The sequence below is a fragment of the Ceratotherium simum genome, chromosome 33, assembly GCF_057802395.1.
Source record: "Ceratotherium simum simum isolate JZ-2026a chromosome 33, ASM5780239v1, whole genome shotgun sequence".
Lineage (NCBI taxonomy): Eukaryota > Metazoa > Chordata > Mammalia > Perissodactyla > Rhinocerotidae > Ceratotherium > Ceratotherium simum.
In genome coordinates this window covers 11,262,821-11,399,309 of record NC_141932.1, presented here as the reverse complement: position 1 = coordinate 11,399,309, position 136,489 = coordinate 11,262,821, and the positions used below count along the sequence as shown (strand labels likewise).

The 136,489-nt window shown below is 49.2% G+C and overlaps 10 protein-coding genes across 19 annotated transcripts in view; all 10 read right to left on the bottom strand.

Annotated features, from left to right (window-relative positions):
* Positions 1-30,182: 30,182 nt before the first annotated feature.
* Positions 30,183-37,505, bottom strand: KLK5 (kallikrein related peptidase 5). The gene is made up of 5 exons (XM_004440332.3): positions 37,433-37,505; positions 35,217-35,481; positions 34,033-34,289; positions 33,768-33,901; positions 30,183-30,655 (listed from the first exon to the last, which is right to left on the bottom strand). Exons 1-5 carry the CDS (start codon positions 37,500-37,502, stop codon positions 30,500-30,502), a joined length of 882 nt encoding a protein of 293 aa, XP_004440389.3. The 5' UTR covers positions 37,503-37,505; the 3' UTR covers positions 30,183-30,499.
* Positions 37,506-42,768: 5,263 nt separating this feature from the next.
* On the bottom strand, positions 42,769-50,552 carry KLK6 (kallikrein related peptidase 6). The gene is made up of 6 exons (XM_087421285.1): positions 50,303-50,552; positions 49,836-49,883; positions 49,317-49,473; positions 45,739-45,986; positions 44,406-44,542; positions 42,769-43,452 (listed from the first exon to the last, which is right to left on the bottom strand). Exons 2-6 carry the CDS (start codon positions 49,879-49,881, stop codon positions 43,300-43,302), a joined length of 741 nt encoding a protein of 246 aa, XP_087277411.1. The 5' UTR covers positions 49,882-49,883; positions 50,303-50,552; the 3' UTR covers positions 42,769-43,299.
* Positions 50,553-55,543: 4,991 nt separating this feature from the next.
* KLK7 (kallikrein related peptidase 7) lies at positions 55,544-59,943 on the bottom strand. Of its 2 annotated transcripts, XM_087421286.1 has the most exons (6): positions 59,871-59,943; positions 59,621-59,628; positions 59,268-59,407; positions 58,763-59,010; positions 58,343-58,479; positions 55,544-56,336 (listed from the first exon to the last, which is right to left on the bottom strand). In XM_087421286.1, the coding sequence occupies exons 1-6, from the start codon at positions 59,941-59,943 to the stop codon at positions 56,181-56,183; spliced, it is 762 nt and encodes a 253-aa protein (XP_087277412.1). In that variant the 3' UTR covers positions 55,544-56,180. The 2 variants fall into 2 exon arrangements, with proteins under 2 accessions (XP_087277412.1, XP_004440391.1); XM_004440334.3 differs by lacking the exon at positions 59,621-59,628 and having other exon boundaries at positions 59,268-59,427.
* Positions 59,944-69,667: 9,724 nt separating this feature from the next.
* On the bottom strand, positions 69,668-74,324 carry KLK8 (kallikrein related peptidase 8). The gene is made up of 5 exons (XM_004440336.3): positions 73,896-74,324; positions 73,240-73,399; positions 72,901-73,160; positions 71,058-71,191; positions 69,668-69,900 (listed from the first exon to the last, which is right to left on the bottom strand). The coding sequence occupies exons 1-5, from the start codon at positions 73,963-73,965 to the stop codon at positions 69,745-69,747; spliced, it is 780 nt and encodes a 259-aa protein (XP_004440393.1). The 5' UTR covers positions 73,966-74,324; the 3' UTR covers positions 69,668-69,744.
* A 1,009-nt stretch (positions 74,325-75,333) lies between these two features.
* On the bottom strand, positions 75,334-84,386 carry KLK9 (kallikrein related peptidase 9). The gene is made up of 5 exons (XM_087421284.1): positions 80,557-84,386; positions 80,231-80,387; positions 77,744-78,009; positions 76,364-76,500; positions 75,334-75,957 (listed from the first exon to the last, which is right to left on the bottom strand). Exons 1-5 carry the CDS (start codon positions 80,666-80,668, stop codon positions 75,805-75,807), a joined length of 825 nt encoding a protein of 274 aa, XP_087277410.1. The 5' UTR covers positions 80,669-84,386; the 3' UTR covers positions 75,334-75,804.
* A 784-nt stretch (positions 84,387-85,170) lies between these two features.
* On the bottom strand, positions 85,171-89,552 carry KLK10 (kallikrein related peptidase 10). Of its 2 annotated transcripts, none has more exons than XM_087421283.1 (6): positions 89,449-89,552; positions 88,848-88,946; positions 87,674-87,857; positions 86,771-87,045; positions 86,380-86,513; positions 85,171-85,842 (listed from the first exon to the last, which is right to left on the bottom strand). In XM_087421283.1, exons 2-6 carry the CDS (start codon positions 88,936-88,938, stop codon positions 85,690-85,692), a joined length of 837 nt encoding a protein of 278 aa, XP_087277409.1. In that variant the 5' UTR covers positions 88,939-88,946; positions 89,449-89,552; the 3' UTR covers positions 85,171-85,689. The 2 variants fall into 2 exon arrangements, with proteins under 2 accessions (XP_087277409.1, XP_087277408.1); XM_087421282.1 differs by having other exon boundaries at positions 89,406-89,539.
* Positions 89,553-90,569: 1,017 nt separating this feature from the next.
* Positions 90,570-94,769, bottom strand: KLK11 (kallikrein related peptidase 11). The gene is made up of 6 exons (XM_014795234.2): positions 94,646-94,769; positions 93,777-93,851; positions 93,165-93,321; positions 92,529-92,794; positions 91,857-91,993; positions 90,570-91,436 (listed from the first exon to the last, which is right to left on the bottom strand). The coding sequence occupies exons 2-6, from the start codon at positions 93,814-93,816 to the stop codon at positions 91,284-91,286; spliced, it is 753 nt and encodes a 250-aa protein (XP_014650720.1). The 5' UTR covers positions 93,817-93,851; positions 94,646-94,769; the 3' UTR covers positions 90,570-91,283.
* Positions 94,770-95,454: 685 nt separating this feature from the next.
* KLK12 (kallikrein related peptidase 12) lies at positions 95,455-104,997 on the bottom strand. 7 transcript variants are annotated; one of them, XM_087421278.1, is made up of 7 exons: positions 104,043-104,921; positions 102,988-103,063; positions 100,903-100,958; positions 99,915-100,074; positions 98,800-99,059; positions 97,754-97,887; positions 95,466-96,872 (listed from the first exon to the last, which is right to left on the bottom strand). In XM_087421278.1, the coding sequence occupies exons 1-7, from the start codon at positions 104,089-104,091 to the stop codon at positions 96,717-96,719; spliced, it is 891 nt and encodes a 296-aa protein (XP_087277404.1). In that variant the 5' UTR covers positions 104,092-104,921; the 3' UTR covers positions 95,466-96,716. The 7 variants fall into 7 exon arrangements, with proteins under 7 accessions (XP_087277403.1, XP_087277402.1, XP_087277401.1 ...); XM_087421277.1 differs by having other exon boundaries at positions 95,455-96,872; positions 99,948-100,115; positions 102,988-104,921; XM_087421276.1 differs by having other exon boundaries at positions 95,456-96,872; positions 98,800-99,056; positions 99,915-100,115; positions 102,988-104,921.
* Positions 104,998-111,021: 6,024 nt separating this feature from the next.
* Positions 111,022-126,137, bottom strand: KLK13 (kallikrein related peptidase 13). Of its 2 annotated transcripts, none has more exons than XM_087421273.1 (6): positions 126,033-126,137; positions 125,404-125,477; positions 120,165-120,354; positions 119,578-119,846; positions 118,064-118,200; positions 111,022-111,607 (listed from the first exon to the last, which is right to left on the bottom strand). In XM_087421273.1, the coding sequence occupies exons 2-6, from the start codon at positions 125,453-125,455 to the stop codon at positions 111,566-111,568; spliced, it is 690 nt and encodes a 229-aa protein (XP_087277399.1). In that variant the 5' UTR covers positions 125,456-125,477; positions 126,033-126,137; the 3' UTR covers positions 111,022-111,565. The 2 variants fall into 2 exon arrangements, with proteins under 2 accessions (XP_087277399.1, XP_087277398.1); XM_087421272.1 differs by lacking the exon at positions 111,022-111,607 and adding an exon at positions 115,478-116,914.
* A 9,370-nt stretch (positions 126,138-135,507) lies between these two features.
* KLK14 (kallikrein related peptidase 14) overlaps positions 135,508-136,489 on the bottom strand; it is a 5,090-nt gene continuing 4,108 nt past the window's right edge. Inside the window, exon 5 of the mRNA XM_087421274.1 lies at positions 135,508-136,244. Coding sequence (XP_087277400.1) covers positions 136,092-136,244 — 153 coding nt within the window. The 3' untranslated portion in view covers positions 135,508-136,091. The remainder of the gene's footprint in view (positions 136,245-136,489) is intronic.

Genomic DNA, 136,489 nt, shown 5'->3' with positions numbered 1-136,489 from the left:
GTTTTTATATTCCACGTATGAGTGAGATCATATGGTATGTGTCTTTCTCCGTCTGACTTATTTCACTTAGCATACTACCCTTAGGGTCCATCCATGTTGTCACAAATGGCAAGATTTCATCCTTTTTTATGGCTGAGTAGTATTCCACCGTGTATATATACCACATTCCCTTATCCGTTCGTCCCTTGAGGGGCACCTAGGTTGCTTCCAAGTCTCGGCTGTTGTGAATAACGCTGCAATGAACACAGGGGTGCATGTATCTTTACTCACTGGTGTTTTCATGTTCTTTGGATAAATACCCAGCAGTGGAATAGCTGGATCATATGGTATTTCTTTCTTTTTTTTTTTTTTTGAGGAAGATTTGCTCTGAGCTAACATCTGTTGCCAATCTTTCTCTTTCTCTTTGTTCTCCCCAAAGCCCCAGGACATAGTTGTATATCCTAGTTGTAGGTCCTCTACTTCTCCTGTGTGGGCCGCCGCCTCAGCATGGCTCGATGAGCAGTCAGCAGGTCTGCACTCAGGATCTGAACCAGTGAACCCTGGGCTGCCAAAGTGGAATGCACGAAGTTAACTGCTATGCCACCGGGGCGGCCCCTGGTATTTCTACTTTTAATTTTTTAAGGAATCTCCATACTGTTTTCCATAGCAGCTGCATGAGTTTGCATTCCCACCAGCAGTGTATGAGGGTTTCCTTTTCTCCACATCCTCTCCAACACTTTTTATTTCTTGTCATTTTAATAATAGCCGTTCTGATGGGTGTGAGGTGATATCTTATCTCTTTTTCCTTTTTTAATGCTATTACTAGATAATTTAAAATTACATATGTGGCTCATGTTATATTTTGATTGGACAGTGCTGATTTGGAGGAACTGGGAATCAACAATTAAAACAAAAAAGCGTAAGTGGTATTAAGTCTCTTCAGTGGAAACTCCCAGAAGCACTTTGTCAACTGGTTGGGGGCTGGGGGAGACACCTACTTACCACATAAACCTGATCTGAAAGACTTCTGATCACACTCAGAGCAGAAACTAGAATCCTCACCACGCCCCAAAGGCCCACACGGTCTGTCCTCCTTTGTCCCTGCTTTGACCTCATCTCCCACCCTGTCCCCCTCGCTTGCTCCAGCCACACCTGCCTCCTTGCTGCTGCTTAGACATGTGGAGCACGTTCCCACCTCAGGACCTTTGCACTTGCTGCTGCTTCTACCAAGAACGGTCTTGGCCCAGATATCTACCTGTCAGCCATTATTCAGGTTTCTTCTTAAATGTCCCCTCTCAGAGGAGCTTTCCTGACCCCCAGCCCCCACCCCCCATCTAGAGAAGCTCCATTTCTTCTCTTTTATTATTAGCATGTATACCCTGATTATATTTACCCTTATATATTTATTACCTATATATGATATATAACCTGATATATACCCTTATTATCAGTATATATTCCTTGATCATCAGTATAAAACTTATCAGTATATAAATCTGTGTTAATTTCCTATTGCTGCTGTAAGAAATCACCACGAATTTACTTGCTTAAAACAACACAGATTTATTCTCTCACAGTTCTGGAGGTCAGAAGTGCAACATCAGCCTCACTGGGCTGGTTCCTTCTGGAGGCTCTAGGAGAGAACCCATTCCCTTGCCTTTTTCAGCTTCCAGAGGCCGCCCGCATCCCTTGGCCTGTGGTCCCTTCCTCCATCATCACAGCCAGCAACAGCGTCACTCCAGCCTCTGCCTCCATCATCACATCCCCTCGTCTGCCTCGGATGCTCTGGCCTCTCTCTTATAAGGACCCTTGTGGTTACTTGGGGTCCAACAGGATAATCCAGGATAATCACCCCATCTCCAGATCTTTAATTTCATCATATCTGCAAAATCCCCAAGTAAGATCACATATTCACAGGGCATCTTTGGTGGTGGGCATGATTTTATCTACCACAAAATCGCATGACACATTTAAGGATTCACTTGTTCCTTGTGTCTGTCTCCTCCCCTGGAACATAAGCTTCTCTGTGAGGACAAAACATCCCTGTCAAGGTCACCATTGTATCCCCACTGCCAAGAACAATGCCTGGCACATAGTAGGTGGTCAGTAAATATTCACGGAATGAACAAATGCCCGCAAGGAGAGAAGAATTAATGCCATTCCTAACAACTCATTTACAGTAACAGAAACAATTTTGAAACAGTTGCATTGTACACTGATTAAGAGACAGACTCTGAACCCAGACTGTCAGGGTTCAAATCCCCGCTCTGCTGCTCACAAGCTGGGTGATCTTGGGCAAATTACTGAGTCTTTCTGTGCCTCAGTTTCTCATCTGTGAAACGGGAATAGTTATAGTACTTGTTTCATAGACTGTCGGGAGGATTAAATGAGTTAATAATATAAAGCAGTTAGAACTGTGCCTGGCGCATAGGAAGCCCTTCGTAAGTGTTTGCTTTTGTTGTTATTCTTAATATTATTTTGCAAATAGCTGAAACAATGTTTCACAACATGTGATGCTAACCCAAACATGGGGGCTTGGTGTGTAGTTCTAAACAGATGCAAACAGATTCGGCAACACCTCGGAGGATTGTGCTGGTATCCACCTTGGGCCCCAGGAACTCCACAAGTGAGAAAAGACAGTGCCGAGGACTCAGTTCAGAACTGAGTCTTGACTTCATCATCCTCGCCTAACAGACTCAGCTGCCGGTTTCCCGATTCAAAGTGGACTCCTCTCTTGAAGGGGAAAGTCATGGATTATATTTGCTTTCTGAAAGGGGCGGGGAGGGCCTTTTTGCTTCTGGTTCCATAAAAGGAACACGTTGTTTCCTGCCCCTTGTGGTTATGCAGTAAAATTCATTGCAATTCCCTTGAGTCTCTTCTGGGAACTCATAAACAGCTCTTGAGCCAAATACAGGCTGCAGACACATCTCTCTGGCCTGCTTCGCAGAGTTTGCGCATTTTTTTTTATTGTAGTAAGAACACTTAATATAAGATCTACCCTCTTAACAAATTTCTAAGTGTGCAATACAGTATTGTTAGCCACAGGCACTGTGCTGAACAGCAGATCTCTAGAACTTACTCATCTTGCATAAACTTTACACCTGTTGAATAGCAATGCCCCATCTCCGCCTCCCCCAGCCCCCGGCAGTCACCGTTCTGCTCTCTTGTTCTATGTGTTTGACTATTTTAGATACCTCGTTGTAAGTGTAATCAGGCAGTATCTGTCCTCCTGTGACTGGCTTATTTCACTCAGCATAATGACCCCAGGTTCATCCCCGTTGTCAAATATGGTAAGATTTCCTTCTTTTTTAAGGCTGAATAATATTCCATTTGTGGGAATTAATAAAAGAAACCTTAACTAAACAGGAGTCGGGAAGGCCTGTAGGAGGAGCTCTTATGCCCTATCACACATCCTCAATTACACCAAACAAGAAGAGACATACTTGCATCTTGGACAGGAAGTAAAACTACTTTACTACTGAAGAAAGATTTCTCTCCAGGAAACGGTCCAGCCAATGAGAAACACCGCAGCCCCGCCAATGAGAAACGCTGCAGCTCAACCAATGAGAAACACTGCAGCTCAGCCAATGAGAAGCCATTGCCACCCAGAACTGTTACTTTCCACCAATGGACTTTTGTTTAGAACAGCCCCTCCACACTCCCCCTTTTTATCTATAATAGCAGCTCCTCGCCTTTGTTTTCCAGATTTGCCTATGGTTTGCCATAGCACGCACATCCTGAATTGCAATTCTTTTGGCTACTTGTTTTGATGATAAAAACTCTGTTAAGGATAAAATAACAGGTGAATTTGCTTTTTACATCGACACATTGCGTGGATATAGCATGTTTTCCTCACCCCTTCATCTGTCGATGGGCACTTGGGTTGTTTCCACATCTTGGCTATTGTGAACAATGCTGCAGTGAACATGGGTGTACAAATAGATGTCTCTTGGAGACCCTGATTTCAATTCTTTTGGATAAATACTCAAAAGTGGGTTTGCTAGATCATATGGTGTTTCTATTTTTAATTTTTTGAGGAACCTCCATACTGTTTTCCATAGTGGCTGCATCATTTTACATTCCCACCAGCAGTGTACAAGGGTTCCAATTTCTTTCCATCCTCCCCAAAGCTTGTTATCTTCTGTCTTTTTGATGATAGCTATCCTGACAGGTGTGAGGTGCCATCTCATTGTGGTTTGATTTCCATTCCCCTGATGATTAATGACGTTGATGATATTTTCATATATCTAGTTGCTATTTCTATGTCTTCTTTGGAGAAATTTCTATTCAAGTCCTTTGCCTATCTTTTAGTCAAGTTATTTGTTTTTTTGTTTTTTTTGCTATTGAGTTGGAGGAGTTCCTTATATATTTTGGATATTAACCTCTTATCAGTTATATGGTTTGCAAATATTTTCTCGGATTCCATAGGTTGCCTTTTCACTCTGTTGATTGTTTTCTTTGCTGTGCAGAAACTTTTTAGTTTGATGTTGTCTGATCTGTCTATTCATTCTTTTGTTGCCTGTGCTTTTGGTGTCATATCCAAGAAATCATTGCCGAGACCAAAGTCAGGAGGCTTTCTCCTCATGTTTTATTCTAGGAGTTTTATAGTTTCAGGTCTTCTGTTTAAGTCTCTAATCCATGTTGAGTTTATTTTTGTGTATGACATAAGATAAGGGTCCAGTTTCATTCTTGTCATGCGGATATCCAGTTTTCCCGACACCATTTGTTGAAGGGACTGTCCTTTCCCCATTGAGTATTCTTGGCATCCTTGTCGAAGATCAGTTGACCTTATATGCATCGGTTTATTTCTGGGCTCTCTATTCTGGGCATTTTATTTTTTTTAATTGGCCACCAGCACTGAAAGATCAGGAGATTTCAAGCTTCTCTTGAAAAGGCCACAACATCACTCAGCATCACATCTGCATTTCCACGTGTCCATTATCCATCATCAGCAGGCTCTGAGTGGCCACTGCTGGGGGCACCCTGTGGTTTTCCTTAGCCCACACCCAGTCTGCTTCCCTCATTTATGTTACCTGCCTGGCCCCAGGAGAAAAAAAGTGGAGACATGGGTACAGAAAGACGTGGATATAAAGAGATCAGAGAGAAAGCAAGTCACAAATAACAACAATAAAGGTCATACATCCTCATCATTACCATATAGACTACCTACATATAGACTTACATATAGACTACTTATAGAATATTTTGTTCCAGGCACTATTCTAGGTTCTTCACAAATGTTAACTCACATAATCTCCTCACCATCCTATGAAATAGGAGCTATTATCATCCCCATCTTACAGATGAAAAAAATGAGGCACAGAGAAACCAGGAGTCATTTGCGGTCGACCAGGCTGATAAGTGGTAGAGCTGGGGTTTGAACCGCCCCAACCTGAACTCCACGTCTGTTTGCCTAACCCCTGTGCTACACTGCCCCCTTATGGAGCCAGAGAAACACACAGGGAGAGAGTAAGAGGTTGTGGGGGGTGAGAGACAAAGACAGGACCCCAGGTTCTGTTTGGCTCACCCTGGACCACAGCACCCACCTCTGGCAGGTGCAACCCAAGAGGGCAGCAGGAGGAGGGGCTGCCGTCTGAGCCTTGCACCTGGTGAGCTCATGTCCTGATCAGGAACTAAAGGGAAGGGCTGACAGTATGGCCCCGGGAGTCAGACCCACTGCAGTGAGACCTTGGGCAGGGGGCTGAGCGTTTCTGGTCTCAGAGCTCAGCTGCTGTGATCTCCAGTTATTGCTACTAATATAATGACTTAATAAGTCGAAGAGGCCACCATCATCTCAGTTTATTCTTGGATCATGGTGACCCTGGGTGTCTTCCAGAACCATCTCTGTGCACCCAGATACCCAAATAATAATCATGCTAATAATAATAATTGCCCACATGCATTGAGCAGTTACAGTCATTGTTTTATTTGTGTTATTGAACTTAATCTCATGGGATAAAATAACAAGCCTGTCTTTTAAAAAAGCAGAGATAAATTCAGAAATGTGTCTTTTGGGGGCCGGCCCGGTGGCGTAGCGGTTAAGTGCATGTGCTCTGCTTCGGTGGCCCGAGGGTTCGCAGGTTCGGATCCCGGGTGCGCACTGACGCACCGCTTGTCAAGCCATGCTGTGGCGGCGTCCCACATAAAGTAGAGGAAGGTGGGCACGGATGTTAGCCCAGGGCCAGTCTTCTTCAGCAAAAAGAGGAGGATTGGCATTGGATGTTAGCTCAGGGCTGGTCTTCCTCACACACACAAAAAAGAAATGTGTCTTTCCCCATTATAAAAGGAAATCAGTTTTTCTCAGTAAAATCCTCACTGGCTAGATTTGTTAGGGTGGTGGGGGAGGTGAAAAAGGGGGGATGTGAACACTAGCCGCTAACATACACTGAGTGCATGCTCTGGATAATTTTTTTTAAGGGTCTTACACGGATTAACTTGTTTATATTCCTGTTAACCTTCAGAATGACCACTATTGCTATCTCCACTATAAACAGGGGGTAACTGAGGCAAAGGGAGATTAAAGTCACTTTCTAAGGCCACACAGTAAGAAATAGCCAGGGTTCAAACCCAGGGAGACTTGCATGAGAATCTCTGTGTGTGTGTGTGTGCACGCACACGTAGCATCATTTCTACTTACTTTTTTGAATAGCTACTATTTCCACATGGTACAAAAATAAAACATGTTTACAAAAAAGGTATAGAGTGATAAATCTCCATTGTGACCTTATCCCCTTCCCGTCCTGTCCTTGCCCTTCTTCAAAACATCATGACTAGAATACATTTCTTGGGTCTTCAAGGTTTTGTTGCCCATAAACAAGGGAATGCAAAGATGTGTTCTTATTTTTCTCCTGCCTTTCACCACCAGGCCGGGCTGCTCACAAAGTAAGGCGTCTCCTGGTGCTCAGAACACTTGGTTAATTCTTTTTTTTTCTATTATAAGCATTGAAAACCTGTGATGCCTGGTTAGTTTCAAGGTTTGTGAAACCCTGTTTAGATAATTACATAAGTTATAAAACAATGGCTGGTGTGAAAATTACAGATGATTCATAATTATATCTGTGGCTATACAGCTTTCTGCTGGGATGACTTCCAGTCTGGGAGAATTCAGTGGGAGGCATTTTTTCTCCCCTGGAGGGACCTTGTTACTCATTTTGCGGCGATTAGAGCCGCGCAGAAAAAGAACCTTGAAAATAGAGCAACTAAGATCGGATGAAAAATGCACATAGGGATATCTGGGACAGTGATAACTGAGGTGCAATCAGCACTTCCGATGTGCCAGACACGTTTTTTATTATAATGTTTTATTTTGAAATAGTTCAAGACTCACAAGAGTTTGCAAAGTAGTACAGAGAATTCTCATATAGCCCTCACCTAGTTTCCCTCCATAACATCCTTCATAACCATAACACACTGTCACAACTAGAAAACTGATGTTGCTACCATGTTATTAACTCAGGTACAGCCATTTTTTGAATTTCACCATTTCTCATGCATCTCTCTCTCATCACCACAATCAGGATACACAACTGTTTCATCATCACAAAGAAATTCTCCTGTGCGATGTCTTAATAATCACACCCTTCCCTCAACCTCAAGCCTTGACAACCACTGTTTTGTTCTACATAACTATAATTCGGTTACTTTGAGAATGTAATATAAATGGGATCATACAGTGTAACCCTTTGAGATTGTGGTTTTTTCCACTCATCATAATGCGCTTGAGATTCTTCCAAATTGTCACATGTATCCATTGTTTGTTCCTATTGTAAGCATTAAAAAAATACTTTGTATATATTTACTCACTTATCATTCACAGAAGCCTGAAGGTTGTGGGTTCTGTTATTATTCCTATTTACAGATGAGGAAACTGAGGGCAGAGAAGTGAATTACCTCGTCCAAGGGCACACAGCAGGCGAGTGGCGGAGCTGGGATTTGAACCCAGGCGGCCTGACTCCAAGGACACTAATAGAAAAAAAAAATGACCACACTTAGTGCTAATGGAACTTGATAGCTTCTTTTCCTTTTCACATAATTAAAGACCCCCTCATCCCACTTATGGATATATAGTCGAAAGAATTGAAAGCAGGATCTCAAAGAGATATTTGCACACCTGTGTTCATAGCAGCATTATTGACAATAGCCAAAAGGTGGAAACAACCCAAGTGTCCACTGATGGAGGGATAAATAAAATGTGGTCTATCCATAAAATGGAATATTATTCAGCCTTAAAAAGAGAGGATACCCTGTCACATACTACAACATGAATGATCCTTGAGGACGTTATGTGAAGTGAAATAAGCCAGTCACAGAAAGACAAATGCAGTATGATTCCCCTTACATGAGGTAGCTAAACTAGTCAAATTTGTAGGGACACAGTAGAATGGTGGTTTCCAGCGGCTGGAGGAAGGGGGAATGGAGAGTCACCGAGTAGTAAGGACAGAGTTTCAGTTTTGCAAGATGAAAAAGTTCTGGAGACCTTTGCACAACAATGTGAATGTACTTCCTACTGACCTGTAGGCTTAAAAATGGATAAAGATGGTAAATTTTACGCTATGTGTTTTTCACCACAATTAAAAACAAAATGTTGACAAATACCCCCTCTGACGCTTGAGTTGGTTACAAAGTTTGTGACACATCATTTAGTCAAATGCATAAGTTATAAATAATGAGTAAGTGTGCAAATGAGTCAGGACTCTCCTAATTGTTATTGGTGGAGGTAAATGATACAGCCCTGAAGCTTCTCTGGCTTATTTCTTAAGGTACATTGTTTTAAAAGCTATAAAAACTCAACACAAACTCCTAACTGTGAAGATGAACAATTTCACTCTTTGTCTACTGCCCTGGAGGAGTGTTTTGGTAGAGTGATTTCTCGACAACTTAAATTCTTAAGACCTGAGTCCAAATACCAAGCTTTGTTGGGTATGATATTCCATTGCCCTTGACACAACCCCTTGGGGTTGTACTATTATTGCTGCCATTTCAGACATCTAATACACGGTAAAGCTGGGACCAGGACCCCACGCTTTTCTTTGAAGGCTGTGCGCCCGGCTGTTCTGCTATCCTGCCTCTTCACAGCACACACACGGAAATGTCAACGTTGGTTTTCTCTGGATGGTGAGATCATGGGGCGGTTTTATTTCCTTCTTTCATGTACTTCACTGTTCATCAGAGTAACTGAATAGCTGATGAGGGAAGGTTTTTTATAGAAGAATTCCAGAATAAATGCAGGAGAGTGACACAGTGACAAAATCACCATTTTGCAACCCCTAATGAAATCATACATCTGGGCAATGGTCACGATTGGCTGTTAAGACCGGTAGGTGGAAAGCAGATGAGAACTTTATAGTAGATGGGTCAGGCTGACAATGCCAGACTCCTAACATCAGAAAGAGAGACAGCCCAACAGTATACGTCTCTTGACTTGATGTGACAGTAAAGGCACAGCACCAGCTTTGAAATATTTTGCTCCCAACTCGAACATGAACCAGAACATGCCTCCTGCTCTAACTACCAGAGGATGGAGGGATGTGTTAGGTAAACCCACAGTGAGGCAATCAACAGAATCCGTGATGTGGAAAGTTCCAGGATGAACAACCTCTTTTTTCAACCTTAAATATGTTGTGAGAAAAAAAACGAGAGGGAGAAAATGAACCAGTAGACCAAGCACTGTCCAACAGAAATATGATGCAAGTCACAAATGTAATTTTAAATGTTCTAGTAGCCACATTTTTAAAATTTATTTTTTAATTAATTACTTATTTTGATGGCTTAAACAAAATGGATGTTTATTTCTCCTTGATATCACACAGTCCAGAGGTGGGCAGTCCAGGGATGGTATCTCAGTCATCAGGAACTCAGGCATCTTCTACCCTTTTGCTCCATCATTTTTTGGATACCTTCCATCCTCAGGGTCACTTCTTGGCCCAAAATGGCTGCAAGAGCTCTGGACATCACATCCAGGTTCTAGGTAGTAAAGAGAGGAGAAAGAAAGGAAAGATCTAAAGGACTACTCCCCAGCTAAGTCAGCTGCCTTTAGGTAGCCTCCCTGGACGTCCCACATAATACTTCTGGTTTCATGTAGTTGGCTACACTCGTTTTCAAGGGAGGAACTCAGGAACAGACAAATGGAAGAGATGCACAGAGCTAGGTATGGGGGACGGGAGGGGCATAGAGCTTCCACGCGCTCTCTGGGTGCACCACCCTTCCAGCACCTCAAGGCATCCACCAACCTGGAAGCTCCTCTAGTACCCACATTTTAAGAAGTAAAAAGAAACAGGTGAAATTAATTTTTATAATATATTTTACTTAACCTAATACATATGGAATATAGTCATTTTGACATGTAATCGATATAAAAATATTAATGAGATCATTGATTTTTTTTCATGCTAAGTCTTTGAAATCTGGTGTATATTGTACGTACAGCCCATCTCAGTTCAGACTAGTCATATATTATGCCTCAGGAGCCACATAAGAGCAACGGGCACCATATAGGGCAGCATCGCTATAGAATAAAAGAGATGAGACAGACATATCAACCAAATGCAGTGTATGGATCTCCTTTGGATTCTGATTCAAATAATGTAAAAAAAAATTATCAGAATTAAAAAAAAATTACGGGCAATCAGGAAAATTTGACCACTGGCTGGATATTTGAGGATAGTAAGGAGTTCTTGTTAATTTTTCATACAGTAATGGTATGGTGGTTATGTTTTTTAAAGTGTTTATTTTCTTTAAAGATAGACACTTCTTTGAAGTGTGTTCTGAAGAAATTAAATGTGGTTGAGATTTGCTTCAAAATAATCCACATGGATGTGTTGGGGGGTGTGTATAAATGAAGCAACATTGACCACGTACTGATAATTTTTGAAGCTGGTGACAGGCATATAAAGGTGTATTAAACTATTCTCTCTACTGGTGTATGTTTAAATCCCTCCCCCTAAAGTTAATATTTAATGGGAAACCCAGACGGGTGTTGGAGTCAGGTCCTCATCCCCACCTCATTGGTGACGTCCAGTCCAGGTTCCAAACTCCCTCCATGAGATTTTGCTCCTCCCCCTCCTCACCGCCAGCTGGGGTCCCCGGAGTTGAGACTCAGTCTGAGCTACACTCTGAGGGTGGCCCTATCTGCAGGTGGATGTCCTGGTCCCTCTGGTTTCCGTGGTTGACCCCTGACTTCTCACCTCAACCCTTCCTAGAGGTTTCACTTCTGTCTTACGTCTGTATCTTATGTCTCATGTCTATATCTTATGTCCATGCCTTACCCTCACTGGCTGTCTGTGACCCTCAGTTGAACATGGCTCATATTTTTGGGACAATGCCACTAGCTCCAAATGCCATCCCTTGGCCATCCGATGATGGCCCTCCTTCCTGACTTAGGCTCCCAGCCCCTCCACAGTTCCCCTGACTACCCCCATGCTCCCCACCCCATCAGCATTACACACCTCCCCCACCCTCAGTCAGGATTCTGTGGGCTCGGTCAAAAGGAGGCAGAGAGAGTAAGATACAGACACGTGGATCCAGAGAGAGACCCAGGAGTAGGTTAAAGACGCAGACGTGTCAGGAAGAGCTGGAGGGACCTACAGACAGAGACAGATGGAGAAGGAAACCCAGAGCAGGAGAGAGGGGTGGACATAAGACCATGGGCTGTGGGGTAACAGCTCTGAGTTTGACTCCAGCTCCTCCCATTAACTGGATAAAACGAGATTGGTCACAAGTTGGTAACTGTTGAGGCTGGGGTGTAGGGACGTGTGTGCTCATTATGCTACTCTCTCTACTTTCATCTGTGTTAGAGAATTTCCATTATAATCTGTTTTGTCCTTGAGAAAAGGAGTTAACTTCTTGTGCCTCAGTTTCCTCATCTGCACAACGGGCTTCATAAAGGGATCTGCTTCTAAGGTTGTTGTGAAGATTAAATCCCATGAATTGACTCTGGTGTCACATCCAGAGCACTGCTTGGCAGAGAGCAAACTCTTAATAGGTATGAACAATTATTGTTTTTATATCATTTTGTAAAAAATAATACACATACACACTCATTCCCACAGTCCAACTGGGCTGCTCCAACAATAAAAACGTAGACGGGGGCTTATGAACAACAGAAATTTATTCCTCACAGTTCTGGAGGCTGGGAAGTCCTGCAGTTTCAGTGTCTGGTGAGGACCCCTGCCTGGGTGATTGACAGCCTTTGTCTCCGTGCGTTCTCACACGGCAGAAAGGGCGAGGGAGCTCTCTGGGGTCTCTTTCATAAGGACACAAATCACATTCATGGGGGCTCCACCCTTAAGACCTAATCACCTCCCAGAGGTCCCCCCCTCCTAATACCATCACACTGAGGATTAGGTTTCAACATATGAATTTGTATGACAAGCATTCAGTCTACAGCAAATAGCAAACACTTACATAGTGCCTACTATGCGCTGGGCTTGGTTTTAGGTGATTGGCATGAATTCCCCAGTGTCTGGCCCTGAGGGATCAATAACTCCTGGGAGGTGCATATTGAAGTGGAGAAGGGAAGGTAAAGGGGCTGGTGGGAGTCGTGAACGGGTTTAGGAAGGAGGGTCAAGGAGCACGGTCCTGAAACACCAGCCTCATGGACGCCTCGCCACCCTCATCTAGGTGCCCTCGTGGACTCTTGTTGGGAACTTTAAACCTGGCGCAGTGGGGATTCCAGTGAGGGGAGGACTGGGGGGCAGAGGGACAGGGTGGCTGGTGGAGGTGAGCTGGGACTGAGGCCCAGGCCACGTCCACCTTCTCTGCCCCAACCCCGAGCAGGGGAGGAGGGCGTTAGACGATGCCTCTGGGACCCGTCCCTTTCGCCCTGAGTCTTTCTGCAGCTCAGGCTGGGGCTTTTTATTCTCAGAAATGCTGTCATGAAACTCAAATCCCCTAGTAAATTTGGAGGGTGGGGAGAGGGGCGGTCAGCTACACGACAAAGGGGAGGCCACTGGCCAGGCTGGAATTTAGTTCTGACCACAATCCAAGAAAGGTGGATCTTTCAGCACATGCTCACACACAGATACACACTCACACACAGACACACACTCACACGCTCACACACACAAGACACACTCACAGACGCATGCTCACACGCTCACACACAGATACACACTCACACAAAGACACACACTCACACGCTCACACACACAAGACACACTCACAGACGCATGCTCACACGCTCGCACACAGATGCACGCTCACACACTCACACACAGACATGCACAGACACACTCACACACAGATGCGCACACACAGGCACACACCACACACAACATGCACTCACACACACACAGACGCACACACACACACACACAACGTGCACCCTCACAACACTCTCACACAGACACACACAGACTCACATACATTCTCACACTCACTCCTGCAAGTCTCACACATACACACTCACAAAGGCAGAGTCGCACAATACACTCACACTCATTTACCCCCATGTGCACACACATGCACACATCCATACTGTCACACTCACACAGGTTTACACTAATGCACACTCACACTCATGCACACAAGCCACTCCCACACATCTGATGCGTTCATGCTCACTCCTGCACTCTCTCACATTCACAGCCACACGCACTCCTGCAAGTCTCATACATGTACACAAACTCACACACAAAGTCACAGACCCACACAACACACACACTCACATGAACTCATACTCTCACAGCACACTCTTACACAGTCTCACACTCATACCACACTTTCACACTAACACACACTCACACTCCTGTATACAGTCACTCCCACAGTCCCACACATCTACATGTATTCATACTTACTCCCACACTCACCTGTATTCACACACACACTGACACACTCATTTACATACATATATTCTTTCTTTTTTTTTTAATTGATTTATTTTTTTCCCCCAAAGCCCCAGTAGATAGTTGTATGTCATAGCTGCACATCCTTCTAGTTGCTGTGTGTGGGACATGGTCTCAGCATGGCCGGAGAAGCAGTGCGTCGGTGCGTGCCCGGGATCCGAACCTGGGCTGCCAGCAGCGGAGCGCGCGCACTTAACCGCTAAGCCACGGGGCCGGCCCTACATACATACATTCTTATACTCACTCTCACACTCATACACATATTTACACGAACACCCACTCACACTCTTGCATACACACTCACTGCCACACTCACTCATATTCACACACTGGCACACACATTTACATGCATGCACACACACACGTGCTTGAGCACATATATGCTAACAGACTCACACTCATGCACAGAAAGTCACTCCCATACTCCCCCACATCCATACACTCATGCTTTCTTTCACACACACACACATGAAGACGTACAGCTTTCGGGGCCAAGATCAGAACAAACCCACCTCTTCCTTCTGCCCCATTTCCAGAGGTCTCTGGGACTACACCCAGGCTGAATGTTCTACTGCCTTTTGACCCCAAGGAAACAGAACACAATAAGCTCCAAATGCTTTAATCCAGCCTAAGTTGCAGTGAAAGAAAACCTCAGGCCACGTGCTACGATGGGACATAATGAGAACATTTAGGAGGAAAAAGGTGACACAGGTGCCTTTGAGGATACAGAGCACTGGTGTGGGCGTCCTCCTTTGTGGAAAAGATAAGGGAGGCAGTTAAAAAATACATTCTAATCAGTTATAAAGGTTTGAAAAAAAACAGCAGCAGCAACACAACAAAAATAATTTTTCCAGGTGACAAAGTTCCTGGTGATGCCGAGTGGATTCATAGTCAATGGCTCGTCCTCACAGATGTGACTCCTGGGGAGTTTATTTGCTTGGACCTCCCTGGAGAGGTTGTTAGTATTTTAGAATATTTCATGTTTTCTGAAAGTTAAAAGCTATGTTTTCAGCTAGCAAGCAAGTGAAGACAGGCTCAAAATCATTAACAATTTGAGAAATGCAAGTTTACTACGCAGGCTGTTATTCTGCGCCAGCAGGTGGCAATGCAAAGCTGAGTGACGTTAAGGAGTAGCAGCCACATGAACTACACGGATCCTCAGGTTTCGCTGGTGGAATGTGGAGGACAAAGCCCTTCAAGAGCAACCCGGCTCTACTTGGTCAAATTAACCATATGCCCACACTATAACCCAGCAGGTCCACTCCTGGGTTTGGATGCTGTTAGTTGTCTATCACTAGGTAACCAATTTCCCAAAATTTAGCAGCTTTGAACAGCAAACTTTTTAAAAATCTCACACAGCTTCTGAGGGTCAGGAATCTAGGGTGGCTTACCTGGGTGTTTCTAGCTCGGGGGCTTTCATTGGATTATAGTCAAGATGTCGACCAGAGCTGTGGTCACCAGAAGGTGCTGGATGGTCCACTTCCCAGATGGCTCCCTCCAGGGGTTGTTGGCTGGAGGCCTCAGTTCTTCACCTCGTGAACTTCACCATGCGGGCTGTTGAGTGTCCTGACAATATGGCGGTTAGCTTCCTCCAGCACGAGTGATCCGAGAGGGAGGGGAGAGAGAGAGATAGAGAATGAGGAGGAAGCCGCCACCATATTCTACTCCTGAGAATCACTACGTCCAACCCACACTCAAAGACAGGGAAATTCAGCACAGCTTTTGGAGCCAAGAGTGTTAAGAATTTGTGGATATATTTTGAACCCCCACAGATGCCAAAGAAATTCTCACACAGATTCTAAGGGGACAGAACAAAGCACTGTTTGCGGAGGTGAGGAGCTGGCGCCAACCTGTATGCCCATCCGAGGAGTATGGATGATAGGGTGTGGTGGGTGCCCCCCATGGAGAACTATGCAACAGTGAAAAACAATGGATTGGGGGTATATATTGTAACATGGATGGATCTTAAGAACACAGTCCTGAGCAAAAAAAAAAATTAAGGGATGATTTGGGGCATATAACCAATATCATTTACACGTGTTAAAAACACAGATGCACAAAACAAAAACTCTACACATTTTGTAAATGTGTAATAGAGAATTTGGCTGGTCTTTATCCCTGGTTCTTGGGAGGCAACCCCTAAACCCGTGGAATTTCCCGAGTGGTAGGAGTGTCTTTGTTAGTCATGGTGGGTCCTCAGGACCACACCTGATAGTTTATGCCAATGAGATGACTCATGTGGACCCCTAGATAGTTTGTGACAATGAGATAACTCCGTATGGGGCAGGACACTCTAGAAAGACCATATGATTAGAAGGTGGGGACTTTGGGTCACTTGATATCAGCCTGGGTCACTTGACATCAGCCTGGGGAGGAGAGAGGGTTGGAGACTGGGTTCAATCATATGGCCGATGATTCAATCAATCATGGCTCTATAATGAAACGACAAGAAAACTCTGGTGAGCTTCCTGGCTGGTGACACACAATGGTGTGCTGGGAAGGTGACAAATCCTGAGGACACAGAAGTGTTTGGAACCCTCCTAAACCTTGCTCTGTGCATCTTTCCATTTGGCAGGTCCTGACTTGAATTCTTTATAATAAACTGTAGTTGCAAGTATAGTACCTTCCTGAGTTCTGTGAGTTGGTCTAGTGAAGTATCAAACCTGAAGAGGAAGTGGGAACCCCCAAATTTACAGCCAGTTGGTCAGTCAATCACCACTACGTAATACTGGCTCAGTAAACACTCTGGACACCAAAGTTTGAGTGAGCGTCCCTGGTTGGCAATACTCTTTGGGAATTGTCACACTTTGATGCCGGGAGGATAATGCATCTCTAAGGATGACAAGAGCTTCACGTTTAGAAACATCCCTGACTTCACTCTATGTATTTCTTCTAATTTGTATCCTCTTGTTATAATAAAACTGTAACTGTGAGCATAGTGCTTTTCTGAGTTCTCTGATGGTGATTTATTAAACTTGAGAGAATCTGTAGAGACTCCAAACTTGTAGCTAGCGGGTCTCAAGTGGGGGTGGCCCTGTGGTCCCCCAAACTTGCAGCTGGCATGTGGAATGAGGGCAGTCTTGTGAAGAACTGTGTGCTCAGATTCTGCAGTTTGGCACACTCATTGCAGTAAGAAACAACACATACACACAAAGATACATATAAAACATAAGGTGGGAAAGCTCACTAGACAGGAGGAGCATGAAGAGGGTCTTAGGCACAAATTTAATGGTGCGCCAAAACCCTCAGTAATCAAGAATATATACAATTTGAATGCAATATTTAAAAAACTCAAAATTGATGCAACAATCCATGATAAACAAAGTACCAAAATTCAAATGAAAGACAGCACCCCACAGGACTGGATGAGGACGAGGCACATGAACCATGAAAGTCCAGGGTCAGATCCCTGTGTAGATTTGTTTTCATTAATTTTGAGTTTTTAAAATTTTTTTTAAATTTTATTTATTTATTTATTTATTTATTTATTTATTTATTTTCCCCCTAAAGCCCCGGTAGATAGTTGTATGTCATAGTTGCACATCCTTCTAGTTGCTGTATGTGGAACACGGCCTCAGCATGGCCGGAGAAGCGGTGCATCGGTGTGCGCCCGGGATCCGAACCCGGGCCGCCAGCAGCGGAGCGCGCGCACTCAACCGCTAAGCCACGGGGCCGGCCCATAATTTTGAGTTTTTAAAATATTGCATTAAAATATTATTTGTCTTGATTACTGAGGTTTTTGGCTTCCCCTTAAATTTTGCTCCCTAGGCAAATATCTCATTTGCCTCACCCTCGTCTCAGCCCAGGGTAGGAGGGAACTAGGAACTAGGAATGGGGAAAATGGATTTAAAACTTATGTAATAAAACAAGACAAAGGCCTTATAATAATGTGCCAGCATGCGTGGCATGTGATGAATGCAATCTCTTTCACCTCTGGTCTAAATTAAAATATAAACCATATTTGATACACAGTATCGAGTTTGCTCTACAAGCTAATAGAATTCGTCCCACTGACCTATGGACCCACTTGATTCACTCAACCAATATGTGTGACCAAGAAAATTCTTTTTTATTTTTTTTTAGAGGAAAGGAATTTTTTTTCTTGGCTGGGAAAGATTCGCCTGGAGCTAACATCTGTTGCCAATCTTCCTCTCTTTTTTTTTTCCTCCCCATAGCCCCAGTACCTAAGTGTATAGTCCAGTTGTAAGTCCTAGTTCTTCTATGTGAGCCTCCACCACAGCATGGCTACTGACAGATGAGTGCTGTGGTTCTGCACCTGGGAACTGAACCTGGGCTGCTCAAGTGGAGCACCGCCAGACTTTAACCACTAGGCCACCAGGGTTGGCCCAGGAAAATTCTTTACTAGTACTTTTTACCTTTGCAATTTTTTTTTTTTGCAAGTGAAACAAAAAGAGGACCTATAGATGATTCATTTCTTCTAAAAAATAAGGCAAAATCTTTATTTTTTGAGTTCCCCGAGGGCTCCTCCCACTCAGGCCTCATCTGAGGCCTGGGGCAGAGGAATGGTAGCCGATGAGGATGACAAAGTGGGGGCTAACAGGGGCCAGACCATGCCAGCCCCTGAACGCTCTGGTGACAAGTTCGGGCTTTATCCTCAGAGTCGTGGAAAGCCATCAACGGTTTTTAAGCAGAAAAGGGACTTCACCCAAGCCCTCCCCTGATCCACACGAGCAGAGGTCCAGCCCCTCCACAGAGCATCTCAGAATCCTACTGTCACCCAAAGGGACACCCTTCTCGATCTCCACACAAAATGCTGTCCCAGGCACACCCATGCATGGGGTTTATTGACGGTGGGGTTTGCCAAAAAGAGTCAACTTCAAAGTAAGGGTTCCAGCCTTGACCTTTCAGCATCCTGGTCTCTAAAGACCCTCCCCGTCTCCCACCCCTCTTCGCCGGGAGAGGCCCCGCCTGCAGGGCACACTGCCGATCCTCTCTCCTCCTCTCCATCACCTCCCTCCTCCTCCACCCCTGTCTCCTGGGGAGGCCCCCAGGGCCCCCCACCCTTCTCACTATTGAGGGCAGCGATCCACTGCCTCCACCCCCACCACCAAGCCCCACCGCACGCCCCGCTCGGCGGATCTGCAGACCCAGAGGCGCCTCCCCCCGCGGACAGCGCTCACCCTCCTCCGCCCGCCGCGTGAGGACCAGAGGAGGGCGGGGCAGCGCGGGGCCGGGCGGAGACCGGTGCCGGGAAGCAGAGCGGCGTTCACGACAGTCCAGTGCGCCTGCGCGCGCCGCGCCTCGCGGAGCGCTCGGTGTCGGCTCCGCGACTCCCTCCCGCGAGGCTCCTGCTCTGTGGCGAGTTACCGCCCCAGCGAGGCCTCTCTCGGCCAGCGGATGGCAAACAAACGCCTCCCAAGCACTCTGTCCTCTTATCCCGGTTTATTCACCTTCATGGCGTGTAATGCCCCCGTGCAAATACGAAACACATACGTGCTTATTGTCTTTCTCCCTTTCTACAGGAGACGGACACGCATTGACTTGTTCAATGCTGCAGTCTGGGAACCTAGGACAGTGCCTGGCACAGAGTGGTGCGCAACAAGCATTTGTTGAATGAATGAATGAATGAATGTCCAGGGGAGAGAGGATAGCAGCTTGGGGCTAAGGTGGTGGCAATTAAGATGGAGAAGAACTCAGCCACTGCAACTCACCCAGACACACATCTGATTTGCCTCCAACACTTTGAGTATGAACATTTTCAAACATACAACAAAGTTAAAAGAAATTTACAGCCACGTGTCTATTGACCTTCCAGCCATCCATCTGTCCATCCGTCCATCCACCCACCCACCTACCTGTCCATGTGTCCGTCTGTCCGTCTGTCCGTCGGTCCATCCATCCATCCATGCATCCATCCGTCTTTCCATCCGTCTCTCCATCCGTCCATCCACCCATTCCTCCATCTGTCCATCTATCCATCTGTCCGTCCATCCATCTTATTTTTGATGCATTTCATAGTAAGTCACAGACGTCAGTACACTTCATCCTAAACACTCAAACATATATGTCATTGACTATACTGCAAACCTTATGTTTCTTTTTAAAGGCAAAACGCACATACAATGAAATGCACAAAACCTAAGCTGTACTTTTCAGTGAGATATGACAAATGCAACACACCTGTGTGACCCAAACCCCTATCAGTACGTGGAACATCTACCATCACCCCAGAAAGCTCTCTCATGCCAATTCCCAGTCAATCCCAGCCCCTACCCCAAGAGGCAAGCAGCGTTCTGATTTCTTTCCACCATAGACTACTGTTGCTTGTTCTAGAACGTCATAGAAATAGAGACATAGGTATGGAGTCTTTGTGTAAGGCTTCTCTCATCTTGAGTTCACTCATGTAGCAGCGGTTTGTTCCTTTTAATGGCAGAGGCACATCCCGTTATTTGAATACACCACAGTTGGTTTATCCTTTCTCTGCTTGATGGACCCCTGGGCTGCTTCCATTCTGGGGCTGCTAACAACATCTGTGTAAAACCTTCATATAGACACGTGCTTTCATTTCTCTTGGAGAAATACCTATGAGTGGGATTGCTGGGCATAGAGTAGGCTGTGTTTAGTGTTATAAGAAACTGCCAGACCTTTTTCCAAAGAGGTTACACCATTTTACGCTCCCACTAACACTGTATGGGAATTCTGGTTGTTCTACCTTTCCACTACATTTGGGAGTTTGGGGAATATAAAACATTTTTTAAGCCAATCTGATGAGTGTGTAGTAGTGTCTGATTGTGGTTTTAAGTAGAATTTCTCTCATGACTGAAGATGTAGGGCATCTTTCCCTATAGGTATTGACCTTTTGTTGTAGCTCGTTGTAAAGTAGATCTATGTTTAACTTCCTCCTCTAGAGGAAAATGGCCTTGAGATATTCTAATGCCCATATCTAACTTACATAGAAGGATCAACCTTCCCATGTATATGAATTTCCTAGGGCTGCTGTAACAACATACCACAAACTGGGGGACTTAAAACAACATAAATTTGTTGTCTTACAGTTATGGAGGCCGGAAGTCTGAAATCGAGGTGTCAGGAGGGCCATGCTCCCTCTGAGACTGGGTAGAATCTTTCCTTGACTCTTGCAACTTCTGGTGGTGACCTTCAATCCTTGGCATTCCTTGCAGCTGCATCACTCCAGTCCGTGCTTCTGTCTTCACATGGCCTTCTCCCCTGTGTGTCTGTCTTCACATCGTCTTCCTTCTTGTTATAAAGACACTAGTCATATGGACACTAGTCCATTCTCCTCTAGTATGACCTCATCTTAACTAATTACATCTGCAATGACCCTATTTCCAAATAAGGAAATATTCTGAGGTCCTGGGGATCGGGACCTCAACATATCTTTTTGGGGACACAATTTAACCCATAACACCATGGATTCGGTAACCTTCCCCCTAAATTGCGTCCAGGCTCCATCTGGGAAACAGTGATGTGTCTTGAAAATGGTAGAACATTTTTTCAGCACCAACTCTGGGGCAGGCACTGTGCATGAGGTGCAGTTGTCATATCTGTGTTACAGGTAAGGAGTCTGACCCATCCACTGCTCAGGGAAGTCAAGTAACTTGCCCAAACTTAGCCCGAGAACTGGCGCAGGAATGTGGGACTCCAAATTGCGCACGGATTTCCCAGGTCAGTTCTTCAACAGGCCTCAAGGTGGCGCCGCAGAGCAAATGATGGATTCTAATACCTGGGGTTTAAGATGCTTCCTGGGTGCTTAGCGGCGCCTTTCAAACTTTGAACGCGCACGCAAATCGCCAGAGGTGGTGTTAAAATGCAACTCCCGATTCAGTTGGTCTGAGGAGAGGCCAAGAATTTACGCGTCTAACAAACTGCCAGGGGATGCTGATACAGCAAGGGCTTGCGAATCAGTGGCTCTCTTCACATCTGTGTGGACAGCTCAGGGAACTCCAGGACTGTAGTATCAACGTTCATCATCATCACAGAAACGACTGTCCTTACGTGCTCATTCTGTGCCAAGCTCTGTGCTCTTGCCTTTATGTGCATTCTCTCCTGTAATGCTCACGGCAGTCCTATGTGGTAGCCCCATGTTACAGAACAGGAAACGGGTGCAGATCTGAGCCCAGCCAGTCCGCTGCAAGTGTTACCTCATTACTGCAGGACAGACACTATCCCTGGGGGACTCAGCTCAGGGCCTGGGGAAAGAAAGGTGGGTGCTCTGGAGGTCTGGCTGCAGGGCCAACTAGTGGGGGTGGGGGGCACTTAGGCTGCTGGAAGTGGAGGGAGACGAAGAAAAAGAGTCAGCAAAAGAACCCTGGACCCAGGACTGCTTCCCTTAAAACTCTCACCGCAGGAGTCCTTCCTTCCTCCGTCTCTGTCTCTTTGTATCTGCCTCTCTCGTCTATCTATCTATCATCTATCTATCTATCTATCTATCTATCTATCTATCTATCTATCTATCTATCTATCTTCTATCTATCTATCTATCTATCTATATCTATCTATCATCTATCTTCTATCTATCTATCTATCATCTATCTATCTATCTATCTATCTATCTATCTATCTATCTATCTTCTATCTATCTATCTATCATATCTATCTATCTATCTATCTATCTATCTATCTATCTATCTATCACCTATCTTCTATCTATCTATCATCTATCTATCTATCTATCTATCTATCTATCTATCTTCTATCTATCTATCTATCTATCTATCAATCATCTATCTTCTATCTATCTATCATCTATCTTCTATCTATCTATCTATCTATCTATTTATCTATCTATCATCTATCTTCTATCTATCTATCTATCTATCATCTATCTTCTATCTATCTATCTATCTATCTCATCTATCTTCTATCTATCTATCTATCTATCTATCTATCTATCTATCTATCTATCATCTATCTTCCACCTATCTATCTATCTATCTATCTATATATCTATCTATCATCTATCACCTATGTGTCATCTATCACTTATCTATCTATCTATCTATCACCTGTGTATCTTCTATCTGTCTATATCTATCATCTCTCTCTCTCTCTCTCTCAGTGTTACTGAGTCCCGCTCTCCATCTCTCTCTTTCTTTAGAACCTATCTCTATGGTTCTGTTTCAGTCTCTCTCTCTTTCAAGCTCCCTAAAGCTGTCTCTCCTCTGAGTCTCTCAGCCTCTCTCTCTTTCTCTGAGTCTCTTCAAATCTGAATCTGTATGTCTTTAAATCTCTTCTAGTCTCTCTTTCTTTAAAGCTCTCTGTCTCTCTCTCTTCCTCCCTCCCTTCTCCTCCTCCCTCTCTCTTTCCCTCTCCCCTTCCTGCTTCCTCCCGCCCCCACCACCACTCCCTCCTTCCTGCTCCTCCCTCCCCTCCTCTCCCTCCCTCCTCCTCATCAATCTCCCTGGCCTGGCCCTAGTCGTTGTGCTGCTTTTATTGGCTCTGAGCGCAGTGTGGTTTCGGGCACAGGCTCTGGACTCCTATTCCCTTGATTCACATTCCCGCTCTGCCACATACTCGCTGCAGAAATTGAGCCAAATTCACCCAACCTCACTGCCCCTCAGCCTCCTGGCTTGTGGAGAGCCTTCCTCCTGAGGTTGCTGTCAGAACCAGGAGGGGCAGTCATGCAATGAATGCAGTGAGGTGTCTGGCTCTCAATAAATGGTAGCTGTCATCACCACCATCATTATTATTATTACTAATAAAAGGTAACCCACAGCCAGCCTCTCCGCAATCAGCAATTAGATGCTTATCTGGTGTGTGGAATGCACAGGGAAGGTCCTCCCACCGACAAATTGGGGCCACTCCCTGATCTGGTCCACCCCAAGAGCGAGGGTGCTGGGTGGAGGATGCACCAGCTTTCTGAGGCACGCCCGAAGACACTGTTCACACTTAGTCACGAGCTCTTGGAGATCCTGAGCCAATTCTGTGCATTTCAGTGGGTGGGGGTGGGGGTGGGGGACAGAATTAACTGAGAATCAGTTACAGTTGGGTTAGATTAAGCATCTGATTAAACAAGTCAAGAATACAAAATAGTATCAGAAGTTGGCCACAGTGAGCAGACACACACACACACACACACACACACACACACACAGCTTCCCTAGCCCTGCAGGGGCTCAGCCCCTGACACCATCCATGCAAAGTGCGGCTTGACAATTTGACACGGTTATTTTTTACTCCTTTTAGACTTTAGGTACAGAGGTCGAATATCATATATATCATTATCATCACTGGTTTGTACAGAATCCCCCTTTTATTCTCCCTCCCCTCCCTTTCCTTCCTTCCTTCTTCCCACCCTCCCTCAGTTTTACAAAATGTGTAGTGTGGTTCTCATGCATGTGTAATTTTAATTTATGTAATTGGCGTTGGATTATATATCTCATTCTATTCTTTTTTTTTTTTTTTGTGAGGAAGATCAGCCCTGAGCTAACATCCATGCCAATCCTCCTCTTTTTGCTGAGGAAGACCGGCTCTGAGCTAACATCTATTGCCAATCTTCCTCCTCTTTTTTCCCCAAAGCCCCAGCAGATAGTTGTATGTCATAGTTGCACATCCTTCTAGTTGCTGTATGTGGGACGCGGCCTCAGCATGGGGGGAGAAGCAGGGCGTCAGTGCGCGCCCGGGATCCGAACCCGGGCCACCAGTAGTGGAGCGCGCGCACTTAACCACTAAGCAGCAGGGCCAGCCCCCTGTCAGTCTATTCTAAATCGCCTTTCAAAGAGCGCTGTGTTTTTAAGACCCATCTGTGCTGTATGTGTTCATACATCTGCCCCATTGCATTGAAGTGCTTTGCAGGAGCTCCACACATTTACCCAACAATCCCCCCGGTGATGGACACACCATGGCTGCCAAGTCCCAGCCACCACAAAGAACACTGCAAGGCACGCCCTTGTACGTGTCCCCTTGTGGGTATGTAGGAATTTCTTTGGGATGTATAGCCAGGAGAGAGATTGCTGAGTCACAGCAGGGATGTATACTTAATTTGATGAAACACTGCCAGATCTTTCCTCAGAACTGGAGGCACCACACTTGCTGGAGTAGCCCCTGAACGTTCTAATGTCCGTACATCTCTGACATCACTCGACACTATCCATCCTTCTAATTTTCTCTAGCCTAATTGGTGTAAAGTGATATCTCATTATTGTTTCAATTTACATTTCTCTAATAACCAATGAGTTTGAACATCCCCTCATATGCATGATAGCTTTTCAAGTTCTGCTTCTGTAAACTGCCTGTTCATATCCTTTACTAATTTTCCCAAAAAGGTGTCTATCTGTTTTCTTATTAATTTACAGGCGCTTTTGCATATTATAGATATTAGTCCCTTGTCCCTTTCCATATTAAAATAACTTTTCCTATTCTGATAAATGCCTATTAATGGTCCATTTTACCCTCCTTTAAACCCAAACGCTTAATTTTGACATAGTCAAACTAATCAATGTTTTGTCCTGTGATCTGGGCTTTTGAAGTCTTAAGAAGTCGTTCCCCATCACAGAGACTGAAAGATAGTCTCCTTTATTTTCTTCTATTAACTTTATAAATGTATCTTTCACATGCTGCTCTTTAATACATCTGGAGTCCACCTTCCTGTGTGGTGTCAGATAGGAATCTAGTTTTATTTTTCTCTGCATGGTAAGTCAAATTCCTCAACACCATTTACTAAGCATACCATTTTCTCCCCATTAATTTGGGTTGCTAGGGCCCGCCCCGTGGCTTAGCGGTTAAGTGCACACGCTCCGCTACTGGCGGCCCGGGTTTGGATCCCGGGCGTGCACCGACGCACCACTTCTCCGGCCATGCTGAGGCCGCGTCCCACACACAGCAACTAGAAGGATGTGCAGCTATGACGTACAACTATCTACTGGGGCTTTGGGGTGGGGGGGAAGGAGGATTGGGAATAGATGTTAGCTCAGAGCCGGTCTTCCTCAGCAAAAAGAGGAGGATTAGCATGGATGTTAGCTCAGAGCTAATCTTCCCAACAACAACAAAAAAATTTGCTTTGCTATTTTATCATACTTTATATATATTATGTAATGTTATATTGAGTTCCCATGCATCTCTTTCTGAGCTCTCTCTTCTGTGTTGCTGGTTCATTTGTCTATTCTTGCACTAATACCACACGTTTAAAACTACTACGTAATTTTGTTTTGTAGTATGTCTTAATATCTAGTAGGGCAAGAAGCTTATTTCTTGCACCACCACAGCCCTATTCTCCTCACCACTTACATCACCATGCAGGAAATAAACTGATCCTCTCCACCCTTAATAGGAACTATTTACAAACATCTGTCCCCTCCTGTTCTGAGGCAAGCATCCATATTGTGAAAGACACATCTTCATCCAGGAAAAGAAAGTCCAACCTGCCCAGGAAAATCTGCACGATGTCTTAGCTCAGCGTTTAGTTCCTTGAAACCTCGTTTTCCCATCATCTCCTCTGTATCAGCATACCAAAAACCAACTACAGTAGCCCAGACCCCTCGGTTTTGTTCTCTCTCTTTCAAGCCCGGATACTGGGAGTCCATGCCTGGAGCAGGTGTTTCAGCAAGTCACCAGAGTGCGGCTTTCTTCTTGCTTCTTGTGGGCCCATTTTTGTCCTGGGCTTTTATCCTCATGGTGCAAAGTGGCTGGGCCACCTCCGGGTACCCACATTAATGCCTTCCCTTTTATCAAAAACACAAGGACTTGCAAGGAAAACCCAGCCATTAGGTCTCAGCTTAGATCTTATTGCTTAGATCTGCATCGCCTGGCCACCCAGAAGTAAGGTGAAGATCCTTATCTCGGTCACGTGACACCCTCAGCAATAACTGGGCTTGGGTGGTGATGCAGTGGGGAGAATGATGACTAGTGCATCTCAATTTTGCTCAGCTCTCCCTGAGCTAAGTCAGGCAGGTTCACAATACATCAACCTCTGCCTTCTGACCCACATAGCTCCCTTCTCATCTCCTGCTCACCCTCGTGCCTAAACCTGACTCTAGATGCATCCGGGCTCTGCCATCAGGAGGAAGAAACATGAGGATGGGGCGGGTGGAGAATCAAGCACATTGCTTCTCTTAAACTCTTTTCATCGTAATTTTAGCAAATGTTACATCAGCACACGACCTTTAAAACTGTTGAAGAAACTAGAAACTACCCGAATGCCCATTCATAGTAAAAATGGGTCAATAAATTGGAATACATTGACACATATGAATGAAATGTTCAAAACTATAAACAAAAATCTGGAAGAACCGTACAAATATAATACTGAGCAAAACAAACCAAATGCAAGATAATGCACTGTGTGAGTTTATTTATATAACTTTATTATATTTCTATAAATCTGTCTAGGTAAATACATTTATATTTCTTTATAGAAAGTCCATAAACGGGCAAAACTGATGGTGATAGATATTAGGAAGGTCGCTACACTTGGGGGTAGTGACTCTTAGGGGGGCCCTAGCTGGTCTTCCCGGGAGCTGGTCATGTTCTGTTGCTCCAACTGGGTGCTGGTTACAGGGTGTGTTCCGTTTTGTGAAAATTCATTGAGTTTAGGGCACTTAGGTGCACACTTAAGTATGTACCTTATCCTTCAATGGAAAGTTAATTTATATTGCTGAAAGGACGCCTACAGAAGACACCGTTGATTGTTTACCCAACATCCATCTTTCTCCCCTTCTTTGGTAAGAGAATTCTCATTTCATTCAAGGAGCAGCCTCTCCTCACATCTACAGGATTCAGGGGAAGTTCTGGTGTCAATCTCAGAAAATGAATCCTGATTGGTGCAAATCAACCATGTCAATCTCACTTTCCCTGACCTGTGATTGGTTTAGGAAAGGACAGGTGACCCAATTCTGGCCAATAAGAACGAAGGAGGGCCGGCCCCGTGGCTTGGTGGTTAAGTGCGCGCGCTCCGCTGCTGGCGACCCGGGTTCGGATCCCGGGCGCGCACCGACGCACCGCTTCTCCGGCCATGCTGAGGCCACGTCCCACATACAGCAACTAGAAGGATGTGCAGCTATGACATACAACTATCTACTGGGGCTTTGGGGGGAAAAAATAAATAAATAAAATCTTTAAAAAAAAAAAAAGAACGAAGGAAATTCTCCAGGGGCAGTTTCTAGAAAAGTGTCATCCTTCTTAAAAAGAGACTGGGTACAGTTATTGATCTTGAAGACGATGGGAGAGAGGAGGGAGAATCAAGAGTGGCGGAGAGAAATGGAACTGGAGCCCTGAGATCCTGTGCTTGGAACTGCTCTTACATTTCTTGGCATGTGAGGTTAAAACTTTAATTACTATTTAAGAGTGTGAATTTTCTCTTGTTGCCAAAAGTAGATTATCTAACAACGTTTTGGAAAATATGCTCAAGAACAGCTCACGTCACCATCTGGCTTAAAAACCTCCAGTGGCTCCCCAACCTCTTAAGGAAAACAAAGACTCACGCTTCCGGGCACAGTGATCTTTCCGTTCCTGCGAAACACCCAGCCTGCCCCATCTCAGAGCCTTCGCACTTCTCCTTCTCTCTGGAACACCAGGCCCCCAAGGTATTTACGAGGCTCGTCACTTTTCATCCTGTAGGTCTCAGCTCAAATGCCACCTCCTCTGAGAGGTCCTTCATGTTAGTTTTCCTATTGCTGCTCTGACAAATTATCGCAAACTTAGTGGCCTGAAACAACACAAATTTACCCTCCTATAGTTCTGGAGGCCAGAAGTCCAAAATGTTGTCTCCCTGGGTTACAATCAAGGCATTGGCAGGCAGGGCTGAGCTCCTTCTAGAGCCTCTAGGGGACAGTCCATTCCTGTGCCCTTTCCAGCTCCTTGAGGCGACCTGCATTCCTAGGCTCATGTGCCCGTCCTTCATCTTCAAAACCAGCAGTGTAGCATCTTCCAGTCTCTCTCTCTCATTCTGACTCCCTGCCTCCTTCTCATAAGGACCCTTGGGATTATAATGGTCCCACCTAGATAATCCAGGATAATCTCTCCATCTCAAGATCGTTAATTTAATCACAGCTGCAAAGTCCCTTTGCCACATAAGGTCGCATATTCACAGGTTCCAGGGATTAGGATGTGGACATCTTTGGGGTGGGGGGTGGCATACTGCTCCCTAACATCCTCCTTGACCATCCAATATAAATAGACCCCCTTTCCCCAACATTCCTTCTCTTTCCTCGTGCCCTGTTCTCATTTTATTCATATCACTTCCATAGCCATTATAGTACATAATGTATTTGTCTATCTCTTTATTGTCTGTTGTCCTCAACTAGAACAGGAGCTCCATGAGGCAGGAGTTTTTTCTCTGTTTTGCCCATTGCAGTATCCCTAGCACCTGGAACCAACTGTTCCTGGTTCACAAAGTAGCCACTCCATCAATATTTGTGGAGAAAATGAGAAGCAGTGTGGAAACTAATGAAAGAAACCTTAACTACGTGGGAGTCAGGAAGGCCTGTAGGGGGAGCTCTAATGCCCTATCACACATCGTCAATTACACCAAACAGGAAGAGACAGACTCCTGCATCTTCACGGGAAGTAAGACTACTTTATTGCTGAAGGAAGATTTCTCTCCCCACCCAGCAACAGCCCAGCCAATGAGAAACACTGCAGCTCAGCCAATGAGAAACACCACAGTTCAGCCAATGAGAAATGCCGCAGCTCAGCCAATGAGAAAAGCCACAGCTCAGCCAATGAGAAAAGCTGCAGCTCAGCCAATGAGAAATGCCACAGCTCAGCCAATGAGAAAAGCTGCAGCTCAGCCAATGAGAAATGCCACAGCTCAGCCAATGAGAAATGCCACAGCTCAGCCAATGAGAAAAGCAATGAGGAGCCGTTGCCGCCCTAAACTGTTACTTTCCCCCAATGGACTTTCCTTTAGAACAGCCCCTCCCCACTCCCCCTTTTTCTCTATAAAAGGAGCTCCCTGCCTTTGTTTACTGGATTTGCCTATGATTCACCATAGCATGCACATCTCAATTTGCAATTCTTTTGGCTATTCCCAAATAAACTCATTTTGAGATAAAATAATGGGCAAATTTGCTTTCTTTTTTTTAGCTAGAGGAAGATGGATCCTGAGCTAGCATCTGTGCCCATCTTTCTCTGTTTCGTATGTGGGGTGCCACCACAGCATGGCTTGTTGAGTGGTGTATAGGTCTGTGCCCAGGATCTGAAACCATGAACCCCGGGCCACTGAAGTGGGGCACACGAACTCAACCACTATGCCACCAGGCCAGCCTCAAAATTTGCTTTTTTTAAGCTGACAGCAGCTTGAGCGGATCTGTGTTTCTTGCAACCGAAATAACCCAATAGAGCAAACACAGTAGTGCAGAGGAGAGACGTAACTTGTTCCCGGCTGCCCCGCCATTCAGTGGGTAGTGAAGGGAGGTGACGACACACACAGCCCCTTCTCCTCAGATGCTTTATTTCTGGGACCAAATTTGGGTCACAGTTGCAGAGAAGGGATGGACTCTGGGACTGAGGAAGGAAGCAGTGAGGAAGGAAGGAAGGTGATCATTCTGGGGGCTGTCTCCAGGGTCTGACTAGAGAGACAGGGTCAGTCATGGTCGGGGAAAGGGGACTCTGACTCCAGGAGGCTCGGGGAGCTGGAGAGATCAACCATCTCGACAACTTCACGAAGGAATGGGGGTCTGGAAGGAGGGTCAGGGTCCGTGCAAGGGTGGGGACTTGCAAAGGGCCTGGGGCGCCAGAATGGCAGGTCCTGGGATGACTCAAGAGTTGGAGCGGATGGTGTCCTGGATCCACTTGGTGAACCGGCAGAGGTTGGTGTAGACGCCGGGCCTGTTGGGCTTGCCACAAGGCAAGTCTCCCCAGGACACGAGGCCCTGTAGGTAGCCGTTGCAGACCACGGGGCCCCCGGAATCACCCTGCGGGGGAGAAAGGGAGGCACAGAGAGGCAGAGATGTGGGTAGGTGGAGGGAGGGAGACACACAGATGAAGAAGAACCAGGGCAACAAGAGATAGAGACAGAGGGGTAAAAAGCAGAGGGATGAAGAGAACCAGGAAAAGACAGAGAAGGAGGCACAGGTAAAAAGAGAAAGACAGAGGGGGAGAATGTTAATATTGCACTTCAAGTCCAACCTTTAGAAACCCCCTGTGTCCTTCTCTATTCCCCTCCAACCTCTTCTCTGTCTGTCTCCCTTATTGCGTGTGTCTCTATTTCTCTCTCTCTCTCTCCCCTCCAGCCTTTGAATACCTTATTTCTCTTACTGGACACTCCCCTTCCCTTCCTCCCTCTTCACTCATCCTTCACATCAACCCTTGTACTTATACCTCACTTTTGCAGAAAGGCAGATCTCAGCCCCGGATGAGGGTTTCTTAACCTGGACCACACCGACATTGGGGCCAGATAATTCTTTGCTGTGGGGGGCTGTCCTGTGCATTGTAAGATGTTTAACAGCATCCTTGACCTCTACCCACTCGATGCTAGTAACCTCCCCTCCCCCTGGACACAGCTGTGACAACCAAAAATATTGCCAGGCATCGCCATATGTCCCCTGGGTGGTGGGGAGCAGAATCACTCCCTGGTTGAGACCCACTTCCTTTGGACTAATGTGGGTTGCCTGTGCTTAATTGCCCATAACTCCCTGTAATTACCCTCCTATAATAATATTCACCAATCTTTACTGTCATTTCTTTTTCACGTTTATGCAAAATACATAAACGTATAAAGTATAAAGAAGCAAAAAGAAACCTAGGACCTGGCTTCTTTCCCATGAGCAGACATTGTTCCAGGCAAAAGAGCCCGGCAGCCTGGAGCTCTGAATTTCAACTTTCTTGTGGTTTAATTTCTCTCATGATTTTTTAATACCCTATGCAGAGTTTCTTTTGAGAGGCAGTTAGTTAACTGCTCCAAGCCTTGGCTCCTTGTCTGTAAAATAGAGCTAATAATAATGACGAAATGAGTTAAGGAGCTGATGCATGTGAACCACTTAAAAGTGTCCAACAATTAGTTCGCTGCTATTATTAGACTATGAGTATTAGTATTGTTGTGGCTATTATTTCTTGCTTTTAGTGGACACACCCAGACCACACGCTGGCATAAAAAAACTACTTGAGGTCTGCAAAAAAAACCAAGGTACTAACCTCGGCTACAGAAAGGCTAAATGGTTTAAAATGCTGACATTCGAATTAGATGTGCTTTCTTCTTCTGCTAAAAATCCCCCCACTCACCCCTCTCTCCAGATGTGTGCTTCCAGTGTTAAGTGGGGACGGAGATGAAAGTGGGAGACCTGGGAAGTGGTTGCAATTGTCAGGTGTCTAAACTTTTGAGGGTCGCTTCTCACAGCCTTCAGAATGAGGCTGGGGTGCTGTCTGAGCTCACAGTTTCCTAAAGGCCATTGTGACTGAAGCATCCATCTCGCAAGCAGAGAGCTCATTAATTTACATCCCTCTTGAACCCTTGGGGACCTGAATACAGGAAAGGGTCCTGATCGCTGTGAGAGTTTAATTTTAATTTCTGTCATCCTCAACAGAGATAGCTTCCATGAGAATGTAGAGAAGCTCTGTGTTGGGGATCAAGAAATATTTCCTGAACATTGGCCCCCACCTGTCTCTCCAGGCTCAACTCGTATTGCCCCCGCCCCCCACGTGCTGTCTCCTAAACATACTGGCTTTTTTTCCTATTCTTTGCGTCAGCCAAATTCCTCCCTGCCTCAGGGCCTTTGCACAAGCTTTTCTTTCCCTTAACCTTCGCAAGGCTGGCTCCTTTGTGTCATTCAGTCTCTGTTCAGATGCCACATCTTCGAGGAGGCCTTCCAACCACCCTTTTGAATATTGCCCCCCATCACTTGCTATTATAAAGATAAGTTTTATTTTCTCTATAGCCTTTACCACTCTCTGAAATTACCCTATTTATGCAGGTTCTTGATCATAGGATTTTTTTACCTTTTTGCTCCTCTAATCCTTCCAACAACTTTGTAGTCAGTCCTCTATTAAATATTTTCTTTCTTTCTTTCTTTCTTTCTTTCTTTCTTTCTTTCTTTCTTTCTTTCTTTCTTTCTTTCTTTCTTTCGTGAGGAAGATTGGCCCTGAGCTAACATCTGATGCCAATTCTCCTCTTTTTGCTGAGGAAGATTGGACCTGAGCTAACTTCTGCACCCATCTTCCTCTATTTTGTAGATGGGACGCCTGCCACAGCACAGCTTGATGAGCAGTGCGTAGGTCCGCGCCCCAGATCCAGACCTGTGAACCCCGGGCCACTGAAGTGCAGCATGTGAACGTAACCACTAGGCCACGGGGCCAGCCCCAATATTTTCTCTTTTTAAATACCTACCACGGGTTTCTGTTTTCCTTCCTCGAGACATTTTATTAGCATTTGTCGGAAAACTTTCAAACTACAGATTTTGTGGGAACAAGACCCTTGACTGCCATCTGCCTGAAATTTGCGAAAACAAACCAGACAAAACTGTGATGTCTATCATGTGAAGGGTGCCCCTTAGATGTGATATCTTTCTGCAGTGCACAACCTGCTCCACCATACAGAACAGCCTTGATCTCTCCCTCTAGACCTGTGCTCTCTAATACAGGAGCCACTACATACACGGGGCCATTGAGCACTTGAAACACACCTAGCCCAAATTGAGATAGGCTGTCCGTGTGAGAATACACACTGGCTTTCAAAGACTTACTATGAAAAAAATGTAAACTATCTCATTCATAATTGTTTTATATTAATTACATTTTGAAATGATGATACTTGGGATACATGGGGTTAAATAGAATAGATTATTAAAATAGCTAATTTCATCTCTCTCTTTTTACTTTTTTAGTTGTAGCTACTAGAAAATTTAAAATCACATGTATAGCTCATATTCTATTTTTATTGGACGGCACTGGACCAGAATGAGAACTCCATGAGAACACGGGTCCTAACTGGTTTGGTCATCGCTGGATTCCCAGCACTTAGCAAGGTTCCGGGTTAAGCAGATGGTACTCCATGTGCAACTGCTGAGTGAATGGAGGAGTCTCGAGCCTTACCTGGCAGGAGTCTTTGCCCACCTCGTCACCAGCACAGAACATAGTCTTGTCTATCTGTCCCGGGTAAGCCTTCCTGCACCTTTCGTCACTTAGCACAGTGATGTCCAAACACTGAAGGACCTTGGGGTAGTGAACTGTCAAACAGAGACACACAGTGCAGAGCCACAGTGAGCAGCAGAGAAAGATGGGGAAGGGCAGAGTGCTCAGAGGCAGAGCGGGGAGAAGGCAGACACGGGTGGACATCAAGAGGGACGTGGACGCTCACCCTGGGGGCTGCTGGTCGTTCCCCATCCAGATACCAAGCAGCTGGTCCCAGCAGTCGGACAGTGGGAGGAGATGTTGATGGGCTTGACACTCGGAGTCTCGCGGATTCTTCTGTTCAGTTTGATGAGCATGAGGTCATTGGAGTGGCTGGGGTGCGAGTAACCCGGGTGGGGGATGGATTTGATCCCCTGGAATATCTGCTGCCCGGATTCGTAGATGGGATCCAGGTAATGGTGGCCGAGACGGATTCTGAAAAGTCTGAGGAAGACGGTGCCAATCACCCCCACCCCTGATCCCTATGCACACATCCAGTGCCAACTGCAGCCCCAAACCTAGCCCCAAGCCCAACTCCACTGCATCCTCAACCCAGCCCCAATACCATCTTTATCTCCAACCCCATGCCTATCCCCGCCCCAATCACAACTCCAAACCCATCCCCAACCCTAATCCTTTCCCCACAGAGAAACTACCAACATAGGCATTCCCAACCCCAAATCTAACCATCCCCAACCTCAACTCCAACCACCTCCAACCTCGCCTGAACTCTAATCCCAACCGCATCCTCAATCCCAGATCTATTCCCAATTGCAACTCCATCCTAACTCCATGTTTATCTCCACCCCATCCCAGTCTCCATTCACCTCCAATTCTGGAGCCAATCGTGATTCCATCCCTGGCCCAAACCATCAGCCTATGCATGTCCATCCCCAAATCCAACCCATTCCCAACCCCCAACCCAACCCTCACCCCAACCCTCATCCCTTTCCTACCCCCACATCATCAACATGTGCATTCCCAACTCCAAATCCAGCCATCTCCAATCCCATTCCTAACCCTACCGCACCCCATCGTCAGCCACACATCTATTTCCAATCCCCATCCCATCTTCATCCCCACCCCACCCCCAATTCTAAAGCCAGTCTGAATCGCATCACCATTCCAAACCATTCAACATGTGCATTCCTGACCTCCAATCCAGCGGATCCCTAACTCCCACCCCCTACCACAACCTTCTCCCCAACCTAACCCTACCTCCCCATTCTCCTCTCCAACTCCATCCTTAATCTACCCCCTCCTGCTCCCTCATCCCCCACCCATCCCCGCCAGACCCTCACCTCCCTGCCCCCTCCCGCATCCACCCTTCTCCGGACCCTCCCCAGCCCTCCTCCTGGAGCCCACACTCACTGCTTCCGACAGTGGGCAGCCGTGAGCAGCCACTGCGGATTCACCAGCACGGCCCCACAGTAGAGCCGGTTGGTATGCCTCAAGAGTGCACCCTGCCACGGCTGGCTGTTCTTCCTGCAGCTGGTCCCATTCATGATGCGGGGGACCCTGCCGTCGTCCGCCCGGGTGCCCTCCCCGGCCCCGGGTCCAAAGTCCCCGGTGTTCCCAGCAGGGCCCGGGGCAGAGGGTTTGTCGCCGGAAGCAACATCATTTGCAAGAACAGGCTCTGGGGACAAAAAAAATGGGCAGGAAGGGGCTCAGGGGCGGAGCTTGGACTCAAGGGATGGACATTAGACTCAAGAGAGGGGACCAGCCCGAGGATGTCTGATTTCTGACGGGGGCTGATGCTGAGAGGGCGGGACCAGGGCTCTGGAGGCGGAGCCCGGAGAGTAAACGTGCCACCGCTGATGAGGGAGCGAGCGGGAGAAATCAAGGACAGAGTCCAGGGTCGGGTGGTGAGGCTGAACTCCAACTGGACCTCAAGATTCCTGGGAGTGCTTAGAGCTCAGGGGGTGGGACCGGAGAGGGTGAAACTGCACAACCTCAGGGGCGGAGCCAGGGCTCAGGGGGTGGAGCCTGGGGTGGGCAGCGAGCAGGGCGTTAGGGGCGGGACCTGGGCTCAAGAAGTTGGGTCAGGCCTCAGTGAATGGGGTCAAGGCTGGAGGCGGCAGAGTCTGAGATGTGGGAGGGGCTTGGAATGACAGGTAGGGCCAAGGGCAGGGTCATGTGGGGGAGTCGATGCTATACAGAGCCCTGACTTTGGGGGAGGAGCTAGGGGCGAGGGTCCAGGAGTTGAGGACAGGATAGGGGGTGAAGCTTGGCCAAAAGGGGGAGAGTCGTAGAGGCGGGGCCTGACTGGGGGAGGGGCACAGTCCGAGGGGACCCTGACCTTAGATAAAGTCCAGACTGGGGTGTGGTTGAGGGAAAGGGGCGGAGTCAGAGCTGGTGGGCAGGGCGAGAGTTGGGTGAGCAGAACGAGGTAGGGGGCTCAGTTTGGGGGCCCCATGGAGGAGGAGAGCAGGGCTGGTTTTCTGAATTCTCAAGCACACATACGCCTCCTGAATCTTCCTGCCAAGACTCTCCTCCCACTCACAGACCTACAGACAGACAGATACCCCACTCCATCACCAGTCCCCACCGTGGTCGGATCACTCGTTCATGTTCTTGCGGGTGACTGGGAGAAGCGAAGCCTTCATTTACACACACACTCCAAGAGACATGCACACAACTGCTGTCATAGACGAGCACACATGCCAGTATACAGGCAGACACGCATCGTCTCCACAGGGACAGCTGCACACACTCCCCAGGGACACACATTAAGGGGCACCCACGCACAGTGTCTCAGTGACAGGCACATATGCAGCATATGCATATATGTAGAGACTACACTCACACTTCTGCACACAGGCACGTTGGCATGGTGACACGATCACACCCAGTGGACCCAGCATGGCACAGTACCAGCCACGTAGCAGCATCCACCTTCACACAGCCACTGCCTCATAGTGAAAGCCACTTCTGCACACTCCATCCCTCCAGGCAGCAACAGGAACTCCATACACACAGCTGCACCGTCACACAACAGCCCCCTACAAACACGCAGTCACATACACTCACCTGTACGTAGACCCTCAAGCAACTCCACAGCCACACACAATTTTGCAATCCCACCATCACAAACAGCTCCACACAAGCACCTAGCCACACATTTTCATGGTGATGAACACTTTTGTCACACGAAATCCAGTGACACAGCGACAGGAACCCCAGACACCAATAGTCATACCCAAAGCCCAGTAGCCACACACAGTAGCATTCACAGCAGGCAGACAGTCACCCACATAGTGACTGAGCCACACACGGTCTTACACACACACATCCAGTCACATAACCACATATACAGCCTCAGAGGGTAGTCCCACCTGTCACTTGATGTGGGAGAAGGCACCACACACACACACACACACACACACACACACACACACAGATGGTTGCAATCACACAACCACACACAATTGCATGATCACAAATACAGACATGGGCTCACATTGACCCGGTCCGAGAGCCATACCCAGTCCCACGCAGCCCCTGGGATAGACACTCCAGGATCACACAGAGTTACCCACAGCCACACACAGATAACCAGTTCACACACAGGTGGGGGTTCTGGTTACCTGTGACCCTCAGAATCAGGGCTATCAGGGCACAGACCATCCACGTCCAGGGGGGTCCTGCTGTAGCCATGGCCACTGCACCTGGTGGGAGGAGGACGGGGGCGGGGGGGGGGTGAGAATGCCCAAGGGATTCTTGGAGTCACTATCTCTTCTTTTCCTCTCCTGTCCCGTCTCCCAGGGCAGAGAGGACATTGCCCACCATGGGCGCTGAGTCCAGACCCAGGGACTATGGAGTTCAGGGGAGTCGACATCCAGCACCCCCCAGTCGGGGCGAGGAGGGAAGATAGAAAGATGGGGGTGCATTCCAGACCAGAGCCAGATAGGCAGACACATCTCTCTCCCTGTCCCCCTTCCCAGGCCTCACCTGCCGCGTCCCCCAGGTAGGGGGTGGGGAACCCGCTCCCAGCTCAGCTGCAGACTCCTGAGGCGTGCGCCGTCCCGCCGCCTCCTCCTCGGCTCCGGGCACGCGGCCTGGGTTATAACCACCCACCGATCCCCGGGGCGCATTCTCAGGGAGTGAGGTGCCGTGCCGGGGCTTAGCAACCACTCTTCCTGCTTCCCTCCACCTCCGCCCCCAGAGCACCCGCCACCCAGTCCCGAGGGCCACTCCCTACCTCCCTGGTCCGCGGATGGGGAGGGGTCTCCGCATGTCCGGACCATCCTCCCCGGCCCCCCCAGCCTTGCGCTCGGGCATCTCTGCAGCTCCGGGGCGCCCTTCTTGGCGCCAGGATTTTGCTTTCTTTTCTGCGCCTTCTGCTCAGCCCGCCTCCTCCCTCCCGCTCATTATCGACTTTGCCTCTGTTTTTTTCTCAGACTCTTCTACCCTTCCTTCTCCCTGTGTTTTTGCTTCCCTCTGAATCTTTCTGAGTCTCTCTCAATATAAGGCCTCCACTGAAGATCTCCTTTTGGACCTCTCTCTACCTCCCCTCTGTCTTAGGGTCCCTGTTTCTCTCTCTTCGTGTCTCCACATGTCTCTGTCTCCCTGTCTCTCCCTCTCTGTCTTTCTGTGTCTCCATGATGCGCTCTTGAATGGTTCTGAATGCTCTCTGTCACATACGCCTTAGAATTAAGTCTTTTATTTTCCTTTATTTCCCTCCTGCTGTATTTTTTTTACAGCTTTATTGAGGTACAACTGAGGTACAATAAGCCATGAGTATCTAACATGTACAATTGATGGGTTTTGACACACGTCCCACCATCGCCACAGTCAAGATAACGAGCAAATCCATCGCCGCGCCCAAAAGTTTCCTCCTTCCACTTTAAGTGTCTCTGTGAGCCTCGATTAATCTCTTTCTCTATTTACACCTCTGGGTCTTGGCATCGTTCCTTCTCTGTTATCTCTCTTTTCCCTGTGACTCTGCCCTTCTCTGTCTCTCTCTCTCTGTGTTTCTGTCTCTGTATCATTCTCTCTCTCTTTCTGCCCTCTGTCCCCGCATTTTGGGCTGAGAAGACTCAGGCCACTTTGCCCAGGGACTCCTCCACCCCTTCTCCTGCCCCTCCCCGTGGGACGGGGGCCGTGGGGCAGAAAGAGGCAGGGATCCAGCTCTGGGGGCGCCCGCATGTGCCTTGGCTCAGCTGGTGCAGCTGGGCATGGGCGAGAGAGTTGGGCAGGGCTGCCCGTCGATGGGGAAGGAGACCAACAGGCCAGGCTCGGGACAGGTGGCTCCTGGCTCTTTGGGAAATGAGGCGCTGGGTGGGGAGCCCAGAAGATGCCTTCTCCCTCCCCACTACTGGGTCATCTGGAGCTGCCCCTCCGACCCTCTTCTCTATTCCAGCCCTTCTTTCTGTCTGCCACCAGCTCTCTGCATCCATCTCTGACTATATCTCCAAGTCTCCATCCCCAGTAGGATAGAAGAGCCAAACACTCACTCAACACCTGTTTACTGAGCACCTATTCTATGCCAGACTCAGACCTACCTGTGAACAAGGTGGACGAAGACGCCTAGAGATGCTGTCTTTGTGGAGCGCACATTCCTTGAGGGCAAAACCCGAGCTGTCCTGCTCCCTTCTATAATCCCGCACCCGTGGAACGGGAGGTTTTAGAGCCCTGAGGCTGTTTTCAGTGTACAGGGAAAAAAAAATAAAGAAATAAAATTCCAAGGTATATTTTGACTATTGCAGTCAATAGTTCATGCGTTAAAGTGACCAATCCAGCAATTTACTTTTTTCTTTGTCTTTTAAGTTTAGCCTACAAATCTTTTTATTTTTTTCCTTTTTTTTTTTTTTTTGCTGAGGAAGATTCACCTTGAGCTAACTTCCTCTTTTTGCTTGAGGAAGATTTGCCCTGAGCTAACATCTGTGCCAGTCTTCTTCAATTTTGTATGTGGGTCGCCGCCACAACATGGCCACTGACAGGTAGTGTAGGTCCACATCCAGGATGCGAACCCCAGCCACCAAAGCAGATCACGCTGAACTTAACCACTAGGCCGTGGGGCTGTCCCCTAGTCTACAAATCTTTTTATTCTAGATAGGTCTTTGTAATGTTTGGTCCCATTTACAAACTAAGTTAACTCAATGTCTTCAAACATTTTAAACTACGTTTCTAAAACCAACACATTCAATCTCTTCTGGAAGTCCTTCCGTTTTTAGACAAAGCTTCCAGAGCATTTAAGTAAATTATACCTCTATGGATATTACACTTATAAATATGATCAATGTTGTATTCTTTCAAGTATCCCAACACTGGATATGAACTTCGTATGACTCCAACTCAAAAATCACACATCAGGGGCTGGCCCGGTGGCCTAGAGGTTAAGTTCGTCACCCTCTGCTTTGGCAGCCCAGATTCGTGGGTTCAGATCCTGGGCTCGGACCTACACCACTTGTCAGCCATGCTGTGACAGCGACCCACATACAAAATCAAGGAAGATTGGCACAGATGTTAGCTCAGGGTGAATCTTCCTCAAGCAAAAAGAGGAAGATTGGCAACAAATGTTAGCCTAGGACAAATCTTCCTCAGCAAAAAAAAAAAAAAAATCACACATCAATGACACATCTCAAGCCGAAGTCACAAGGCTGCCCCTATAATTGGTAAAATTCTCTTAGATGTACAAGCACCTTAAATACCAAATGTGAAGCGGTTCTGCTGCAACAAAATATTCATGTTAAGGGTTGAGGCTTTAAACATTTCTATGCTCGATTCGAAAATGTATGAGAATTGAAAGAAAACTTTAGGATAGCAGAGCAGTTAGGAACCCAAACTCTGGGATTAGTCACCTGGCCTTCAAATTCTGACTTGGCCAGCTAGTATCTGTGAGAATTGGGGCAAACTATGGATCCTTTCTGCACCTCAGTTTCCCTATCTGTGGAATGGGAACAATAATGGTACCTAGCTTAGAGGATTGCTGTCAGGGTTAAATGAGTTAATACATATAAAGCTCTTAGAAAAATGCTGCTGTGTGCTGGGTAAGTGTTTATTATTATTATTATCCATTAAGGAAGATGATTCCCTCTCAATTAACTGAAATTGATATTTTTCATGTGTGTGTGAGGACGATCAGCCCTGAGCTACCATCCTATGCTGATCCTCCTCTTTTTTGCTGAGGAAGACTGGCCCTGGGCTAACATCCATGCCCATCTTCCTCTACTTTACATGGGACGCCGCCACAGCATGGCTTGACAAGCGGTGCGCTGGTGCACGCCCGGGATCCGAACCTGCGAACCCCGGGCTGCCACAGCGGATCATGCGCACTTAACCACTGAGCTACCGGGCTGGCCCCTAACTGAAATTGAGTTCGGTCTGGATATTCATTGATTGGGTTCCTCCTCGTGACCCCAGTGAATTTCATGGCCCTGTTTATCATTCATAAGTTCTGGAAGGGGTTGGTCAAGGCAAGCCTGGGCCATCCACATGACTTCATATTTCCATAGTCTGATACAAGTCAACCACTCCCTCCCATTGCGTCCCCTTGATAAAATTTCACCTTTCTTTGGTTCTTGAGACATCTGAGTGTTCTTTTTCTCCAACTCTAAAGACGTTTGAAACCGAAGGATTCCGTTCTTTTCATAAACTCTCTCTGTCTTTGGACCACATAACTCTTCCGTCATAAAATGACCCCTGATTGACTTTGACTATCTTCTATGCTGTGGTCGCTCTGCGTAATAACTTCCAATTCCATTCTACTCTGTGCTGGGCAAAAATAAGGTTGCAATAGATATTTGTGAAACAGATGGATTATCGCCTCTGATTCTCTCTCTGTTCCTAAATATTTCTCTGCTCCTAACTCCAGCTCCCGGGCCCTCTTTTCCCTCTCTCTGGGAAGCCACTACCTGTCCCACTAGCCTCTCTGGGAGGACACCTGGCTTAGATGCTATTTTGTCTTTCTTGCAGATGGTGCAGTGGGGGTTAAGAGGAGAAGGCCTCTCTGGGGACAGGGACAGGTCTGGGGCTTGGGGGTGGAGGTGTGTGCGTTGGTTTGGGATCATGCACGTGCATGCTGGTGGGAGAATCCCAGAAAGCATGCAGAAGCCTGGGTCCTTGCCCAGTTCTACCTGTCTGCTCCCCTCATTGCTTTGGGGGCCCCCAGTCTCTCCTCCTCCCTGCCCATCCCCATCCCTCAAATGGACCACAGCAGGATCTTTCTAATACCCAGACCTGACTCTGTCCTTCCTTTCCTCAGGGCCCTCAGGATCCAGGCCGAGTTCTTCTACCTGATGCTGAAGGCCCAGCGCTGTCTTCCATTGACCTACATTCCCAGCCATGTCGCCCACTTCTCCCACCTCAAACCCAAGCCCCCACCATCCTGGATGATTTGCCATCTCCGGGGTACCCCGGGCCTTTCTACAGCTCGTTCCCTCTATGAGAACGCCTTCCACCCAAACTTCTCCATTCCATGACCTCATATTCAGCCTCCCTTCCCCAGTCCTCCCAGCCTCAGCCCCAGCTCAGCCCTCATCTTCTCTCCCTACACCATCACCTCAACCTCTTCCCTGGCCTCTAGTCTTTCCCCTTTTGTCCATCCTGCACATGGTCCCAGTGCTGCTGCTGCTCACAATCCTCCCATGGCTCCCTATTGCCCTCAGGAGACAGTCCCAGCCTCTCAATCTGGGGTCTGAGGTCTTTTGGGATCTGGTCCATGCACTCCTCTCCCATCTTATCTCCCGTCACTCTTACCCACACGCAGTGGTCTCCCAGCCCTCTCATTTCCCCACTTTTGCTGCCCCAAGGGGAGTTTAGGAGAGAAGGCCACCCCTGAGGGCGAGCATAAGGTGGGGTGGTCTAGGATGTCTTCCTGGAGGGGAGGAAAAAGCAAATTGGGCTGTAAAAGGGAGCTAAGAATATCTGGGTTTCAGAGAGGCAGAAGCAGGATAAAAGCAAAAAGCATCACTAGTAATAAAAGTCACTCTTTATTGCTCACACAAGTGTGCCAGGCACTGTCATATATGTTTCACATGTTCAAACCTTGAACCCTCCCAACAATGGCCACTGCCTTATGGGAAATATACTATCATTATCTTGATTTTACAGATAAGAACATCTACACAGTGAAAGAAGGCACTTCCCAAGGGTACACGGTGAGCCAGTGGCAGAGCTGGGATTCCAACTCAGGTTTTTCCAGACTTGTGATCATTCCTCTGCAGGAAGAAATCGAGCTCATGAGATAATCAGGGAGGGAGGGATGCTTGGAAGGGATTTCCTGTGTTCTCTTAGTGGAGAGGGTAAGACCTTAGCCCCTGTCCCCACTCACCTCCGGTGATGCAAGGCTGGGGCTAAAATCAGGGAGGATTCGTGCTGTCGCGTCACTGCCTTTATTAAGCGTTAAGGGTCGGGTCTGGGCAGGTGGCGGGAAGGCAAGGTCTTGGTCAGAGATATTCTGGAGCCAGCAAGTGAGGGTCGTAGGTCAAGAGTTGGGTGTCACACGTCAGGGTCAGTTGGCCTGAATGGTTTTTCGGATCCAGTGGCCATATCTGCAGACATTGGTGTAGACTCCTGGCTTCTCCTTGGATCCACAGGGGACGTTGCCCCATGATACGAGGCCCCGGAGACGGTCTCCACAGACCAAGGGACCCCCAGAATCACCCTATGGGAAAGAGAGAGAGAGTCAGATGCAGAAATGCAGAGAGAAAAAGACCGAGAGACACAGAGACAGGTAGAGAGGGAGAGAGAGACACTCAGAGATGGAGCGAGATACTCGAGGACGGAGATGGACAGACAGACTGACACACAGGGAGTCACAGACAGGGAAATAGAGAGAGACTGAGGGAGACTCAGAAACATGGAGAAACAGAGAGAACACCAAGATCCAGAGAGGCATAGAGAGAAAAAGAGAAAGAATAAAGATCAAGAACAGAGACTGAGGGGTGTGGAGAGAGGCAGAGGTGCTGAGTGAGATGAGGAGGGAGGGAGGGAGGGATGGAGGGAGGGAAGGAGAGAGAGAGACATCTCTCAAGAGAGGACAGTTTCAGAAATGGGGCTTGTCTGCCTGCCCTTTCTTTGTATCCATCTCCCTGTGTACCATCCCTGTGTACCACCTTATCTCTGTCTCTTTCTCCCTCTTGGCTGGTCTCTGCAGATCCTTCAATGCACTGGGATCATTTTTGGCATAAAGAGTGGAGACCCAATGGACGACGGTGGGCGAAGCCCAAGTTAAAGGTATTTGGGAGTGGGGATGGAGCCCCCTCTCTCCCCAGGTAGGGTCCCCCTCCTCCACAGCTTGGCCATTACCAAGCAGGACTTGTGGGGACTCTGTTCGAGGAAGGACAGTCCCCTCACACCATCTGCCTCCTTACTAGTTACCCTGGTTTTCGATCTCTCCATCTCCATCCTCGTCTCTGCACCTCCTGTCTCTAGTGGCTGTCTGTATATCTCCGCCTGCCCTGACTGTGTCTCTCTGTGTCTAATTGAGTCTCTCTCCCTTCTCATGCCTCCGATTCCCTCCCAGCCTGTCTCTGGAATGTTCTGGTTTTGTCTGTGTGTCTGTCTCTTCCTGTCTCTGTCATTGGCTGTTCAACTGGCAGGTCCCGGTGTCCTCACCTGGCAAGAATCCTTCCCGAGCTTCTCATCCCCGGCGCACACCATGTTTTGGGTGATCTGGCCAGGATAGGCACGTTCACACTCCTCGTGGGACACCAAGTGGATGTAGGCACACTGGATGGTGTCAGGGAAATTGCCTGCCGAGACAGACAGGCCAGGCTCACCTCACAACCCGCCCTACCCTCATCCTCCCCTAGAAGTCCTCGCTCTTGTATTGGTCCTCATTTCCCACTGGTTCGCTTCTTCCTATTTGCCTCTCATTCTTAACACCCATTTTCATTGGCCCTAACTCCTGATTGGTCCCTCTTTACATCATCCTTCCCTCCCATTGGCCTGTTTCCCTCTTTAATCGTACCTTCTCCACGAGTTCTCATTTCCTATTGGTTTTCCTTTCTCTTAGGTCTTTCTTCCATTTGTCTGTCTTCCATTGGTCCCACCTTCTTCAGTAGTTCCAACTGACCTCTAGATGCTCTTCTTCTATTAGTCCCTCCTCTTATTATATCCCTTCATCCTTCATTGGACTCTTCTTGCCCATCCGATCATCCTGATTGGTCACCACTTGATCACTGGTCCTTTCCTAACTGGTCCCTTCTTTCCTCTGGTTCTCCCTTCCTATTGGCCCTTCATTCAGTGGTCCCCTTCCCTCATTGGTCCTTTCCTAAGTGGCCCTGCCCTCCCCCGTTGGTTTTCCCTTCCTATTGGCTCTTCAATCAATGGTCCACCTCCCTCATTGGTCCTTCCTAAGTGGCCCTGACCTCTCTGTTGGTTCTCTCTGCCTATTGGCCCTTCATCTAATGGTCCACCTTCCTTTGTGGCCCTTCACACACAGGCCCACCTCCAATGGTTCCTGCCGATCTATTGGACTTGCTTCTTCCTCTAGTCCTTCCTCTAGTGACTCTCTTGACCACTGACCCTTCCCCTATTGGTCCCTCCCCTATTGTCTCTCTCTACTCCATTCACCCTCACAGTTCACATCCTTCAGCTGGCTCCCCTGCTTTATTGATCTCTCTTCTTTGATTAGTCCCTCCCCCATTTATCCCTGCTTGATTATCAGTGCATCCTGAGTGGTGTCTTTTGATAATTGGCCTCCTTCCTGACTAGTATCTTCCCCCTGACCCTCCCTCTTCATTAACCCTTTACCTTATAGCCCATCTCTCCATACCATTCACTCGTTGGTCTACTTTCTCCATTGGCTGTTCACTCATTGGCCCAACTCCCATATTTGCCCTCCCTCCCCATTGATACACTGCCCCATTGGTCCTCACCATCAGCCCACCTCCCCCAGGACCCATCACCCATTGGCTTGCTGCCCCATCATCCTCCCCCTGCTGACCATCTGCTGTCTTCCCCCAGCCTAGGATGTGGCAGCTGGTGTGGTTGGCCGAGCAGTCTCTCTCCAGGGGCAGGGGCTGGATGTGTTCAGAGAATTTGGCCGGGCGTGCCAGGCGCAACAGCATGATGTCCTGGTCATGGGTGGCGGCATTGTAGCCAGGGTGGGCCACAGCCCGGACGACAGAGCTCTGCTCCTGGAAACTCTCCCTTTGCTGAAGGTTGTGCTTCCCAAGGTAGACCTGAAGATTCCTGTGGAAGAGGATGTCTGGGTCTCACCTGGAGCCCTTGGGCTGCAGCTGGGTGTCCACAGGGGGCTGTGGTGGGAGGCGGGCGTAACCTGGTACTCCATGAACCATCTGGCCTACTCCCCTCACAGTCTTCCCAGCTCAGTAAATGACAACTCCATCCTTCCAGAATAACCTTGACGATTATTCTTTTTGTGGGTTGGTGGGGGGAAGACAGGCTCTGAGCTAACAGCCGTTGCCAATCCTCCTCTTTTTGCTGAGGAAGACTAGCCCTGAGCTAACATCTGTGCCCATCTTCCTCTATTTTGTATATGGGACTCCTGCCACAGCATGGCTTCATGAGTGGTGCGTCAATCCGTGCCCAGGATCCAAACCTGGGAACCCCGGGCTGCTGAAGCAGAGTGTGCAAACTTAACCACTGTGCCACTGGGCCAGCCCCCCTTGATGACTATTCTTGACTCTTTATTTCATGCCTCACATCCAAGCTGACCAGAAATCCTGTTGGCTCTCCAAAGTATATCCAGAATCTGACCCTTCGCACCTCCTCCACTGCTACCATCTTGGTCTGACCGCCATCATCTCCTACCTGGACTATAGCAGTAGCTGCCTCACTGGATTCCTTGCTTCTGCCTTTGCCCCACTACAGTATATCTTCCAGGAAGGAGCCAGAGAGATTTTAATAACATAAGCTGGTCCTGTCCCTCCTCTGCTCAGAACCCTCCCATGACTCCCATCTCAAAATAAAGGCCAAAGTTCTCACCATGGCTGATAAGGTCCTGCACAATCTGCCCCTATCACCTCTCAGTTATCTCCTCCTACTCCCCCTCCCACCTCGCCCTTCTGTTCCAGCCACACTGGCTTCCCTGCCTTTCCTTGAACACAACAGTCATCCTCTCACCCCAGGGCCTTTGCACTGGCTGTTCCTGCTGCCTGCAACTCCTTACCCCAGATATGTGCATGGCTCTCTCCCTCACCTCCTTCAGATGTTGCCTTCTCAGTGAGGCCTTCCCTAGTGACCCAATTAAAATGCAAATATCCACCCCCAACAGGCTATTCCTATCTCCCTCTCCTGTTTTCTTTTCCCCCAGAGAACGTAGCATCACCATCTGAGATACTATACATGCATTGTTAAATATTTACTTGTTTTATTGTCTCTCCTCCTACCACAGCAGCACTATCCAACAGAACTTTCTGCAATGATGGAAATGTTCTCTATCTGCGCTGTTTGATACAGTGGCCACTAGTCACAGGTGGCTGCTGAGCACGAAATGTGGCTAGCGGGTTGGAATCTCACTTCATTTTTATTCATGTAAATTTAACTGGCTTATTGTGGCTATTGGCTACCGCATTCGATGGCACAGCTCTAGAATATCAAGATGGGATTTTTGTTTCATTCCTCAGGCAATTTTCCTCAGGGCCTAGACTGGTGTCTGGCACATGACAGGTAGTCAATAAATACTTGTGAAATGGATCAAAGAGTTACTCCCTTGCTCAAAAGCCTCCCATGGCTCCCTATTGCCCTCAGAATAAAACCCAAGTGCCTCGTTCTCTCATCCTCTGTCCTCCATGAGCTGGTGACTTTCCTTCTTAGAACATTCCGGATTGTTCCCACGACAGGGTCTTTGTCCTTGCATTTCCTCTGCCTGAAGGTTCTTCCCCTTCTTCACTTGGCTACCCCTTCTCATTTTCCATGCCTCAGCTTGAATTTCATCTCATCACAAAGTCCTTCCTGACACTTTCTTCCTTCTATAGTAGGTGCCTTTAGATGTCTTTTCCTTCATTGGACTTAGGGTAATTTGTAATTATATCATTTTTCAAGGGTTTGTTAAATAGCTGTCTTTCTGCACTTTTCTGCTCCTGTGTTCCCAAGGGTGGGGACTCTGCATACCTCACCCATGGCTGAATCCCCAGTGCCTAGCTCAAATCTGGCACTTAGTGGGTCCTCTTTTTTTTTTTTTTTTGCTGAGGAAGATTCGCCCTGAGCTAACATCTGTGCCCATCTTCCTCTATTTTGTATGTTGGTCACCACCAACGCATGGCTGCTGATGAGAGGTGTAGATCCATGCCTGGGAACTGAACCCGGGCCACCGAAGTGGATCACGCCGAACTTAACCACTAGGCCATGAAGCCAGCCCCATTAGTGGGTGCTCTTGATCAATGTGCACCGAATGAATGAATGAGGATGGTGGGAGCTATGCCAGGTCTCCTTGAGCTTGGGGGAGACCACCCTGAGGGTCCTTGAGTCCTTGACCCTGCTTGAGACCCCCCCCCCCAGTGGACGTGGCACCTGTTGGTTTCCAAACACTTGAGTTGTCCCTTGCTGCTTCTCTGACCCTCTATTTCCTCATCTGCGAGATGGGACCAAGAGTCCCTTATTGTGGGGATTCCGGGAAGGACATGTCAACTGCTTAACTTGGTGCCTGACCCATAGTTAGCATTGATCAGCTGTGGTTAACCTAACTGCTGATTATTAGTGCCCTGAGGATTTAGTCCTGGGCCCTCTACACTCCTCTGTCTATGCCCGCTTTTCGGATGACCTCATTCTGTCTCGTGGCTTTAACTACTACCTGTTTACCTCCAGCTCTGGCCTCTCCCAGGAGTGCTGTGGCCAACCTGCCCTCATTCTTGGACATCTCCCAGGAATCTCAAACTCACCTTGGCTAAAAATGTCTGACGCTCCCCTCCCACATCCAAACAGCTTCTCTTTCCCTCTGCCCAACTCAGAGGAGGACACACCCACACACCCCATTGTTCAAGTCAAATACCAGGAGGTCAGCCCTGCGTCTTCCCTCCCACCTCACCAAGTCCCGCTGGCTCAGTCTCAAAATACCTCCCGGGGTTTTCAACTTCCCTCCGTCCCCACTGCCACCATCCTGGTCCAACCTCCTCTTTGCTCGCCTCCACGGGCATCCCTTGCTTGACTTTCTCTTGCCCAGCCCACTTTCCACATGGCAGTCAGAGTGCTCCTAAGAATGTAAACCAGCTCACACTGTTTCCCCGATTAAAACTCTCCAGTGGCTTCCCACTGTGCTTAGAATTAAGTCCAAACGCTCCATCGCTCCTTCCAGGGCCCTGCATGATCTGATTCCCCAATCAGAGGGTCAGCTCATAGAACCAGCAATTTTGCTTGTTTTCTTCACCGCTAGATCACCAGGGCCTCAAAATGTGCCTGGCACATATTTGGCGCTCAACTAAATATGGGCCAGATGAACCTGGCTATCAGATGGCCTCCGGCTGGGACAGGGGAACGTGTGTGTCACTTCGTGCCTCACGTCTGCCAGGCAGCCCTGGGATCGAATTGCAGCCGCTGCCCATTCACGGCCTGGAGACTTACGGTTTTTTGCAGTGGGCGGCCGTGAGGACCCACAGAGGGTGAATGAGGACCCCCCCACACAGCAGGTGGCCGGAGGTGAAGAGCACAGCTTGGTAGGGGTGGGAGGTCTGCTCGCAGGGTCCGCCGTGAAGCACCTTATTCTGCTCCTCAGCCCAAGCTGAGGGAGGGAGGGTCTGGGTCAGAGAGGAGGTCTGGAGACACCAGGTGCATCCCACCAAGGTGAAACTCAATCCTCTCTCAGCCATCAAGAGCATCTCCATCCCCACCCCCAAACTTATTCTGTCCCCATTCTCCACACCAACCCCATCCTCAAACTCTTCCCCATCCTCAAAACCACCTCCCATCCCCTCTTCCTCATCTGCATCCCCCACCCCTAACCTGGCCCCTGACTTCTTCCCCATTCCAAACCCACCCAACCTCCATCCCCAAGTGTATCCCCCTCCCCAATGCCAATCTCTTCCCCATCAACAACCCCCACCTCGTCCCCAAACCTCCCATCCCCATTCCCATTCTTCCCACCTGCAGCAATCAGAACCAGCACTACAGCCAGCGTCTTCATGACCATTCCTGAGAGGAGAAGCCAAACGCTCCATCAGTTCCCGTCTCAGCCTCCACCGGAGTCCCCTCCTCCTCCCTCCTCATCCTCTCCTCCTCCATGGCCTGCCGTGCTCTCCTGACCCTTGACTTCTGTCCTTCATCTAGACTCCTGATTTCTCGTTTCCTCGGCCCACGTCTTCCATCTAAGCGTCCTGTGCAGGCAGGTGCCGGTGAGAACCCAGAACCACATCTGATGGTCCAGAGGCTCACAGCACGATTCTCATTAAGCTTTTCTGTTTGTCTTGGCTCTGGTTTGTCTTCCTACTAACAGGAAGGCCCAGGAGGGCCCCTGACGTCCTTCCCTCCCCATGGGATTTTTCCTCTGCACCTTGGCTCTGTGCTCATCTTGTCGCTCACCGCCACACCTGTAGGTTCTGGTGTGATCTTACCTGCTGGGGGCCGGCTGCCTACCAGCCCAGGGGTTCTTGGGTTGGGGGCAGGGACGGCACGTGTCACAGGCAGACAGACAGAGAGGCAGGGAGAGTCAGAAATGCAGGTAGTTACGGGGAGAGAAGGGACTCTGAAAGCAGAGAGGACGCCTCAGAGTCAGAGACAGAGAGAGAGAAAGCAGAGGATGTAGGGGCCAGTGGGAGGGGGGCGCAGTCCAGGGCTTCCAGGCTGCCAGATGGACGCCTGGACACCCCGAGCTTCCTAGTCTCCCTGGAAGAGGCTGGTCCTGTCCTCAGACGCTCCTGGCGCTTCCTTTTAACCCCTGTGTCCCTGGGTTCCTGAGACAGAAGGCTGCCCCGCCCCTTACCTTCTCACTCAGGCCTCCCACACACATTCCTCCCGCCCCCACAGCTCTGACCCTGATGACCCCCGACCCAGGCTACCAGGGAGGGGAGCACAGGTCCCTGAGTGCACCGGGGGCCTGGACTCCCGGGTCTGAGTGAAGAGGAAGCTGGGGGCCTGGACTCCAGGGTCTGAGGGAGGAGGGGCCACTGTCCTAGAATTCTGGACCTTCAAAGAGGAAGGGGCTGGATGTCTGCATTCCTGAGGGATGCATTCCTTTTCCCTAAAGGAGGGAAAGATAGGAGCTTGTTCTCCCCCAAGCCTCCGAGACTTCCAGGTCCTTGAGCAAGAAAGTGTCTGAGGACCCAAACACCAGCATCACAATCCCCTAGCCCCCGGGAATCCCACCCGCTCTGTCTGCGAGCACCCCGAGACCTGCAGGCCCTCACTCCTGGGTCCGGCATCCTTGGCACTGGGAATCTGGTTGCGTGGGTTCAGTGCGGTTGGTATGATTCACGCACCTGCCCGTAAGTCCCTCTGTGGGTCCTGACGACCTCCGTGTCCCCAGGAGAGTGAGCGAACCAGCCAGCGAGAAAGCATGTGTCACCAAGCCGGCACCCGCCTCTGCCGCGGGCTGGGGTGCAGGCCCAGGCGCTGTGGGGAAAGGGGCCTTGAACAATCGGGCTTTGTCCGCCCCTGGCACCCAGTGCCATGCTCCCAGCAGCTCCGTTTCTCAACCTCTCTTCCGGACAGGCAGGCAGGTGGGCGGCCGGCTGGCTGTCTCAATAGCTTCTCTTTGTCCCTGTCCGACAGTCCTGCTGCTGTCTTTTGATTGTCCACCCGCCTCTGCCCGAATGTCAGGACTCTTGACTCTCCGGGTCCCCCTCCTCCAAGTCTGCCCACCTCTGAGGTCTCTCTGTCCATCTGTCTCCCTGGCCGTGGTGGGGATGTCTCCACATCTGTCTCTTCCTTTCTCTGTGAGTTTCTCTCTGTTCATCTCTGTCTCCTCTTGTGTCTCTCTATCCCTCTGTCTCTTTCTCTGTCTTTTCTCTGTATCTCTCTTTCTCCTTGATTTTCTGGGTCCCTGTGGACACTCTCTAAATCTCTCTCTGCTTGTCTTACCTTAGAACCCCCTGCATTTCCAGAGAAGCATGTGCGTATGGGCAGAGGGGAGTTAGGTTCTTGGGGAGCTAAGAAGGATGACACAGAGGACCGTGGGGAAGCTGGTGGGAGACCAGGATTCCAGGCTTTGTTGATGAGATTCAACATGTAGGGAGAAACGTGGAAATAAGCAGATTGCAAGCAAATTTGAGAGCGACATGGGAGTGTGATGAGAAATGGGGGTGGCCGGGAAGCCACAGGAGGGATCCAGAAGGATTTGAGGAGGTGCCTTTGAACGTGGGCTTTTGGTCAGGAGGAGAGGGGGTGAAAAGGCTTGACGTGTGTAGAAACAGCAGGTGGCAGCAGGTGTGGCCGTGGAGGGAAATGAGGATGGGTGTGGCTACCACAAGGATGGGAAATGCAGGGCATGAGAAGGAAAAGGGGGGCTCTCGGGGAAGCCATTGGGTAGGAAGGACAACTGATCTGAATAATTTTCCACCTCAGCACATGTTTGGGCCTGGCGTGACGGGTAACCTCTTATTCCTGCCTTGAATTTAATTGTCACTACTTTGCTTGGCCGCCATCACTTTTGGGATGAAAACCAATTTTGTATTCAGTATACTTTCTGAGTCTGCTCCCCCCAGGCCCTTCACACTCAGGTCTCCACTGAACTCAGCATCTTCTTCTCAGGACCCACCATCCTCCCAGACACCAGGCTGGACCTCTCACTGTCCACTGACCCCCCGCCCCCGGCCCTTTCTGCGGCCTCCTATCTCTGTGTGGTCCCCTCTCTGTGCCCATGTCACTGGCCCCAGCCCACAACTGCTCCTCTCCCTCCCGGATCATTGCGTGGGCTCTTCCTCTCCTCTGTACCCTTCACTTGACCCTAGAAGGGTCTTCCTGCATCCAGAGCTGCCCCTGACCCTCTCCTGCTCACAGCCCTGCCCTCGGTCCCCCATCACCCTCGGGACGAAGACCTTCAGCCTCCAGAGCAGCTCTGGCCAGTGGAAATATAATGTCATGTACACATGCCCTTCTAAATTTTCTAGTAGCCACAGTTTAAAAAAAAAAAGGTAAAAAGAAACAGGAGGACATTTAATATTTCATTTGACCCCATATATCCAAAATATTATCATCTCAACGTGAAATCAAAATAAGAAAATTTTAAAGAGATAGCTCACTTAATTTTTGCAGAATAAGTGTTTGCAATCTGACATATCTTTTATACTTAACAGCACATCTCAATGGGAACTTGTCACATGTCACATGTCAGGAGACACCGTGGCGAGTGGCTGCCATATTGCACGGTGCAGCTCTGCCCACTTCTCTCATTGTGCTCCAGCCATGGAGATTATCCAAAGTTTCCCTGAACCACACCATGCCCTCTGACCTCTAGACCTTCATCCATTCCATTCCCTCTTCTCAGAGTGTTCTTCTCACCTCTTCCTGGCAATAACAACTTGTCCTTCAAGTCTTTGCTCAGACATCACCTCCTTCAGGAAGCCTTCCTTGAACGCCACCCAACTTCCACCCTCTGCAGTTGGGTTAGTCACTCTCTCTCTATGTTCCCAGAGCAGGTGCCTCCCTCAAGTCACCCTGGACTGTGACCATCTGGATCCAAATCCACCTGCCCCACTGGACCTTGAGCTCCTTGAGGACAGGCACGGGGCTGACTCACCCTTATGTCCTAACCGCCGGCACAAGACCTGGCCCAGAAGAAGCCTTAGGAAATGTTGATCAAATGACTAAAGGACTTCATTACGCCCATTCTTGTTCTACAGATAAGAAAACCGAGGCTCAGAGAGAGGAAGTTAATTGCTCAACGTCAAACACCCAGGAAATGGTAGAACCCGAATTGGAACTCAACTTCCAACATGGTGGTGGACATGGCCCATGTCTTGGCGCCCCCACTGGGTTTACCTCACTACAATATGGGATGGGTGGATTTGGGAGGAATTTTTGAGAGCCCTGTGGGAAAGGAGGAAGGTGGCAGGTGGTGGGGAGTGAAGGAACCTCTAAGAGAGAGAATGAAGTCTCCAACTGCAGGCCTTTGCCAGTGGCCTTCATGGTTTTGCCATTGCCACACGCCATGCATGCTTATTTATGGGGTGTTTTTCTCCAAATTCACATGCTCTGCAAAAGTCTTCAATAAAGAAAACGTTTTATAAGAAAATTATGAGAGTATAAGCCAGAAGAGGTACCCAAAGTCACAAATAATAAGACCCAACACTCATGGAAGGCTTATTCTGTGTCAATGTTCTAGCACTTTCCACATATTAAGCTTATTTCATCTTCATAACAGCCCTGGGAAATAGGTGCTATTTCTCTCATTTCAAGGATGAAGGAACAGGAATGCAGAAGCAATGTGCTCAAAAGCATAGCTTGTAGGTGCCAGAACTGGGATTGGGACCCAAGAATTCCAGTTTCTAGAGTTGGTGCTTTGACTACTATGCTATACTGTCTGCCCAAAGAAAGTGAGTTTTTTTTTTTTTTTTATTTCAACAAGAGTATTATCTCAAGTCATTGCGAACCAATCCACCTCCAGGCTTGTATACAAGAGCAGCTGGGAGGCAGGCCAGGCCTCTCCAGGCTGACTTAGTGTAACTGCAATGTTTTACTACTTTTTAAATTTTTAGATGAAATATTGGTTTGGGTGGTTTGCTGGAGAGAGAGGAAGTTGATGGAGCTTCATGGAGGCGGGTGGCCAAAAACCCTTGACATTGTTTAAACTTGGCACTGACCCAGAGGCAGGAGGAGACTGGGAGCCTGGATGAAGGAGGAGGGTCCCGGGGCCTGGACTCCCAGGTCTGAGGGAGGAGGGTCCAGGGTTCTTGACTCCTGGGTCTGAGGGAAGAGGGGCTGGGGGCCCGGACTTCCCTGTCTGAGGGAGGAGGAGGCTGGAGGCCTAGACTCCTGTATTTTGCGGGAGGAAGGGATTAGCCTCCTGTGTACATGGAATCTGTGGCTGCAGAACTTCTGCAATATAGGGAAGGGTGGGGGAATGGGGGCTTAGGAGACACTCAAGAGGGAGACGAGATGAGGAGAGGAAGGATCTGGAGGACGTTGTCTGGGAAGGAATCCTGGGGGAGAAACTGGAAAGACAGGTAGGAGAGCTGAGTCGTGGGCTGGAGAAGATCCCTCTGTCAGCAGCGTCTGAGGTGTGACGGTGCAGGGAGCCTGTGAGGACAGGAGGCCGGGGGTGTGGCCAGGCTCTGAGTCACGGAGGACGACTCCTTCCTCCCTCTTTCCTCCTGCCTTCCAGAGGCCCCTTCTCTGTCTTCTTTGAGACTAGGAGCCCACCTACCCAGGTTCCCACTCCACCTTCCTCTGGCACCGGGATACTGGCTGCTCACTTGGCAGGCCCTTGTGAGACTCAGGTATCCTGTCTTCCTGCCAACCATCTCCATCCTGAAAACCTCCTCCCTCTCCCTTTGTTACCTGTGAGATGCTCAAAAACACCTTCACATCCCCTTCCTGATGAAATAAGCATATTCTCTCTCTCCCTTCTCTTCCTCTCTCTCTCTCTCTCTCCCATTTTACAGATGAGGAAAACTGAGACCTGGGAAATGGAGAGAAGCACACCCCTGGACAGGGAGGCAAGGCAAGCGCTCAAAAACAGATACAGTTTTCTTTCCAGTCTCCCTCACTTCAGGGTCTCCTCTCCCCAACCTTAGATCTTCATAGCTTTTCCACCTTTATTTTTCAGGTTATAAACATGCACCCTACATCCACAGGAAAATAAATGGAAGGAAGGAAGCACCCCATGACTACCACTGAATGCAGCTTGGCACACAACTTTTCAGATTTTATTCTGTGAATATTTCATTTTACATGGTGAGGATCACATACATACATATTTTTTCATCTTCCTTTTTTCATTTGGCATCACAGAGCATAAACATTCTTGCACTAACACTAACAACTCTGCATAATTATTATCCTTAGCAGCCTCCTAATATCCCTGTCCCAATCTGGCCTATTGTTTCCTTAAGTAATCCACTAATTTGGGACATGTTCAGTGTTTCCACTATTTTGCTGTGATAGATAATGTTGCAATGAATTCAAACCTTTCTCCACACTTTGGATTTTTTTTCAGCAGTAGTGTCTTCCCAGAACGAGAACTACTGGGTCAAAGGTGGTGAATAAAGGTCTCAATTCACCTTACCAACCCGCCTACCACAAAAATGGTATGATTTTCAGTTTCAGTGGTTGAGACTACTGGTTTCACTGCATCTTTACCAGCACTGAGGTTTTTGTGTTTCTTGTTCTGGTTTTAGGTCCTTGCTAATTTGATTGGTTTACACACATGGCATATTGTTGAAGTTTTAATATGTCTTTGAGGAGAGGTAAAGCCAAATATGACTGTAGGTCATCAACGTTTCTGTGAATTTCCTGTTCAGGGCGTAGGGATGGAGAGATGCGAGTATGGAGGCATTAGCGATGCTTTCTTATGGTCTCCTTTATCCAACCGATGTACTTGCAGACTTGGGTGTAGACACCTGGGTCATTGGGTTGGCCGCAAGGGAAAGTTCCCCAGGACACCAGGCCTTGCAGGGTCCCTTTGCACATCAGTGGTCCCCCTGAGTCACCCTGGAGGAGAGACAGGAGATGAGCTTGGGCTTCAGAGCAACCAACACAGAGGTCTCACAAACCCAGCAGTTAGGAAGTCTTTCTCCGGCCAGCCCATAGACTTCCACACTGGCCAATGGGAAGACACTCATTGCCTCTGGGGACCAATGAGAGAGCAGGATCATATTCCCACGGAGAGGGCAAACCGGGTTCCCTGAAGACATTGGCTTGAGCCCCGTCCAATGGGACCAATCACAGGGAAGGGGCGGGGCTTCTGGGGGTCAGAACCCCATTTATTTTCCATCCTTAAGGACTCTAGGGCGACGCCACTGGCAGAAAGAGCATTATCTCCAGGGAATGGATACATGCCGCTTGCTCATGCAAGAAGGACAGGGTGGTTCTGGAAAACGGGGGCAGGACCAAAGACATAATTCACAAGGCCCAGTGCAAAATGAAAACGCGAGTCCCCTTGCTCAAAAATTAAGAATTTCAAGACAGCAACAGGAGTGCGTTAACACAATCGTGGGACTTTTCTGAGCGTGGGGCCCTATGCCACTGCACAGCTTGCACATTCATGGAGCAGACCCTCACTAGCAGAAAAGGGGACCCCCCCATTCTCTAGGACACACATCCCTGTCCCCTCACCCCTATCCATAGCACACACCATTCCACCTCCCCTGAAAGCTGAGGGTGCAGATGTGAGCAAAGGGGGTGGGGGCACACGGAGGAGAGGGATGCAGAGAGGGAAAGAGTCAAACAGAAGGGGAAGAGAGAGGTAGAGAGAAGGATGGAGAGAAGAAAGGGGAAGGAGGAGGGGGACGAGGAAGCAGAAATATAAGGGCTGGGTAAAGAGGCAGAGAGAGAGGCAGACAGCCCAGAGAGGGGGAGGGAGTAGGGGAGAGAGAGGTGGGCGGGGAGAGAGGAGGGAGGGGGAGGGGAGGGGGAGGGTAGAGAGGGGAGGGGGAGAGAGGGAGGGGGAGGGGGAGGGGGAGGGAGGGGGAGGTGTATCTATCTCAACACACAGAAAGAACACAGAGGAAAACAATGAAATGAAATCAAATGTAAAGAGGGAAGTGGGAAGACCACATTCAGAGCCAGAGAGGCTACAAAAATTAGGAAGGAGAGCAAAGAGGGCAAGAGATAGTTCTTTGCCCAGGACCTGGACCCGGACCCGGGTGAGGTGAGTGAGAAATTAGCTTCCGGCATGAAATCTCAGTAACTGCGATAAATTCTATTGTAATGCAGTACCTTAAAAAATCAAATTTAATATGAAAAAAAAAATCCATGCCAAACACGATACCCCAATTTTAGATAAAGACAGGGTCAACACAGTGCTGCACTGAGCCATACTGGAGCCTGAGGCAAATGGAAAATTCAGGAAGACTGATCGTTCTTTATTCAAAATTCTGATATTTTGTTCATCTTGGACTTTTTGGATGGATTTTTGTTTTTTTCAGTCTTGCATTAGAATATGATTTATCTTGGACCGGCCCCGTGGCTTAGCGGTTAAGTGCGCACGCTCCGCTGCTGGCGGCCCGGGTTCAGATCCCGGGCGGGCACCAACACAGCCTCTCCGGCCATGCTGAGGCCGTGTCCCGCATACAGCAACTAGAAGGATGTGCAACAATGACATACAACTATCTACTGCGGCTTTGGGGGAAAAAATAAATAAATAAAACTATAAAAAAAAAAAAAGAATATGATTTATCTTGATTACTGAGTGTCCCTCTCCCCCACCTTGAAGCTAGTGCCTCACTTGCCTTCCCCTAGTCCTGGGCCCTCTTTCCCACCCCCAGTCCCTCCCAGTCAACTTTCTGCCCCAACCCCAGGGCCCCGCCAGCCCCCTGGGCTCCCACTCTGACCTAGGCAGAGAACTGTGTAGAGAGCGCTAGGAAAACTGGGCCTCGAGGTGAGAGGGAATGCTCAAGACCACGGCCAGGCCTACAGATTTTGGATGGAGGGGAAGACTGGGCTCTGTGCTGAGGAAGCAGCCAGGGCCCCAGGGCCGCGAGGGAGGGGGGTCTCACATTGCAGGCGTTGGTCTTGGAGTTGGGAATGCCAGCACACAGCATGGAACTTCCCAGCAGGTCCTTGTAAAACTTCTTGCATTCCTGGGAGGAGATGAGTCTGACATCTGTGCACCGGAGCCCCGATGGGTAGGTCTCTGTTGGGGGCGGGGGAGGAGGGAGGTTAGTCAGATGCCCGGGCCTGTGGACCTCTGGGTGCTGATGGGGAAAGGGTGGGGGCCCTGGACCCTGAAGGAAGAGGGGCTGGGGGGCTCAACACTAAGGTCATGAAAAGGGGCCTGACTCCTGGGTCTGAGGGAGGAGGGGCTGGGGTCTTGATTCCCAGGGCTGAGGGAGGAGGGGGCTGGGGACCTGGACTCCTGGGTCTGAAGGAGGATGGGGTAGGGCACTAGGGCTCCTGGACCACAGAGGCAGCCTCACCAACAGGGCTGGTGGTGGTGCCCCAGCCAGAAACGGTACATGTGGTCCCAGGGGGATCACAGCTGGAGGGCAGGTTGACTTTCTTCACACTTGATGACAGTCTGGCCCGGCTATTTAGCTTCACAAGCATAATGTCATTAACATGGGTCTGCGTGGAGTAGCTGGGGTGGCGGAATGACCTTGTGGCCCTGATCTTCTGGGCTCTCGGATCATCCAGCTGATCGCTGCCCATGTGCACGTTGTACTCACTGAGAGAAAGGAGTGACATTCAGAGAGAGATGGTGTGACTGAGACAGGGGGACAGAGACCAGAGAGAGGGATAGAGACCCAGAGAGGGGGGACAGAGACCCAGAGAGAGGGGACAGGGACCCAGAGAGAGGGGGACAGAGACCAGAGAGAGGGAGACAGAGCCCAGAGAGAGGGGGACAGAGACCAGAGAGAGGGAGACAGGGACCCAGAGAGAGGGGGACAGAGCCCAGAGGGAGGGCTGGAGGCGCTGACCCACCTCATCATGCAGTGGGCGGCCGTGAGCACCCACTGCTCGTTGAGCAGCACGCCTCCGCAGTGGAGCTGATCACCCCTGAGCAGGGCCACCTGCCAGGGCTGGGAGCCTTTTGGACATGGGACTCCATCAATAATCTTATCCTCGCCCCTGTCACGCTCAGCTGGATAGAGAAATGGAGAAAAATGTGGGTAGCAAGGGTCAGGGGAGGACAGAGATGGAGACAGACAGACAGAGAGGCATGGAGAGAGGCAGAGGCAGAAATGGAGAAGAGTGCAGAATAAGGGGGAGATGGAGATGAGAGACAGCGAGAGTCCGCTCAGACGCCCAGGAGGAGCGTCTTGTCTGGAGGCAACCCCAGAAGCTGATGGGAGAGACACTGAATGCAGGAGACAGGGCCTGGAGGGCAGAGACCCCAGGAGTCAGAAGGAAGCAGGAAGAAAGGGGGCAGAGGCAGAAGAGTCTTGTCCTCTGTGGGATGACGCTGCTGGAGCAGCGAGGTGTCCTGACTTAGGGACTCCTTGGAGACAGCGGGGTCCTGGAAAGGGTCAGGGGGGATGCTGGAAGGCCCAGGGGCAAGGTCAGGCCTGCCCGTTCAGCCCTCACCTTCTTGTCCAGCGGATCCCAGGACTAAGGACAGCAGTAGGATCACCACGGTGGAGAGAAAGGATCCTGCCATGGTGGCTTCTCTGAGCCTCTCCAGGCCGCCGGGCAGAGGAAGGGTCTCTTCTGCTGGACTAGGAAGGACAAAGAGCTCAGGCAGCAGGAGTCTGGGCCCCCAGCCCCTCCTCCCCCAGACCCGGGAGTCCATCCGTCAGCCCCTCCTCCCTCAGACCCGGGAGTCCATCCCCCAGCCCCCCTTCCTCAGACCCCTGAGTCCGGGACCCCAGCCCCTCCTCCTTCAGACCCGGCAGTCCAGGGCCCCCCTACCCGCTTCCCCTCAGGAGCAAGAGTCAGCTACCCAGCCAGCCTCATCTCCTTCACCCTAAATGAGGCCCATTCTCACCTCAGGAGAGTCTGATCTGACTTGGGCTCCAGACTTGATTGGGAGCCAAGTGTCTCCAGCCCTGTGCAGGGCGGCCCTCTTATACCACCCCCGCCCCCGCCCCCAGCGTCCTGGGGTGCAGGTGGAGCTGGTTCTGGGACACCCCATTCCTGGATTTGCAGTTATCTTGAAGCCCTGAGGCAGCTAAAGCGATTGGCCAAAGTCTATTCTTTCTCCACCCTCCCGCTTGAGGTCCGGGTGGGGGCAGGAGCCAACTATTTTGCCCCCCTCCGCCCCCCCCGCACATTCTGACCCCACCATCCCTGGTGGCAGCTAAGGACAGAGGGACCAGATACTGGCTCTGAGGGGCGGGAGCAGGCTTCAAGGAAAAGCAGAGCTCAGGGAATGGGCTTTGGCCTGAGTCTTCCGCTGTGGCCATTTTTCTCACCCTCACCCCCTCTCAGGGGTGGCCTAGACCCTACACCCTAATTCTGGAGAGCCTGTGGGAACTTGTCCAGTCTGGATCCCAGTCATGTCTTTGAGCCTGAACCCATCCCAGCCCTAATATAGGGGTACGGATTAAAAAGAGAAGGCTTTCCCTAACTCCACCCTACTAAATGCTTACTGTTACCAATTATGTCTGTGTTCTCATATGATACATAGATTTCTGTACATATGTATTTATAACAAAAATGTCTGTACTAAACATTCTCTAATGTAATCTTGTATTTACTCTATAAAATATCCTGAACAATTTTTCCTCTTAGTACTTTTAGATCATTTCTCCTTTTTTAAAAGGGTTGCATAAAATTCCATACAATGGTTGTATCCTGATTTATGTAATCTGTTTCAAATCGAAGTACATGTGGAGAGTTTTAATTATAACCATGCCGGGATGAACTTCTTTGTGGGTTCATCTTTGCTCATTGTATTCATTTAAGAAGTATCCATTGAGCGTTTACTCTGTGCCAGAAACTATTCTGGCTCCTGAGGGAGCAGCAGTCAATGAAACAGACAAAAATTCATTCATAGAGGCTCTTGTTCTAGTGGGAGGAGACCGTGAATACAAAGAGAAGTACATAAAATATAAAGCTTGTTAGGTGGTGGTAAGTGTTATGGAGAAAAATAAAAGCATGGAAGAGAGATGGGGAGATTTTGGTTCCCTCCACTCTCAGGGACGCCTGTGGTTACAATCTTAGGAAAGATAATTGAAAAGACTGCACATGATGGCCTTTAAACAAAATCTTGAAGGAGATGGTGGATAGATCCATGTAGCTAATTGGGGGTAGTGAGTTCCAGGTGAGTTAGGTAAGAGATGTGCCTAGAATGTTCTAGCAGGGAAGCCATTTTGACTGGAGCTGAATGAGCAAGGGGAAGAAGGGCAGGTAATGAGGTCAGAGGCATAACAGGACCCGGAACACATGGGAACTTGGAGACCAATGTAGGATGTTGGCTTTTACTTTGAGTAAAAGATGGGAACCATCTTCTGATTATTACTAGAAGGCAAATTCCTAAAAGTGTTGGGGCTGGCCCAGTGGCGTAGTGGTTAAGTTCGTGCTCTCCGCTTTGGCGGCCCGGGGTTTGCAGGTTCGAATCCCGGGCACATCCCGACGCACCACTCATCAAGCCATGCTATGGCAGCATCCCACATACAAAATAGAGGAAGATGGGCACAGACGTTAGCTCAGGACCAATCTTCCTCATGCACATAAAAAATATATATTCCTAAAAGTGACTCCAACTTCTAAATCAGACCCAAAAATGTGATTCATTTTTCAGCTCTGAGCCCAAATCTTGTCTCCTTATATCTTGACTTCAACTCAGTTCTACCTTTGTCCTACAATTTGAACCCCCCGTAGACATTATTGTTGCCTCCCCAAGCTTGCACTCCTTCTGCCTTTCTATCAGAACCCCGATTTTCTTTGGATAATTCTTTATCCTCATTATGACTATAAGTTTTACTGTACCAAGCATGGAAACCATATTCTGCTTGCTAGTGATTGGTTTAGAAATGGACATTGGGTGAAGGTCTGGCCAATGAGGAGTGAGGGGAAGACTCCCAGGCACTTCTGGGAAAGGCTTTCTTACTTCCAAACAGAAACACTGAATGAAGTCTTTTTTCTTCTTATGGCTGTAAATTCTGGAACTGTGGCTGCCCTCCTGGGACCAGGGGGAGAAGTTGCTGGCAGACCAAGCCAAAACACTGCAGATGGCCTAACACAGAGACGCAGATAATTGGGGCCTTTGAGAAGGTCACTGAGCTGGTGAATTAACCAACTATGGAGACTCTTCATCTCATGACTTCTTCAGACTTGCTTTCCGATTTTCAGTTTCTTGGTCCCCACAGCCAAAATCTTCCTTAGTAAGACCTCCACACTGAATCCAAATCTCAACTCAGACCCCAAATCCGATCCCAAACCATGAATCCCAATCCAATTCTAACTTGAATCTATATCTTCTAACCACATTCATCAACAAACCCAACTCTACCTCCAGTCCTAGCTCTCTCCAGCCCTCCTCTCACATCCTCTCTCAGACCCAATCCTTTATATGCTCAATAAATACATATTGAACACCAGCTGTGTACGAGGCTGGGCTATGTGCTGAGGATACCATGGTGCACAAACCTGGACAGAGTCCCTTCGTTCAAGGAGCTGATAGTCTGGTGTAAAAGAAAAATAATCAAATCATTGGTAAACAAATGTAAAATTACAACAATAATGTGTGCTCTGAAGGAAAGATACAGAGTATTATGAAAGCACTTTCAGGGGGGGTCTTGAGCCAGGTAGTGACAACGAGCTGAGTGTGAAAAGGATGGTAAGCATTACCTAGAAGAAAGTGGAAGGAGCCTGGAGAGTGTATCTGGTAGAGGAAACAGCATGTGCAAAGGTTCTGAGAAGGAAGGGGAGTATGGATGGAGTTCAGAAACCAGAAGTTGGCTGGAACCAGACAGTGAAGAACCTTGTATGTCATGGTGAGTTTGACTTTATCCTGTGGACAATGGTGAACCACTTGGACTTCAGTCAGGGAATAATATAGCAAGATTTGTATTTTCAAAATATCAATCTGGCTGCTATACGAAAAATGGATTTTAAAGGGATTGTGGAGGGCCAGCCCCGTGGCTTAGCGGTTAAGTGCGCACGCTCCGCTGCTGGCGGCCCGGGTTCGGATCCCAGGCGCGCACCGACGCACCGCTTCTCCGGCCATGCCGAGGCCACGTCCCACATACAGCAACCAGAAGGATGTGCAGCTATGACATACAACTATCTACTGGGGCTTTGGGGGAAAAATAAATAAATAAATAAAATTATTAAAAAAAAAAAAAAGGGATTGTGGAGACATGAGGAGGCCATTACTGTTGTCCAAATGAGAAATGATGATGACTTGGATGAGGCCATTTGGGAGGTGGAGATGGCAATGAGTGGATGGATTCAAGATGCATTTAGCAGAGAACATCAACAGGCCTTGGTGATGGATTGAATGAAGTTTGTGGTGACGGAGGTAGATGGTAAGGCTTCACGATCTCTTGCTTGACGGATGGTGATGCCATTCATTGAGAAGGCATGGTCATACATGATCAAGAGCTTACGGGAGGGTGAGAAAGACCTCAGTCTCTGACTTCAAGCGTAATTCTAACTCCAGTTCTTACTTTGACGCAACTCGCAACACCAATCTTGACACAAGCCCAAGTCTTAACCCGAAACTTCAAATCATATGCAGTCCTAACCCTCAGTTCTGTTTTATCCTCGACCAACTGCAATTTATACCTCAACTTGGAACCTAAGTCCTGACTCCAAATATCAACTCACACCTCAACCAACCTTTTTTTTTTTTTTTTTTTTGGTGAGGAAGATCAGCCCCAAGCTAACATCCATGCTAATCCTCCTCTTTTTGCTGAGGAAGACCGGCCCTGAGCTAACATCTATTGCCAGTCCTCCTCCTTTTTTTTCTCCCCCCAAAGCTCAAGTAGATAGTTGTATGTCATAGTTGCACATCCTTCTAGTTGCTGTATGTGGGACTCGGCCTCAGCATGGCCGGAGAAGCGGTGCATCGGTGCACGCCCGGGATCCGAATCCGGGCTGCCAGCAGCAGAGCGTGCGCACTTAACTGCTAAGCCATGGGGCCGGCCCTCAACCAACCTTAAGTCTCACTCTTGACCTGAACCTCGAACCCCTAACCACGAGCCAAACTCACCCTTTACCCAAACACTGAATGTCACCATAGCCTCAGTACCATACCTGACCCCATGCACAACTCAAACTTGTCTCCATCCCTGTTATATTCCAGGAAGCCCACATTGAAAGCCTCCTCATGAACCCATCCCCACTCACATCCCACGCCAATCCTAACACTCTGACCCCAATCGCACCCCCATTCTCACTTCCAGCCCATTTTCTACCTGAAATCCCATCCTGATTTCCAACTCTTTCCCCCACCCCTTCATCAACTCTACACACCACGTTGACCCTTTGTTTCACAAAAACTCTAAAATAAAGTCTACTAACGAACACCATCAACAATATGGTTGATCCCATATTGACTAAATTCAAGCTAAGTCCCCAAACCTTCGGAGACCCCCACTCTCATCAAATTCAAAATCAGACCCCAGAACACAGACTCCTGATGCCACCAATTCCACAGCAAGACTCTAGCCCTGAAAGGTCTCAAACTTCCTGACTTGGGTCCCAAATCAGACCCAGGCCATTTGATCTCACAGCCTCATGACCCAGCAATCTCTATCTTTCCCTCCTGGCTTCCCAAAGAGAGGAATTTTGGCAAGACTTCCAACTGGCTATCTACTGCCTGAATCTTCATCCCTGGATTCTCCCCTCAGCCCTCTGCCTCCTCAGCATTCTGTTAGAAAGAGGAAAGGAGTTACACTTCTCTGGAGCCCTGCTAGTCACTCCTCTTCTGCTGTGCTTTGCTTATCTGTCTTTCTGTGTTCTTCATTATTTAATTGATTTTATTGCTAAACGCTGGTCTTCACAAGCAGATGTTTACAGATGTTTTCTTCAGCACCCAGCCCAGACCAGGGAACATAGGAGGTACTTAAATAAATACTAGTATGCAAACCACTGGCGCCCACAGATTTGCCAACCTGAGACTCAGTTCTTCCTTGATCCCTGAGCCATTCAGCCACGGGATGCGATAGAAAGAAGTTGGCCTCACAAGTCAGACCAACCCAGGTGTGAATCCTGGTTTCCCTCCCTGTGATTTCAGGTAAGTGACTCAATTTTTCTGAGCCTCACTTTGCCCCTGTCTAAAGCAGGGGAGAATAATCTCAAGAAAAATGGGAAGATTAAATAAAATTATGAGAGGAAAGTGGACGGGCACATAGCAGGCATTGAAGTAATAGTTGCCTTGCCCCACCAGCCAGGGAACGAAGTAGCTTCCATTTCTTGTGTATCTACTGTGTGATGTGTCAAGTGCTTTTCAAACCTCATCTCCATTCGTCACATGGGGCCAAGCGAGGATTGTCTTCCCCATTTTATAGATGAGAAATTGGAGGTTTAAAAGAGGTTAGATCATTTGAGCAAAGATATACAACTAAGAAGTCAGAAGAGTCAGAATTTGAATGCTGGGCGTTGCCATGGTGTCACCATTGCACAAACCCACACTCTGGGACACCCTCACATACCCTCAAGATTAACTCAGAACCCCATGGGCTTATTATTAATGATGCATACCCCCATGTTGGTGACAGCCCCAAGTCCCAGTCCTTCTGTGCCCTTTGGGTTTAGCACCTGTTCCTAAGTCCCACCCAGACACCCAGCTTCCTACTTCCCTGGCCCTCAGATCTATGCTGAACCTTTGCCTGATGACTCATCCTCCAGCTCATGATCACACCTGAGAACTGGCATCTGGCTATCTTGCCAACTGTGCCTTGCGCTGAGGGGTCCTGGATACTGTGACCCTGGAACCATCTGATTCCACCCTTTGTGTTCTGAAGGCCCATTGTTTCAGACTTCCTGGATTCCTTGCCTCCTTCTTTCAAGAGCAGCTCCCCACTTCTTTTGGGAAGCTGTCCCCTCATTCCATATAGTTCTGGTGAAACCATCAATCACACTTCTCCAAACCCTTCCACTCACCACCCACCCATTGGGATGGACACACCATCCAAGCCAAGCCAATGAGATCACTGCTTCTTCCCTGGCAACAATGATTGATCCAAGGGGTGGGCTCAGTTCAAGCTGGACCAATCAGAATTCTTCCCTGGGATTAATATCAAGATGCAGTGAGAAAAGGAGATCTTTGTTTCTGCTGGGTTTGCTTAACTGGGTCTGTCTGTAGCTGCTATGCTCCCTCCATGTGAAGAAGTCTGTCTACAGAGGCTAGAATGAGATCCACAGAAGAGGGAAAGAGGGCCGGCCCCGTGGCTTGGTGGTTAAGTGAGCGCGCTCCACTGCTGGCGACCCGGGTTCGGATCCCGGGCTCGCACCGACGCGCTGCTTCTCTGGCCATGCTGAGGCCGCGTCCCACATACAGCAACTAGAAGGATGTGCAGCTATGACACACAACTATCTACTGGGGCTTTGCAGGGAAAAAATAAATAAATAAAATCTTTAAAAAAAAAAAAAAAAGAAGAGGGAAAGAGACAAACAGAGATGAGAAACAGCTCATACATATGGGAGAGAGAAACAGAGACAGAGAGAGGGAGGCAGAGTGACAGATAAAGTGTCCCAGAGAGACAGAGAGAGAGTTGATTGGCTTGTCACCATTTCAAGTACTGAAGGCTCTGGTACCCATGTCACTTCCTCTGACATCATGAGCCAACCCCACGGCCTTCCTAGCCACCTGAGCCAACCAATGCCCTCTTATGTATAAGCCAGTTTGAACTGGGGCTCTGATGCTTGTATCCAAAACTCCCTGTTTGAGGCAGAAATAAGCTCCCTGGATAACTGGATCCTGCCAGCTTTCGTCCAGGCCTGGTGCTCTGATCTCCTGCCAGACTCCACAGTCCATGATTCCATTCCTGAATTTATGATTGATCTTGGACAGGTCCCTTCCCCTCCTTGACCTCAACCACCCTCCTCTTTTATACCATAAATCAATTTTCAAGTCCTCTCTGGTTTATCTTCCATTGGGGACATTTAAATATCACCTGAGAGCCGGCCCCGTGGCTTAGTGGTTAAGTGCGCACGCTCCGCTACTGGCGGCCCGGGTTCGGATCCCGGGCGCGCACCGACGCACCGCTTCTCCGTCCATGCTGAGGCCGCGTCCCACATACAGCAACTAGAAGGATATCCAGCTATGACATACAACTATCTACTGGGGCTTTGGGGGAAAAAATTTAAATATCACCTGAATATTGGGTGATATTAAGGAATTATTAACTCTGCAAGGCATGATAATGTAAGGTGGTTATGTTTAAAAAGAATCTATCTGTTGGAGTAGGGGTTGGCAAACTTTTTCCATAAAGAGCCAGAGAGTAAATATTTTAGGTTTTGTGGACCAAGAGACAAAATCGAGGATATTATGTAGATACATAATAAGAGAGAAAATAAATTTCCACACATTTTTTAACTGATGAAATTCAAAATACAATAATAATCATTTAGTACCAATTTTTGTCATACAAGCCTATTAATGAAAAAAATGGAATTCTTTTCAGAGGATAACATCTTGCATCATTAGTGTTCAGAATTAGTGTTCCCTGTCATCAAACTAAATAATAAAAATTATATTTAGTTCTTGGGATTTGGCTTACCAGCTGTAGTTTGCTATCCTCTGTTTTAAAAATACGTAATGAAATATTTAGGAATGAAATGATGGCTGAGATCTACTTCAAAAATATTCCAGCAGGCCGGCCCCGTGGCTTAGCGGTTAAGTGTGCGCGCTCCAATGCTGGCGGCCTGGGTTCAGATCCCGGGCGCGCACTGACGCACCGCTTCTCCGGCCATGCTGAGGCCGCGTCCCACATACAGCAACTAGAAGGATGTGCAACTATGACATACAACTATCTACTGGGGTTTTGGGGGAAAAAATAAATAAATAAATAAAATTATTAAAAAAAAATATTTCAGCGTTAGGGAGATGAATGGGAATATAGGTAAAACAAGAATTGGTCTTACATTAAGTTGGATTGTGGTACAAGAGGGTTTGTTATACTAGTCTCTCTATATTTTATATGTTTGAAATTTTCCATAACAAAAATTATAAAATAATTCTTTAGGTTGAGATGACCCGCTGGAAATGCAACCCTGGCACCAGGGGTTTAGTACCAGGCATGACAGACTTCCTCAGGATTTATGGTGTTAGAGGACTTTCATGAAGGATCTGGGAAGCTGATGTATGCCAGGCATCTGGCACAGCCACACCTTTTGTGGAGAACATGCCCCATCCAAGCCCTGGATAGCCACCTCTCATGTCACATGACTCCAAATAGCCACTGATTGGATAGGATTGGTCACCTGACCAGAATGCAGTCAAACCATTGGCCATTCAGTGACCTATGATGTGGCTGATGGAGAAAAGGGGAGCTGGACCAATTGGATTCTCTTTCATGAGAACATAATCTGAGAAATCCTGTGTGACACAGCTGGTGGCAGTTAAAGGCGAAGTTCAAAGGCTGTGAAGTAGGGAATTTGGAGCATCCCATGAGGGAGCAGACACTATGAAAATGCAGAAGCATAAGGCAGAGAAAGGAGTTACAGAGTCAAACAAATGAATTAGACGGTTGGTAGCAAGAAAGGTACGGAACATACCTGAAGAGAGATGAGCTAGACATAGGGGGCAGCCGTCTCTAGCTCATTGCAATTTATTTATATCCTTACCCCCTCCACACATCTTTCCCAAGATAACTTACTCTAGAGCCTTGTCTAGAGCCTTTGCTCTGATGAAAACTCCCCAAAATGTCCTTTTCTCCATACTTCAATTTGGACAACAGCAATGAAGCGACTCATTTCCCTCTACCACAGCAGTCACCTCCAGACAGCTCTAAACTGTGAGAAAGGCTTCTATTTCTGTTGAGAAAAAAAAAAATCTGTCTCTCAGACTTTTGAGGGCTGTCAATGTTCTATTTCTTGACCTGGATGGTGGTTTCCTGGGTGTTTGTGTGTGAATATTTAAGATGTTCATGCATTTCCTGCACCCTACTAGGCATGTCTCACAATTTTAAAAGTAGGGGAGGGGAAATTTCCCCCCAAAGCTTAGAAACACGTTAGCTGCTCAGAAAAACTAAACAAAAACACTTTCAAGCCTGTCTTTCACAGGCCAGACCATTGGATATCCGGAAATAGTTACAGAACTTCTTTCCCCTGAAATTAACCTCCCATTCCTCCAAGTCCTTCCAGAAAAAAAGGAGTGGCTTCAGGCAGAGGTGATGGCCAGCGTGGCCATGGGGGTCCTGGTCTCTCTAGACCACCCATCAAGACCCCCAGCAGGATGCAGACCCCCACCCCTCCACACCTCCAGGCAGGACTGAAGCACAGACAGGCAAGGGGCAACGCCCGAGGTTGTGAGTTTATTGAGGGGGCTCCAGAGCTCTCCCTAGGATCAGCCACTGTTGCCCATGGTCTTCTTGATCCAGTCCAGGTAGCGGCAGAGGTTGGTGTACACGCCAGGTCTCTCGGGCTGCCCACAGGGGTCCGAGCCCCAGGATGTGATGCCCTGAAGAACGCCACCACACACCAGGGGGCCCCCGGAATCACCCTGGATGGGGAGAGCAAGAGAAGAGGTGAACCTGAGATGCTCACGAAGTTCCTTTCTCTGCTGTATCCAGCATTTGGTACCAGTAGCATGATTGGTCCCTTCTAGCCAATGGGGTTAAGAGCATTGTCCCCTGGGACCAATGGTGAGAGCGAGGGATGGGGCTTCCATACGGGGACCAATGAGGGAAGAGAATGATGTCTCCGGGGTCCAATCAGAGAGAAGACAGTGGGGATTACACGGAGGGGTCTGAACTGATGTCTCCTCCTTTCCTGGCCGCTGGTGAAGAGATCACTGAATCCGGTTACCAAACATAGGAGAAAGGAGTAGGGTTCTTGTGGACACGGACACACACACACCAAGGGACAATGGCGGGAGTCTTTGTGGGAAGAGATCATTGTCTCTATGAAGCCATCCAGACGGATTGGATTTCATGACAGGATCACTGATGGAAATGACTCCATTCCTGGCCAATGGGGTAGAAAGCATTGACGCATTGTCTTCAGGGGTCAATCATTAGCCAAGGAGGTGGGGCTTCCATGAAGGGGACAACGGGGCGGGGGGAGGGGGGAGCTCTGAAGACGAGAGTTGCAGCCAATAGGAAAGAGAATGTTATATCTATGGCAAATCCCAAGAGTTGTCATCTTGGGAATGAGGAGCTCGTTGAGGGAGCTTTGAAGTCAATGGCTCCATTCCCTGGCCTGTTGGGAAAAGAGCACTGCTCCCCAAAGAACCAGTCACAGGAGAAGGTGGCCAAGCTGGGGAACCCACTCAGGTCCCAAAGAAGAGTGGCTGACTACTAGTCAGTGGTAGAGTCAGCTCACATTCCAGAAACTAACACAGAGAAAGGCGGCAGGGAGCCTGCATGCCCTTTAGCTCAGACTCTCTCCTTTTATGGACATCTCCTCTCACCTCCTCCCTGCCTTCCATCCCGCAGGCAAGAGTTCCCAAGACAATGACAGTGACAATTCAACATTCCTGATCCCTGTGCTGTGTGACCTGCAGGGAGAGTGTGGCCTTCTCTGAACCTGCTTCCCACTCTGTAGAGATAGGGGCAACCTCTCTGGGTGCTAACTCCTTGGGGTCACCCCGCTGCCGAGCCTTGAGCCTCTACAAGGTGGTGAGGGAGGAGGGAAGAAGGGGTTTTCAGAGTCACTCACCTGGCATGTGTCAGCCCCACTGCTGCTCCCTGCACAGATCATACCATCTGTGACTTGCCCGGGGTAGACGTCCTCACACTGCTTCTGGGGAAAGATTTCTACTTCTGCACAGGTGAGGGTGTCAGGAAAATCCTCTGAGGGGGCAGAGGTTGTAAGTTCCCAGAGAGAGCAACCCTTTCCCCCGATCCTGGCCTGGGTCTAACCTCCCTTCTGTCCATCCACAGCTACACGGGGGAGTTTTCTGACACATTTCACAGGGGACATCACTTATCACATGACACACGTCACGGCCCCTGCTATTTCCTTCTCTCCATCTAGAAAAGAACCCTCAGATCCTACCTTTTGTTTCTTGCCCTGAGACATCTTCAAATTAAGGATCAGGCAACCAGGGGACTTGGAGGGGCCCCCTTGTGACACCTCTGACCTTTTCTCTTCAATCTTCCTACTCCCAGGTCTTCCATCTCAGCTAAATCCTACTTCTTCCAAATGTCACCTCCTCCTGGAAGCCTTCCCTGACCACTCTAATTAAAACACCACCTCTCCATCACTCCTTTTCCTCTCAGCCTCCATGATATTCCATTACAGGGTGTAACTCTACCTAATATTTTATTTTATATGTATTTGTGTATATCTATTTCCCCCACCTAGTGTGCAACTCCGTTTGGATAGGGACTTTGCACCGTCCAGCCCCAGGAGCATACCAGATGCTCACAAAGAAGTGTTGAATTAATGATTTAAAGTGAAATGGATCTTTTTTATGAAACTTTGAGCAATAGACTTGAGGAGAAAAACCTTCTATCTGGTGCCTCTATGTGTCAGAAGCTGTATGCTTCCAATCTCATTTAATCCTCACAACCACTCTTTGAAGGAGGGATGCATTCATTCGTTCCATCATTCCTTCATCCATGCATTCGTTCAAGAAATATTTAGTGAGCACCTACTGTATACCATTACCATCCTGTGCACTAGGAACATCCAATGAAGAAAATAGATGTAACCTGACCCCTTATGGAGCTTAAAAATCTGTTGGATAATTATCCCCATTTTACAGATGAGGAAAATGAGGCCAAGAGATGGGAAGGGACTTGCCCAGAGAAAAGGGGCAGAGCCATGGTTTGAGCTGACCTGCCTCATTCACGAGCAGGTGGGTTTCCACAGCATCCCATTGTCTCCTTCGAAGTAGGAGTCAGACAGGCAGGGACCTGAATCCTGGCTTTGCCACTTCCTGGTGAATCACATCGCCTTTTTGAGCTGAGCCCCAATTTTTTCACTGCGTCTCAGGATGAGGGGCTCCCAGGACTCTGAAGTCCCAAAGGGAGGAGCTCGTGGAGGTGCAGACTTTTGGATGCAGAGTGAGGAGGGGACTCTGGACCTAGCCTGTGGGTCCTGGGAGGGGAAGGGCCTGGACTCCTGGATGTGAGAGAAGTGGGGGTCTGGGGCTAGGAGTCTTGGGGTCAAGAGGGAGAAGGTGCTTTGGGATCTGTTTTCCTGGGCCACCAAGGAGCCTGTATATCCTAAGTTTGTTAAAAAGATTATATAAAATCCTGTACAACAAAAGGTCTCATAACATGGTACTCTCCACTATAAAGGGGGCATGCATTCATTCATCCACTCATTCATTCATTCACCCATTTTTCTGAGCCCTGCTTAACAATCTGCTAGTTTGCTGTCTTTCTCCCACCACTCCTGTTAATATTCTGGCCTTCAAGGTTTCCAACATGGGCTACCTGTGACTCTCAACATCACAGTCACTTTCCTTTCTTTATCTCCTTCTGGAGGCAAAGCTTTGCCAATGGCTTGTGGGTCCACCGGGCCAACCGGCTCCTCCTCTCCCTCCCACTACCTCGCGGGCTGGTGACAGTGCCCCAGCCAGAGATGGTGCACTTCTGGCCAACTTCAGGGCAGCGATCCGCCAGGTTGATGGGCTTCACTTTGGGCCCCAGGGATACTCGCCCACGTAGTCGAATGAGCATGAGGTCATGCTTGTGGTCCTCGCTGCTGCTGTTGTAACAGGGGTGTGGGAGGGACTGAGCCACAGCCATTCTTTGCTCTGTCCCCTCCTTTTCCTGCAGGCTGTGCTCTCCCAGGCGCACTGTGTACTTCCTGTAATGGTGCGTGATCCTTGAGGACCCAGGCAGGAGTCTGAGACCCCAGCGCCCTCTTTCCCCAGGCACCCACTCACTTTTTTTTACAGTGGGCGGCTGTGAGGACCCACTTGTCACTTATGAGGACAGCCCCACATTGCAGCCGAACACCCTGGAACAAGCCCGCCTGCCAAGGCTGCGAATGGGCCTGGCACTCGTGGCCGTCCAGCACCTTGGACTCCTGCGCCCTCAAGCGTCCTGCAGTGGGAGGGAGAGGGTTGGATCAGCATCTTCTGGGGCAGTGTGGGGCCAGGCAAACCACTGTGGGTTCAAAGGGACACACAGCAAGTTCTCGGCCCTCCTCCTCCCACATCCACACGCCCCCACGTGTGAGGCCCCAGCTGCCACCCAGACACACGTGTACACTCACTGAAGCCCATGGGTCATCACACACGCGGTCACACACCCGAGCACGCTTCCAGACGCATCCACATGCCCCGTATACTCCAGCGTGCATCTGCACCTCTCGGCAAGCAGCCCTGCCGGCTTGGTGTGCTCAGGACATAAGCAGCACAACCCGACATGCTCCTACCTCCTGCCAGGTGCCCCACCCACTGTCAGGAAAACCCACAGAAGCTCCCACATGCCGTCGCTTGCTTCACCAGCCCCACACCACCACATGCACCCATGTAACCACCACGGCATTCCCACAGGCTCCCGCCCCGCGCCACCGATGCCTTCTGGCTCCCCTCACCTGCCCAGGCTTCCAACAGCAAAAGGAGGAAAGTCCAGGTCCAGACTGCAGCAGGTGGGGGGCATCCCATGGTGGGGTCTGGGAGAGGGGGAGGGTGGGGCTGAGAAAGGAGAAAGGAGCCCGAAATCCTAGTAGGATTTTGGGATTGGGGAGGGAACAGAGCATCGGGAGCTGTTCTTCTGGGTCCTGCAAGAGGAGGGGCCTGGGGCCTCAGATTCTTGGGTCTGAGGGAAGGGAGCACTGGAGGCTAGATTCCTGTGTTCCAAGGGAGGAGGGAGTGAGGATCCCGGACTCCTGGGTCTGAAGGAAGAGGGAACTGGGAGCTGGGACTCCTAAGTCTTGGGGAGGAGGGGGTGGGGGCCCAGATTCCTGGGTCTTGAAGGAGGAAGGGATCTGAGGTTGGGGTCCTGGGACCTAGAGGAGGAGGGGCCCCGGGCCCTGATGCCTGTGTCTGAGAACTTCTGCATCTCACCTTAGGGAATCCAGGGGGCGGGGTCTCCTACTGATTCAGACTCAGAGGAAGAGGCCCCAGCACTGCGGCTGTCTGCCTGGTACAGGATTCTGGAGCCTTTTATCTGGGAGTCTCCGCCTCCTGCTCCGCCTCCACCGGCTCCTGAGCCTGCGGAGCTTCTGGGCACTGAGACCCTGGGGATAAGCGAGGAGGGGCTGAGGGGCTGAACGGGACATCTTGAGGGAAGAGGAGCTATAATCTCGGACTTCGGAAGCAAGGGAGAGAAGGAGCTCAGCGCTGTGACTCCTGGATCTGAAACAGAAGGGGCTGAGGGCCTAGACATCTGGGTCCGAGGGAGGAGGGGCTGGGGGCCCGGACTCCCGGGTCTGAGGGAGGAGGGGAATGGAGGCCAGGACATCTGGGTCTGATGAAGGAGGAGGCTGGGGACCTGGACTCCTGAGTTTGAGGGAGCACGGGGATGGAGGCCTGGACTTGGGTCCTGAGGGAGGAGCGGGCTGGCGGCTGAATTCTTAAGTCTTTTTGGAAGGAGGGATTTGGAGCCTGGGATTTTGTGGGAGGAAGGGGCTGCTGCCAGTAACCAGGAAAGGAAGAAAGGCGAGTCTTCTTGACCCCAACATTTGAGGACAGATCGGGCCCCACCCGCTGCCCCCTGAGAGGTCTGGGATCCGGGAAGGCAGGTTTGGGAGGCACCGTGACCTGGTTTCCCCTTCCCCTAGGGGAGACGGGACCGGCCGGATCAGATCCCAAGAGCCTTGCTGCAATAGGGCTGATGGAGACAGACTTCAGGCAGGACCTATTAAGGGCGCAAGGGGAATTGCAGCGCGGTGGCTGTCCCCAATCTGCCCTCCACTGCCCACTGGTGGCCCTTCCCTCATTCCACAGCGAGAAGGAAGGAAGGCGCGGCTCTGCACGTTTATTGGCTTTGAAGGGATCGAGACCCTCCCCCGACCCCCCCAGCCCCCTACTTCTCCCAGTCTGGTCCCCCGCCACAATTCAAACCCAGGACACGCCTGGGGCGGGGCCACATGGGGCGGAGCCCGGTACTGCCGGAGCTCCACGTGGGGGAAGGTACCGCCCCCTGACGTCAAGGGGGCGGGGTCTCTGGCGGAGGAGGCGGGGCAACAGGAGGCGGAGTGCAGGGGCGAAGTCTCATTGGACAAAGTTCCGAGGGGCGGAGCTATTTGGTGCATTTCACACCCGGGCAGAGCCACGAGGTGATGCTCTTTCGCCGGGTGGTGCCAGTTCTTGGTGACGTCATAGACACCCGGCCACGAGAGGCGCAGGTGTCTCCCTGCTCCATTCCGAGGGTCCGAGCCTGAATGTCCAGAAGGTGTCTCCAGGGCAGCTGAGGCCAAGGGCGGAGACCATTGAGGCTGGAACGCCGCTGTTCCTCCCTGCTCTGCGCCCACCCTCTCTTATCGTCCAAAGATCGAGGGCTCAGTTGTCCTCCATGGTCTTTCGGATCCAGTCCACGTAGTGGCAAACGCTGGTATAGACGGCGGGGCGCTGGGGTCTGGAGCAGGGCTCGGCGCCCCCAGATACCACACCTGCCAGGGTTCCGTCGCAAACCAGGGGCCCCCCAGAGTCACCCTGTACGTGAGAGAAGAGCAGAGAGACTGTCAGGAGGGTCTATCTGTGACATTACACGGGTCCCTTCCTCCTTCCAGGAACACCCGACTCCTTCTCCCCCAACATCCCCGTATCCAGGTCTCCAGGCCCTCCTCCCTCAGACCGTCACAGCTCCCACCTCACCCCTGGACCTAGCACTGTCGTCTCCTAGTCCCCGCTTCCCCCAGGACTTACAGTCTAGACCCCCAGTCCCCTCCTCCTCTAGATCCAGGAATCCTGGCCCTGGCCCCATCCTCTCCCAGGACCCGGGTGTCCCGACTCCCTCCTTGCTTTGATCCAGGAAGTCTGGGGCCCCAACTCCCTTCTCCACAGGACCCAGGAATCCCCGCAGGATACCCATCTCCCTCCTCCCTAGTGTAGGTCTCACCTGGCAGGAGCCCCGGCCCCCCTCCCACAGGCCGGCACAGATCATGCTGTCCGAGATGTGGCCAGGATATGCCCGATGGCAGAGTTTGGACTCCAGGATGCTGATGTTGGCACACTGCAACGTGAGCGGGTACTGCACTGTTGGGGAAAGAGATCCAACCATAGGGGATCAGCAACTGTCCCCACCACACTCAGCAGCCCCCCCCACCCTTTCTGAAGGAGGACCCACGGAACCACAGCATAAGACTCTCAAAAACAGAAACAAGAGAAGATGACAAAGAGACAGAATCATAGTGTGAAAGAGAAACTGATGTATATGAAGTGGGGAAGAGGGCTGAAGAGAGAGAGAGATGAGAGGCAGATGCAGAGACCCAAGAGACAAGAAGAGATACGTACATAACACACAGAGAGAAATAGAGACTGCCGCAGGAGATAGAGACCTCTTAAAGGGAAAGAGATTCTCAGAGGAAGCAATGAAGAAATGGGGAGATATAGGACCAGAGATACCAAGGGAGAAGGCAGTGAGGTAAAGGAGAGGAGACATTTATGGTCATTGATAGAGATAGAGATAAAGATTTAGAGATACTAGATAGAGAGAGGGAGATACAGTGCATATAATAGAGATAGAGGTGGATATAGACCTACATATATTCATGTATATAATATACGGGTGCAAATTCAGATGCATCTAGGGGCTCGATGGGTAAACAGAAGTGAGTGGAGGGGACTGTACAGGGAGACGGCAGCCAGTGGGGTGAACCGTAGTGGACCAGAGGACTTGTCTGAAGGGGACAGCTTCCACCTACTCTGTTCAACAGTTGTCGATATTTGGGGAATGGGGGCCCAGTGTACACAGTTCTTTGAATTTTTCAAGTGAATCCAGACACTTGTCTTTTATGTGAAATCTCCTAGGCTTTGCTGGCAGCAACAAATTCAGACTTTTTTTTTTTCAAGACACTTTGAAAACTGATTCTGATGTGGGAAGCCAAATTTGGCTAATAGATTGCTGCTTTGTGATTCTGAGAGACGTAGCCTTATTTTGATTCTAAGATGCATATATGTTCACATTTAAACATTTCTGAAATCAGGAGGTATCTTCCAGGAAATGCTGCCATACAAGGATCAATGGGATCTTTTGTTGTTGTTGTTGTTGTTAGCGGGTCTTAAAATAATGATGCATCTTATAATTCATGGCATCTTAGATTTGATGAAATATGTGGATGGATGGATGGATGGATGGATATGTAGGTAGATAGGTAGATAGACAGACAGATAGGTAGATAGATAGATGGCAGAGATGAAAAGGCAGAGACAGAGAAAGAGGAGGGATTCAGACTCTCGGCATGAGATGTAAGGGAGTGTGTTGTGGGCAAGGCTGTACCCTTGGGGCTGGACACGGCCCCCCAGCCTGAGATGAGGCACTGGGTGCCTGGAGAGACACAGGTCTGGCTGAGGTTGAGGGGTTGCACAGCAGGTCCCAGCCGTGCCTGTCTGGGCAGACGGATCAGCATGATGTCATCATTGTGGTCATTGGCGCTGAGGTCATCATTGAACCCAGGATGCGGGAAGAAGTCTGTGGCTCGGAACAGCTGCTCTAGACCCTCCCATTTCCAGAGATGGTGCTCCCCGAGGCGGACCCACAGATGTCTGCTGAGACAGGGCTCAGAGGTCAAGCTGGGAGAAGGTGTGGGGTCTTCTCAGTCCTAGTGCTCTTTTCCTGTCCACTAGGATGCTGTGTGACCCTCCACAAGCCACACACCCTCTCTGGGCCCCCATCATCTACATGTGACCCAGGGTGCTGTGTGATTTTAAACAAGGCACACACCCTCTCCGGGCCTCTGCCCTCCCTTCCATCCGTTTGTCTGCCGCTACCTTTGTTATTCTCTCTTGAAACCTCCTACACCTTCCTAAGCCCATGCGCAGTGAGCCACCTTCCTCCCTGCCTCACCTGGGGCTTTGGTGGTGACCTAGGTCCCCGGGAACCATGTGGGCACGTGGGGGCTCCACCTACCATACAACAACAGCCCCACCTCCTGCCCCCACAGGTCTGGTGGCGTCTGTGGGGAGTGGCTCTGTATGTATTTTGGTGTATGTGTGCGTATGGAGGGAGAAGGGGTATGGAAAATCCCCAAGTCGGGGGTCATCTGTGGCGTCAGGCTTTTCCTGTTTGCTATCGCTCACCCCTCAATGCATTTCTTCCTGAGGTCTAACCTCAAGCCCTCTCACTGCAGCTCCAGTCCACTTGTTCTGCTCTGGGTCCATGCCCTGGACAGCTGGAGACCGGGGACCCACTAGGGGTCTACATGTCCATCCCCCAGCCTCTGACCTCTGACATTAGGGGCCAGGCTAAACTGAGAATTCCGGGTTTGAAGAGTGTGAGGTGTTGTTTCTATCTCTGTCCTTCTCTGTTACCTCACCGTCTTGTCTCTGTGTCTGGGAAACCAGCCCTGCGCCCCAACTCATCCCCATCCCTGAATCTCTTACCTCCACATCTCAGCTTCTGTCTTTCTTTGTCTTTGGGGCTGAAATCTGAACATTGTTCTCCCAGCCTGATGTACAGACCTGAGCTAAAAGAGGCCCCATCGTGGAGGAATGCATGATGGGAAATTCCCACACAGCATCCTGGGCAGCCAGAGATAATGTAGAAAAGATTTCTGCATCATGTAGATTCTAGGATTCTATTAGAATGCTCAGAATCTAAGATTCTAACACCCTAGGAATCCACGATTCTAGAATTCTATGAGGCCCAAGTGCTAGAATGTTATGCTTCCAAGATTCTAATGTTCTAGATTTCTCTGGATCAAAAATTCTGGGATTTTAAAATGATCTGAATTAAATCTAAGATTTAAAGAGCCTAGAATTCTAATATTCTGGAACAATAAGACTAGAATTTCATCTTTCTAGAATTCTATAAATCTATGATTTTAGAAACTTAAGAATCTAGTATTCAAATAGTTTGAGACTCTAGAATTCTGTGAATTAAAACTTTGGGGATTTTAAGAATCTGGAATGAGAGCATTCTGGGATAGTAAATCCAACAGATTCTAGACATTAATGAGTATAAGCTTCTAGAATTCTCTTGTTTCAAGATTCTAGAATTCTATAAATCACAGTATTCTAGGATACCGTAAATAAAAAATTCTAGGACTATGAGTTTCTATAGTCAATAAACCTAGCTAGAATACTCTAGAATACTCTAGAATTCTAGCTGGAATCTAAGATTCTAGGATTGTGCTATCCAATACAACTATTGAGCACTTGAAATGTGGCTAGTCCAAAATGAGATGTGGCATAAATGTGAAATACATGTCTGATTTCAAAGCCTTAGAACAAAAAAAGAGGAAACTATGTCATCCATAAACATTTAAAAATTGATTACATGTTGAAATAATATGTTGAGTATGTCAAATTAAATCTGTTATTAAAATTCATTTTACTTGTTTCTTTTTGGCTTTTCCATGCGTCTACTAGAAAACTTAAACTTAGCTTTGTGGCTGTCATTATATTTCCATTGGGTAGTGCTGCTCTGGACTTCTAAGATTCTAATAATCTCTGAATCCACTATTGTAGAATTCTCCAAAGCTAACGTATAATCTCGTGGATCCAAGATTTTAGGAGTCTACAATTCTGGATTTCTCTGGGTCAGAGTCTAGGATTCTAAGAGTATAAGTTTTGAATCTTTAGACTCTTAGAACCTGGTATTTAAAGACTCCAGAATTAGGAGAGTGGAATGTTTGTAATTCTAAGAGTTGAATTTTGGGGGAACAGAAATGGAGGCTCAGCCCTTCCCGCCTACAGCTCCCTCCCTCCTCTACCAGAGGCCCCTCGCCCCTCACCCTCCCCAGAATGGTGCACCCCGGTCACTCACGGCTTGCGGCAGTGGGCAGCTGTGAGCAGCCAGCGGTCACTGATGAGGGACGCCCCACAGAAGAGGTGGGTGAGGTAGAAGAGGCCGGCCTGCCAGGGCTGCGAGTTGGGGCGGCATTCCACGGCCCCAATGGCTCGGATGTCTGCCCAGCTGTGCCCTGGGGTTAGGGTGGGGGGCAGAGGGATCAATGAAGAGCAAGAGGGAAGGGCTGGGGAGAGATGCTGAGATGCGTAGAGGGCAGGAGGGGAAGCCTGGGGGGTGAAGGGCAAGATGGATGGGCACCCAGAGCCATGGAGGGGCAGCGGGTTGGAAGGCTGGGGCCTCACCTGCCAGGAGAGAAAGCAGAGCACAGGCGAACCCCAGCTTCATGACCGCCGGGTGTCTGGGTCCTCCAGCCTGCACTCGGCCGGCCGGCCTAGCTTCTTTAAGGTAAGCCATGCCTTCTCCTTCCTCCTCCCTGGGGCCGCCCCATGATTAATCTCAGTTGGGAAATGTCACAGGGGGAGGGGGAAGCCCGGGACCTTGACAGGGGCCTTGGGAAGGGAGGTGGTGAGGGGGACCCCCTCGGGATGAGCCTGCTGGTCAGGACTTGGCTAAATGGGGGAGGGGCCTGGGAAGTGGAGTCCTCCTGAGGGTCTCCAGAAAGGGGAGCCCTCATTCCTCATGACATCAGGACGCAGAATCTGGAGACAGGGTATTCTGTGGCCTGGAGGAGGAAGAAGGAGACGGGGAAGATCCTTAAGGTGGGGTCCCAGAGTGAAAGCAAATTCATCTTGAATGAGGCTGCGGAGAGCTGGCATGTATGGGGCAGGCTGGAGGGATGTGCAACAGGACCTCGCAGAAAGCAGGCTGGGGGTGGGAGAAAGAACCAGGACTCAGAGGGAAGAAGGCAGACAGGATGGGGGTGAGGTGGGGAAAGAGAGAGAAAGAAAAAAAAAAAAAGGATGATAGAGACACAGAAGGATCTGAGGTAAGAGAAGGAGAGAGAGACAGAGAGACAGAGACCACAAGACCGCTGCACAGGTGTACACACCCCACAGAACCCTCTCTGCCCTGGGGATTTGCGCCCCTTCCCACAAGGGCAAAGGCCTCTCCTATAAGGTTGAGAAATGCGGTCCCCACTGGATGAACCACTCTTGTCATAAGTTACCCCCTTCTTCACATCCCTACCCATCCATTTCTTTGAATACCACCGGATCCTGGCTAAGTCCTCAGAATATTGTCCTCTTTTTTTCTCACCTATTTCCCCTCCATTGTCCTTCCCATCACCCTATCCTTGCTGCCTCTCTCCCCATCGTTCCTTCTCATCAGGTGGGCATTCCTTGGAGGGCCAAGCCCACGTCTGACTCATCTCTGTGTCCCCAGCATCACGCAGTTCAGGGCTGGGCTCATGGGAGGCCTCAGGAGATGTTAATTGAATGAGCGAATGTCTTTCTCTAGATCCTTCTTTTCCTGGTGAGCACGTACTCATCCTTCAAGACCCAACCTAAACGCCCCCTCCTCCAGGAAGTCTTCCCTGATTTCTCTAGGCTGAGTCCATCTTTTCCTCCCCTAGGCCTCACAGCCTCTTCCACTTTCCATTGCCACAATTCTGATTATCAAGCTGGATCTGGGCCCCCCTCGAATGCATCCTCACTATGGTGTAGTGGTTTGGAGCACGGACTCTAGAACTGGACCACCCGGCTTCAAATTTCAACATGAGCAATTATTGGGTGTGACCTTGGGCAAGTCATCAGATATCTCTCAGTGGCTCCATCTGTTAAGTAGCAATAGTAACCGGGGCTGTAGGGGGATTAAGTGAATTAACACATAGGAAGGACTTAACGACAGTCCCTGGCATATGATAAGCATTCAATAAATATGATATGTCCATCCATCTCCTACAGGGCTCTATACTGCCTCCAGCATAACACACACCACCCATGGCTACAGTTGTCTTACACCCTGTCTAGAAGGGTCTTCTGAAACCAGGGACTTCTTTGAGACCAGGGACTGAATATGCACTACATGCTAAGTGCCTTACTAACAGCTTTAAGAACATTTTGATAGGGCGCCAGCCCGGTGGTGTAGTTAAGTTCCATACGCTCCACTTTAGGCAGCCCAGGTTTGCAGATTCAGGTCCTGGGCGTGGACCTACACCACTCATCAAGCCATGCTGTGGCAGTGACCCACATACAAAGTAGAGGAAGATGGGCACAGATGTTAGCTCAGGGCCACTCTTCCTCAAGCAAAAAGAGGAGGATTGGCAACAGGTGTTAGCTCAGGGCCAATCTTCCTCACCAAAAAAAACAAAAAAAAGAACATCTTGATAGCTATCTTTATTGACTACTCTGTGCCCGGAAGTTAGGTAAGTGTTTCGTGTATACTATCTCACTTAATTCTCAGGAGCCTCTAATCAATCTCTGTTTCACAGAGGGGAAAATTGAGGTAGAGAGCATTCAAGTAATATGCTCAAGGTCACACAGTAAGTGACAGAAATACATTTCCTTCTCTACATAGTTAACTCCTACACATCCTTTAAAACCCCAGGCAATTGTCCCCTCATCTGAGAAGCGTTCCCTCACTCCTTCAGGAAGAGTCCTTGGCCTCTCCTTGGGGCTGTGCCTCCTTCTGTTACAGCAGTGATAAATTTGGGTTATTTGTTAATTTAACAATGTATGGAGTAGCTTCTGTGTGCCAGGCACCACAGCAAGTGCTTAGAAACCACAGCGAGTAAATCAGAGTTCCTGACCTCACAGACTGGGTCAGGGGAGGGAGAAGACAGATCAGTGTGGAGTAACCGAATAAAGGAGATCATTTCAGCTATAACAAGTGCTGTAAAAAATTAAAAAGCAATTCACTGCTCCTCATTCACTGCTGGTGGGAATGCAAACTGGTGCAGCCTCTACGGAAAACAGTATAGAGATTCCTCCAAAAATTAAAAATAGAAATACCTTATGATCCAGCTATCCCACTTCTGGGTATTTATCCAAAGAACTTAAAATCAACAATCCAAAGAGGCTTATGCACCCCTGTGTTCATTGCAGCATTACTCACTATAGCCAAGAAGTGGAAGCAACCCAAGTGTCCATTGACAGATGATTGGATAAAGAAGATGTGGTATATATATACAATAGAATACTACTCAGCCATAAAAAAGACAAAATCATCCCATTTGCAACATCGATGGACCTGGAGGGTATTATGTTAAGTGAAATAAGGCAGACAGAGACAGACAAACACTGTATGACCTCTCTCATATGTGGAATATAAACCAACACATGGACAGAGAGAAGTTTGGTGGTTACCAGGGGGAGGGGAGTTGGGGGGTGGGCACAAGGGGTGAAGGGGCGCATTTATATGCTGACTGACGAATAATAATGTACAACTGGAATGTCATAATATTATAAACTATTATGACATCAATAAAAAAATTAAACAAACAAACAAAAAGCAATGGGTTGGTGACCCTGGATGGGGGAGACCCCTTTAGCCAGGGCAATCCTGAAGGCCTTCTTGAGGTGATGACCTTTGAGTGGAGACCTGAATGACAAGAATGTAAGGCTTGCCTGTCTCTCTGACCTGACTAGTAGCATCTTGAGGGTAGGGCCCGGTCTGATTCAGCTCCAGGATCTGGCGTAGGACATGGCTCAATAAACACTTGCAGCATGACTAAAGGAATGGTGTGAATTGCCTTTAAAAAGGAATAGGGTTTTCGAGTTCCCACCTACTTTGCTTCTGATCTCTGCGTGACCAACTCAGCTGATATGCCTGATTGACATTTCCTGGGTGTGCTAATGGGGGCGGGGGAAGAGGCAATGGAAGGCTCTGTGCTCGGACCTGTGCCCTGGGATTCTACGGGCTCTGTGAGGGCAGGGACCTTGCGGTCACTGCTGTGTTCTGGGCCCGCCACACAATAGGTGCTTAATAAACTGGTATTTGAAAGAGAAAACAAAAACAGCCAGTGCTGGACCCAGCCCTGACGGCCTAGTGGTTAGAGTTTGGCACACTCTGCTTTGGCAGCCCGGGGTTCAGTTCCCGGGTGTGGAACCACACTACTCATCTGTCAGTAGCCTTGTTGTGGTGACGGCTCACGTAGAAGAACTAGCAGGACTTACAACTAGAATATACAACAATGTACTGGGGCTTTGGGGAGAAAAAAAAATAGAGGAAGGTCGGTAACAGATGTTAGCTCACGGCGCATCTTTCCCAGCCAAAAAAAAAAAAAAAAAAAAAAAAAAACCCACCAGTGCTGGGTGGGAAACTTCTGTTGTGCATATGTTCAAAGTCAGGGGTAAGCAGAGACACCCAAACGACTGTGAGCTTTGCCTGGATTCTGTGTATAACACCCCCCAGCACAGGAATATTTACACAGAGACAATTTCAAGAAGAGGAAAAGAATCCCTCCTCCTAAATTTTCAGGGCAAAATCTCAAAGCCAGTTTGGGGTGGGGATGGAGATGGAATTGGACCTAGGGTTACGGGTGTTGGATTGGGGAATGAGAATGGGGATGTGGCGGAGCTGGGACTGCAGCTTGCGGTAGTTGAGGCGATGGAGATGCATCTGACAAACAAACCAAAAAATTTCCCCTAAATTTCAGAGGGCTTTTCTGCATGAACTTAGCAACGGAGGTGGGGAGCATTCCTCTGGTCTTAGAGGCTGGGATGGAGGCAGGGTGAGGTCCCTTGGGTTCCAGGGGCCCCAGGAAGGCAGAGAAGGTACCAGATGATTCAGAGCCAGCCCAGCTCTGGGACAGGAAGAACTGGTGTTGGGCGGACTCAGACATGGGAAATGGTGGGAGGTAAGAAGGAAGTGCTTAAGGGGTACTTCATGGAACTTTGGAGGAGGGTGGAGACTGTGATTCTCCCATCAGCCCTGAGGGATGGAGACACAGATGGTGTTGGGGGGTTGGGATTGGGGGCTACCCCTATGCTTTTCTTCCCAGGACAGAGTCACACACGTTCTCACCAGGACTTGTTCACAGATCGTGGCAACAGGTAACGTTTAGTGAGAGCTCATCACCCACTGTGTTAACACTTTACGATAATTACCGCCGTGATCTGCACACACACATGATATCATAGTCTCCTCACAACACGTCTGTGAGGTAGGCGCTTCGTTATCTCCATTTTCCAGGTGAGGAAACCCAGGCCCAGAGAGGGTATTTGGTTTGCCCAAAGTCACACAGCAGGGAGTGGTAGAGGAAGCCAGGTTGGATGACTGACAAATTCTCTCAGAGACTAAGTGACTACAGGCTTCCTCGTTTCTCTGGAACAAAACATTGCCAACACTTTCTGCCCTGCAGCTTCAATGCTGGCAGCGAACAGCAGCGGGCAGGGTGGGGGATGGGGAAGCAGAGAGATGTCAGCAGGTGCGGATGGACGGCAGAGATCTGAGCGGGGCAGGGGCAGAGTCCAGCCAACTGCGTAGGAAGGAGGAAGGAAAGGAGCAGATGGCGAAGGAGTTGCAAGGCGTCTGGGTCAGTTGGAGCGTATGGTTTTCTCTATCCACGAGGCATATTTGCAGATCTGAGTGTAGACAGCTGGCTGCTGAGCAGAGCCGCAGGGGTAAACGCCCCAGGAAAGGATGCCCTGCAGGGTCTCGTCGCAGACCAGAGGACCACCCGAGTCACTCTGGGGTGGGAAGAAGGAGACATCAAGTAAATACATCAATACGAGGGCTGCCACTTGGAGATCTGGGGTAGTGATGAGGAAGGTAGGGGTTGGGCACGGTTGGGATAAAGATGAGGTTGGGGTTGGGTTGGAATCAGGTATGGGGGATTGGGGTGGGTGGGGATGGAGTGGGACTTGGGGTTGTGGGCGTTGGCTCAGGGGATAAGAGTGAAGATGTGGTGGAGATGGGATCATAGGTAAGGAAATGGAGATGGATCTAAAGATAGGGATGGAATAGGGGTTTAGGAATGGGGTAGGAAGGGGATTAGGGCTGGGGATGGGCTTGGGAATAGAGTTGGGGAGAGGGTTGGGCATGAGAAGATGGACCCAAGGAGGTAGCATTGCACATGCGGTTGGAGTTGGGATAGGGATGGGGTCATGTTGGACACGGGGATGACGTTGGGTTGTGGGTGGCTACGGGGTTGGGGACTTCTGTTTTCCCATAACCTCCCTACACTCGCCTCCACGAGTCAGAGACCCTCCCTGGCCAGTCCCTACCTGGCAGGGGTCCTGGCCCCGCTCCAGTCCTGCACATATCATGTTGCTGGTGACCACACCAGGGTAGAAGACCTCACACTCTTTAGGGCTCAGGATAGTGACCCTGGAGCAGCTCAGGCCCTTGTTGTACTTCACTGATGGGAGAGAACACCAGGTAATTCTGGGGTCCAGCCCCCAATCCTCCAGGACCCAGGAGTCTGGATACCCAGACTGTTCCTGTCCCAGGCTCCAGGCCCCCAGCCCCTCCTCCCTCAGACCCAGGAGTCCAGGCCCCAAATCTCCTCCCTCAGACCCAGGAGTCCAGGCCCCCAACCTCCTCCCTCAGACCCCAGGAGTCCTGGTCCCCAGCCTCCTTCCCCGAGATGCAGGCCTCAGGGCCCCCAGTTCTTGCCTCTTCGGGCGGCCGTGGTGCCCCAGCCAGCGGCCTGGCACTGGTCTCCAGGCTGGGCACAGCGGTAGGGCAGGCGTAGGGTCTGGATGCGAGACCCCAGCACAGCGGGCCTGGCCAGCTTCAGCAGCATGAGGTCGTGCTCGTCCGTCCGCCTTGGCAGGAGGGGGCCCGAGCCCTGGTGGTACTTGGGGTGGATGATGGAGCGAGTGGTCCGGCGGAGCTGCTCGCCCTGGAGAAGCAGCAAGTGGTCATCTCCCACTCGAGCCCACAGCGGCCTGAGGAAGGAAGAGCCACATGAAGGCAAAGCCTTTGTAGGGACTAGGTCTGGATTCTGAGTCTCAGGGATGGAGGGTACAGGTAGCAGGATGGGGCCTGGACTCCCGGGTCCGAGAGAGGAGGGGCTGGGGACCCTGACCCCCGGGTCTGGGGGAGGAATGGGTGGGGTAGAAGAGAGCTGGGCACCTGAATTCTTGAGACACGGGAACAAGCAATCAGGTGTTTGGGTCCAGGAGTTCTGCCAGAATTAAGGGCTGGAGGTCTACCTGCTAAGCCTACCCCTTCATTCCTCCCCCAGTGGGAACTCATGAGGGAAACAATGTTTTTGGTTCTAAATTCCTAACCACACCAGACCGTGAGTTCTGTATCTTGCACACAACTACCTACACCCAAATGTAACCCAAGGAGAATCAGCTGAACAGGAGTGATGGATTGGCCCAGACACGCTGAGAAGGACCACATCGCCCCCTGGCGGCCACAGCACAACACTACCTTTCCTCCTACAGGAAGCCCTCCAGGACTGACCCCCATATCGAGCTAGGAGAGCTCCATACCCTCAAGTGCCCCAGCCCTTCCCGCACCCTGCCTCCCCCACCCCTCCGTGCGTCCCCAAGGAGCTCCCCCTACTTGTCGTTCCCGCAGTGCGCGGCCGTGAGCACCCAACTCTTGTCCACCAGGACGCCCGCGCAGTGGAACGAGAGGCCATTGAAGAGGGAGACCTGCCAGGGCTGCGAGCCGCGCGCGCAAGGGGCGCCGGAGGCCACGGGGTCCGAGCCCGTGTCGTTTACGGGGAGCAGCAATGCCTCCGCGGCTGGAGAAAGAAAGGGGGTGGCGATCAGAGCAGGCAAGGCAGGGTAAGCCCTGGGTTTGGGGTCCGGGCGGGGCTTTGGGGGCGCAGCCGGAACCGCGGCGAGGGGGTGGAAACGGGGGGGTCCTGCAAGAATCGAATGGGAGTGTGCGGCGAAGAACCGGCGTGAAAGGGGAAGGAGGCGAGTATGGGGCGGAGCGGAGTGAGGAGACCGGACAGGGTGGGTCTGGAGGGGCAGGGACAGAAGGCGGCGCGAAGAGAGACGATATAGCACGCGGCAGGGCGACAAGGAGGCGGGGCTAGAACGCGGCGGGGCTGCGAGGGGCGTGGCTAGAAGGGGCGGGGCACCAAGGGGCGGGGCTAGAACTCAGCGGGGCGGCGGGGCTTCAAGGGGCAGGGCTAGAAGGCAGAGGGCAGCAGGGGGCGGGGCTGCAAGGGCGGGGCTAGAACGCAGCGAGGCATCAAGGGGCGGGGCTAGAACGCAGGGGGGCGGCAGGGGCGGGGCTGCAAGGGGCGGGGCTAGGAAGCAGCGAGGCATCAAGGGGCGGGGCTAGAACGCAGGGGGTGGCAGGGGCGGGGCTGCAAGGGGCGGGGCTAGGAAGCAGCGAGGCATCAAGGGGCGGGGCTAGAACGCGGTGCAGAGTGAGAGTCAAGATGCAAGGGTCTAGAAAAGTGAGCGAGTGCAAGAAGCGATAAGGCAAGACTTGGGACAAAACAGGGCGGAGTAAGAAGGTGCCAGGACAGAATGGGTGGAGTAACGCGCGGGGAAAGGACGCGGAGGGGAGAAAGGGGGAGTAAGACTCCAGGTGGAGTGAAGGGGGCGGGGCCTGGAGGGGGCGGGGCAGACTTGGGGTTGGGGGGCTGCTCCGGATCGTTGGGTGGGTGCTGGGGTCCCAGCGGGTGCAGAGGTGCGCGAGCGTTGGTGATAAGAGCGCACTCTCCCATGGCCCCGGGTCCCCGGCGCCTCCTGCCCAGCCCTGCTCCCCGCCTCACCCCAGAGTTGCGCCGTCAGCAGCGGCAGCAGCAGCTTCGCCAGGGCCCGGGCGCCCGAGGTGGCGGAGAGGTGGAGGTGCGGGGATCTCATGGCCTAGGCTGGGGGACCGGAGAAGCTTCAAAACACATGCCCTGTCAGAGACCCCCACCCCGCCGCGCCCGTCCGCCCAGCCTGGACCACCCCAGCCTGCGGGGACACGTTTAACCTGGGGCCAACAATCGCAGGGGCGGACGGGCGGGCGATTCGGGCCGGATCAGCCAAAATGGGTGCAATTATTCTAATGACGCCCGTGGTGACGTCCTCCTGCCCTCCCTACGCCCAAGGGGCGCGCTCTCCTGGAGGTGCTGTCCTGGCTCCTAGCCTGCCAGCGCGTGGGGTTTCGCCCTCCTTCACAGGTGGGCGTGGGGGTCCGAGGTGGGGTGGGGGTCCGAGGCTCAGAGGCGTGTCCCGTAGATAGGGAAACCGCGGCTCAAACAGGGCTCCCGCCTGCGACCTGAGGGGCTCCACCCTTGCTCTCGAGACCCGCCCCAACCAGGGTGAGGTGCATCCCCCCTCACCTGGGAGTCGCCGAGGGGAAGAAAGCGGGAGACCCAGAAGTACCTCTGCCCTGCCGCGTGGGCCGCCGGAATCCTCTGCCAGGGACCCCTGGCCAGGCCTTCCCTTTTAACCCCGAGAGAGTTCCGGAAACTTCTCCACCTTCCCCCGAGGGCCTCACCCCCTCCCTTTCTCTCTCCCTAATTATGCCGTGGGTGGGGCTGGCACCCAACCTGGGCCCCAGATTCCTGCTCTGGGAGGGGCCCCCGGAATACAGGCTTCTCCCAGTGTCGGAAACACCCTTTTTGGAGGTGGATTCCATGGGGATTCCCCAGGTCCCCTGTTTCAAGAAGTCTTCCCAGACGGGGAGAGAGGATGCCTCATCCTCAGGTGGCCTAGGGGTCTCAAGGGAATAGTGTTGGAATAGGCGATGTGACCGAGAGAGTGGAAAATAAATAAACAGGGAAGTGCATACCTAGAGTGACATAGTGAGAAAAGCCAGAAGGCCGACAGGAAGAGGGAGTCAGATAAGACAGATTGAAGGAAGAGTGGGAGCGACAGGGACTGAGACACACAGAAACAGGGAGACAGAATGGGAGGTAGCAAACCCAGAGAGCAAACCCAGCTCAGTGTGTCCCGGTGACTAGCCCCCCGTGTGTGTTGGGGGAGGCTCCGATCATGCCTATGCGTGGTCACTTCACATCCTCCCTGCCATCTGCGTGTCTCCAGGTGACACAGGCCCGTGAATCACAGGAGGCTGCAAGGGGCGTCAGCATCACCTGGGCCAACTCCCTCATTTCAAGTGAGGAATGGGAGGCTCAGAGAGGGCAGTGACTCACAGGAGATCACACAGCAAGCCCGACTAAAAACCGGAGGCCCCAGTTCCGGCTCTGGGTTCTCTTACTCCTCAGGCCAGCTACCTCCCCTGCAAAGCGAGCTGAACGTCAAAAGAGACCCCGAGTTCTGGACAATTTGTGGGGCATCTTCTCCAGTGGCTGTCCAGCTCAGCACTGTCCAGTTGAACTGTCTGCAATGGTGGAAATGCTGTCTATGTGCTATCCAACATGGCAGCCATCAGTCCTGTGTGGCTGTAGCACATATGGTATGTGGCAAGTGGAACTGAAGAATTACATTTCTGATTGTATGTAATTTTAATTTAAATAACGACATATGGTTAGTGGCTACCATATTGCCTAGCATAGGTCCCGATGAACCACCTATCACGGAGCCTGGAAAAAAACAATGACAGCTCTCTTTCTGTTAGATCTTAACTATCTGCAGACTGCCCGACTTACTGTGCTATCATACTTTTGCATGCACGATTTTACAGAGAAGGAAACTGAGTCTTAATCAAGGCAGTATTGCTCGGTACTTAAGAAATCACCTTGCTTCAGATTCCTTGCTCTTCTGCTTACTGGCTGTGTGACATGAGCAAGTGGCTTCGTTTTTCTGTGCCTCAGTTTCCTAGTCTGTAAAATGGGTATAATAACAGCACCGACCTCATAAGGTTTTGTGAATATTGTTGGTTGCTACACTTAAAAGCCTTTGGACCAGGTTCTGGCATATGGGAAGCCCCCAAAAGATTCGTTCATTCAGTAAATATTTATTGAAACCTTGGTGAGTGCCAGGAACCATCGTGGGGCTAGAGATACAACAGTGAACCAAAGAGCTGTTATCATTCCCAGAGGCACGAGTCAGTACGAGGCAGGATGTGAAGCTAGGCTTTGCTAATTCCAAACCCCAAGTTGATTATTAAGCTACAGCATCTCTTGTAGTCAAGGAGATCCAGACAAAGTATATAAAGGGGTCCTGGCTTAGGCTGCTTTATTATAAACAGAATGAACAGGAACCACATCACCGAGTAGGGGTTGGCGGTGTTGGGCTGTGGTGAGCTGGTCCTGCTAATTTTTCTCCATAGTCTCCTGGACCCAGTTCAGATATTTGCAGACCTTTGTGTATACACCAGGCTTTCTGGCAACAGCACATGGATCCTGGCCCCAGGAGATAATGCCTTGAAGAGATCCATTACAGACCAGAGGGCCCCCAGAGTCACCCTGGGGATGGGGAGAGAGAGAACCAGTGAGAGAGGAGGGGAGGCCACCATGGGAGAGGAAGGGGTTGGGCATGGTGTTAGGGAGGGAGTGAGAATGGTGTTGGGATTGGGATGGAGATTGAGGATGGGGTTGGCAATGGGATTAGGGATGAGGTTGGAGTTATGGGTGGGAACAAAGATGGGGTTAAGGATGAAAGTGGATTTGGGAATGGTTGAGGTTGGAAATAGGGGTGAGAAGGGGGATGGAACCAAGGATCATGTCGAGGTCAGAAATGGGAACTGGGGATGGAGATGGATTTGGGGTTGCAGGAGGAGATGGGGGTTAGGGCTGAGGATGAGACTGTGGGTGTAGATAAAGACACAATGAGGATTGGAGATGGGAATGGGGATGTGGTTGGAGACCCAGGCCCTGCCCTCTGACCTGGCAGGAGTCCTTGCCCTCTTCTCGAACACTGGCACACACCATGGTGTCTGTGATGTTGCCGGGGTAGGCATTCTCACATTCCTTGTGCTCGATGATGGTGATGTTGGCGCATCGCAAGGTATGAGGCAGGTGCACTGTGGAAATGGCATGAAGGGGTGTGGAAAATGAGAGCCCTGGTTCTCTTCCCTACACTGCAAAGCTTGCTTTGAACCCACAGACCTTGCTGTCCTTCTTGCTTGTAGCCAACTCGTCTTTCTACTTGTAACAACAGCAACAGTAATGCTATTGAGTAAATTCTTTATGCTAGTTGCTCTATATCCTTTATCTCTAATTCAGCTCTGGTAGGGGGATGTGATTGTTCTCATTTTATGGAGAAGAAAACCCAGGTTTAGAGAGAGGAAGCCATGTGCATAAGGTCCTACAGCTACCGGGTTGTGGATCTGGGATGGCACACCATGTCTGTCTGACTGCAAGGCCCAAACTTTTGTCTCCACCTCCCCCAGCGCTTACTTTTCCACTCTTCCTTTCGACTTATCCCACCACTGCCACCCCGAGGTAGCCCCCTGTTTGTCACTACGACTCTCATCTTTGGCAGGTCCTCTGGTTCCCTATGATCTTCCACAATCGTGACCACCCTCCTTCCACCATGTTCCCCTCTAGAGACCCTACACTGAGGGCTGGACGTGGTGCCCCAGCCAGAAATGAGGCAGCGGGTGCCAGGAGTGACACAGCGTGACGACAGGGCGAGGGGTCGCACGGCCCGGGTGATGATGGCTGGTGACGCCATCTTCACCAGCATGATGTCATTGCGGTGGTCTTTGTTGGGGAGGCTGTTGTTGAAGTCTGGGTGGGGGAAGGACTCAGTGGCTATTCGGGTCTGCTCACAGCCATCCCGCTGCTGGAGGTTGTGCTCCCCCAGGTGAGCTATGTATCGGCTGAGGTGGGAGAGATGGTGGTCAGAGATGGAAGGGTAGGGAGAGGCAGGTGGTGGGAAGAGACACAGGGGGAGAGGTGAGTGCACCTGAGAGAAGGAAGGACCATATCTCCACTTCCAACCTCTTCCCCATCTCCCACCAAAGCCCCTTTCCAAACCATATCCCAACCCCATACCCAACACCATTCCAGTTCCAACATCTCCCATCCCTCCATCTTCAATTACAACGCAATCTCCATCATCAATGCTAATGCCCCTCCCATCCATGCCCATCTCCAACCCCATACACATTCTCCCCACCGCCAAGCCCCCCTCCATCCATCTCTCCATTTCCAGCCCCCTCCCAGCCCCACCCCAGCCCCCGCACCCACGGCTTGCGGCAGTGGGCTGCTGTCAGGAGCCATTTGGGAGCGATGAGCGTTGCCCCGCAGAGCAGCCGTGTCTTCTGGAACAGAGCCACCTGCCAGGGCTGGGAATGAGGAGAGCACTCGTACCCTTTGATGATCCTGGTCTCTCCCCCTACACGCCCTGGAGGGGGTGAGGGCAAAAGAGGGGGCTCAGGCATGAGAGGACTCCCAGAAGTGGAGGTGGGGAGGAGAGAGAGGGTGGGTGGTCTGGGTCCCGGTCTGGTGTCCGGCTGGGACGCACTGTATGGACGTGCCAGGCGTTAAGTGATTGAAATCCTTCCATACTGGTTGGTCAGTAGCCACTGCTCTCAGCTCTTCGAATGTCCCCCACACCACCCTAGCTTCCCTGGCCCCTCCCCTGGGACCTCCTTGGCCTCTCCCCGTTCTAGCATCTAAAGGGATTACATCTGGTCCAGCAAGGGACATCCAGGACTCATTATGGCTCATATATTCATTCAGATGCCCTATGCGTTATTCTGTATTTTGAATATCAGCCCTTTCAATGTCCAGACAGAGGGTTGGGGATCCTAGAGATTCCAGAGGGAGACCCCTGCCCTTCCCCATCTTCCACCGTACCTGTCACCAGAGCCAGCATGATTAATCGCAGAATCGTCATGGCCTGGAGGGGGGAAGGGCAGGCCCCAGGTTCTTCTGGGAACAGGGAGGGACAAGGAGCCAAATCACTTTATGGGGAGACTGGGGGCTGGTTCATGCCCTCTCCTCTCTCCCTTGCCTGCTTTGGCTCCCCCCAGGGAGAAACAACAGAGTTTGAGGAATCCCCTTGTTCTCACAGCACCCCAACCTCCAAACCTTTAAAATAAATCTTTGGTATGGAGGGGGCCTTGGATCTCAGCTAGAAGCTTCCAGTAGCCCACAAGGATGTGGCAGCTGCTGAGAGGGACTTGGCCTGGGGCAAGTGGTAGACTGGCCTGTTTTAAGTCAGCCGCGGGACCTCTGAGGTGCCTTCTAGAGAATGTTTTCCTTCTTGCCCACCTGAGACTTGGCCAGGCCCCAGCAGCTTGGGGAGGGACATGAAGGGGACTGGCACCATTCAGCAACCACCCAGGGTGACATGGGCCCTTTGAGGGCTGCCTGGGGTGCAGTGAGGGCTCAGCCTGAGAGATTTCTTGCCCCAACCCTGCTGAACCCCTACCTCTTTGAGGGATGGATGGACATAGCTGGGCGGGGCTGGTGAGGGGAAGGGCCAGTGCCCTCAGCTGACCTGGCCAGCAGGGGTGGGAGTGGAGGGCTGGATTTGGTGACCAAAGCTAGGGTCAGAGGTCACTGAGGTTGGAGGCAGCCCATTGGAGACCCAGAGAGAGGCAGAGAGCCCCCACCCAAGCTGAGAAGGACAGAGCAGAGGGAGAAATGCCGCGGCAGAGGAGGCTTGGTGCCTTCGGAGTGCAGGCGTCCAGAGGGGACCTTCCCTTCCCTCCCGGACTCACGGGCTCTGGGGCTGGGGCTCTGGGGGCCGGCGCCGGTGGCAGTGCAGTAGGCTGGGTCGGAGAGCGAGGCACCAGACAGGCAGGAGTGGGGTGGCCCCGGGGCGGACCCAGGATGACTGCGCCTCCTAGCCCAGCCTTATCGCCCGGGGGCGGGGAGTGTGTGGGGACCGTCCCCAGGCCTGCTCTGGGCCTGGAGGAGGGGCTGCCTGCCTGGCCTGCCTCTGTCACCTCTCCAAGCCCCTCTTCTCTCTGCTTTTCTCCGTTTCTCCACACCTCTGTGTCCGTCCTTCTGTCTGTTTTCTTCCCTGCTGCTTGGAATCTGTCTCTCTTTATCTGTCGTTCGCTGCCTTTCTGTAATTCTCTGTGTGTCATTTTTCTTTTTCTGTCTCTCTCTGTGTCTCTGTACCCTTTTGTCTGTTTCTTTCTCTCTCTCTCTGTTTTTCTCTCCCAGTCTTTCTCTGCATGTCTCTTCTAATTCTTTATATCTTTGTGTGTCTCTGTCTCTGCCTCCCTCGTCTCTCTCTCCCTCTGTCTCTAAATCCCTCTCTATCCACCTCATCTCCCAGGCTCTGTCTCCCCTCCTGTCTCTGCTCTCCCTCCCCACTGCCAGAGCCCAGGTGGGCCCCTGGCCTCCACTGGGCCCTTCCCTTCTCCATTCCAAGAAGAGGGGGAAACTGGGGTGTTGAAGAGGTGGGGCTGCTGCTGGGCGGGCAGGCGGGCGGGCGAAGGGGCAGGACAGGAGGGTGGGGGAGGCAGGTTGGGGCCTGTGGGAAGGGAAATGAGCCCTCTGTGGGCACCCCAACCTCCAGGTCTTGCTTCTCTGCCGACCCTTCTCTCTGCTCCCCTCTCCCCACCTCCCAGAACCTGAGGTCCTCTGAATCCAGCCATGGCACTTACTCGCTGTGTGACCTAGGTCCGATGACTTCTCAAATCTGAGCCTCCTCAATCAGTGATGATCCCTACTTCTCCCAGCTTGTTATCAGTTAGATCTCCTGTCTTGATCTTGCCCTCCTCTCTCCCCCAACCAGATGTGGAGCAAGACTGCTGGGTAGGCCTGGGTTCTGACAGCAGCCAGCCCTGGCCCCAAACTCGGGCTCTGCCTCTTCCTACCCAGGTGACGTGGGACGAGGGACTCCACCCTGGTGAGGCTCAGTTTCTTCATCTGTGAGATGGGGGGGGCAGCCCTGCCTCTGGGGGTTGGGATGAGGACTTCAGGAGAGCCAAGTAGAGCAGGTGCTCGGCAAATGTTCCCATGGCTGTCGCGATCACCCCTCACTCTCTCCCACCTCCAATTCCCCTTCTGTTCATCGGGGTGAAGAAGTTCTCTTCTCACCTCCTGGAGAGGCGGTGAAGACAGAACCCAAGAAGTGGGCAGGACTATTTTAAGACCTGGGCTGGGTCCTCCTGCTTTCCAAGGCTGCACCCCCACCATCCGTCACTGCAGACATATGAAGACAAAGCCACATCCCACCTGAAATATAATATACGCTCAACTCCAGCGGAGGCAAGTTGCGGTTGACCAGTTGGAAGGATGTTATGTTTACTAGACATTTAATTAAATGGTTGTGAATTTTGATTTCACTGTTTTCATTTGGTATTTTGGAGCCAATCATTTTTCTCCCCTTCATATCCTTCATGGGCCCTCGAAAAGCTTATAAGCTCTGGGCACTGTTCCTATTGTGCCGCGTGGAGAAAAATGGCCCTTATCTTTATTGTTATAAGTAACTTTTTCTACTCCACTCCTGTGTGACCCCTGAGGGAAAATTCTCACTCTCTCTGATCTGTATTTCTACGCCTGTTAGGTAGGGGAAATGAAACTCCAGTCTCAACCAGCCTGGGGACATCAAATAGACAGACATATCCCCTCCTCCAGTTATATTATATTTATTCCAGATAGTCACACACTCCCTCCTCCCCCAATCATGGGTCTTAGAAGGGCTGGCTGGAGTTAAGTTCCAGGAAGATCCCCAGACCAAGAAGATTGGGAGCTGGGGGTGATTATGGAGGAGGTGTCGGTGCTCTGAGGGTCAGAGTGGCCCCCAAGCTGAGGGATGGAGGTGGAGGGAGAAGGTCAGTTGTTTCTTATGATCTTCTGGATCCAGTCCACGTATTTGCAAATATTGGTGTAGACTCCCGGGATGCCTTTTTGCCCACAAGGTTCCGTGGCCCCCCAGGACACCAGACCCTGAAGGACTCCTCCACACACCAGAGGGCCCCCAGAGTCACCCTGGAAGGCAGAAGGAAAAGGAGCACAGCCTGAATAAGGGAGAAATCCTGTTCCCATGTTCCCTCCTCCCATCCCCCAACCCATTCTTGGGCCTTGAAGACTGGCTCCAAGCCTGGTCATCCTTGACAAGATCACAGCCAGGTTCCCGAAGACAACAACAATGACTGACCAATAGAGAACACACTGTCCCGAGGGGCCAATCCCAGGGAAGGAGGGCGGGGCTCCATGAAGGTAGAGCGTTCCCTCAAAGACAATGGCTGGGGCCCTGGCCAATGAGGGAAGAGGGCACCATCACCAATGACCAATCCCAGAGAAGGAGGGCGGGACTCCATGAGAGTTCTATCAAGGACAATGGCTGGGACCTTTGCCAGTAGGGTGGGGCAGCCTCCTCTCTGGAGTACTCAAGAAGGCAAGGTAGCCGAATTAGTGGGTGAGAGAGTCCTCCAGCCCCCTTTCCTGCCCCCATCCTGGAATCTCTCAGTCTCACCTGGGCCGGCATCAACTGGAGGATGTATGGGGAAGACTCAGAACCGGAAAGAGAGCCACTTACCTACCTGAGCTCCAAATGCCGGTTCACTCTTTGCCCTCCCCCATCTTCTCTCTCTGTCTCTTCCTCTCCCTCTCTTTGTGCCCCTCCCATCTTTCCCTCTCTGCTCCTGCCCTCCCTCTGTTCTCTTTTCCCATCCTCCCTCTCTCTGTCCTCCATCTTCTGGCTTTCCCTCCTATTCTCTGTCTCCTTCCCCTATTTTGTGCCTTCCCTTCTTTCTGACCCCATCTCCATCCCCATCCCCTTTCTCTGACTGGCCCTCCCTCATCCCCTCCCACTTGTCTGTCCCCTACTTCCTGTCCTGGGTGACCATGCATTGCCTGTCTTCGCTCACCTGGCAGGCATCCTCCCCTGCTACGCCGCCCGCACACACCATGTTCTCCGTGATTCTCCCGGGGAACACGGCCCTGCACTTGGCATTGGAGACGATGGAGACATTGAGGCATTGGAGCTGATCCGGGAATGGGCCTGGGAGAGGAAGGTGGATGCTGCAAGGTTCCCCAAAGCTCCCCTCTTTGGGGCCACTTCCCTCCTCTCAAGGAAGCCCAATCCAAGTCTATACCCTACTCCCTCCCTGTGACCTCCACTACAATCCTCAAACTTCTAAATTTCAGATTTATACTTGATTTCATAGTGACCCTTGACCCCAGTCCGTTAGCCCAGGCCCCCTGACCTTTAACCTATGACTTCGAGTGCCATAACTCAAGACCCCCTTTGTCGCTCCAACCTCAGATATGATGAATCCAGACCTGATTTTCTCCTTCAATCCCAGATGCTGTGACTTTCAACTCACAGTCTTATTACCCTTTGATCCCAACTTAACCTCATGTCTTCTCTCTGTCTCCTCCTGGCCCCATGTCTTCACCTTATCCTCCAACCTCAGCTCTGCATCCTCTAAAAACCACTGGTTGCAACTCCAAAGTGACCTGTGATCCTAGTTTATGTGACTCCAGACTCCATGACATCTAACCTTTGGCTCCACACTCCAAACTCTATGGCTTCCAATCCCAGACCACTGATTCCTGATGAAATCCCAATTTCCGTCCCCAGATTGTAGCTAGTTTGTGCAACATCTGTATCCCATGACTTTAACTCTACAATGACCTCTAACACCAGAGACCGTGACCCACGACCCCAAGATCCTATTTATATATGCCTTTTGCTCCAGTCTGATGACCCCTGACATCACTCTGACCTCTAACCACCTCCCTGACTCATGACTTCTGACTCCACATCCAACCCCTTAACCACTTTGACTTCCAAGACCCCGATCCACCACTATCTCAGTCCCCTGATGCTTGACCCATGCTTCCTCTGAGATGGCATGACTCCTAACCTATCACCCTGCACTCGACTTTTGCCCATCCAGGGCCCCCTTACTCCATGATTGATTGGTGAGGCCCCAGCCTGAGACAAGGCACTCAGTGCCGGGTGCTGCACAGGTGGTGGGCAGGCGCAGGGGCTGGACACTCTGGGTCAAGAAAACGGGGCTGCCCAGTCGCAGAAGCCGGAGGTCATTGTCATGGCTCTGCCGGGCTCCCTGGTAGCCGGGGTGGGTCACAGAGAAGCCGCTGCGCCGAATCTGTTCCGTCCAGTCCAGTCGGCTGAGCCTGTGTTCCCCCAGGCGCACCCAGTACCTGCTGGGGAGGCGTCACGGTGGCTCAGCGGGGGGCCAGTGGGCAGCCCCAGCCCCCCGGGCCCTGCTGTCTCTCTTTGCTGCTCTGCATTTCGGTGTCTGTCCCCTCCTCCCTCATTGACTTGCTCTTTCTCTCTCTGTATGTCTGTCTCTTCCAGTCTCTCGGTCTCTGTCTCTATCACCATCTTTCCATTTCGAGGGTTTGCCCCATTTCTCCTCCCCATGCCATTGCATCTGTGTCACTTTCTGATTCTCTTAGCCCGTGAGGCCCAGGGGGGCAGGGACACCTGTCAGTCCTGTTCACGCTCTGTTCCCACCACCTAGGAGACTGCCTGGGCTGTCAACACTGTCTGATAAATGAACTAGTGAATAATGAGTGGACTCTCTCTGTCCTCCTTGTGTTTCTCCCTGTCCCTGAATCTCTCCATCTCTTCGTGTCTGAAACTTTCACAAAAACTCCAGAGCTTTGGAGCTAGAGAACCCAATCCTCTCATTTTGCAAATGGAACCACTGAGGCCCAGAGAGGTGCCAAATGTGGTCCAGGGCCCAGACTGGGTCATGAAATGGCTGGGGATGGTGACAGATGCCATGTAGGAGGGAAGTGGGAAAAGAGGGAATGGGAGGAGGTGGGTGGGCAGGTTCCAGGACTCTCCCCTGCCCTCCACCTAACTGCACTCACCCAGCCCCACCACAGGCCCATCATTGAGGAAGTCCTGCTCCTTGTCTAACCTCAGACACTCTTGCTTCAGGACCATCTCCTTACTCTTCGGTTCCCCCTCCCATAAGCCTTAACTCCCAGCGCTCCTCTCCCCATCACCCTCCCTTCAGCCCCTAGGAAGGGACCCAGACAGGGGCTTACCTGTTGCTGCAGTGAGCAGCTGTGAGGACCCACCTGCGGTCAATGAGGACCCCTCCACAGCGCAGGTTGGTGCCCACAAACAGCCCGACCTGCCAAGGCTGTGAGTGAGGGACACACTCCCTGCCGCTTATAATCTTCACGTCAGTCTCGTGGCTGAGTCCTGAGCACAGGAGTGTAGGCCAGAGAGGTGGGGTTAGAGACCTAGAGATTGTGGATTAGAGACAGGAAGAAACACAGAGAAAGAGGCAAGAGGGAGACAGAGATCCTGAGAGACAGTCAGAGACAGGGATACACAGACTCAGTGATACATAGAAAAAGACACAGTGATTGTTTATTGTTGTTATTATCTACTACTTAATGAAGGAAAGCATACGGTATTTGACCTTCTCCCTCTGACTTATTTCACTTTGCATTATACCCTCAATGTCCATCCACGTTGTCACAAATGGCTGGAAACACATAGGGACAGAGATTGGATTGGTGGTTACCAGAGGGGAAGGGGGGAGGGAGGAGGGTGAAAGGGATAATTCGGTACCTATGTGTGGTGATGGGTTGTAATTAGTATTTTGGTGGTGAACATGATGTAATCTATGCAGAAATAGAAGTACAATGATGTACACCTGAAATTTTTACAATGTTATAAACCAATGTTACTGCAATAAACAAAAAATTTAAAAAAAAAAAAAAAGACACAGTGAAACGCCCAAAGAGACACAGAGAGCAACAGAGAGAGAGAGATGCTTAAAGATAGGAAGAAATAGAGAGACAGATTCAGAGAGAGAGAAGGGACAGGGACATAGTGATAGGGAGAGACAGAGGGGAGATGGATCAAAAGATACAGGGAGACAGAGGTGCACGGGACCCTGCGAGCTGGAGGTGATGTGGGGCACAGAGTCAGCCCCCCTCCCCTCCTCTGTGCCAGGCTGGGGACCAGAGCTGGATGGGGAGATGCGGAGAGAGGGACCCTTTTTCCCCCTGGGGAACTCACCAATAACACACAGGAGCAAAAAGATCCTGGGCCCCATGGTGGGCCACCTCCGAGTTCTGGGGAGAAAAAGGGGCATCTCAGAGAGGGCCCTTCCCCTGCCAACCGCCTCCCCTTTCCCCATCCCTCCCACCAGCAGCTCCATGAGGGGATGGCCTGCCCATCCCTTTCTCTGCCTGTCACCTTCTCACCTTGTCTCTCTGCTGTCCCGTCCTCCAGGTGGCTGTCACAGCTTCAGCCTATGACAGTCTGCCTCTGTCCACCTACCTGCCTGTCCTTTTCACCGGCCAGCCACCCTGCCAGTCAGCTCCCCCACCGTCCACGTGGCTTCTCAGCCACCTCTCATGCTGCCCTACCTGTCCCCCTCCTCCTGTCTGTCTGTCTCATGCTGGCAGCTGACACAGCTTTTAACTCTCTTTGTCCCAGCCCATTCAGTTTCCGGGTTGAGGGAAGGGGACAGGAAGACACGGGGTGGGGCACCCTCTAATTCTATAGAAACTCTTCTCAGCTGACGACACTTAACTGAACTTTACAGCTAAATGGAAGGAGAGAGGGGAAGGGACCCGGGAGAGAAGGAAGGAAGTCCCAGCCCTGCTACTTCTCCCCCCTCTCCAAACTAACCAGCAGCCTGACACCGATGACTCAGATGATCTGGGAACTGGGTCCTAATCCTGGCTCCAGTGACAAAGGCTCAGGGAAGACACGGTGTGAGGACACCTGGGGCCCCTCCCCACGTGGTGCAGGGAAGGGGCAGGCGGATGGAGAGGCTGAGAGAGGAGGACACTGGGAATGAGAGGCAGGGAAACCAAGAGCAGAGGGACCGAGGAAGAGAAGAGGAGAAGGAAGAGATTTCGACATAGATGAGACAGAAGAGTGTTTCCAAACTGGCTTCCACAGAAGTCTGATTCTAACTGAATTTTTTAAATGCACAGTCAGCTCTGCTCCCCGCTTCCAGAAGCACAGATCTGCTTCATACATGCGGTCAATTTACCTAATTCTATGACAGTTTTTCTCTGCGTAACGGCTTCCACTGAGAAAGAGACAGGGGACAGAGAGGGACAGAGAGAGAGAATTGGGGGATAAGAGAAGTCTGTGCTGGTTTATCTGAGTTTTTGCTTCATTTGTGAGAGAGGAGAAAGGGAGAGAGAATAAAGATAAAAAGGGAATGAGACTCAGAGGGAAGGAGATGTAGAAACAGCCAAGAGAAGGTGGTCGGAGACAGAGATTGCAAAGAAACAAAGAAACGCAGGAGAGGCCTCCCCACACCACTCCTGTCTTTTAGTCCCTCACCTTCTCTTGGGGTCTTGAGTCTCTTTCCCTTTCTGAATTCAGAATCATGAAATTTCAGCGTTTATTTGTTCTGAGACACCGCCTAACTCAACCCCTCCGTTTTCGCAGATTTTAGGGGGATCCGGCTTATTGAGGTGTAATTTACATGTAATGAAATTCACCCTTCAGCTTCAGTCGGTGGCTGCCATGCTGGAATGCTGCCCAGCTTTGCCAATCCCTGTGACTTTTCAAGAGAAGCTAGAAATTCAGGTTTATGGTGGGAAGTTTCTTGATTTTAAAATATGGGCAAAAAACAAACAAACAAACTATAAGCCCAACACAGATCTCTCTCGGGCTCTCCCTCTCCCTCTCTCTTTCTGCCTTTATTTTTTTTTTAAGTAAAATTCCGAAAACATAAAATCCAGCATTGAACCATTTTAAAGTCTACAATCCAGTGAATTTCACTACACTCACAGTGTTGTGCAACCATCACCACAATCTAATTCCAGAACATTTCCATCACCCCCCCAAAGACTCTGTACCCATTAAGCTGCTGTCCATCAACAGATGAATGGATAAATAAAATGTGGTCCATCCATACTATGGAATATTACTCAGCCATGAAAAGGAGGGAAATACTGATGCATGCTACAACTTGGATGAACCTTGAAAACAGTATGCTCAGTGAAAGAAGCCAGACACAAAAGGCCACATTTTGTATGATTTCGCTCACATGAAATGTCCAGAACAGGCAAATCCATAGAGACAGAAAGCAGATTAGTGGTTCCCTGGGGCAGGGAAGGGGGAACGACTACTTACTGGTTCTTTTTTGACACACAGGTTTGTAGCTTGTAGCTTCTGGAAAAAGCCAGTCTCTCCTTTTTGTAGCTGGAGGCTCAAGGAGGACAAAGACAGGCTTGTGGCCACACATTTCCCGCTTCCAGAAAAAGCTCTGGGCGCCATGGCCACCACCCCCAGGCAGCCCTCAGAGCTCTCCAGTCCCCTTGCCTCCCGTTTTACTGTTGGACATCATCACAAACTCAATAGGAAGCCCATTCCCTAGAGAGAATTCAGCTGCCCTGACACATGGGGTGAGAGCCCAGCGCATGGAGGCTGTCAGACATATGGAGACTGAGGCAGGACTGGATGAAGACACTTGCCCAAAGCCACACCACTGGTAAGTGGCAGAACTAGAGTCTGAACCCAGGCAGGATGGCTCCAGAGTCATTATTATCCAAATACAGGAATGAACAAATGAATGACCAACTGGATGAGTACATGCGTGAATAGATGAACGTAGGGATGTTCCTACAGGTTTCAAAGAAAGAATATGGCTTTTGGAATCATACGGACCTGGGTTGAAACCTCAACTCATCCCCTGACTCCCTGAGGGCCAATCAGGCAACTCTCTTTTCCTGACCTCAGTTTACTCATCTGAAAAATGGTCCTAGAAGGAAGCTGAAGGTCTACACATCGCTTCCTCTTGGGATCATCAAACAAGGAAACAAAGATGAGTGGAGACATCAGGTATGTTAAGTATCGACATGATCAACATTGCTCTTATCAGTTTATTTCTTTATAAAGAAGGAATTTTCAAAGTTGACTTAGGTGACAGAATCTTCTCTTCTCAGACATGAAGAAATATCAGCTACAACTTGGTGGTGTCCTTGCCTTCTGTCTCTATCTTGACACTTCTCTCTCATTCTATTTCTCTGTCCCATTCATTCATTCATTCATTCATCAAACATTTTGAGATGCCCTGTGTGCCTGACTCTGCTGGGTGACGCTGGGACCACAGAGTTTAAGCAGAACCAATTCCTGCCCTGTTTCTCTACCCTCTTTCCCAGAAAACTTCTCCACGGAGATCCACTCACTCCTTGCACCCCACAGCCACAGTCCTTTTGGGTCTCCGGAGTTTTCCATGTTGAGCAACCCAATGGTCACCGCTCCGTTCTCGTCTTACTCAGCCCTCCAGCAGCATCTGACAGTTGACAGGACCGGCCGCTCCTCTCCCGGCTTCCGGGGCACCCTGTATTTCTAGTTTCCCTCCTACATTTCTGGCTCTCCTTCCCAGCCTCCTTCATGAATAGGCCTTTTTTTCCTCCACCGATGGGTGTCTTTACAAACAATCGTGTTCCCAGGGCGCCCTCCTAAGCCATGTCCTCTGCACTGACTGCATACACCTGACAGTTTCACCTGTCACCTGGGGCAAGACGGCTCCTAGGTCTCTCCCCAGCTTCAGGCCTGTGCATCCAACAGCCTCCTGGATGACCGGAACTGAGCTCACGTCCATCCCCACCGACCTGTTCTCAGACCCCACACCTTCTATCTTTGTGGTGTCCCCACCATCCACCCAGTCCCCTAGTCCAGACCCTTGGGAGACTGATTTCTCTCTAGAACCCAGTTTCTTTCCTTTCTTCCGAGACATCTCCCTGGGCCCCCAAGTCCGCCTCAATCTCTGACAGCTCCCTGGCTCCCTGTCTCTCAAATCTGTCTCCTGGGCTCCTGCCCTCTGCAGCCACTGGCCTCCTAATGCCCCTGGGCCCATCTCAGTCAGTGTCCCTCGTGAGCTCGGCATCTTCCCCCCACCCCGGTTCTCCATCTCAGGGGGGCCCCACCATCTGTCCATTCACTGGGCTGAACCCAGACACTATCCTCCTAACCTATTCTCAGCTTCTTCCTCCTATCCCAGATTGTGCCCCAGCTGGGCCCCAGCTCAGGCCTCATTCCCTACTCCCTGGACCCTGACCCTAGCCTCCTACCTGGATTCTGGTCCTCCAGGCTCCCCCCAGACAGCCCCAGAGGAGTCTTTCTATATCCAAAGCTGACCTTGCTCCTCTCTTGCTCACAGCCCTCCCACGGCTCCCTAGTATATATTGGTATTCATCCCAGGGTCCTGGCACAGAGCTTTTGAAACTCTTGGAATTTCCTGAGTGGTAGGGGTGAAAGGAGCATCTTTTGTTATTCATAACAAGCCCCTTGTAACCCTACCGAGTTTATGCTAATGAGGTGACTCTTGGGAGGGGATAGGGGCTGGTTGCTAGGGGAACCAGCCATGTGATTAGAGGGTTGGAACTTTCCGTCTGATCCCCCAGACCAACCACTCCCCCCTCCGTTGACCGTTGAGGGAGAGGGCAGGCACACAGATAGGTCCAGGCACGGAGATGCATGACTCAGGGCCACTTGAAGGAGGGCCACAATCCCAGACCCACGTTCCTGAACGACAGCTATCGAAACTTCTGACTGAGGTCAGTTAACTCTACAAGAATGCTCCCTAGTTCCCAAGAAATGCAGTGCCAAGCAGCACAGCTCAAAATGCATGCCTGCCAGCTGGCAGCAGGGTTCATGAGCAGGACAAAGAAAGATGAGAAAGACCCTGGAGGTGGTGGTCATGTCAAGACTCCTGCTCACAGTGCCAAGTGTGGTCACCCCACAGAGGCAGGAAGGATCCTTTGGTGTGTGTGTGGCACCATCAATCTCAACATCTGAACAGACTTTGGGATGGGGGAGTCCGCCTTGTTTCTGTGGGACAGCTACAACATTATCCTTCATTATCCCCTCCTCCAGGAAGCCTGCCCTGGGTCTCCTGCCTCCTCAACCCTCCCACAACCCGTCTGCTTCTCTCATCACTGACCCTGTTAGAATGGGAGCTTGGGCTCATATATCCATTGCCCCCTGTGACACTGATTTATAATAAGAAATATTTTGTCTTTGTCCCCATTTCTAGCACAGAGGTCCTAAAACCCTTGGAATTTTCCAAGTGATGAGAGCAACAAAGGTGTCTTTTGTTGTGTTAATGAGATGACTTTTGGACCCCACCTAAGGATGGAGGCTGGTTGCCAGGGAAACAAACCATGTGATTGACGGGTTGGGGTTTTCAGTCCCATCCCCTGACCTCTAGGGAAGAGTGAGGGGCTGGAGTTAGAATCGATGGCTGATGACCAATGATTTAATCAATCCTGCCTATGTAATGAAGCATCCATAAACCCAAAAGGATGGAGTTCAGAGAGCTTCTGGGTTGGTGAACACGTGGAGATTTGTGGAGAGTGGTGCCCTTGGAAAGCATGGAAACTCCACACCCCTTCCCTGTACCTGGCCCTGTGCATCTCTTCCATCTGACCCTTCATGAGTTATATCCTTTTGTAATAAACTGGTGATCTAACAAGTAAAATATTTCTCTGAGTTCTGTGACCCCCAAGGAGGGGGTCGTGGGAACCTCTAATCTATAGCAGGTTGGTCAGAAGCACAGGTAACAGGTGAAGGGGGGCAGTCTCGTAGGACGGAGCCCTTAACCTGAGGGATCTGATGCTATCTCCAGGTAGATAGTGTCAGAATTGAGTTTGAATTTGAGGACACCCAGCTGGTGTCCGAGAATTCCTTGGTGGTGTGCGGGAACCCCTCCCACACTCCCACACATTGGAATTGGGTGAAAACCCAATTACCCCCATTTGCCCGGAAAGCCAGCCTAGTCCCTTATACTAGGTCATGCAGTTGGGGCAGTGTCTGAATTTGGCTTGGACCTTCCAGACTAGAGGGGGATGTCTCTGGGAATATTCTTGGAGAAGTACAGGAATGCATCTCCATCAGCCTGGATGGGTTCAACACACTGGCGAATTTCCCTTAGTCTAGGTCTACACTTCTGTCAAATGGGGAGCTGACATTTCCCTGACTGGGGTCTAGGGAGAATGAAATGAAAGGGCTTTATATGCCTGGCCAACGCCGGAAGTATTGTTAACCCTCTGACACCTCTCCCTGCCTGCTTTCGTCTCTATCCCAGTCTTTTCCACCCCCTTCTCTCCCTCTATCAACCTTGCGAATTCCTTCCAGCACAGGATTCCATTGTTACTATAATTCCCCTGAGCAAAAACAGGCAGGAGCGCAGGTGGCTCCAAAATTCTTGGAGAGGGAGGAGGGAGGGCTGAGAAAGCTCACCACCTGGCCAGCCTTCCTGAATTAAGTTGTTGTTGGCAGTCAGAATCTCCAGCTCAGGTACATCATTATTTCTTCCACAGGAAGGATTTGGGCGGCTGCCTCCCATTCTTCCCAATCCCCAGCTGTCATCCAAGGCTGCTTGCTCTGGCACTCTGGCCTTGGAGACAGAGCATCATAACAATTATGTCAATAAGAGCAACAATAAGACCAATGACAGCTGCCACTTAGTAAGCATTTCACTCAGTGTCAGGTGTTCTGAGTGCTTTTCCCATAGTAACTCAATTAGTCCTCCCGAGAGCCCGCTGAAGGAGGAACTACTTTTTTAAAGTTTATTACTATATTTAGATAGTTCTCAATCCTCAGATAGAGAGTTGAATTAGACAGTGGCACATTATCTTTAGTGATCTGTATAAGACCCCTTTTGTTTTCCTAATTTATTTTATTCGCATTCTCTTCTGCTATTGTCTTGGTCATTGTGTATCTTTTGCTGTTGTTTTATTATTGTATATCCTTTGCTATTGTTGTTATTATTGTGTTTCCTTTGCTACTTATTATTGTGTATCTTTGCTATTGTATGTATTGTCGCATAGCTTTTTTATTGAGGTGAAATTCACACATTGTAATTAATTGTTTAAGGTGTACATTTCAGTGGCATTTAGTACATTCACAATGTTGTATATCTTTTTATTAGTATATGTTCTTACAAATCGTGTATTGCTTTGTGTGCATGTATTTTTAATTTATGTCAATGGTATTGTGGTAGATAGCTTATTATAATTTTTTTTGAGCTCAGAACTATGCTTTTTTCATTTTTAATAAGGTACTATTTACATAAAATAAAATCCATTCATTTTAAGTGTTGAGTTTGATGAATTTTGGAAATTGGATGCAATCCTGTAACCACCACTATAAATCAAAACATAGAACATCGCCCCATCCTTAAGCTGCCTGCCTGGAGTTCTTTTTGCAAAAGCTCCCCTCCCTGCCCTAGCCCCAGGCAACCACTGATCTACATTCTGCCACTAAAATTTTGCCTTTTAAAGAACATTACATAAATGCTTGGTTGCTCTCACCAGCACAATGCCTTTCAGATTCATCCATGTTTTTGCATTTATCTATCAATTGTTCATTCCTTTTTATTGCCAATTAGTATTCCAAAATATGGAAAGACCACAATTTGTTCATTCACTGGTTGCTGAATATCTGAGTTGCTTCCAGTTTTCTGACTATTACAAATAATGCTGCTGAGAACATTCATATACAAATCATTGTGTGGACATATGTCGTCATCTCTCTTGGGCAGACACCTAAGAGTGGAATTTCTGGATCGTATCATAAGTGTGTTTAACTTTATAAGAAATTTGCCAAAAGTTTTCTAAAGTGGTTGTGCCATTTTACACTGCCATCAGCAGTGTGTAAGTGTTCCAGCTGTCCCACATCTTCACCAACACTTAGTATTGTCAGTATTTTTAACTTTCACCCTTGAGGTTGGTAGCACCATACCTTTTTTTTTTTTTAAAGATTTTATTTATTTTATTTTTTCCCCCCAAAGCCCCAGTAGATAGTTGTATGTCATAGCTGCACATCCTTCTAGTTGCTATATGTGGGACTCGGCCTCAGGATGGACGGAGAAGTGGTGCCTCGATGCGCACCCGGGATCCGAACCCGGGCCACCAGCATTGCAGCGCGCGCACTTAACCACCAAGCCACAGGGCCGGCCCACCATACCTTTAAGATTCCATTCATGTTGCTATGTGCACATCTAGTCTGTTGTTTTTAACTGCTGTATAGTCCTCCATGGTGGTCTTCACCACATCCTATCATCCATGCACCCAATAGTGGGCACCCAGGTCTCCTCTAATTCCCAGCACAGCAAACAGCTCAGTGAGGAACACCTTGAACTTGTTCCTTTGTGACCTGCATGATCATTGCTCTAGGATAGACATCCAGGAGTGGAACTCCTGGATCCTAGGGTGTGCACAGACATAACTCGATCAAGGAGCGCCAAATTACTTTCCAAAATAACTGCACCAATTTACATTCACGCCAGCTGTGCACTAAGGTTCCTGTGTCTCTGCATCCCTGACAATACTTGGATTATTTAAAGATTTTAATCCATCTGATAAAGTGATATGTTATTAATATTTGCATTTCTTAGATGCCTAAAGAGTCTGTGCACCTTTTCATATCATTTTTTTTTGGTTTCCTCCTCTACAAATCTCCTGTTCATATCCTTTAACATTTTTCTTATTTATATGCAGGGTTTCCTTGCACATTCTAGATAGCAACCCCAGATCAATATTACAGATTGCAGATATCTATGCCCATCGATTTGCTTTCTCCATGGCATCTTTTGTTGAACAGAAATCCTTAACTTTGATATAATCAAATTAAACAAGCTTTGCCTTATAGTTAGTCCTTCTGAAGTTTTAAAAAACACTTCCTCATCCCCAAGTCACAAAATTTTTCTCTGCCATTTTCTTCTATTACCTTTATAGTTTGACCTTTTGCTTTTAGGTCTTTGAGCCATTTGGTGTTAAGCACGCTTGTTATACTCATTTAACTCATGGGAAACCCACACATCTAGGGACAGCTAATTTTCAACGAGGGAGCCAAGAACATACAAGGGAGAAAGGAAAGTCTCTTCAACAAACGGTGTTGGGAAAACTGGACAGCCACATGCAAAAGAATGAAAGTAGACCATTATCTTACACGATACACAAAAATTAACTCAGAATGGATTAAAGACTTGAATGTAAGACCTGAAACCATAAAACTTCTAGAAGAAAACATAGGCAGTAGGCTCTTTGACATCTGTCTTAGCAGCATATATTCTTTTTTGTGTGTGTGAGGAGATCAGCCCGGTGCTAACATCTGCCAATCCTCTTCTTTTTTTGTTGAGGAAGACTGGCCCTGGGCCAACATTCATGCCCATCTTCCTCCACTTTATATGGGACACTGCCACAGCATGGCTTGCCAAGCAGTGCGTCGGTGAATGCCCAGGATCCGAACCGGCGAACCCTGGGCTGCCGCAGCAGAGTGTGCGCACTTAACCACTTGTGCCACTGGGCTGGCCCCATTAGCAGCATATTTTCAAGTACCATGTCTGACCAGGCAAGGGAAACAATAGAAAAAATAAACAAATGGGACTACATCAAACTAAAAAGCTTCTGCACAGCAAAGGAAACCATCAACAAAACGAAAAGAGAACCTAATAATTGGGAGAAAATATTTGCAAACCATATATCTGAGAAGTGGCTAATAACCAAAATATATAAAGAACTCATGCATCTCAACAACAAAAAAACTAACAACCCAATTAAAAAATGGGCAATAGACCTGAACAGACATTGCTCCAAAGAAGATAAACAGATGGCCAACAGGCACATGAAAAGATGTTCAACATCATTAATTATTAGAGAAATGCAAATCAAAACCACAGTGAGATATTACCTCATGCCCATCAGAATGGCTATAATTAACAAGACAAGAAATGACAAGTGTTGGAAAGGATGTGGAGAAAAGGGAACTCGCATACACTGCTAGTGGAAGTGCAAACTGGTGCAGCCACTATGGAAAACAGTAAGGAGATTTCTCAAAAAATCAAGGATAGAACTACCATATGATCCAGCTATTCCACTGCTGGGTATTTATCCAAAGAACATGGAAACACAAATGCGTAAAAATATATGCACCCCTGTGTTCACTGCAGCATTATTCACAATAGCCAAGACTTGGAAGCAACCTAGGTGCCCAGCAAGGGACGAATGGATAAAGAAGATGTATATAGTATATATACTATATATAGTATATAGTATAGTATATAGTATAGTATATAGTATATATACTATAGTATATAGTACTATATAGTATAGTATATATATATATATATATACTCAGCCATGAAAAAGGATGAAATCCAGCCATTTGTGGCAACATGGATGGACCTTGAGGGTATTATGCTAAGCGAAATAAGCCAGAGGGAGAAAGTCAAATACCGCATGATCTCATTCATAAATAGAAGACAACAATAACAACAAACAAACATGTAGAGACAGAGACTGGATTGGTGGTTACCAGAGGGGAAGCGGGGAGGGAGGTGGAGAAAGGAATGATTCGGCACATGTGTGTGGTGATGGGTTGTAATTAGTATTTGGGTGGTGAACATGATGTAATCTATACAGAAATCAAAATATAATGATGTACAACTGAAATTTATATAATGTTATAAACCAATGTTACCTCAATAAAAACAAATTTAAAAACAAATTTAAAAAAGTAAATAAATCATGGGGAAACTGAGGCATGGAGAAAGTGAATAAGTCGTGTGCTTAAATAAGTGACAGGGCTGGGATTCAAACTCAGGCAGCCTGGCCTCAGAAACGAGGTTCTTTACTATGTCGTGCTGCTTCTCCATTGATTGGGAAGTTGCTGTGTGGAGAGCCTTTAAATGCCAATCTTTCATTCAGTCCTCCCAACAGCTCTGAGCAGTAGGTCCTGTTGGTACCTGTGAAAATTAATAAACAGAAACCTCATTTAAAATGATGTCAAAGGGGCCAGCCCCGTGGCTTAGCAGTTAAGTGCGCATGCTCCCCTACTGGCGGCCCCGGGGTTTGGATCACCGCGCCCACCGGCGCACCGCTTCTCTGGCCATGCTGAGGCCGTGTCCCACATACAGCAACTAGAAGGATGTGCAGCTATAACATACAACTATCTACTGCGGCTTTGGGGGAACAAAAAAGGAGGAGGATTGGCAATAGATGTTAGGTCAGAGCCGGTCTTCCTCAGCAAAAAGAGGAGGATTAGCACGGATGTTAGCTCAGGGCTGATCTTCCTCACAATAAATAAATAAATAAAATAAAATAAAATGATGTCAAGAAGACAGAAGGGGGAGCTCTCACACCCTATGACTCGGCCAACCCAACAGAAAGAAGAAAGACTTCCTCTTCTTGCCCAGCAAGAGCTCAGCCAATGAGAGACTGACTCAGCCCGTGAAAACCCACCACACTTGGAACTCCCAGTCTCCTCCAATGAGCTCTTTGATTCCAACAGCCCTCCCAACATCCTCTTCCCCTCTATCAAAGAGTTTCTATTCCCTTTGTTGCTTGGACCTTGCACGTGGCAGACCATGGTTGCAGATCCCAAACTAGAATTCTTTGTTGATCCTGAATAAACCCATTTTTGCTGGAGAAATAACTGGCTGTCTATTTGTTTAAGGTCAACCTACCAGATAAGGAAACTGAGGCTCCCAAAAGATAAAGATCCTTCAATCCCTAACCAGATCATTTGGACTCCAACCTCTGTGCTTCTAAACACCAAATTCCAGTCTCCCTTTGTAGGAACCAGGGACGATCAATCATCCTTGACACGTGCCTCACCTTCACCCCTACGTATATAGTTGATCCTCATTATTCACGGATTCCAAATTTGTGAATTCACTTACTCACTAAGATCTATCAATACACCCAAACCAATGATCACAGGGCTTTCGCGGTCATTCACAGACATGCACAGAGTGGTGAAAAGTTTGAGTCACCTGATGTGCATGAACGTAAGAGAAATCTAAAATACTAAGGCGTGTGAGGACGCTATTCTGGTTTAAACCTAACTTGGTCTGAATTTTATTTTAACCAGAGCAACCTGATTTATGGCCTGACAAACAGACACTGTACATCTGCTTTACCTCACTATCCACAAGGAAAGGATGCTCTCTGACGTCAATACCAGGACTCTTTTGAAGATAAGTTTTTCTTCCTAGAAACCAGGGTCAAGTTGGCCTGCTGTGTACGTGCCAAACCACAGCAAAATATCTCCTTGTGATTTTGAAAAAATGTATCCCTGTCATGCTTGATGTATGTTCTTTATTGTGAGACATTATATAATCATGCTGCAAACCACGTTTCTCCGGAACGCTTTCTCCCTTGGTGGAGACTGCCTCCCCAGATCAAGCAAAATTCCCCTTCTGTCTCCTATCTATAGGATGGTTATTGGTTATTTGCACTGACAGCACGTTCTCAGCTGAGGTTGAAGAAAGCAATGCTTTGCCTTCTCGGTTCAGCTCTCAATCTGCAAACAAGTGTCCTTTTCATGGTCAACTTGGTGCCACTGTTTTTTTTTGCATTTTTGTGCTTTTTCTTGATGATTTCATTGTTTTAAATGCCTCCCCACCCCCGCCCCACCGAGCATAGCACTGAAGCGCTGTCCAGTATTCCTAAGTGCAGGGATGTGCCTTGCAGAAAAAGTATGTGTTAGACGAGCTTCCTTCACGCTCGAGTTATAGGGCTGTTGGCTGTGAATTCAATGTGAGTCAATCAATGATGTATATTAGACTAAGTGTCTTTAAACAGAAATACAAATGAAACAAGGTTATCTATTCATTGGTTGACAGGAACGTGACCAGAGGCTTGCAGGAACCTGCAACTGTGTTTCCCCTAAGGGCAGTGGTTCGACATTTGCTAACTCAGGGCTGGCAGTGACTTTATAGAATGTAACTACCGTGACTAATAAGAATCGATTGTGTCACTAAGTTGCATTGATGTTACTGCAAACTCTCTCCAACCCATCCGCATCTTTTCATCTCTCCTGGCCCAAGCCATGGCCCTGCCCTTGCCCACATGATCACTACAGTCAACTCCAGCTTGGCCTCCCTTGCTTCCACAGCCCCTGCTCCCTTGTCTTTACCTCCCACCCAACATCCAGAGGGAGGATATGATCTCAGATAGGATCCTTCCCCTGTTCACCACTGCTCAGGGGCTTGCCATCACACTGGAAGGACAAAGCTCTGTCCCACTGCCTAAAAAGATCCTGCATATTTGGCTCCAGCTGAATCCTCCAATCGCAATCCCTGCTGAGGAACTCCTGTCATCATTGCTCTGTGGTCTCACTGGCCTTCCCCAAAGATCCTGGAATAAGCTCAACTCAGGGACTTTGCCCCCGTGACACCCCTTTTCAGGGATATTTACCCCACTTTTTGCAAAAGTGGCTCCCTCCCATCTTTTAGGATCTTCAGCCAAATGTCAATACCTCCTCTGAGAAGCCCTCCCTGACCACCTCACTGAAAATAGCCTTCTCCCCTAATTCTCTAACACAAAACCCTGTTTATATCCTTCATGGGCTACATTTATTAACACATAGAAATCATCAATCTGCAGTTATTTAGTGTATTTGTTTGTTTTCTGTAAACCCCCTGAGGGCAGAGTTTATTGCCACTTGGCTGTCCAATAAACAGTTCAAAACAAAGACTCTTGACCCTTCCCTGCAAACCTGTTCCTCCCAGAGTCCCCCCATTTTAGTAAATGGCAACTCCATCCTTCCAGTTGCTCAGGGCAAAGCGTTGGAGTCATCCTCGACTATCCTTTTCTCGCATTCTCCATCTGACATCAGCAGACACTAACAATTCCTTCAAAAAGATCCAGAATCTGACCTCTTTTTTTTTTAGAATACAGGTTTATTGTTTTTTTTTTTCCCCCAAAGCCCCAGTAGATAGTTGTATGTCATAGCTGCATATCCTTTTAGTTGCTGTATGTGGGACGCGGCCTCAGCATGGCCAGACAAGCAGTGCATTGGTGCGCGCCCGGGATCCGAACCCGGGCCGCCAGCAGTGGAGCACCCGCACTTAATCGCTACGCCACGGGGCCGGCCCCAGAATCTGACCTCTTAACTCCTCTGATGATATCACCCAGTCCAGGCACCCTCATTTCTGGCCTGGGCTATTGCAATTGCTTCCACACCAACCTCTTCACTGGTCTTCAGACAGACCAGGGAGCTTCCTGCCTCAGGGCCTTTGCACTCGTCATACTCTCCCCTTGGGGTATACTATCTGCTCCGCATATATGCACCTGGTTCCCTCCCTCCATCCTTTTGGTCTTTCTTTAAATGTCACCATCTCAGTCGAGTCTTCTTCCCAAACCATCCTATTTAAAATAGCAGCTCCAAAAAATAAATAAATAAAAAAAAATAATGAAATAAAATAGCAACTCCATCCACTCTCTCCAAACCAGTATTCCCTCTCCTTCAACCCTGCTTCATTTTTTGCCCTGGCATATATTGCCACCTGACAGTCTATTTCTTTTGTGTGTGTGTATGTGAGGAAGATTAGCCCTGAGCTAACATCTGTTGCCAATCCTTCCCTTTTTGTGAGGAATATTGGCCCTGGGCTAACATCTGTGCCCATCTTCCTCTACTTTATATAGAACGCCACCACAGCATAGTTTGACAAGCAGTGCGTCGGTGCACACCCAGGATCTGAACCTGTGAACCAGGGGCCGCCAAAGCTGAGCGAGCGCACTTAACCACTATGCCACGGGGCAGCCCGACAGTCTATTTCCTTATTCATCTTTTTTATCGCTAGTCTCCCCGAAAAGAATGTAAGCTCTGCAAGGGCGGAAGTTTTTGTTTAATTCACTGTTTACCACCTGTGTCTGCAATGGTGACTGGCTCATGATAGGTACCAACATTTGTTGAATAAGTAAACAAAATTGTATTTACCAACACCTAGGAGAGTGCCTGCACATGGTCAGCACCAAATAAATGTCCACCGAGAAAAATAAATGAATGCAACACTTTTTGGACACTCTGCAAATCTGAGGGGTTGTTATTGATATCCTAAGGTAATATTTTACAGGAAACCATGCAAATAATAATAGTGGTAAGCGCTCAACGTTCATCTTTGTAACAATGCTATGAAGAAATGAGCCCCATTTTGCAGATGAGAAAACAGAGGTGGTGAGTTTTACGACTTATTCAAAGCAGGGACTCCAGTGGCTTGAGCATTTAACCACTGTAGTTTGGGATCGTGGGCAAAGAAGAAACAGCACGGAGCATTGAAAAGGGATGTTCATGGAGGAGATAAAAGGACAGAATATTTGGTTGACAATAGGGTCCAGGAAGGGAGACACCTTGGGGTACTGAACCCCATCACTCTAGAGTCTAGAGTGCTGGTGGTCTTTAACGGACATGGGGATTCAGAGACCGAATATTGGCAGAGGCTGGATATTGACAGAACATGGGACGTAGGTAGGGATGGGACACTTGGGAGACCCAGAACTATGCGAGAATGAACCATTATTAGGATCCAACGTGAGCTGTGATGAATCACTCAGAGGTGCACAGAATGTTGTTGGGGCAGAAGATTTGGAGCATTAGAGAACATTTTCAGGATGAAATGTCACGGGTGTCCAGAACCTTCTTGAGTACAAAACGTAGAAGGATCTAGAATATTGGCAAAGAATAAATATTTGAAGCGGTATGGGATGTTGTCAAGGAAGGTCCGTTCACAGGACATAGGATATTGTTGAGACGAGTTGATGGAGGTATTTGAGTGTTTCGCAGATAGACCATCCAGATGGCGATCTGGGTTTACGTTGAAACAGTTGGGAGATCTGGAACGTTGTCTGGGTTGGGACACTCAGGAGACTGGGATGTTTCTGGGATGCAACGTCTGGGAGACCATGATGTTGGCAGTGACTGAGTGCTTTTGAAACATCGAGTGTCAGCTGAGACTGGACATTTTGAGGTCACGGATCACTGGTTCAACTGGAGCACTCTGAGAGAGGCAGAGAAGGACTGGGCAAACCAAATAAGGAGCGCATGGTGGGAGGAAGAAGGCGGGTAAGTCAACTGACTCTTACTGCAGGCCCTTCGTCCATTTCTGCTTCTGCGTTGTCTGTTGTCGGATTGTTTCTTGGATCCATGAAACATATTGAGAGACTCGGGTGTAGACTCCAGGCCGGTTGGGCTGCCCGCATGGGAAGTCTCCCCAGGAGATGATACCATAGAGGGTTCCGTTACAGACCAGGGGGCCCCCAGAGTCGCCCTGAGTCAGGGAGAGAGAGAGAGAAGTGGGGTCCTCGCTGGGGCTAAACAAAGGCAGACATGGGGACATGTGGGGAGAGAGTGAAAGATGGAGAGAGACACCCATGGAGGCAGATATAAAGAGACAGAGGAATATGGAGAGAGGGTGAGAGACAATAACAGAGATACAGGGATGAGAAACAGAGATAAGAAGACAAACACAGAGGGACAGAGAGACAGGAAGAGAGAAGCAGAAAGACAGAGACAGACAGACACTTCTGTGTCTCTCCCTGTTTTCCTGTTCCTCAGTCTTAATAAAGTGGCGACAGCTTACCTCATACACACGTTTTTGGTTCCCTGGCACCAAATCCCACCTTGCACTCCCTGTCCCCCCGGCCCTGCTTTGGCTTTATGGTTTCTCCCTGCGGTCTTACTATTGAATTAACCCAACCACATCTGGGTAGAGTATGCAACACACGTGTATGTCCACTTCCCCTGGGCCTGGGGCAAACATTACTAATTGATAAGGTACACATCATTAATTCATTATCATACTCTTTCCCACTGAACCAAAACTCAATCAGTCTAGTGAGAATCATGCTCAAGATGTTTATGTAAACTATAGGAAAAGAGATGTTCTCTCTTTCCAATGGTGTTGCTTAGAGGGTGGGACGTAAGCCCAAAGCTGCCGGGGCCATCTTGCTATTGCATAGGAAGAGCTTAATTGAGAATGAAGCCAAAACAGAAGAGAGAATAGCTGAGAGTTAAAGGGGCACAGAGTCCTCAACACATTATTTGTGCACCTGGATCCATCCATGGATGAAGCAAGACACCCGTGGACTTTTCAGTTACAAAAGCCAGTGTTTTGCTTAAGCCAGTTTGAGTTGGGTTTTTGTCAGTTGCAACCAAAAGAATCCCAATCTTTATGCATCTTGACACAAGGATCCGGGCAGCCACTGTCAATCAAAGCCCAGGCTTAACATGAATTATCTTTGCCAGCCATGAGTACTCCCTTTTCATCTTGATCTCCTATGCTAGGGAACATCTCACCTTACAAAGACTCGTTCCCCCAAGGCTGGAAGCTAAAATATTTTCCCCCAAGCATCTTTTCACACCTCCATTCTGGCTTCCCATCCTGGCCCGTGGCAACCCACCACCCCTTTGGCCTCACCTCACAGGAGTCTTTGCCACCCTCTTTTGCGCCGGCACACAGCATGTTGGGTGTGATCTTCCCTGGGTAGACTTGACGACACTCCTCATCTGAGCGTAGCTGGATGTTGGCACATTGCAGGGTTTGAGGGAAACTCACTGGGGAGGAGGGAGAGGAAGGTCTAAGCACATCTGCTCAGGTAGGCTACGGGGTGGGATTTGGATGGGCAGAGAGTTGGTAGAAAAATGGGGGAAGAGATGGGATATGTAAATGGGGGAAGTGATGGAAGAGACAGTAATGTGGAAATGGGGGGAGAGGTGGAAGGAAAGATGAGGAGAAAAGTGGAGGGAAAGATGGAGAGGGATGGGGCAGGTAACTGGGAGGGAAGAGAGATAAATGGGGAGGTAGATGAGGAGAGAGGTGGAGCGAGTGATGGGGAAAGAGAAAGAGCTGGAAGAAATAGGAAGACAGAGACGGTGAGAGATAGAGAAGTGGAGATGGGGAAAACACGAGGAGCATGGAGAGAGATGTGGGAGAGTAGGACAGAGCCGTGGTTAGAGAGACGGGGCATGTTGGGAGACAGATACGGAAACGAGACTGGGAGACAGCTAGAGACTACTATGGAGATACAAAGAGCGCTTGTTGCTATAGAGACCAACTTTATCTTCATATATAATTTATACAAGGGATATATTTATTTATATTTTATTATATTTAATAAACATACTTATCAATAAATTAAATTTACTTTCTAAATTATAAATATTTATATTTAAATATATTTAGAATGTATATAACATCTTCTTTATAAGTATATTTAAATAAATACACAAATAGATCATCTATAATTTAGAAAAATCTAATTTATATAATATAATTTGCATATTTATCCACAGGTCTATAATTATGTATATTTATATAAATATATCACGTATATATATTATATAGTACATTTTTACATATTTATATATTTTTACATATTTTATAAATTTATACATTTATCTAAAGAACATATATAACTATATATTATACATAATATATAAAACATATATAACTTTATATATTCAAATAAAGGATATAACTATACATTATGTATGATATATAACATATATAGCTTTATATTTATAAATTTATATTTTTATATTTATATAGGAGATATATCTTTATTTTTTTTATTTTTTAAAATTTTTATTTATTTATTTTCCCCCCAAAGCCCCAGTGGATAGTTGTATGTCATAGCTGCACATCCTTCTAGTTGCTGTATGTGGGACGTGGCCTCAGCATGGCCGGAGAAGCAGTGCATCGGTGCGCGCCCGGGATCCGAACCCGGGCCGCCAGTAGTGGAGGGCACGCACTTAACCGCTAAGCCACGGGGCCGGCCCTGAGATATATCTTTACATATTATATACATATCACATATATAATGTATAACTATATATACTTATATTTTTATATATAAAGAATCCTCCTCCAACCTACCCTCCCATCTCTGCCCATTCTCTGTGAGACCTCAGGCCACTTGTGTGGTTTCATACCCTGGGGGCTGGTGGTGGTGCCCCAGCCAGACACCCGACAGCAGGTGCCTGGGGGGAGGCCGTCATTGTGGGAGAGGGGCAGGACGCGGATGTGGCTCGTGAGATTGACTGGTGACTGCAGCTCCAGAAGCATGATGTCGTGGTCATGGTTCAGGTGGGTGGGGCTGATCTGGTATCGAGGGTGGGGGATAGAATGGACTACCTCCCTCACTTGCTCTCCAGCCTCCACATGCCCCAGAGCATGCTTGCCCAGGTAAACTCTGTACTTGCTGTGGGTATAGGAAAGTGGTGGTTAGAGGAGAGGATGAGCCCATCTCTATCCCCATCCCAGCTCCAGCCTCTTCCACTTCCCACCTTCCTCATCTCCAAACACATCTCCTTCCACATCCTCAACTCCAATCCCATCCAAATCCTCTACTTGGACTCCATTTTTACACCCAACTCTCGTATCTCCACCCCAAATCTCATTCTCACTCTCGTACCCACCCAACCCTAACTCCAACCTCATCTTCAAATCCAAACCCACCCCACCCAGCACCCCACTCCCACACTTATCCACGTCCCATGCTCCCCTGGCCCCCACATACTCCTTGAGACAGTGTGCGGCAGTCAGGACCCATTTGGGGTGGACCAGGACTCCCCCACAGAGCAGCCGCCCTCGCACTAGTAGGGCTGCCTGCCAGGGCTGAGAATGGGGGAGGCAGGTGTAGCCACCAGGGAGAAACCCACTGGTCCCATTGGTGTTGTTGAGAATCTTGGGAAACTCTTGAGAGATGCCTGGTGAAGAAGAGAAATGTTAGAGAATTGGGGTCCAGGGAGAAGAGGCCTGGAGTTGTGGTTCCTGGGCGGGGAGAGAGGGTCAGAATTTTGCTCTGGGTAACCAGGAACTGATGATTCATTTGTTGGCCTCTAGGAGTTGCCATTTTCTATGTAGTGGAGATGAGTCAGGACAAAGAGGTGACATTCTTTTCCGTAGAAGTGCCAAACCCTCCATTGGGGTTAAAAGAAGAGTACATGGAATGAGGATGGTTCTGATAGGTAAGCAGAAGGCTGATTTTCTCCCCATCTGCATTTTCTCTCTCATTCCACCATGGGGATGGATTTCAGGATGTAGAAGTGAGCCGTCCCTACATATCTACCTACCTAGGCAGTATCCATACATCTATCCATCTATCCACCTATCCATCCATCCGTCCATCCATCCATCCATCCATCCGCCTATCCATCCATCCATCCATCCAACCATCCATCCATCCATCCATCCAACCATCCATCCATCCATCCATCCATCCATCCATCCATCCATCCATCCATCCACCTATCCATCCATCCATCCACCTGTCCATCCACCCATCCATCCATTCATCTATCCACCCATCCACCCATCCACCCATCCAACCATCCATCCTTTCAACACATATTTAAGGGTGCCTCTATGGCTTTCAATACCATCCACAGACTAGCTACACCCAAATTCAGTTCACAGGACTCTGGAGCTTCTGACCCTTGCTGGCCTCTTTGGCTCCATCTCCCACCTCTCTCCTCTTCACTCACTCAGTTCCAGACTCATGGACCTGTTCTTCAAGCACACCAGACCCTTGATACTTGCTGCTTCCTCTTTCTGGACAGTTCTTTCTCGAGACTTGTGCTGTTCAATATGGTAGCCACTAGCCACATGTGGCTATTAAAATTTGAACTAACTAAAATGAAATAAAAAGTTCATTTCTTCAATCACACCAGTCACATTTGAAATGCTCAAAAGTCCCACATGTCCAGAGGCCACCATATTGGACAGTGCAGTCATAGAACATAATACATATGTATGAAATACTCTACTCGGTGGCACTCAGAATCTAAAGCCATCCCTGATCCCTGGGCACCCGGTCTAATATCACCCCTCCTAGCTCCCCAGTCATTCCCTCTTATATCTCCCCAGTTGATTTTCATCAGTGCCACAATCACTATTCATTTCTTTTTCTATTTGTTCCCATTTATGTTTTTTGTAATGTCCCCATCTTGACTGTAAACCCTACTGACAACAGGCGCTTAACTGCTTTATTCAGTGCTGCATCCTCAGTACCTAGCACAGTGTCTGGCACACAGTAGGTGCTCAACCAATGAAGGTTGTGTGTGGCAGGCACTATGCCTGGCATTGGAGGCACAGCAGTTGACAAAGGGACAGAGAAAGTCCAGTCCTGAATGTGCCATGATCCCATACGAGTCACCAGCCCCAGTTTTCTCAGCTGTAAAGTAGGAAAAGTCATAGTTTCGTCTCTCATGGGGCAGTTGTAGGATTCAACAAGATCTTACATCTAAGACACACACAGCGCCTGTCACAGAGAAAGCACTCAGTAAGTGGGAACTGTTATTATTAACTATAACGGGGGTCCCCAGCTCTGTGGCCAGCAGGTCCCCTCTCCCTGGGCCAGCTTCCCCACCTACATAAATGGTGGGATTAGCCCAGTGGTTCTCAGAGTTGGGGCCGGGAGTCATGGTGGGCACAAGGTCATTTTAGGTGGTACAGAGATGAAGTGTGAGCAACGTCAGATTGCACCCTCAGAAACCAAATCATCATCCAGTTCTCTTTCAATCCTGATTTTGTTAAGGGGAAAGTCTCATGATGGTGCTAATAGGCTCTTAACACCTCTCTAATCCTCACTGAGCTCACTTTTTAAAACCAGGAGGAAGTAGAAGCCTTTGTCCAGCAACCTAAAATTTGTTGATTTGAACCATCTGCAATCATTGTTTTGGGGGAGGTCAAAAAGGATCAACTGTTGGTAATTTCAGGTGGTCCAACCCAATAAACATATTGTTTTTGTTTCATTGTGTGAGATTTATTTTTCTCTCTTACCTTTTTGATAGGTAATGGAAAAGTAGGCTGTTTTCCATTTAGGACAGTGATATAAACTCACTTTTCTTTCTTTTTTTTTGGTGAGGAAGATTAGCCCTGAGCTAACATCTATTGCCAATCCTCCTCCTTTTTTTCCCTTTTTCTCCCCAAAGCCCCAGTAGATAGTTGTACGCCATAGTTGCACATCCTTCTAGTTGCTGTATGTGGGATGCCGCCTCAGCATGGCCGGAGAAGCGGTGCGTCGGCGCGCACCTGGGATCCAAACCCGGGCCGCCAGTAGCGGAGGGCGCGCACTTAACTGCTAAGCCACGGGGCCTGCCCCTAAACTCACTTTTAATATCCTTTAAGCAAAGAAAAAAAAGAAAAGAATTGACTCTAAGCAGACCATTATGTCCAAAATAATGAAGATGGTTTGCCAGGGCGTAAAGTCCAGGATGTGGGGGACAGGGCAGGCGGCGTGGATTAGGATCCTGACTCAGGCACTGTTGGTGTCTTTGGAGCTGGACTCTACTATCTCAGAGTTTTGGGGTTTTTTTTAGCTGTAAAACTGGAGTAATTATAGTGCACCTACCTCATAAGACCACTGAGGATTCCACAAGAGGATGCGTGTGGAGCTCCTAGCTCAGGGCGTGACACACAGGAGGGGCTCAGGTCATGGGCACAAGTCCTGGGAGTGTCGCCAAAGGAGAGAAGCCACCCCACCTTCAGGCCAAAGGTGGTGCTGGATGCCAGGTGCCCTCAGATCCCTCTCTCCTTTGGGTCTCAGCCCAAGGGTCAATTCCTTCCTTCCAGGCCAGGAGCAGCCATTACATCTCTAGGCTCCTTGACAATGTCACTTCATGTCACAGTTGTAACTAATTATTAACTAATTATTTGGGTAATTGAATAACGTCTGCATCCATTCCCTCTAGGCTCTGGGTGCTGAGAGCAGGAACTGTGTTTTTGCTCAACAGCTATTTGTTGAAAGAATGAATGAATAAATGATGCACGAATGGGGTTTCCAGAGAACTTGTCTGCAAAGGCAGGGAAAGGAGCTTAAATGAGAGAAAAGGAATCTTTGGCGACCAACTCTGGGTGGAATCAGATAGGTTTCAGGTCACCCCAAGGATTAACGGAAAAACAAACTAGCAGGTTCTAGAAAGGGCTAAGAATAGAGAGAGAACACAGTCGTGTGTCACTTAACGATGGGGATACATTCCGAGAAATGTGCTGTGAAGCGATTTCGTCATTGCACGAACATCGTAGAGCGTACTGAAGGGGAACGAAATTTGCCATCACAAAATGTGTCTCTATGGGCCGGCCCCGTGGCTTAGCGGTTAAGTGCTCGCGCTCCGCTGCTGGCGGCCCGGGTTCGGATCCTGGATGCGCACCGACACACCACTTCTCCGGCTATGCTGAGGCCGCGTCCCACATACAGCAACTAGAAGGATGTGCAGCGGTGACATACAACTATCTACTGGGGCTTTGGGGGGAAAAAATAAATAAGTAAAATCTTTAAAAACAAAACAAAACAAAATGTGTCTCTAACATGAGGACTATTTTAGGCTGATTATTTTTAAGAAACAAAAAACTCAGAAAGTTTTTCTTGTTCCTGCCCCCTTAACTGTCTAAAAGAATTCAGATTAAAAAACCTGTCTCAGGAAGTGAGCTATCATCTTAGCACCACACGAACTAGGTAGCAGACAGGGAGGAACCTAGAAAAGCCTGTATGTTGGGCTCCTCTCTGTGTTTTTGTTTCTGTGTGGCCAAATAAACACTTGTTTTCCAAACATCTGCTCCTTTTCAACTGCCTTCCTTCCCTTTGAAGTCCCTGACTCTCCCCACCTCCAACATTTTCTTCTTCTTCTTCTTCTTTTTTTTTTTTTTTGCTGAGGAAGACTGGCCCTGGGCTAACATCCATGCCCATCTTCCTCCACTTTATATGGGACGCCGCCACAGCATGGCTTGACAAGTGGTGCATTGGTGTCCGCCCAGGATCCGAACCGGTGAACCCCAGGCCGCCACAGCAGAGTGCGCGCACTTAACCGCTTTTGCCACCGGGCTGGCCCCCCAACATCTTCTTTTGTCTTTAGCTGAGGATGGTATTTAAGGTGAGGGCTTCAGCCATTTTGGAGAGTTACTGGGTTTTCCTGGGTTTCTCCCACGTATACATGTTATTAAACTTTTGTTTGTTTTTCTCCTATTAATTTGTCTCATGTCAATTTAATTCTTAGACCAGTTAGAAGAAACTAGAAGGGTAGAGGAAAATTTCTTCCTCACCTGTAGTACTTACACAAACCTACATCGTTTGTGGTACTTAGATTATACGGGACTAATCCTATGGGACCACCATTGTATATGCAGTCCATCTTTGACTGAAAGTCGTTTAAGTGGGACACGACTGCACTACTAATAAAGTAATAATGACTAGCTTTCCAATCCTTGCTACCTACCACACACTGAGCACCTGATATGCATTATCTCATTTTAATATTCACAACAACCCTTTGAGGTAAGGACTTAAATGTTCCCATTTTACAGACGAAAGAAAGAAGCTAAGTTACTTGCTCAGAGTGGCAGCATCAGGATTTGAACCCGTGTTGTCTGTCTGTCTCCTCTAACTCGCAGAGAGGCCTTGAATGTGGGAGGGGCTGCTATGGGGTAGCGATTGGAGGGTGGGCTCTCCAGTGCTGAGTAGGACACCCAGGGAAGGGGCTGGCGGGGAAGATCCAGAAGACTTAAAAATAGTGGTGGGTGCCCAGCTGGGCTGGGATGCCCCTGGGAAGGGTCTGGGGTCGGTGGGGAGAGTGGGCTGACCCCAGCCGGAAAACCAGGTCACGCAAGGATAAGCAGGAAGCTGTCAGGGCCATCCCGCGGGACCGGCCTGAGTGGGCAAGGGGCGGAGCTCGAGGCTACCACGCCCCCTCCCCTCGGCCTGACCCCTCCTACCATTGTCCGGAGTGGCCACCCCGCCTCCATTCCCCGCGCATTCTTACCACCTGACAGGGTCACGGTCAGGAAGGCGGTCATAGCGGCCAGGGGCCACATGGCGACTCCGGGGTGGGCGGGCCTGAGATGTTGAAGGAGGTGTTAAGGGCTGGCTAGATCCCCCATCTCTGGACGCCCCCCCACCTCTGCTCCTGCACTTCTCAGTCTTGAATTTTTCCTCTCCTGCACTGAGAACTCTGACTCTGGAATCTGCATTCCCTTTCCAAACTTATCCTCGGTGGGGGGGCCCAGTAACGAGGTGGGGGGGGGCGGTGTGCACCCCCCTAGGACACCTGCTTGCTGTCCCTCATCCCAGGTGGCCAGCCCTTCCACCCCTGCCCCCCAGGGAGCTAGGTCCTCGGTCCGCCCTCCTGCCCCTCCCTCCCCCTTCTGCGTCCCCAGTGCCCTCTCTTAGGGTCGGTAGGGACACCTGGTCTCAAACGGAGGTTCTTATCTTTCTGCGTGCTTCACCTCTCTCCATCTCTGCAGATTTCTCTCTCTGTAACTGAGCCTCTGGCTCCCCTCTCTATCTCCCTGACTCAGCTATTCTCCCTCTGTTCCCTTCCCTCCTCTCCTCTCCTTCCTCTCCTGCCTCCTTCCCTCCAACGCTCCCGCCCCCGCCCCTGGCGGACCCTACCTCGGCGAGGGGCCCGGGTGAAGAGCTTCTGCCGCCAACTGCTTCCAACTTCAGCCCGGACCCATGGCTTTTAACCCCTGAACTCCCTCCCCCAGCGCCCTCAGCATTTCCCTGTTGTTGGCCTCCCCCTCTCCACCCCCAATGGCTCGGCAAGCTGTCACCAGGCACCCCCCAGCCTGGGCTTGGCCCTCCGCTGGGGGCGGAGCTTCCAGGACAAGCTGGGACCTAGATCCGGGCCTGCCCAAGCCCGCGTTGAACCCACTGTGAATCTTCAGGCAGCAGGACCCACCTAGAGGGAAGGGGACAGGCCAAACCCACTCCAAATCCCCATGACCTGCCCTAACATCAACACATTTTCCATCCCACTTTCTGATCTCCACTCCAGCCCCGTGCATATTCCACCCAGATGGCCATTTTCCACCTTATTTCCATATACCTACCTAATCCTAACCACACCCCTTACCACCAGCCTATCCCTCAAATCCAGTCCCATCATCCAGTCCCATCAACAATTATCTCAAATTTATCTCTCAACACCAAACCTAACACATCCAAATATCAGTCCCCAGCCTCATCTCCAGCTCCAACTCCAATTCCAGCCCTTTTTCTTCTGAAAAACACAAGGACGCCCAAATGTATTCTACTGTTTCCTCCTCCCCAACCATCAGGCACAAGAAGGGAATCTTCAGATAGGTGGGTATAAATCACCCGTCTTGGATTTGGATGGGGGCAGGGATTGGGCCTGGGAAAGCAATATTTTGGACCAATGGCCTTTTAGGAACAGGGCCAGATGGGTTCAGGGAGTCCACGGGGGCCGTAGGTGGAGAAAAGGGGGAATTGGAAAGCTCTGGGGGCCAGGATGGGGGGGAAGAGGAAGCAGGAAGAAGTGGTGTTTTGGGAATGAATAGGCGGCTCCTGGAACTGTGACAGGGTGGGACCGAGAGTTAATCTGGGGTGGAGGGGGCAGGATTAAGGATTAGGGAGGACAGAGGTGGGGTCAGAATTTGGAAGAAAGCCATGGATGGGGACGAGATAAAGTCTGGAAGGAGAGAGAGCAGTGGTGTCACAACGAGGTTAAAGGGTTGAGATGGAAGGAGTGAGGATTCACATCAAAACTGGTATGGTCCGTACTGGGGGAGTTAACGTTTGGATGTAGGGATCAAAACTAGTGTTAAAAGACATATATTTTGGAAGGGTCTAACCATGACTCTCCTACATATTTAAAATGAACATGTCAAAGATTTTATTTTGATTCATTAATAAATGATGGAACTAGCAAGATGTTACGAAGAACCACACATGTGTAAGCAATAAGGAATGTCGAAATGAATTTATAGATAGATGCAATACTGGCTTATTCTATATGGAGGGGAGGGAAATGTACTTCCACCTGACAAAACTCATTTGCACGGTTATGGACGAGAATTATTTGCATTGCTATCAGCTATCTATAATTTATAGAGTTGCAAAGTAGCTCAAAGACAGTAAAAGAAGCAGAGACCTCATAAAATCAGATAACTCATCTAGTTTTCCATCCAAGACACCTATTGGGTCCATCTTAAAGTCTTTCACAATTTTTCCCTATTCTAGGACTAAAAGTTTGTGCTCAGGTTTAGGATGGGTCTGATGGTCATCACAGCACTGGGAATGCAAGTGAGTTTGGGGAGGAGAATGGATATGGGGAGAGGAGGGAGTTGGAGTTGGTTTTGGGGGTAGGATTGGAGTGTAGATGGGAGGGATCTGGGGATAAGGTTGTTGATAGAGTCCTGTTGGGTTGGGGCTGGAGATGGTGCCAAGTTGAGGTTTTAGATGGGGAGGTATTGAAATACGGTTGAGTTGGTGTCGTGGGTTGACACTGATAGTGAGGACTAGACGTGAGATTGAATGTTATGTGCTAGGGTAGGGTTTTGGTGGGAGTGGGCTGGGTCATAGCTGTGAGCCCCTCTCAAAGTGAGAGAAAGGCCACTGTCCTTCTCCACCTTGAAACCACCCCACATCCCAGGGCTGGACCCAGAGTGGGCACTGAGTTCACTCTTTTTGAGTAGAGTTGGGTTCAGACGAGTGGCAGGAGGGAGGATGCCAGATTGAGTAAGGTGACAGGCTTGTATGGGAAGTCAGGGTAGCTGTGCCCTCTTGTGGCCTGGGTCCATGCTTCCAGAAAAACCTTTCTCATTTGGGAAGGGTTGGAACCTGGAGTGGGGGTGGCTGGCTTTGGCTTTTGCTAAAAAGTGAGTAGCAGGTCAATGATGATACTAGGGGTTCTGATTGGCCAGGACTTAGGTTGGCTGATTCTCATTGAAGTGAGTTCATGGATTCACAGAGAGTTGGGTGCATTCCCCCCTCACTTGATCAATAAGGCAACTGGAGTGGAGGGCAGTGAGCTGCTGAAAGTCACACACCAACTGGACCAAATCCAGGAGTACTGTCCCCCCACAAAGAGCAGGGCAGGAGAAAGAAGAAAGGACTAGAAAAAAGATGAGGTGTTCCTAGTGGTTCAGAGCTCAGACTCTGGAGCTAGACTGCCTGAGTTCAAGTGACATGACCACTCGGTGCCTCAGTGTCTCATTTGCAAGATGGAGCTATCGACAGCAGCTACCTTGTAAAGGAGGGTTAAATGAGTTAATATTTGAAGGTGCCCAGATGAGAGCCTGGCGCGGACCAAGGGCCACAAATGTGCTCGTTAAATAAGTAAAGCTTGAGAGATGGAGGTAGCCCGAGGTTCCTGGATGCCCCACCCTAGCTTGGCTTCAAAATGGGGTTCTTTGTCAAGCAGAAACTTGAAGTTCTGGTTGGAAGTGCTGGCTGGGACTAGAAAGTTGGCCCCACACCCAGGCCTGGGGGAGAGGCCACAATGCAAACCTGAAGGGAGGAGGAGACAGAGAAAGAAACAAAGGGGTAAATACACAGAGATAGAAGGACAGGGTGGATGGGTAGAGGACAGAGGAAATGCGAAGAGCTACAAAGACATAGAGACGGAGAAACACTCAGGGAGAAACCAGACTCCTGCTCCTGGAAAGAAAGATGCACAAGTAGTTGAGAGACACCAATTCTTCTTTTAAGCCGGATCCGTGTTATTAAGGATGTTAGCCCCAGTCATCACCTTTCCCTGCAGCAATGACATACCACTTTTCACCCATCAGAACAGCAAGAATTAGAAAGGTCACTCTTGCCACCTACCTGCACCTGCGTCTGTGTCCACATCCTCTGTCTCCTCTCCCATTTCTATAGATGAACAGTCTGCATCTCCAAGACCCCTCTACTAGTGCCCGGTATTCCATCCCCTCTGGCTTCCTTGAGGACATTGTTGCAGTCAGCAGTTCTCTGCTCCTTTGCCTGCATCATCAATTTTTTTCCTTCCCCAGTGAGCAGTCCATTGACATGCAAATGTGCTACAGTTTCTCCCATCTACCATTAAAACAATAAAAACAAACCAAAACAAAACAAAACCCTGTTCTCTCAACCTTCATGCTCTCCTTCAGCTCCTGGCCCAGCTGTTGCTCCCTTGACTGCAATTCTTCTCTAAAAAAGTTGGCTACACTTACTGTCTGCAATTCATCTCCTGTTCTCTCATGAGTACACTCCATGAATGCTTTCTCCTCCACTACTCCACCAGCTGTGCTCCTGTTAAGGTCACCAATAACTCCCATGTTGCCGGACCCAGTGGCCAGCTCTTTAGGGTTCATCTTACTTGAGCTATCAGAAGCATTTAAGAAGTGGATCACTCCCTGTTCCTTCAAAGAGTTTCCTTCCTCAGCTCTGGCACACTATACCCATCTGGTCTTCCTCATAACTCACTGGCTGCTCTTCATCCATGTCTGGTACTGTTTTCTCCTCATGTCCCCATTCTACGTGGTGGAGCATCCCAGAGCTCAGCACCTGGCCCTCTTCTCTCCTCTGTCTACACTCACTCCCTTGGTGATCTCGTTTGGTCTCATGGCTTTAAATACTATCTACATGCTGACAACTCCCAAATTTACGTCTCCATCCAGATCTTGCTGTTGAACTCTTAACATCCAACTGCCTACTCAACATCTCCATGTTCAAAACCAAACTCCTACAACCTGTGTGTCCATTGATGGGTGAATGTATAAAGAAGATGTGGTATATATATACAATGGAATACTACTCAGCCCTAAAAAAGATGAGATCTTGCCATTTGTGACAACATGGATGGACATTGAGGGTATTATGCTAAGGGAAATAAGTCAGACAGAGAAAGACAAATACCATATGATTTTATTCCTGTGGAATCTAAAAAAACAAAACAAACTCATAAACAAAAACAAAAACGAAAACAAACTCATAGATACAGAGAACAGATTGGTGGTGATCAGAGGGGAAGGAGGTTGGACAGTGGGTGAAATGGGTGAAGGGGGTCAATTGTATGGTGATGGATAGTAACTAGGCTTTTGGTGGTGATCACCTTGTAGGGTATACAGATGTTGAGTTATAATGATGCACACCTGAAACTTATATAATGTTATATACCAGTTTTACCTCAATAAAAACAAAAAACAAAAAAAACTCCCCAAAACCAAACCCCTGTCCTCCAGCCTTCTCTTGTTCCAAAGAGGCTCCTCTTGTAGTCTTATTCTTCTCAGTAGATGGTCTTTCCATCCTTCCATTCCCCGGCCAAAACCTTAGTCTCACCCTTGAATTCCTTTCCTCACAGGACACATCCATTTTGTTACCAAACCCTGTCAGCTCAAAATAGATCCAGAATCTGACCATTTCTCAACAACTTCCATCCTTGCCAGTCTGGTTCCTCTCAGCCACCATCATCTCTCACCTGAATTATCATAGGTCTCTTATCTGGTCTCCTCATTTCTGTCCTTGCCTGCCTACGCTATATTTGCGACACAGCAGCCAGAGTGACCTTTCAAAATGTATCTCAGGGCAGGTCACTACTCTTCTCAAAACCCTGCAGTGCCTCCCATCTCTCTCAGAGTGAAAGTCATGTTTCCTTATGGTGGCCTTCAAGGCTCTAGACGATCTGGCCCCCAATAGTCCTCTGACGTTATCCATCCTCTCCTCTCCTCCTGGCCCTGTCATGCCAGGCACACTCCCATCTCAGAACTTTAATACCTGTGGTTTCCACTCCTGGAGCCCCCTTCTAAACCAGATGCTGCATGGTTTCTTCCATTCTTGTCATCCTCTCCATGAGGTCTTCCTTGACCACCGTAGTTGGGGGTCCCCAAGACAGGTTCAATGAATCACTAGAAGGACTTGCAGAACTCAGAAAAGCTGCTATACTCACGGTTTTGGTTTATTACAGCGAAAGGATGGAGATTAAAATCAGCAAAGGAAAACGGCACACAGGGAAGAATCTAGGAGAGCCCAGGTGCAATCTTCTAGTGTCTCTCCCAGTGGAGACGTGCAGACAGCACTTCTCCCAGCAATGTGTGACAGCACATAGAGAGTATTGCCCACCAGGGAAGCCCACCTGAGCCTTGGTGTAGAGGGTTTTTATTGGGGGTTGGTCACACAGGCACATGGCTGTCTGCCCGCATGGCTGACCTTGGTCTCCAGCCCCCTCCAGAGGTCAAACTGATACAACATGCCCCAAGGCCTCCACCATAAGTCACCTTATTAGGACAGATGCTCTGGCATGGCCCAAGGCCTCCAGGTCATCAAAGACATTATTATCAGGCAGGCTATTTCAAGGGTTTAGAGGTTCCCTTCCAGAATCCAGGCAAGGGCCAAACCTTTCTTTGTAATGTGCAGAGGCTGGAAAACCCAGGTCTGCTGAGTTAACCCTTCATTGCACAACCACTCACTTAAAATTGCAACCCTCCTCTGACGTTCTCCACCCCCTTTCTCTGCTTTACTTTTCTCCATGACACTTAATTCCCATCTGTAATACTTGATGTTTTGCTTATTCATTTGTTTCTTGTCTCCCTCTCCTCTAGAAGTGAGTTCCTTAAGGACAGAGGTGTGTTTTTTTTTTTTAATTTTATTTATTTATTTATTTTTCCCCCAAAGCCCCAGTGGATAGTTGTATGTCATAGCTGCACATCCTTCTAGTCGCTGTACGTGGGACTCGGCCTCAGCATGGCAGGAGAAGCAGTGTGTCGGTGCGTGCCCAGAATCCGAACCCGGGCCGCCAGTAGTGGAGTGCGTGCACTTAACCGCTAAGCCATGGGGCCAGCCCAGAGGTGTTTATCTGTAGTAGGATTTAATGAATATTTGCTGAATGAATGAATGAACTACAGGCATTGTTGAGGATGTGAAATTCTTCTTATTTGGACAAAAATCTGCCAGTACTTGGTGAAATTGAATAAGAGTAAGACTTTTGGTCCCTTGGTCCTGCTCCTGTGAATATCTTGGGGAAGTCTTCTATAGGTCCATAAGGGGCATGCCCCCAAATAGTCATTGCACAGTTGCTTGGGTTGTGGAGGGAACCTAGGTGTCCATCACTGGGGCATTGGGTCATTAAACATGGTGGATGTATATCATGGAGTGGTTCTTCTCAAACTTTAATAAGCATTGAGTCCTCTGGGGATCTTGTTAAAAATGCAAATTCTGGTTCGGTTGGTCTGGAGGAGGGTCCAAGACTCTGCACTTTTAATAAGCTCCAGGGGATTCTGATGCTGCTGTTCTCTGGACTACACTACAAGAAACAGGAGTATAGAGTAGAGTAGGGCTATCCGGTAGAACTTTCTTCCATGATGGAAATATTCTATTCTTCTGCGCTGTCCAATATGGCAGCCACTTGCCCCACATGGCTATCGAGCACCAGAAATGTGGTGAGTGTAACTAAGGAATGGAATTTTAACGTGGATTAAATCTAGCTAATTTTAATTTAAAATTTAAATGATCACATGTGGCTGGTGGCTATCATATTGGACAGCATAGGTTGAGAAGACTCTGTGGCACTGAGAACCAAGAAACTAGATGAGCAAACAGCAACATGGCTAGATTGTTAAAACAGTGTTTGGTGGAATAACGTCACCAATTTAATACCACAATGTGACTCCTCACCTACACTCACCTTCCTTGGTACTCTGTCTCATTAAATCTAAAATACCATTGATTGGATTTGCACTATTATTTTGTATACCAGTAAGAAAGAAAAGGGAGCTTTCCATTGAATTGTGACATAATGCTAAAACACCATCAGTTGTAAGATGCTTCCTGATTTCAGAGATGTTAAAAATATGAAAGGAGGGGCCAGCCCGGTGGCGTAGCAGTTAAGTTCCCGCATTCCACTCTGGTGTCCCGTGGTTCACCGGTTTGGATCCTGGGCGCGGACAGATGTACCGCTTATCAAGCCATGCTGAGGCGGTGTCCCACATAGAGCAACTAGAAGGATGTACAACTGTGACATACAACTATCTACTGGGGCTTTGCGGAGAAAAAAGAAAGAGAGGAAGATTCGCAACAGACGTTAGCGCAGGGCCAATCTTCCTCAAAAAAAAAAAATAAAAAGAAAGGAATGTGCGTCTGAGAAGCAATAAAATACCGTACTCAGCCACCACAGTAAAATACCGTGCTCAGCCACCACAGCTGGGAGAACGGGTTGGAAGTCAGATTAATCTTCCATCTAAATTACTTTTACTCAGCTTTCTAGAGGGATGCAGGCTAAGAATTACAGCATGGGCCATACCGTTTCTTCACCTCACTGGGGGCCCGACGCTACCCAAGTCTGTTTTTGTCCTCTTTCTTCCACTTGTACAGAAGAAGAGCTCATATGGCTGCCACGTCTGAGAGCCACAGTGTTTCTGCATCACCTTGACAGAAAGAGCAGCCTCCGTTTCCCAGCGATCTTCTGAGCTGCTGTAGGCACGCAGGCCCCCGACCTGCCACCTGAGAACTCTCCAATCCTGTGCTGTCCCCCGCAGCACAGCAGGTGAGCACCTGTGAGGCTGGCGCAGCCTTCTACTCTATCTCAACTCTGCAGCATCCAAGCACAGAACTATGAAAAGACAGACCCTAAGACCATTAGGTCATTCCCAGGCAGACCTGCCCTGCAGTGTGCCAGTGGGGGTTTAACCACAGCTCTCAGAAAAGAAGCCCTGATCTGCAGTATTTGCCAATTTCTGTGGTGTAAATCATCCCACTGGGGCTGATGGGAAGCTCCCAATTTGACGTCACTGGGCACGGAGTTGGGAAGAGACGCCCGAAAGTCCACCGTTACAGACGCTGTGTGTTGTACAGACACACAAATAACTTCAAAGCATGGATATTAGTAAAAATAATTAGGACTTGAGAGTTTTCCGTATTTATTGACTTTGTTTTTACTATACATGATTTAATTGTCAATTTATGTAATTCAATTTTTCATAATAGCTGTTTAGCAACCGGTTCAGAATTCCTGAAAATCTGCCAATAGGCTTTTATGGGCTGGGATGAGCTCGCTCCGGCACACACTGGGCCTGCCGCCCGGCCCAAGTTTATTAGCCCTTTTATTCATAGAGACTCTCTACTTTACTTTTAAATTATGTTTACTGTTTATTTCCTGTCTATCACCTCCTGAATATTTATTGACTTTGTTTTTACTATATGTAATTTCATTGTAAGTTTATGTAATTTAATTTTTAATAATGGCTGTTTAGCAACCGGCTCAGAATTCCTGAAAATCTGCCAATAGGTTTTTACGGGCTGGGATGAGCTGGCTCCGGCACACACTGTGCCTGCCGCCCGGCCCAAATTTATTGGCCTTTTTACTCATAGAGACTCTCTACTTTACTTTTAAATTACGTTGACTGTTTCCTGTCTATCACCTCCTGCTACAATGTAAGCTCTGTGAGGAGAAGCATTTAATTGTGTCTGGCTTGTTCACAGCTCCACCCCCAGCACCTATACCAACATTTGGTACCGAGTAGGGGCCCAATAAATAGATCAATGTCTGGCGCATAGTAGGGCCCCAATAAATAGTCGTTGCATGACAGTAAGAAAGAGAATGAAATTCAAAACACAACGATTTCATGCAAATTACAAACCAGGCAATGCGACAAGGCACGTTTTCCAAGAAATGCATGGTATTTGAGGCCATTTGTGTCGGTGCCTGTGGGGAAGGAGGGCACCAGAGGTAAGGATGATGGGTGGAAATAAATCAATAAAATGAGAACAGAGCTCAGCTAGGACTTGAACTCAAGGGTGTGGTTAACTCAGCTCTCCTCACCTGAGATCTGATTAGGAAAAAGAGGCCCTCTCTAGTTGCACAGGGTTTTCCAGGAAACGGTGAATCTTTGCCCTCCCTGCCCTGAATCTCAGCAGTTGCTGCTCACAGGACCCGGGGAGGAGGCTAGGGGGGCAGTCCTGCTCAGAGTCACACTGTGGGGCTAGGCGTCTCCTTCTGCCACGCCAGACACAATGGATGGGGGGGCGTGCAGGCAGACCCCCAGGGAACAACATGCACCCTCATTCAGCCGCTTGTCTTGTCAGAACACGACCCCTGGCTGGGCACACTGGGGCCGCTGTGTATATACCCGTTGAATGAGTTAAAGGAACAGATGAACGGCATTTATGGTTATTCAACTTTTATTATCATTATTTATCCGGTTTTAAAGTTTTGAAAATTGCCTTCTTTGGAATATGGTGTCAGTTTGGTGCCTTCAGGTTCTTGCCCTCTGTGTCTAGGGGGGTCTTCAATAATGATGGTGATGTTTTGGGGGTGGGGAGAGAAAACCTGAAGGAACTGATCTGGGAGAGAGGAGTTCTGAGCTAAGGGTCAAGATCGGGATGCTGGGGGCCAGGACTCCAGGGTCTGCGGGAGGAGGATGCGGGGGGCCCGGAGTCTTGGGTCTGGGGGAGGAGGAGGGGCTGGGGGCCTGGACCCTTGGGTCTGAGGGAGGAGGAGGCTGGGGGCCTGGAGTCTTGGGTCTGAGGGAGGAGGGTCTGGGTGGGGAGGAGGGGCTGGGGGCCCGGATCACGGGGTCTGAGGGAGGAGGGGGCTGGGGGTCAGGACTGGTGGGTCTGAGGGAGGAGGGGCCGGAGGCGGAGACTCCCTGGGTCTAGGGGAGGGGGAGAGGCCAGGGGCCCAGACCCCCGTCCTGAGTGGAGAGAGCGGTGTCTGAGGAAGCATATCCGACAGCTAAAGTTTGGTCACACTGGTGATCATTTGCTCCGTATGGTTTCCTGAATCCAGTTGTGGTACTTGCACAGGTTGGTGTAGACCCCGGGGTAGCCAGGCAGGGCACAGTGCTCCATCCCCCAGGACACGAGGCCCTGGAGCTGTCCTTTGCACACCAGGGGTCCCCCAGAGTCACCCTGAGGGGGAGACACAGAGAGGGGTATGCCCACGAACAGATGGCCAGAACCATGGGTGTGGAGACCCCAGCATCAGAGATGAAGAAGGAGATGGGCTGAGACCCCTAGCAGGGGCTCTGGAGATATCAGCCCTGGGGGCTAGGGTCCCTTCTGTCCCTCTCCACTGGTGCCTGCGCTGTCTTTGGCCCTTGCGTCTCACTGGGCCCCTCTGTCTCCGGAAAACTGTGTGTGTCTCTTTATATGGA

What these genes read in the sequence shown, in the direction of transcription:
- KLK5 (XM_004440332.3), bottom strand. Translation starts at nt 37,502, where the DNA reads ATGGCTACAGCAGGACCCCCCTGGACGTGGATGGTCTGTGCCCTGATA. An exon ending in GCTGCCCACTGTCGGAAGCA is followed by an intron (nt 34,290 to 35,216) that starts GTGAGTGTGGGC and finishes CGTCTTCCTCAG; the next exon opens with ACTTTTCAGAATCCGTCTCG. An exon ending in TGGGCAAAGACTCCTGCCAG is followed by an intron (nt 30,656 to 33,767) that starts GTAAGGCTCGAG and finishes TCTCCCCCGCAG; the next exon opens with GGTGATTCCGGGGGCCCCGT.
- KLK6 (XM_087421285.1), bottom strand. Translation starts at nt 49,881, where the DNA reads ATGGTCATGAAGACGCTGGCTGTAGTGCTGGTTCTGATTGCTGCAG. An exon ending in GCCGCCCACTGCAAAAAACC is followed by an intron (nt 45,987 to 49,316) that starts GTAAGTCTCCAG and finishes CCTCTTCCACAG; the next exon opens with GAATCTTCAGGTCTACCTTG. An exon ending in CTGGGGGAAGACAGCAGATG is followed by an intron (nt 44,543 to 45,738) that starts GTCAGCAGGGGG and finishes CTGTCTCGGCAG; the next exon opens with GCAATTTCCCTGACACCATC.
- KLK7 (XM_004440334.3), bottom strand. Translation starts at nt 59,943, where the DNA reads ATGGCAGGATCCTTTCTCTCCACCGTGGTGATCCTACTGCTGTCCTTA. An exon ending in CACCACCACCAGCCCTGTTG is followed by an intron (nt 58,480 to 58,762) that starts GTGAGGCTGCCT and finishes CGCCCCCAACAG; the next exon opens with AGACCTACCCATCGGGGCTC. An exon ending in CCAAGACCAACGCCTGCAAT is followed by an intron (nt 56,337 to 58,342) that starts GTGAGACCCCCC and finishes TCTCTCCTCCAG; the next exon opens with GGTGACTCAGGGGGACCACT.
- KLK8 (XM_004440336.3), bottom strand. Translation starts at nt 73,965, where the DNA reads ATGGGATGCCCCCCACCTGCTGCAGTCTGGACCTGGACTTTCCTCCTT. An exon ending in GCTGTTGGAAGCCTGGGCAG is followed by an intron (nt 73,400 to 73,895) that starts GTGAGGGGAGCC and finishes CTCCCACTGCAG; the next exon opens with GACGCTTGAGGGCGCAGGAG. An exon ending in GTGGGGCTGACACATGCCAG is followed by an intron (nt 69,901 to 71,057) that starts GTGAGTGACTCT and finishes CTCCCCATCCAG; the next exon opens with GGTGATTCCGGGGGCCCCCT.
- KLK9 (XM_087421284.1), bottom strand. Translation starts at nt 80,668, where the DNA reads ATGGCTTACCTTAAAGAAGCTAGGCCGGCCGGCCGAGTGCAGGCTGGA. An exon ending in TCTGCTTTCTCTCCTGGCAG is followed by an intron (nt 80,388 to 80,556) that starts GTGAGGCCCCAG and finishes CCCTAACCCCAG; the next exon opens with GGCACAGCTGGGCAGACATC. An exon ending in GGCCGTGTCCAGCCCCAAGG is followed by an intron (nt 76,501 to 77,743) that starts GTACAGCCTTGC and finishes TTTCCCCAACAG; the next exon opens with TGCAGTACCCGCTCACGTTG.
- KLK10 (XM_087421283.1), bottom strand. Translation starts at nt 88,938, where the DNA reads ATGAGATCCCCGCACCTCCACCTCTCCGCCACCTCGGGCGCCCGGGCC. An exon ending in GCTGACGGCGCAACTCTGGG is followed by an intron (nt 87,858 to 88,847) that starts GTGAGGCGGGGA and finishes TTCTTTCTCCAG; the next exon opens with CCGCGGAGGCATTGCTGCTC. An exon ending in GGGGCCAGGACCCCTGCCAG is followed by an intron (nt 85,843 to 86,379) that starts GTAGGGACTGGC and finishes TTCCCACCCCAG; the next exon opens with AGTGACTCGGGTGGTCCTCT.
- KLK11 (XM_014795234.2), bottom strand. Translation starts at nt 93,816, where the DNA reads ATGACGATTCTGCGATTAATCATGCTGGCTCTGGTGACAG. An exon ending in CATGCTGGCTCTGGTGACAG is followed by an intron (nt 93,322 to 93,776) that starts GTACGGTGGAAG and finishes CACCCCCTCCAG; the next exon opens with GGCGTGTAGGGGGAGAGACC. An exon ending in AGGGCAAGGACTCCTGCCAG is followed by an intron (nt 91,437 to 91,856) that starts GTCAGAGGGCAG and finishes CCCCATCCCCAG; the next exon opens with GGTGACTCTGGGGGCCCTCT.
- KLK12 (XM_087421275.1), bottom strand. Translation starts at nt 103,131, where the DNA reads ATGGCGCCCAGAGCTTTTTCTGGAAGCGGGAAATGTGTGGCCACAAGC. An exon ending in TGTGTGTCAAAAAAGAACCA is followed by an intron (nt 100,959 to 102,987) that starts GTAAGTAGTCGT and finishes TTTTCTCCCCAG; the next exon opens with AACTCGGAGGTGGCCCACCA. An exon ending in TTTGCTCCTGTGTGTTATTG is followed by an intron (nt 100,116 to 100,902) that starts GTGAGTTCCCCA and finishes CACAATCTCTAG; the next exon opens with GTCTCTAACCCCACCTCTCT.
- KLK13 (XM_087421272.1), bottom strand. Translation starts at nt 125,455, where the DNA reads ATGTGGCCCCTGGCCGCTATGACCGCCTTCCTGACCGTGACCCTGTCA. An exon ending in GACCGTGACCCTGTCAGGTG is followed by an intron (nt 120,355 to 125,403) that starts GTAAGAATGCGC and finishes CTTCTTCACCAG; the next exon opens with GCATCTCTCAAGAGTTTCCC. An exon ending in CACCACCACCAGCCCCCAGG is followed by an intron (nt 118,201 to 119,577) that starts GTATGAAACCAC and finishes CCTCCTCCCCAG; the next exon opens with TGAGTTTCCCTCAAACCCTG.